The sequence below is a fragment of the Quercus robur genome, chromosome 11 (genome assembly GCF_932294415.1).
Source record: "Quercus robur chromosome 11, dhQueRobu3.1, whole genome shotgun sequence".
Lineage (NCBI taxonomy): Eukaryota > Viridiplantae > Streptophyta > Magnoliopsida > Fagales > Fagaceae > Quercus > Quercus robur.
The window spans coordinates 3,072,167-3,194,062 of NC_065544.1; the positions used below are offsets into that span (position 1 = coordinate 3,072,167).

General features: G+C 34.0%; 2 protein-coding genes and 2 long non-coding RNA genes across 7 annotated transcripts; 1 reads left to right on the plus strand and 3 right to left on the minus strand.

Moving 5' to 3' along the window:
• Positions 1 to 5,579: 5,579 nt before the first annotated feature.
• LOC126705710 (uncharacterized) lies at positions 5,580 to 10,795 on the minus strand. The gene is made up of 5 exons (XR_007648411.1): positions 10,689 to 10,795; positions 10,290 to 10,393; positions 9,238 to 9,316; positions 9,012 to 9,152; positions 5,580 to 5,846 (listed from the first exon to the last, which is right to left on the minus strand). It is a non-coding gene; the product is annotated as an uncharacterized LOC126705710 (long non-coding RNA).
• Positions 10,796 to 24,301: 13,506 nt separating this feature from the next.
• LOC126705708 (uncharacterized) lies at positions 24,302 to 80,520 on the minus strand. The gene is made up of 13 exons (XM_050404868.1): positions 80,208 to 80,520; positions 79,573 to 79,635; positions 79,312 to 79,401; positions 43,726 to 43,785; positions 42,138 to 42,218; positions 42,016 to 42,049; positions 41,815 to 41,858; positions 40,478 to 40,618; positions 35,737 to 36,650; positions 31,638 to 31,713; positions 31,332 to 31,432; positions 30,664 to 30,773; positions 24,302 to 24,743 (listed from the first exon to the last, which is right to left on the minus strand). Exons 1-11 carry the CDS (start codon positions 80,319 to 80,321, stop codon positions 31,424 to 31,426), a joined length of 1,626 nt encoding a protein of 541 aa, XP_050260825.1. The 5' UTR covers positions 80,322 to 80,520; the 3' UTR covers positions 24,302 to 24,743; positions 30,664 to 30,773; positions 31,332 to 31,423.
• Positions 35,836 to 106,361, plus strand: LOC126705709 (uncharacterized). Its single transcript, XR_007648410.1, has 3 exons — positions 35,836 to 35,984; positions 71,435 to 71,638; positions 106,150 to 106,361. It is a non-coding gene; the product is annotated as an uncharacterized LOC126705709 (long non-coding RNA).
• Positions 66,821 to 115,014, minus strand: LOC126705707 (uncharacterized). Of its 4 annotated transcripts, none has more exons than XM_050404864.1 (13): positions 114,718 to 115,003; positions 114,076 to 114,138; positions 113,815 to 113,904; positions 113,657 to 113,716; positions 112,079 to 112,159; positions 111,958 to 111,991; positions 111,757 to 111,800; positions 76,362 to 76,421; positions 75,909 to 76,049; positions 71,187 to 72,100; positions 69,535 to 69,695; positions 67,101 to 67,162; positions 66,821 to 66,895 (listed from the first exon to the last, which is right to left on the minus strand). In XM_050404864.1, exons 1-11 carry the CDS (start codon positions 114,829 to 114,831, stop codon positions 69,635 to 69,637), a joined length of 1,662 nt encoding a protein of 553 aa, XP_050260821.1. In that variant the 5' UTR covers positions 114,832 to 115,003; the 3' UTR covers positions 66,821 to 66,895; positions 67,101 to 67,162; positions 69,535 to 69,634. The 4 variants fall into 4 exon arrangements, with proteins under 4 accessions (XP_050260821.1, XP_050260824.1, XP_050260823.1 ...); XM_050404867.1 differs by lacking the exons at positions 66,821 to 66,895; positions 67,101 to 67,162; positions 69,535 to 69,695; ... (1 more) ...; positions 75,909 to 76,049; positions 76,362 to 76,421 and adding exons at positions 94,285 to 94,763; positions 100,695 to 100,804; positions 101,361 to 101,461; ... (1 more) ...; positions 105,698 to 106,602; positions 110,873 to 110,932 and having other exon boundaries at positions 114,718 to 115,014; XM_050404866.1 differs by lacking the exons at positions 66,821 to 66,895; positions 67,101 to 67,162; positions 69,535 to 69,695; ... (1 more) ...; positions 75,909 to 76,049; positions 76,362 to 76,421 and adding exons at positions 94,285 to 94,763; positions 100,269 to 100,413; positions 100,695 to 100,804; ... (1 more) ...; positions 105,698 to 106,602; positions 110,873 to 110,932 and having other exon boundaries at positions 114,718 to 115,008.
• Positions 115,015 to 121,896: the final 6,882 nt, after the last annotated feature.

Consider the following 121,896-nt stretch of genomic DNA (forward strand, 5'->3'; position numbering starts at 1 on the left):
AAACATTTTTTATTATTAATTTAGGCCACATGGACATTAATTTAGTATTATTTATTTCTGCCGTTTGCCACATCAGCTTTCTCTATTTTTGATGTAACGGCAAGGACCAAAACAGGAAGCGTTTTTCAGGATAGGGACTAAAAGCGGTAAAAATAAAATGTATGGACTAAAATGAGAATAGCGTGAAAATATAGGGACTAAAATGTGTTTTCCGCCTTTTATATATTGTTAAAAAAATTAATGTTATCTAAAAAAAAAAAATTCTTATGTAATAGGGATATAAGTGTACATTCATACAAATTACATTTTTCATTCTCTCATTTTTTTTTTCAACCAAATAAAAGAGTTTGTTATCTCTTCACTTTACCACCCTCAAACTATACACCATAAGGGGAAACTAAAATCTCTTAGGTGATGCTTGGTTCTAAAAATGGTGCATTCACTTTGCTGTATTCATTTTAAGAATCTAAATATTAAAAAAAAAAAAAAAAAAAGGACCAATTTTCATATTTGAGTTTGTTTGGGGACCTATTTTGGATACATAATTTGAGTATGAAATACACCCTTCTCCGATTTGGCTATTGTTCCCTATTTTAGGAAAAAGAAGTGTTTTTTATTTCACCTACACGAGTCACTTCAATTCTATTCAATCAGAACGGTAACAAAGTCTCAATTGTTTAAACCGAGTAGAGCACTCACATCTCTCATCTCTACCCCAAAAACAGCAGAGCACTCACATCTCTCTACTCCAAACCTAGCAGAGCTCACACCTCTCTCATCTCTCAGCTCTAGCCTAGATCGACTCAGACAAGCTGCTCTCTCGTCTCTCATCTCTCTATTGCAGTTCGAATTTTTGAGTGCCCAAGGTATTCTCTTTGTAATGTTAAATGCTTCTTCCATGGTTATGTACATGCTACTAGATTAGTGATGTTAACATACAATTTTATTTGTTATGATGCTTCATTTTCAGAGTGTTGGCAGGTGTACTTGTTCTAACTTCTAAATGATTTAACAAAAAATATGATACATTTTTCATTCTTTGTTAGGACTTTTGTTGTGCAGATAGCACCCTAGGAATCAAATCAATAACAGTAAATAAGCGAAAATTAAATAACAAGCACACACAAAGAACACAAGAATTTACGTGGTTCGGTAAACTGCCTACCTCCACGAAGACGACGGTGAAATTTCACTATAAAAAATAGGGAGATATAATAGTGCACAAGAACACTCTCAAGAAACCCAAATCCCAATACACCCTAACTCTCTCTCACCCACAAGACAAGAAAACACTATTCTTCTTCTTATGCGGCTGCTGCTAGGGTTTTTGGAATTACTCTAGTTCTCTCCTGTATTGCCGTTCAACACAAACCTAATATATATATATATATATATATATATATATATATATATATTATATAGGTCGGTTGTACTAGGAATTATATTCCTAGTTGAATTCGGTTTACTTATGACTAACTTTAGGCTTGTGGCAATTTAAGCCACACACACGGCCCACTTCAACAAATCTCCACCTTGGCTTGAATTGATCAAGCTACACGAGCAAACTCTTCCATTGCCTCCACCTTAGCCCTTAAAGGCTTACAAGCTGCAAACATCAACCAAGTCCAAGTAACTCTTGAACTTATCTGTTGGAACTGACTTTGTCAACATACTAGAGGATTCCCAAGTCTTATTCTTCTATAGTGACAACAAGCATACACAAAGAACACAAGAATTTACATGGTTCGGCAAACTGCCTACCTCCACGGAGACAATAGATAAATTTCACTATAAAAAATAGGGAGATACAATAGTGCACAAGAACACTCTCAAGAAACCCAAATCCCAATACACCATAACTCTCTCTCACCCACAAGACAAGAAAACACTATTCTTCTTCTTATGCGGCTACTGCTAGGGTTTTTGGAATTACTCTAATTCTCTCCTGTATTGCCGTTCAACACAAACCTAATATATATATATATATATATATATATATAAATTACAACAATTAATTCCATTATCTTTCATGCTATACTTTGTAATTGTACGGAATTAAGTCAACTCAATTTAAGTAGTTGTAATAAAATTGGCTTCTACTATTCTCTATTTAATAGAGATATGAACATATTAGATTTCTCAAACAATTACCGGTATTGCAATAAAATGATTTATTATTGAAAATAAGAAACAAAGAAAATCTGTCTATAGCTTAAGAAATAGAATATACTAAAATTAAAGAGATAAAATTTTCGGAGGACAAAATATTATAGATAATTTTAGAAACAGATTATACACTTAAAAGGGTTAGTAATTTATAGCACTTACCCCCCATTATTAGTATACAGACACCAAGTGCGGTCGTCTTTTGTATTGTTGTTCCAAACTGCAACACTTATCTCTCTAAGGCCTTCAATTAACGAAAACACAAACTTCTCTTGGAATACCGGAGTATTATGACCATCTATACACACACACACAAAAAACAAAATCAGCATAACTCACTATAGCTCTATAGAAGCCTCAAAAATATAAAGAGAAATTAAAGGGGTTGAATTTGATATTTACGTTTGGAGAGAGAGAGTTTGCAGAAACTGTGGCTTTATATTTCTTAACTTGAGAGAGAGGTAAGGTTGCTAGGGTTTTGAGGTGTTATAATGTTTTTATTTTTATTTTTTATTTTTTAAATATTGTGCTGACGTGGAAAATTGTGGTACCAACAGAGGCGTCGGTTTTATATATATATATATATATATATATATATATATATATATATTATAGGTTGGCTGTACTAGGAATTATATTCCTAGTTGATCTGTTTACTTATGACTGACTTTGGGCTTGTGGCAATTCAAGCCACACACATGGCCCACTTCAACAACTTTTGTGAGATAAACATATATATATATATATATATATATATAAGCATTGAGTAATTTATTGTTGGTTCTTAGCCATTTTAATATGTAGGAACAATATTTGAAGGAGGCCTAAAACATCCTTACAATGTCTTCCTCAAGTAGTTTTTACTCGAGTTCAATTGGGCATATCTGCAGCTATGAAACTTCTGTAATGAGAACATCTTGGACCATACATAATTTTGGGAGGAGATTTTGGGGTTGTAACCAATATAAGGTACTAGTACTGATAGATTTTCATAGTAAGATTATTTTCTATATTATTTTAGCTTTAAGCTGAAATTTTGCTATTATCATTTTCTCAGTTTGGTACGATTTTTGGCTTCTTTGAGTGGATGGATCCAAAAACTTATGTGCGTGGCAGTGAACTTACTAGAAGGATCATCCAACAGCTGAATAGGCTATCGAATGAGTTGTGGGTTGTGAATCAGATGAGAAGGAATGGCTCGAGAGAAATAGATAAAGTGGAAAGTTGCACTAGTTATGTCATGGGTCATCTTGTGCTATTTTTCTTTGTTGGCTCATTTGGCAAAGTTGGACCGAAGACATTGAACCTACCACGATGATTGTAGAATTATGCTAAAACTAATGTGTAAACACTAACTTAGTAAGATCATTGCCTACATTAGCCGAGTGGGCTTTTTATTTATGATGATGATAGTATATATGTATTTGTATGAACATGGATATGACTGCCTACGTTGGCCGAATGGGCTTATTATTTATATTGGTGATATAGTATATATATGTATTTGTATGAACATGGATATGTGTTTTGCTATTATCTTATTGGTATATATGTATTTTGATGTTATTTTGGTGATTGATATAAATGAGTTTTGATGAAAATGGAGATATGTAAAATTAATAACACAGTTTTTACATCAGGTGTAAATCTCTATCTCTCTATAACACATGGTTTATTACATCAGACGTAAATCTCTAGCTCTATAACACATGGTTTATTACATCATGTTAATGTTTCGTTGATATACAAATAGTAATACAGCTCAAGAGATTTGTAGAAATAATACTAAATAAACATATTCCATTGTCATAGTAAATATTAAGTGGATAATTAGTTTAGCAACATCATGCTCAATACCAATAACCAGAGGCGGCGCTAGGGGGGGGGGGGGGGGGGGGGGGGGCATGGCCCCCCTAGGTTTTCCAATTTTCCATTAGCATGGATGCTGCAATTAGAATTTATACAAAATATAACTGACTGGCCCCCTCTCAAATTTCGGAATTTGGTCCCTCAAAATCTAAAATTTGGACCTTAAGCATTCTTAAGTGGTCCCTCAAAATTTTCAAGTAGTCCTAAAAATCACAAAAATAATAATTAGTGCAAAAAAAAAAAATTCAATTTCAAAAAATTGAATTTTTTTTTTTTTTTTTTTTTTGGCTAGGTAATTGGTTATTGCGGGGGCTCGAACCCCGAGCTAGTAGTTTTATGGTAAACCGGGTACCATTTGGGCCACAAGGCCCAGTTCTAAAAAATTGAATTGATACAAAAAAGACCCCAAAAAAAATTACCATCAGGATAGCCCATTTTGTAGCCCATCATGACCTTCCTAGAACCAAAAGAAAAAAAAAAATCCAAAATTCTCCTTTTTAATACATTCCAAATCACTAAAGATCAATTTTTTTCAAAAAAAAAAAAAAAAAAAACAAAACAAAAACAAATCTAAGTTAGTGTGTGTGTGTGTTGTGCACCTAACCCATCGCGCTGCCAGTCACCTCGCTGTGAATCTTTGGTCGTCCATCAACTCCAAGCTCTGTCACAGTACCACTGGTATCTCTCTCTCAAACTCTCTCTTCTCTCACTCGGTGTTTAACTTGTGAACACCAAGTAATATACTACTAAAGACTAAACTAGTGTAGTCGGTTTACTATTTTTGTTATACAATGAGCTATACAACTGTATGTTGTACTTTTTTCTTCTTTTTTTTTTTTCATGAACCCTGTATGTTGTACTTCAGCAATTTTAACTTGGCTGAGTTTCATTTGGGGGTCTGACAATCTCAATAAAAATAAAAATAAAAAAAAATCTTGTGGCTGTAATTTCTTTAAATTTTTGTTTATAACTTTATAAAATATATTAATAATATTACTGTTTTGTTGAGTCATGAGTGAATGTGTTATTGAAAGTGAATGTTATATAATATATATAAAAATATATAATAGTGTCATGTATTGTATGATAATATATTTTTTTTGATAAGTAACTTTTATTAAGAAGAAGATAAAAACAATATATTTTGAACCAAAGAAGACTCAATTATATTAAGATTTTCCCCTATCCAAGTTATTTATATATATATATATATATATATATATATATATTTGCTTAATTGTTTATTTATCTCACCATTTTATGCTTGATTGTTCATACTAGTGTTGTGTATTGACGACCGATATGGGATCATCCTAGTGTACAAGATGGAAAATAAGATTTTGAGTAATTTTTTAACTATATATATTACTAAAAATTTATCTTAGAATAAATTATAAATGATTTTAGTATAATGAAAAATATAGGTCACAAGTTTGTTGAGTTAAAGTTAATTTATGAAATAATTTTTTTAACTTGAGAACTTTATTGTACTTACTCTTTAAATTGCCCCCCCCCCCCCCTAAAAAATATTCCTGGCGCTGTCACTGCCAATAACATGTTCAAGTTACATTATAAATTTATTTACATGGTTGTAAATGTGAGTTCAAGTCACATTACAAGTTAGTTCCATGTACAAAAAATGTTGAATACAAACAAGTGAATACATCACCATCACATTACAAGATAATAATATATATAATTCATAAACTTGTTGGTGTCCATGGAAATCCGTGTTTCGGGTTACTGATAGCCTCACTAAGCACCCTTGAGTCATTTGCATTGCCCTTCCATCTAGCATGGACATATGTGAACTGCATGTCATGGTCACAAACACATATCACATTGATTGTTATGACACTCTTGCTACTCCTAAATGCACTTAGTTTGCTTGGAAGAGGCTTGACACTAACATGTGTGCCATCATTAGCTCCTACACATTTCTAAAACATAATATAACGTAATTTTAGATAATAATATATATATTGATCATCTTAATGACATAAATAATAATAAACAATCATACCTCAAACTATGGATAATACTTGTTCACATGAAAATGTCTAGGGAGACCTTGTGCATTCTCATCTATCTTAATAACATCTTTCCCATGGGCATGAACAACCCGTAATACCTGATGAAATCAGCGGCATACCATTTCAGTAGAATGTTGGAAACGGTCTACGACACCTAATGGGTTCTGCTTGGGTTTCTGAGAACTAAGGGTCAGTTTGGATTCAAATTAAATTACTTGAACATATTGTATGGTTTGTTTCTTGGTTAGAGAGGGGCAGCAAATCCAATAGTTCACGAGTCAGAGACTCAGAGTGCACAATAATATGTCCCACATCCAACTATCAATCTAGATAGTTATTACATGTATACTATATTGGATTATATATGATAACACAAAACTAACAGAAAGTTCATAAGCCTACCTTGTTCAGAAGTCATATTGAAATCGTAACATACAACAATACAAAAACAGCTAATTTGGTAAAAAAAACTATAAAAATGGGAAGAAATGGTCTACCCTAGGTAGTGTAAGACAATAAAAAAAATTGTCAGCAATTAGGGTGAGTTTGGTTCAGCTTTTTGTAAAAGTGCATAATGAAAAAGTGGAGTTTCAAAAAGTTGAGTGTTTAGTAAAAGCTGTTAAAAAGTGCATAATGAAAAAGCTGAGTGTTTGGCTAGCACTTATAAAAGTGGCAGTTTGAGGGATAAATTACCAAAAAGGACAATGTATATATAAGGGAGTTTATTTCATTTTTTTTTTTTTTTTTTGGATGTGAGTTTGGTTCATACTTAAAAATCAACTACTTCATCATACTTAAATCAATTTTTCTCTTTCTAAAAAAATTATTTTTTTCTCACCAATATTAGCTAATAATAACCTACCACTTAAGATTTATTGTGAAAGTATTGTGAAAATATTGTGATAAAAATTGATACTGATTTTAATTTTAATGTGCTATTAAAATTATGTTTTTCTCTTTCTAAAAAAATTATTTTTTTCTCACCAATATTAGCTAATAATAACTTACCACTTAAGATTTATTGTGAAAATATTATGATAAAAATTGATACTAATTTTAATTTTAACATACTATTAAAATTATTTTTTTCTCTTTCTAAAAAAATTATTTTTTTCTCACCAATATTAGCTAATAATAACCGACCCCTTAAAATTTATTGTGAAAAAATTGTGATAATATTTCATTATTCTTTTTTTCCTCTTTTTTTCCACTCTTTTTTTATCCTCCACACGGCATTTCTTTCTTCTTTTCTTTTTTTTCCCACTAAATTTCTCCTCCACACACGTACCCGTTCTGTTTTCTTTTTTAATCCTTCTTTCCTCCTTTTTTTATTCCTTCCCTGCCATTCCTCCAAACACCAGAACATTCTCCTTCTTTGTCTCTTTTTTTTTTTTTTTTTCCTTTCTCCCTTTTCTCTTAGCACTTCGTCTGTTGGTTCTTGGCAGAATCGATAGCATCTCACTCAGGTTCTGGCGACGTAGAATCCATCAGAGTGCGCGACGAAGATGAGGCGGTGGAGTTCGGAGACGGCGAGTGGCTGAGAGGGAAGGGCTTGGAGATCGAAAATGGGGTCGAAGTCGAAGTCGAAGTCAGAGTCGTCCGGGTTTGATTAGGAGGGGTTCATCGATTTGATCGAACCCAGAGCTCGGTGTTGTTGACGCATTCGGCTTAGATTTTGTCCTGTAATTCTATCATTTTGCTATATTCTGATGTTTTTTTGTTTTGCATTTGAGGAATCCTAATTTGCAAGGGATTGATTTTTTTTTCCTTAGATGATTTGGGAATTTGTTATTGATTTTTTTGTGTTTGGATTTGGAAATTTGTTGGGAGAGCAGAGAGATGATTTGGAATTTGTTATAGATTTTTTTTGTGTTTGGATTTGGAAATTTGTTGGGAGAGCAGAGAGATGAGATGAGAACTGATGATTTATCAAGGATAATTTGGTAATTTTTGGAAGAGCCCAACGGATCAAAATCAAAACGCGCATGAGCTTTTTGTTGATGGACCTCCAGAGCTCCATAAACTCAAACGCGCATTTCTTCACAAATATAAAACGCAACTTTTTCCAAAAAGTTGCGTTTTATACTTACCAAACACTACTTTTGGGCTGGCTTTTTTGAAAATGCGCGTTTTAGGCTTCAAACGCTGAAACAAACGGGCACTTAGTAGGGTTTGATGCCCCTTAAGGGAGATCCCCAGGATAATAGCTTGCTTGGGATTATGTGGAGCAAAAGATAAATGTAGTTCTAGATCTTTTAACTCATAGACGTTAATATTGTTTAGGGTTCTTCTCTTGTATTCAACACACCATAAATCACTCTAAAAACTAAATCTAGTACCATCTCCCACTTCAAAAGCAATAAAACTTGAAGACTCTTCCCAGCCCCTCCGAATATAAATGTCCAAAGGTCACCCCCCCCCCCCCCCTCCCCCAACAACTGCCCCTAAAAGAGCCATACTTCCTCACACATCTTTTGCAATCTCCCCTAGATAATCAAATATTCAATTAACACCCAATTTCAAAGAATTGTATCAACATACCCCATAAAATCAAGGGAAAAAAAAATACAAAAGCTATGCTTGACACAATTGGTGACATGGCATCATATGGCACATCAAACATTTGCGTTAAAAAAAGAAAAAAAAAATTGTAATAGATTTAATTAGAAATCTAAGAAAATAAAATTTCTTATTTTTAGTTGACATGCCAAGTGTACTAAACTGTCATCCCACTATTTGAGTTGAGGGTAATTTAGGCATATTTTTCCTTTAGGGGTGAATTGCTAATCTTTTTTTTCTTTAAATTGGGGTGTGAAATGCACAAATCATTATCTTAGGGGAAGATTGCAAAATCAATAATAATCTAGGGTGGTAAAAGTGAAATTTACCCAAAAATAAACAATTCATAAAATCCACAATCAAAGCACTCAGAGGTAAGAACACCTTAATTTTAAATCTATTTAATGAAGGAGATGCACATAGTAGGGATGTGCAAAGGAGGAGGCAGAACACACGGAGATTTAGTCCCAATTCCAATTGCTTAAGATTCCTTAATTTGGGTAGTTTGGGAAAGCAGGTTAACTTCTGAAAAATTCAATCACAACAAAATGGATAAGCATCTTATTTTGTTTGTACTTTGGAATAGAAAAGTGGATTTTTACATACTAACCTGAAACCTTTAGTCCAACACCAATGTCTCTAGCTGAGACAGATAGCTTTGAAACTGGAAAAAGCTCTTGATAATATAGCTGGCATAAGTCCCACCAAAATGTGCATTAACATGCGGGGTGTGTGCTTCAAAGAAATGCATTCATGTTTTCCCACATATTTAAATGACACAAGATTCACAACATAAATATCAAGACTTGTCAACGTGCAGCAAGTTATCTCTAATTGCTTTAGCTTGAGTGATGGTCCAGAAATTTTTAAATTCATCACATGCAACTCTGATATAGATAAGAATTCAAGAACTGGGCAAGCAGACAAAAAGCATTCGAGAACTTCTCCAGTCACCTCCACAGAGCACAGACGAAGTTGTACTAATGAATTGAGTCTGTAATTATGAAGCATTGGAGGCGTAAAAGTGTATGATCTGTTTGTGGAAGCCCACATACATGCGAATATCAAATGAAGCCTTTTAACTCTCTTTTGAAAAGCGAAGTTTATCCAGCTGTCAATATCACTTTTAAAATAATCACCATTCACGGAAAACTCAGGGCTGAATTCATCTACATGTGAATCCTTATGTAAATTCAATACTTGATTGACCCAGTCAACAAATCTCCTCCTTTTAACAAGAAATGGGGGGAATGTAGGTTCTAAGGGTGTACGCATATCAAAAGGAGTGGGAAAGGGCGATCGAGGTCGAGAAAACAACAGATATTTTACACTAGGATCATCAAACTCTAAATGAGTAATGAAAGTCCACAAATACCGCCATCTACGGGCGAGGACACTAGTTCTAATTGCTTGTTTCATAGGTAAGAGAGACAAAATGGAAACAAGTATTTCATCTGGCAATTTACCAATACCAATCCAATCCTCCAGGTCATTTTGAGTCTTGTGACACTAAAAAAAATTGATGAAAAGACAATTTGACACATGATAGCAACAAGCACATAAAAATAAAAATTGTGCAATCTTTGAAGATAATATTTTGAAGTAGCAATAGTATTATAGATTAAATGCATAGAAATTAGAAACAAAATGTGAAGGTGTCACCTTGAGCAGAGGAAACTTTGAATTAGGCTGCCTTATTTTCCTTCTCTTACTTGAGAACCCCGCCCTGGAATTTTCTTTTCACTTTAACTTCAAATTATTACACTCTACAAGGCAAACAGGCAAAAACCAAAATTTTGAGCACAAATTCAAATAAAAATTGAAACAATTTAAATTTAAAAAAAAAAAAAAAAAAAAAAAAAAAAAAAAAACCATTTTACAATTTTATCTCCGAGAATCAGATATTATAAGTGTGACAAACCTTTTTAATCTAATACATTGGATTTATTATGCATGAGCTAGAAGATGTATCAAAACAACAACATTATACATACAGATGATGAAGGTCGGCAACAGAAATAGAAAACCGAAATTGGGTCCTCGGCGAAACAGAGAGAATACCTGGGCTCAATGAGGAGAAAGAGAGAGAGTACATTGTTTAGACTTCTAGACATTTAAATAGTGTTAAGACTTTTAGATGAGGTCTTGTCGGTCTGAGCCTTTTCAGACTTATGCGGGTGCGCGAAATGAATAAGTTAGAAGAGAAAAGAACAATACCCTTTTTTTTTTTCTTTTTTTTTTAATTTCAAGAAAGACTCCCCTTTTGTTTATATTAATAATGGAATGATCTAAATTTTTATAAGAATCTCTTTAAAAAATATTTAATCATTGTTAGTAAAAATATAATTGATAAATTTAGAATAAAATACGAAATTTATCAAGTACCAAAAAACACTTGCAACGAAAAATCTCTTCATAATCTATAAAAAAGAAGAAGCAAAATTCACAATTGATATTTTAATATACACTTTAATTAAAAATTTATAATAATAAATTTTAATTATGAAATAAGATAATTTTGGAAGCATACCCTTAGCAAAGGGCAGGTTAATAAATTTTTATTTATTTATTAATTTTTCTAATTTTCTACTACAACAACAATAGCAACAAAATTTGATACAGTATTAATTTAACAAAGTTTGGTCAATTGGATGTTAGGGGGAGGGGGGGTGTTTTTTTCATACAAGTTTGTGGTAGAGTGTCATTTCCTCAAAACTCAAAAGAGGGGAGTGTAATTACCTTTTATATTATTAAAATTTTAATTGTCTAAGTAACTTGTAGTTTAATTGGCACTCACCAACTATCAAATAAAAAATAATAATTAATGTAAATTAGGAAAATATATCTATATTATCTATAAGAAAATTCCCCTATTTGAACTAGCCGTTTACGTAGTTTAGAAATACCCTTAGACCTTAGGTTTAACAGGAAAAAACTTAAGGACAATCCAGTAAAAATATATCTCTAACTTCACTTAAAATGTCTACAAAATAGGACACTTTTCTACTAATTCATGTTTTCAAAACAAACTTATTAAAAAAAATGAAAATTATGACACTAGACACAAAAAAAAAAAAAAAAAAAAAAAAAGTCTCATCATAAGCGTAAAGTGTGTGTAACGAGACTAGTACTGATATAGTTTAGTTTAGATGAAGAAAAGAGTTTTTGGGTTATTAGAGACTTTTTGTATCTTGTTATTAAATTTTTTTTAAATAAATGAATAAAGATAATAGTGAGGTGTAAAATTGTTGAGTTTTTAGAATTTATGTGGCTTATGAAGTCAATAAAATATCTCTCTCTCTCTCTCTCTCTCTCTCTCTCTCTCTCTCTCTCTCTCTCTCTCTCTCTCTCTCTCTCTCTCTCTCTCTCTCTCTCTCTCTATATATATATATATATATATATATATATTACTCCCGGTAGCTCCAAAAACATACGATTATCCACAATCCACTAAGTCCAGCCATAGGTAACTACAAGTCAAGAGTCAACCTTAATAAAAAATGAATGCCAATAAAAATAAATAAATAAATAATAATTATCATTATCCTTATTATTATAAATACTAGTCACAAACCCGCGCGTTGCTCGTGATAATTTTTTTAGGATGGTCTTGATAGTTTTTAGACTCCTTAAAAACACAATTGGATTAACCTAGGTAATTAGCCAAGTTGTTACTTAGTCCAAATTAACAAATCTAGGTTATCACAATCAAAACAATCATATCATGCAAAACAGCGGAAAGATAAATAAGACAAAGATATGATTACCCAGAAAACCAAACCGGTAAAAACCTGGGGAGGATTTAACCTAGCTATCCTCAAGGTAAACCTAAATCCAGTATGAAATAATCGAAGTTGTTCAACAGGACTTAGACCACTAACATCCTATTACTACCCACCAGTAGAAACTTACTGACACAACCATGTGCAAGCTCCGAAACCACGGACTCCTTCTTTCTTGGATTCTCCAACAAGTACAAGCACACCCGCTTGTGTTTCTTTAAGTTCTTATGGCAGCAACTGAATAATCATTAAGCTCTTGAAGAAATTTCCTTCTTGATAATCCTAAGCTTGTGTAAAGGAAAGCTCCTCACAGATCTCACAAGAGATTTACACAAACAGCAATATGAGCAATTCTAAAACGTGGCTAGGGTTTGTCTTTTATACCAGGGCAAATTAGAAAACCCTAAATGTTTTAAAACAAAACTAGGGCTGAGTTGGAATTCTGCAGAAAACGCATCTGACCCGATTTTCGATTGATCAAGCCTAAACTTTGATCGATCGAACCAGGCCGAGAAGCATAAATCTGCATCAGCTTATTCCAACTTTACATACATGAACCAACTTTGAGCAAGTCTAAACACAACTAAACATATTGCTTTGATCATTGTTTACCAACAATACATATTATTGTTCTAAATACATAAAATCCTAAGTCTTTAGAACCTAATAGGTCTCATTAAATATTTTATTAATACTATAATTTTAGTTATTAACCATTGGTTTTTCATTAGTTTTTAAGTTAATAAAAACCTTAAATATACCCTTTTTTTTTACCTTTATACACACACACACACACATATATAGTGAATCTTTACACATACCTTTAAAAAAACTCTATATATTCCACTTTTTTAGATGCGTTAAATTATAGACTACTACTCCATAATGATAGTGGCTAATTAATTTTATATATATTTTTTAGTGATCTCATTTGTAACGCTTCTTACCATCATCATATATTTACTAACTGATGATTTGCATAACAAAGACAATAAATGAGAGGTAGCATTGTTCATTAGATTTTCAAAAGTAATAGTTTATGAAAATTATATATATATTATAAATAAGATTAAATGAAATGTCAAAAAATGGATTTTTAAATTTTCTAACTTTATTTCTTATGTAATTTCTACTACTATCAAAGAACATCTCTTTTTAAGTTATGATTAATATGGTTTCCATAGTTAGAGTTTGATTAGTTTTAAATTTAAATTTAGTACTATGATTGTATTTAATTGTTGATTGTTGATTTAATTTTTTAAGTGAATTTAACAGTTTATGTTACTACACTGTAAAGTTTTTAATATTCTCCACACGGTAATCTCTATTTTATTTTTACTTCTCCTTACAACCTTTTTGTTTTCCAATCAACGATTACTAATTGACGTTTGATTTTTTTTCTTTATCTACTATTTATTACTTTGTATTGGTTTTTTTCTATACCATCTCTCTCTCTCTCTCTCTCTCTCTCTCTCTCTCTCTCTCTCTCTCTCTCTCTCTCTCTCTCTCTCTCTCCATTAGCAACCTATCGTTTTCCAAAATTTGATGATGATTCTATGACATTAAATATGCATTATTAGTTTTTTTTTTTTTTTTTAATAATTTAGTGTTTCTAACTTGATTTGTTTTGTATTTCATTCTTCCTTTGATGCATTGGGTGTGAGAATGAGTGTTTCCCTAGCATTACTCCACTTAATGTGGACAATTTTATTTATTTAATTTAGGCAAAATATTATATTTTAAAATTTTTAAAATAAAAAAGGAGTGGAAATATAAATAATTTAATGATATATATGGGTGATGTAGCTGAATTTAAATGTTAAATAAAATGATATGAGAAAAAAAAAATACATAACAATGAACACTAACTTATCCAAATAATTTTATGTAATATAATAATAGTACATTCTTATATACTATTTTTAATTATTTATAATGCAATATGATAATTGTGAGGCCCAATAATTTATGGGCCAGGCCCACTTACTCATGGGGAGTCCGAAGGCCCAAGCCAAAGAAGACTATGGCCCAAGCTCAAATAATATAAAGCACAAAATGGCCCGGAGATGCAGCCGAGGACAGTTCAGTCCTCGGCTGACCCAAAGTTCCACCGAGAAGAGGGGCAAAAACGGTATAGGGACAAACCTGAAAGAAAATCTAAAATATCTAGGAAAAGCTGCCCTTACTACCCTTCCCATACAATACTCTGCACCTAACAGAGCCGTATTCTTCGGCTTTATCACCCACCCCCAACGACTTTGGGTTTGGACTGACGGGACAAGTATCAGTCTTGGAAAGGTCGACCCTACACGTGGACGAAGGAAAGCGAACGCAGGCTAGTATAAAAGAAAAAGTAAGTAATCTGGAAAGGGGGCTGGAAAAGATGGCCAAAAGGGAGGGCCTCCCAACCCACCTCCAGGAGAAAGACTCCAGGAGTGAAAACACCTTAAACATGTATGAACATCACAAAAAACCCACCGCCTGGTAACCAAGGCCTAGCCTTTCAAACCCACTCTCTACAAATGATATTGTCTGGGCCTTTTTACGTGCTAACCCAACACTGTTGTGGTTCGTTGCGAATCGTGTCCCTACAATTGGCGCCGTCTGTGGGGAGGCTTGTGTGTTGGCATAGGCAGTGGGTCGAGAGAGTTCCATTGCCATTTCTAACTGTTCATTATGGAATTCTTGTGTAAAGTTCCGCTAGGGGCTATGGTTCTTGGCTAGGGGCTACGTTTACTAGCGTTAATCACTTAGATGGCTCTAGGGGCTTGGCCGAGGATCTAGTTCCCCTAAAGCCAAGCTCCCATGCCAGAAACTAGGTTTTGGACAGAACCAAGGCTTTGCGTGGTCCTCGGACTCAAGCCTATGGGGAAACCAACTACTTGGACGACAAAACTAGGTTTTGGACAGAACCAAGGCATTGCGAGGTCCTCGGACTCAAGCCTATGGGGAAACCAACTACTTGGACGACAAAACTGGGTTTTGGACAGAACCAAGGCATTGCGAGGTCCTCGGACTCAAGCCTGTGGGGAAACCAACTACTTGGATGACAAAACTGGATTTTGAACAGAACCAAAGCATTGCGAGGTCCTCGGACTCAAGCCTATGGGGAAACCAACTACTTGGATGACAAAACTGGGTTTTGGACAGAACCAAGGCATTGCGAGGTCCTCGGACTCAAGCCTATGGGGAAACCAACTACTTGGATGACAAAACTGGGTTTTGGACAGAACCAAGGCATTGCGAGGTCCTCGGACTCAAGCCTATGGGGAAACCAACTACTTGGATGACAAAACTGGGTTTTGGACAGAACCAAGGCATTGCATGGTCCTCGGACTCAAGTCTATGGGGAAACTAACTACTTGGATGACAAAACTGGGTTTTGGACAGAACCAAGGCATTGCATGGTTCTCGGACTCAAGCCTATGGGGAAACCAACTACTTGAATGACAGAATTAGGTTTTGGACAGAACCAAGGCATTGCGAGGTCCTCGGACTCAAGCCTATGGGGAAACCAACTACTTGGATGACAAAACTGGGTTTTGGACAGAACCAAGGCATTGCGAGGTCCTCGGACTCAAGCCTATGGGGAAACCAACTACTTGGATGACAAAACTAGGTTTTGGACAGAACCAAGGCATTGCGAGGTCCTCGGACTCAAGCCTATGGGGAAACCAACTACTTGGATGACAAAACTGGGTTTTGGACAGAACCAAGGCATTGCATGGTCCTCGGACTCAAGCCTATGGGGAAACCAACTACTTGGACGACAGAACTAGGTTTTGGACAGAACCAAGGCATTGCGAGGTCCTCGGACTCAAGCCTATGGGGAAACCAACTACTTGGACGACAAAACTAGGTTTTGGACAGAACCAAAGCATTGCGAGGTCCTCGGACTCGAGCCTATGGGGAAACCAACTACTTGGACGACAAAATTAGGTTTTGGACAGAACCAAGGCATTGCGAGGTCCTCGGACTCGAGCCTATGGGGAAACCAACTACTTGGACGACAAAACTAGGTTTTGGACAGAACCAAGGCATTGCGAGGTCCTCGGACTCGAGCCTATGGGGAAACCAACTACTTGGACGACAAAACTAGGTTTTGGACAGAACCAAGGTATTGCGTGGTCCTCGGACTCCAGCCTATGGGGAAACCAACTACTTGGTGGGGAAACCAACTACTTGGACGACAGAACTAGGTTTTGGACAGAACCAAGGCATTGCGAGGTCCTCGGACTCAAGCCTATGGGGAAACCAACTACTTGGATGACAAAACTGGGTTTTGGACAGAACCAAGGCATTGCGAGGTCCTCGGACTCAAGCCTATGGGGAAATCAACTACTTGGATGACAAAACTGGGTTTTGGACAGAACCAAGGCATTGCGAGGTCCTCGGACTCAAGCCTATGGGGAAACCAACTACTTGGATGACAAAACTGGGTTTTGGACAGAACCAAGGCATTGCGAGGTCCTCGGACTCAAGCCTATGGAGAAACCAACTACTTGGATGACAAAACTAGGTTTTGGACAGAACGAAGGCATTGCAAGGTCCTCGGACTCAAGCCTATGGGGAAACCAACTACTTGGATGGGGAAAGTCCTCGGCTCAAATACTGAAAAAGGTTAAGGCCCATAAGAGTGTTAGGAAGATGGCGAAACGCCTCGCTATTCAGTAGCCTAAGGGGGCTGTTCATTTTGTGGGTGATATGTCTTCGGATGGTTACTTCCTACACCGCATCGAGCATCCAGTTCTCATCTCGGCTAGTTTTGGGGTAAGTATCGTTCTTCACAGTCGGCATTGTTGTGCCAAACAATTCTATTAAAGTTATGGGGATATCTTTTTCTTAGCAAGTATTTTGGCCCTAGTTGTCACTGATTCAAATGCTATATTATTGTGCCGAACAGCACTTGCAAATTCGTAAAAACGCCATTCTCTTTGATAAGGGGTTAAGGACCCAAGTATTGTACTCTAAGGTCGGCGGAATTGTACCCGGCCGATTCGGTAAGCTCATCATAATGTCCTTTTTTTTTTTTTCCAGCCTAAAGGGAGTTTCAGCCCTAAGTATCATTTTGTTCGATTTAGTATTATTGAGCAGGACTATTTTTATAAACACAGGGCAAGATCTTTTTATTAACCGGAACTTCGGTCCTAAACGTCGGTCACGGTTTAGAAACAAAAAGAATTTACAAGATTGTATGTCTATGCATTGCGTTATCATTTCGGAAACATAGAGATAGAGCATGCGAAGTAAAATGATAACAATTTTTATTAATATAAAGATGTATTACAACGTACAAAGAGGGGCTTAAACAAGCCTATACAAAAGGTGAACTGCCGAAACAATAAAAGAAAAACATTAGCAATATAGATAAGTAAACGGTCAGGTGTCTTTTAAACTCGTCTCCGAAGTCCCTCCAAACTCTGCCTCAGTATCGCCCATATTGAGAGAAGGACCTTCTTTAGAAAAAGATGGAGGAGATGAATGAGGAAGATGGAGGAGATGAATGAAAAGAAGGAGGAGAAGAAGAGGGAAGAGATGAAAAGAAAGAAAAATGAGCAAAAGAGGGAGAAGGAAAAGCACCAGGATGGATCTGGTGGTGGAAAGAAGAAGAAAGAAAAGGGAGGCACCAGTGAACGAAGAGAGGAAGAAGCAGGGGCACTTAGTCCCTGCCCCAGTCCTGACTCTTAACACACTGGTGCCATGTTAGATATGCTCATGAGAGAGCGGGTGGTACTGATAATGGGTGTCCTCGACTCAGTCACGCCGAAAGTGAGACGTGACGAGTCCCTGCTTCGGATTTTGGCTGAAAGGAATGTGAGAAAAATCTTGAGTCTCCGCCATCCTTGCCCTGACCGAGCCATTTCGAGCTTTATTAGAACATGGTGTTTTTGGGAGGGGAATGGCTTCTTCATTGCTTATTACTATGGTGAACGTATTACAGGTTAAGGTATAACCAGAGGGTAAAAGTAAACTCTGGGAGGAATCTAAGGGATTCAGGTATGAGATAAACAACTCTTGTCTTTTCTCTTTATATGAGGGACGAAGAGGAGGGTACTTAATGTGTTCAGATCTCCAAGGAAATCTGCAAACAAGAATATGCCCGTTCCGCTCCCCCACACCATCAGTAACCATTAAATTTGAGAGGTCTCGTGAAGGGAAACTATTAAAGAAACGCTTCGGATAACCAAACGGCATGAGCGTATCTTGAATGAATTAAGAGGAACATCTCGTAGACCGATACATCTCCTGGGCAGGTGGAGAATTACCAACGTCAGTGAAAGGCAGAATTAAATGAGCCATAATAAAGGCTCGGTATTACCAAAACCCCCCTCTTCAACCAGGAGGTCGGACAGCAGGGTTTTGAGGGGCTGTTGTGAGGCCCAATAATTTATGGGTCAGGCCCACTTACTCATGGGGAGTCCGAAGGCCCAAGCCAAAGAAGACTATGGCCCAAGCTCAAATAATATAAAGCACAAAATGGCCCGGAGATGCAGCCGAGGACAGTTCAGTCCTCGGCTGACCCAAAGTTCCACCGAGAAGAGGGGTAAAAACGGTATAGGGACAAACCTGAAAGAAAATCTAAAATATCTAGGAAAAGCTGCCCTTACTACCCTTCCCATACAATACTCTGCACCTAACAGAGCCGTATTCTTCGGCTTTATCACCCACCCCCAACGACTTTGGTTTGAACTGACGAGACAAGTATCAGTCTTGGAAAGGTCGACCCTACACGTGGACGAAGGAAAGCGAACGCAGGCTAGTATAAAAGAAAAAGTAAGTAATCTGGAAAGGGGGCTGGAAAAGATGGCCAAAAGGGAGGGCCTCCCAACCCACCTCCAGGAGAAAGACTCCAGGGGTGAAAACACCTTAAACATGTATGAACACCACAAAAAACCCACCGCCTGGTAACCAAGGCCTAGCCTTTCAAACCCACTCTCTACAAATGATATTGTCTGGGCCTTTTTACGTGCTAACCCAACACTGTTGTGGTTCGTTGCGAATCGTGTCCCTACAATAATATTTAACAATCAAAGTCATAAAAAAAATAAAAAAAAAACTTAAAACACAAAACTAAATCCCATCAACCAAAATAGAGTTCTAAAAAATACAAAACTTTATCAAGCTAAAATAGAGATGCAAGAAAAATAAAAATAAAAATCCACCAAAAAATTGAGGGAGAAAGAGTGGAAAATAACCACTTTTTTGTGAGAGAAAATTATGTAAAGAATGGAAGAGTGAATGACAAATTTATATTAAGAGGATGATAATAAAAAGAAACAAAATAAAGGAAGATAAAAGGAAAGAGGAAGAGTGATATCAAGGTAGAATTTTTGGGGAGATGAAAAGGTAAAGAGAAGGAGAAAAGTTGGAGAAAGTGTAAATGTTAAAAAAAATGAGTACAATTTGATGAGCACAATTTTTTTTTATTATTCGAATTTAAGTAAAATATTACATTTTTTATCTTTTAAAACAAAAAGAGAGATAAAATATAAATAATTTAATGATAAGGAGGATATGGTTGAATTTCAATATTGAGTGAAATAAAAGAGAAGAAAAAAATAAGAAAAATTAAAAGATATAACAATAAACACTAAATTATCCAAATTATGCTATGTAAAGGAATACTATTTTATTTTTATCTACTATCTTTAATTTTTTATAATATAATCGAATAAAATTTAACAATCAAAGAGCAAAATAATGATAATAATAACTTAAAACACAAAACTAAATCGTATCAACCTAAATTAGAGTTCTTAAAAATACAAAAATTTATCAACCTAAAGTGGAGATGCAATAAAAAATAAAAAATCTACCAAAACATTGAGAGAGAGAGAAAGAGAGAGAGAGAGAGAGAACTTTTTTGTGAGAGAAAACTATGCAAAGAATAAAAAAAAGAGGGAAGGGATAAGAAGAGACAAATAAAGGAAAATGAAGGGAAAGATGAATAGCAATATTAAAGTAGAGGGTAATGAGGAGATGAAAAGGTAAGGGAAGAAGAAAGATTGAAGAAAATGTAAATATTTAAAAAATAAGTGAATGTAAAAAAAATTATAGGAAAATTGGAAATAAAGAAGAAATATATATAGATGTTAAAACCGACAAAGATGAATATGTAAAATCAATAATCTATTTATATATTTTTTTAATAAAAAAAAGGAATAAATAATAAATAATAATTATGTGGCAAATGACGTGGAGATGAGGTGGCGCAACAGGAGCTCAGTAGCAATAAATGTCACGCTTCAGGTTTTAGTAATATATAGATTAGAATTATTATAGTTTACATTCCACTAATTACAACCTATTAGGTAATCTTTTCACTTTTCTTATAAAAAAAAATTGAAGTTAAAGAAAAAAAAAGACATTCACAATCATAATTAGTAAAGCATTAAATCGAACGCAAAAAGTGGTACAAATTATTTGTATTAAAAGTACAATATCACATACCAGGTTAGCTCTTTTACTTAACTGAAACACCCAGAGGCCATATAATATCAAAAGTGCAATAACACAATGAGCATCTAATGAAAGATGTTAATGCATTGCAGAGAATGCCAAATTCCACCAGAACCATCTTCACAGAAGTATCAAATTACCATTCTGTCCTGTAGATATTAGCAACACCATACAATCTATCACCCTTTCATTTTAATTTGACTAAAACAAGATATCAAAGGAAGGCCCATTGGATGTGCAAAAGCAAGAAGATTCATTTCATTAACAGAACCTCAACATGAAAATTCAGTTGACACAACACAAGTAAAGAACAGAAAAACACTAGAATTGTTACAAACTGGTAAACAGCACTAGGTACAACAAGCAAAACTGTGTCGTTTTGATTCCAGTTAGGTAATAAACTAACGACATAAAACGACCGCGTTTTGAGACCCATCGTTATCATCAAGCAATTAAACTGATTCTTTTGTGTTTCTTGTTTCAAAAAGAACATTGAAAATCTTTATACTTTACTTGGCATTAGAATAACGAAAATCCCCTTACAACAGAAAATACAATATACTTCATTAACAAACAAACAAAATATACTCAATTTTTTAAATTTGATTCAGTAGAATCTACATTAAAAAATAAAAGAAGAGAAAAACAGAAGATTACTTCTTCAAAATATCTTTGTCTTGATGTTGTTTCTTATTTACTTGGTTATTAGAAAAGAATACGAAGATATTGTAAGATTTTTTATAGACTATAAATTCTTTTTTCTTTTTTCCTTTTGCCTTTTGCCTTTCTTTTTTTTAGCATTTCTAAATACATAAATAATCATGGTCTTATAATTTTACAAAAGAGCATCATTATAATGAAAGTAATTCCCTTTCATTTTTTGTTTTGTTTTTTTTTCCTCTCCCCCAATCTAATATTTAAGTTTTCCAAAAAGAAGTAAAATGGATAAGGAACACACACACACACACAAAAAGAAGAAGAAGGGAAAAACGAGCATAAGTACCATTCATCATGTCTTCTCAAATATAACTCCCAACAAAGCTCCTATGTTTTGAAGCACAAAAGCTAACATGACTTGTAACTTAATTAGTTGACACTTCTTAGTCTTTCTAATAGAGACATCTAGTCAAATTCTTCACCTCTTAACTATTGAATAATATATATATATATATATATATATATATATATCAAGGGAAAGAAACCAAATATGTTAATATCAAATTGCAACAATGGTACTTGTTCCATATCCAAATTATCAACCTAGATGTTATTGCATGCATTCATTACATGCTAACACAAAACATTTAAAAAAAAAAATTGTTCATAGTTTTATCTTCTTCACAAGTCATATATCTCATTATTTGTATAAAAATAAATAACCCCTTGATTAAGGAAAGAATCAAAATGGGAGAAAATTATTAGGTTATAGTTCAACGAAATTGTGCCATTTTTTCTCACATTCATGGTGGACCTTACAATGAATTTAATTTCTGAACTCCACTATAAATATGAGAAGAAAGAACACAACATCACTACATTCTAGGAGTACCAAAGTGAGAAGGCTTAAGTCCCTAGGCACTGTTAGACAAAATGAAGTTGTCAAAATTTAGCAATTCTGAAGATTTCAATGGGGATCCCCAAACAAGTAAGGGCAAATAATTCTCAAGCAAGAAAACGGTTTCATTGCGCCTTTGCATGAATACACACTGGCCTAAATTTTTTTAACTCACAAAATTATATCTACATCTAGTTGAACAAAATGTGGCATTTAAGTAAGTGGAAACTAACGACTCTCATGCTTTGATAGGGACACAACTCACACAAAGGTATTAGCCATGGCAAATACAGAAAATTTAGAAGTAAGAATACAACTATTTCATTTATGGTTCAAAGTTCAAACCAAAGTGTAGAGATTATCACATGCCACAACCTAACGGAGAGAATAATTTAGAAGTAAGAATAGAAAAGAAAGCCAGTCGTATATCTTGTTATCTTATTACCATATGTACCACTTATATTCAATCTAATTCATTGGTAACTTAGATGTTTTACACCCCGATAAATAATAATACAAACGCCAAGCCTCTATGTCCGACTCCCGTCCAACCGGTACCAATTCCAATTTTCCCAAATTCATCTTTAAACCCGAAATAGCTTTAAAGGACATGAAAATTGTGCTAAGTGGATACCTTGCCTGAATACCATGCATATAGCCTGCATTCAATCTAACTCATTATTTCTCAATAAAATTCTAAATTCTGTTAATTCACAAGTAAATCCATGCAACACAAGGACTTGAACCTTTTTTCTTTTTTTTTGCTGAATCCGTGAACGAGTTTAGCTTTAGGATTTAACAGAGTCTTCCAAGTTTCTAAGCTAACCAACAACTAGAGGGACAGGTCCACCTTTAAAAAAAATATTTATTTATTTTTAGTATATTACCATTTCTAGTCCTTTATTTAAGTTTTGGGCAAACCCTTTTAATAAGAGAAAGTCCAGAGTTAACATTGTTCTTTGTAAAATAATACCAGTCGACGGTATTGAAAAACTTAACCCCTTTGGTCCAGCATCAAGGTAGTCCTCCTTGCCAGATCCAAAAAAAAAGGGGGTAGTCCTCCTTGTTCTAACAACAAAATCCCTAATAAACCCATTTAGTAACCATAAAAATTAGTGCAATGTAGCCTGCAAAAATATTCACTATTGATGCAAAAGGTGTCAATTTATCAATCCAATTATGGTTCTACTAACAGCCTTTAGAATGGTGCACTACCAGAATCTCTGCACTTACACAAATTTGGCCTTAAAGCCCAATTATTAGAATTAGTCATCTAATTCAAAGCTAGACTTTAGGGTTTGTAAATTCTCTTTACAAGTTGTTTCATTAAGTCTTAAATGGCCCCTGAGGCCTAACTAATAAATTTGACTCTATTTTATAAACTAATCAAAAAATTCATGAACTAATAGTGTTTTCTTCTTTTTAAATTTAACCATAATACTTTTGATACTTGAATTGGCTTGGATCATTTATAACGCCATATACCGAATACACAACATCTTCTCATCAATAATTAATTATCACAAAAAAAAAAAAAAAAAAAAAACAAGTTCCTAAGAAGTTGTGAAGCCAATCTTCCTCAACCCCAGGTTGAAGGAACGAATACAACCACTGGTGAAAATAAATTTGACTCAAAAGGAGCCGATACAAATTTGAAGGATAGAAATTAGAAAGGGAACAAAAGCCAGAGGGAGAAGACTTCAAAATTTAAAACCCTTGAACAGAAAGACGAACTAGAATAATGCTCAACAAGATTTGGGGTAATTAAAAAGAGAGCCTAAAGAAAAGAGGTTTCAATCTCCAATAGGACAAAAGGGGGGGGGGGGGGGGGGGGGGGGGGGGGGGGGGGGGAGGGGCATGGAGGAGGATCAAATTCAAACAAAGAAATACACATGATACATATCAGGATCCATCTCAAATTCAAAATCAATATGAGGTTATCTCATTCTCTCCTCACTGTTTGAAGATGTCAAAAACCCAAGCATATTTTAAAAGCTCCACCCCCACCTTATCATCAGAAGATAATAATTTTATAGTACCACTAATTGTGTTCCGAGAGGTAAACTTGTTTCAAGGTGCTGCCTGGCATGACTTCTAGACTCGCTTGTCAGAATTCTTCGGTGTCCATCTATATGGATGGCGGGGATTGATAATTATCTTTTCAAGTGACACGTTATGACTTAGTATGTAAGCCGCAATCTGCAGATCAACTCCACACCCAACAAAGCCAATTAATTCAACCACCTCGAGGCATTCATGTCAACGTTTAGACTTTTTTACCTCCATTTTCTCTTTCGTAGGCTTGCCTAAGTCTTTGAACTGCACAAGGAAAAGGTTAACATCACATGGTTGTTCAAAGACAAGAAGTCAAAGAGAGAATATAAACAATCAAAACTAAAAAAATATATATAAAAAGCAATGGTATCATCACCCAAATTATGAATCTAAAACTAGGCAATATGCCATCTAGTTGTCCCATGAAAAATAAGTTAAATCGCTATAGCACTTTCTACATGTAATCCAACCAATATGCATGGGTTAAATAATCTAAGTATCATAATAAATTTGTAAGGATTTCAATTTGAAACTTATTTTAGGGGTTTTACCAACTAAATGAGCCATTTAAATGAGCTGCAAAGGCCTAATCCCATCATACCACATTCTTTGCAAGTATCACATTCCCACAATAATCCAGATTCTAGGGAAGATGGACGTAAGTCAAGAAATTAACTGCTTTAACTAGTATTTAAACCTAAAAAAAAAAGCTTTCCACTATTCTTTCCTAATGAACCCTCTTTAGTACAGCAAAAGCAGCTTCAGCAAGCAGGTAGAAGCAAAACTCATATTACCATGAATATGTTCAACCTTAACATAATGTCAGATAGATAATACTTTATCCAAATCCAAATTATCAATATCAACCTAGATGTTATTGCACATATACAAGCTAAGACAAAAAAAATAAAGAGATCATAGACCTATTTTCTTCACAAGTCATATACCCTGTTATTCTACATAAAGATACACAACCAACTAATTCAGAGTAAAACCGTTAAAGTGGGAAAAAAAAAATCCCCAATCATCAGCACTCAACAGGTTTGGAAGTCCTCAATATCCCCAACATAGTAGCTTGTTTTTGGATTATGCAATGCAAACCAAACCCCCCCCCCCCCCCCCCCCCCCCCCCCCCCCCCCCCACACCACACAAAGGAGCAAGGTTTCATCTTTTCCCATAAAAAAATAAAAGAAAAAACAAGAAATCAATTTATCTTACAAGTTTACAAACAAGTAAACACAATTCACAGGCAAAATTAAAGTTTTATTATGCCTTTGCATTAATTACACACTAACCTAAATGTTTTCCATTCACAAGTTCATTGTTACATCTACCGGAGCAAATGTGACCCTTTAATAAGGGGAAACTGATGTGTGAGTCATACCTTGATATGGACAAAAGGTGTTAGCAATGACAACTTCATAAAATTTAGACATAAGAATATAACAATTTCATTGAGAGGTTGAAACCAAGTGTAGATAGAGATTATCCCCATCCCGCAACTTTTTTTAGAGAGCGAGAGAGAGAAAGAAAGAGAATAGTTCATATGGTCTTATTCGACTAACATTCAAAAATACAAGACAGGTTCTGGATGGGTTTCTAAGAACTATGGGTTAGAGAGGGGCTAGCTAATCCAAGGGTTCACAAGTTAGTGTGCAAAGATAATATGACCCAAATCCAAATTATCAATCCAGATGTTATTGCATGTATACTATATACATCATAGCACAAGACTAACAGAAAGTTAATAGGCCTACCTTGTTCACAAGTCAATTCATCTCATACTATATGAGAATACAACACCAGTCCAAGGAAAAACCACCAAAGTGGGAAGAAAAGTTCTACCCCAAGTATTGTAAGACTAAATAAAATTGTCAACCTTTAGTAGGGTTTGATGCCCCTTGAGGTAGATCCCCAGGATAATAGCTTCCTTGTGGAATATGTGGTGCAAAAAGATAATTGCAAATTGCAAATAAGAAATAAACCATAATAGGGTATCATCTTTTCTATAATAAGAGGGGGAAAAATCAATCTCTCCTAAAAGTTTGAAAGAAAAAGTTAGGAACACAATTTTCATGCAAGATTATGCTTTTACTGTGTCCTTGCACTAATTACACACTAGCCTAAATCTATTCAAATCATAAGTTCATTTCTTTTGGGTTAAATTGGATGATCCCAAAGACGATGGCGGAAGTAACAGTTCAGTAAACAAGATGGCAATGAAGTATGGAAGGCAGTTCTTCTAAGTTAGTTGAAATGCATTCATAGGAAAAGGATGTGCCTTATTTTCAGGGGAGAGAAATATCTATAGATAAGCTTAAACCTTTATTTCGAGGGACACTATATCTGTAGATGATGACCACGGTTCACTTTTCATATACATATTTCTTGCCGATTTTACTTAAAATATATATATATATATATATATATTTCTTGCTGATTTTAGATCTTTTTGACTTTTAGATTTTTTTTTTTTCAGGGTTCTCCTCTTGTATATGCCTTGTGTTCAAGGGTTGCATCCCTTATGCGCTTCTTCTACTAAAATTAATTATTACTCATTAAAAGAATTAAAACAAATTCATTGCTACTTTTACAAGAGCAAAAATTGTCATTTTAATATAAAAATATATAGCTTTACTAACTCTCATGCAATGATAGGTTGAAACTGATAAGTCTTGATCCCAAAACCTCACCCTCCATATCATAATAATGAAAAAAAATAAAGTACTAGTTGAGATATTGCTCATGGATACAAAGTTTTAGCATGGAAACTTCAGAAAATTTACAGATAAATCTACAAAAATTACATTAGGGGGTCAACCAAGTGCAAAAACTATCAAAATCCCTCTTTTAATATAAAAAAAAGTGGAGTTCCTATTTCATAAGTCTAAAAGCCAAAAAAGAAAAGAAAGGTCCTTTTTTCCTTTAAAGAAAAGACCTCAATAACCCATTGAATGCAGCCCAACAAAACAGGGTGTGATCAAGATTCAAAGAGGGGCATCCAAAGCACAGAATAAACAAATCCAGAAAGAGCATGGAAATTGTAATTCAACAACTATTCACGGATTCAATCATCAAACTTTAAACTACACACTTCTTGTTTATTATAAATTATTCCTTAAGGGGGTTTTACTTTCTAATTAACAATTTATATGAGCTGCAAAAAGGTCTAGACCCAGTGAACCACATTCTGTGCAAGTGCAAGTGGCATACCATGTTTCCACTCTCTTCTACATTCTACAAACCACAATCCAGAATTTAGGAAAGCTAGATGCAAGTAATCTAATTAACTTCTTTAACAGTGACACGAGAAATTGGAGAATTTGCCTACATATGCTTGTGGCAGGTTCAGGTTTATAACAATTTGTGAATATAGGGTTTACATTTGTAGAAGAAAGTTTTACGACACAAAATTGGCTTTAGTTTGGTAAGTTTTTTATGCCTATTTAATAGAATAAGTATGTAAAGTTTAAGGGTTTCCAAAGATGAGGAAGGATTTGACTTTGGCTTGTAAGGATGAAGGGACAGAAATTTTTAGAGTTCTACTAACACTATCTGTGAAAAATACCCTAAGAAGTAGAGGAAAAAAAGAGATAAGAGAAATGGAGAAAAAAGAACAATAATGCCAACATGTCTCCATCATTTTTTTTATAGGCCATGTCTCAATCCTAAACACACTCAAGATTTTCAGTAATCAATCCATATACTCTTCAAGTACAATCTGTACAAACCTATCCAGGTGTAAGGAATAGGAAAATGTCTACCCCAGGTATTGGAAGACAAAACAAGACACACTCAGCAGGGTTTGATGCCCATCAATGCAGATCTGCAGAATAGTTGCTTGTTTGTGGATTCTTTGGTGCAAGAAATATATGCAAAACCAAAGGACCTCAACAATCCTTCACTACAACCCAACCCAATAATTTGTGATCATGTTTCAGAGAATTATCATGTTAGTTTGGATTCAAAATAATGATACAACATGTTCAGGTTGGCTAATGGGTTAGGGAGGCACAGCTAATTCAAGAATTAGGGTATTTTAATCTAGTTTCATAATTCTAAACCATTGAATGCTTCAAACGTTAATCTTACATTACTCAAGGTGATACATTCCATTTGAATTGAATTTTCCTTCAGTAAACAACATGGAAAATTCAAATAATGATAATGTTATGATAGGAGAGAAGTCTCTTATAGACTTGTCTAGAAAAGAAAGTAAAATATTTATTACATTATTGTGCAGCAGTGGTTGACTTGGATTCAAAACATTGAACTATAATGAAGATAAAAACATTAATGAGTAACACAAACTTCATGATAAATAAAGCTAATCAATCCATGCTATGTTTAATATGAGCACATCAGGTCCGAAAAAACAAAACATAATGTTAGAAGTTAACAAGATGTAGCTTTGTTGTTTAGTGACATTCAAAATGTAAATGAAGATAATAGATTAAAAAAAAAAACTTAGACTATGAAAAAGAATAGTACACTTGACCAACTACCAACCTCAAAATAACTGGTGGGAAAGGAAAGCTTTATAATAAGCATAAAACAAATATGTAAAATAGTAATGAAGGAAACATACACTTTACCTACCAAAAATAACACCCCTTTTGCGACCCTCTCAGATAATCAATTTTTCTATTAACACCCAATTTCAAAGAACTATATCACGCACCCCATAAATCAGGGAAAAAATATACAAGAGCTATGCCTAATACATTTGGTGACATGGCAGTTTAGTACATGTGGCATATGCCATATCAGGCATTTATGTTAAAAAATAAGAAAAAAAATACAATAGATTTAATTACAAAACTAAGAAAATAAACAATTTCTTATTTTTAGTTGCAATGCCAAGTGTACTACACTGCCATCTCATTATTTTTGTTATGGGTAATTTATGCATTTTTCACATTTAGGGATACATTGCTACAATTTCTTAAAATGGGGTGTGAATTGCACACATCAATATTTTAGGGTAACATTGCAAAATCAGTAATACTTTGGGTGGGTGATAAAGTAAAATTTACCCAAAAAGAAACAACATCCAATCCACAACAAAAATTTAAATCACAACAAAAATTGAAAAGCTTTCTTCTTTTGTTTCTATGTTCTTTCTTTCAAAAAATAAAGAGAGGGCTGGGGGGGAGCAAAAAATTGATTTACATACTAACTACATATGTCCAATACAAGTGTCTCTAGCTAAAAGATATAGGGAGGCTGGAAAAGACTCTTGATGATATAGCAGGCATGTGGCCTTGCAAAAGGCTGGGGTGTGTACTTGAATGAAAACTTTTCCACTGCTCCTAGATATTTAAATGACACAAGATTTTCTGCATAAATATCAAGACTTTCCAAGACACGAGAATATCTCCAAGTGCTTTAGCTTGAGTGATGGGCTGGAAATTTTGCAATTCATCACATGTGACATTGATATATATAAGGATTCAAGAAGTGAGCAAGCAGATAAAATGTATTCGAGAGCTTCTCTAGTCACCTCAATAGAGAACAGATGAAGTTCACTTAACAAATCAAGTCTGTAATTACGAAGCATTGGAGGCATGAGAGTGTATGACTGGTTATTTAAAGCCTAATTACAAGTGAAAATCAAATGAAGCCTTTTAACTCCCTTTTGACATGCAAAGCTGATCCAACTATCAATATCACTTTTAAAATGATCACCATACATAGAAAAGTGAAGGCAAAATTCATCTAAATGTGCATCCTTATGTAAATTGAGTACTTGATTTACCCAATCAACAAATCTCTTCTTTTGAACAAGAAATGGTGGTATGTAGGTACGAATTGAGACAAATCAAAGAGAGTGGGAGTGGGAGGTTGAGCATTTAAAAGATTCACTATGCTCACATCATCTAGCTCTAAACAAGTAATGCCATCTGCAAGCAAGGACACTAGTTGTTATTACTTCTTCTATAGGTAAGAGAGACAAAATGGAAACAAGTATTTCATCTTGCAATTTATCAATACCAATCTAATCCTCCAGGTAATTTTGAGTCTTGTGACAGTAAAAAATTTCAAAGAAAAGACTATTTTTCACATGTTAGCAACAAGCACATAAAAATAAAAAAATAAAAAAAATGTGCTACCTTAAAGGATATTTTGGAGTTTCAATAGTATTTAGATTAAATGCATAGAAACAAAGTGTGAAAGTGTCACCTTGAGTAGAGGAAATTTTGAATCAGGCTGTCCTATTTTCCTTCTCTTACTTGAGATCCCTTCCATGGTGTTGGAATTTTCATTTCAATTTAGCTTCAAATTATTACAGTCTGCAAAAACAGGCAAACAGTCAAAAACCAAACTTGAGCACAAATTCAAATAAAAACTGAAATAATCAAAAATTAAAAAAACAGAGAATAAATCCTCTAGCGTAAATAAAGGTGAGACCTTCTTCCTCTTTATCTCTAAGAATCATATATTATAAGTGTGATAGACCTTTACCTAACACAATGGATTTACTATGTATGAGCTAGAAGAGGTATTAAAACAACAACAATAATAACATGATACATGTCAGCAACAGAAACAGAAAGCAGAAATTGGGTCCTCGGCAAGAGAAATAGAGAGAGAGAGAGAGAATGAGGAATGGAGGAAATAGCTATTCCCTATCTATTCTGATTCAACATAACCACCAAGGCAGAGTTTGAACATATTGCTTCAAGGCTAGCTGGGCGATTAATGAAAAAGCCAATCCAATAAGCATTTGCCCTGTCTGCATACCTTCTAGCAAGCATTGGACAAGCATGGGCCTTGATAATTAATGGCAGTAAATTTCAATAAATTTTGCTTAGTCAACTAAAGGTAAAAGGAAAAACAGTAATGCTTACAAGAAATAATCATCAGTTTTCAGTGGCCTTGATTCATTTGCTGCATATTTTGCCGTAATACAGATAGATGGTGCAAAATACAAGGCATTAAGTCAATCGTCCTGAGAAAATTAAACACACTCGTAAATGCATTACTAAGACTAAGTGAAACATATTGAAAAACTGATAAAGAGAACGGTAGAAAAACAAGAATGTTATAAAGCTCCATTCCCATTTTGAAATTAATTAAATTACATACCAAGAAAAGATACAAAACAATTTTAACAATAAGAATAGAACAAAAGAAGCAAAAGAAGAAGCAAATACCTCTAACAAGTACATTATATAGTGGCTAACTGAGAGTATCAAACAGAGAAGATGTACCACACCTGAAAGACCCAATCTACAGGGATCGGGATAGGAAATCATAATATCTTTCTAATTACCAAGCTAAATGTTGTAATAATTAACATACCCAACTCAAAAATAAGTTTAGAGAACATGAGATGCAGCATGGTTTTAACATAGATTCTAAGAACACTTTAACTCAAATTTGCTAGTAGAGAAAGGAGTAGTATAAATACATGGAGAAATTATAGAAATTAAATTCCCAACTTAAACCCTTAATCTTTTTTGAGAGCGATTATCCAAATCATCTAGTAATGGACCTGATATCAAGAGTCATTATTTGTAAATCTAGTGCTATATTTGAGTTTTGAAAATTTGCTTTTCATGCTGCATTATATCTGGCCACCTTACTGTCGAAGCATGTGATGTTAAAACATCCAACAAAGTGTCTTCTTCCTTTTCTAGACTTTGCAACAAAAGCATGCCACTCCATTTGGTATCTCTCTTCCAAATTCCATCTAGGATTAAAATAATTTGTCAATCCTTGATGGGCATACCGTCTGTTATAACTTACGAAGTCTGAGTATCTTCTGTTAACTTGTTCCTGTTGATTGTCTGCATAAGCTTGTTGATACATGCAAACAAAAGCCTCAGACATTAGGAGAACATTATAGGCATTAGCACTTGATTTCTGTGAAGCTATATGGCCTAGAGAGTGGAAAGTAGAGTTTTGGAAATGAAGTCAAAGGTTTCTATATCAAATCTATTGGACGAGCCATTTTAAAAGTGCATTTTAGTGAATTAGGCTGAAACTCTGCTGTCTTTATGGATAAATCTGACCCAAACCAGATAGCTCTGGAAAAGGTGTAGAACACAAATAGGATGTCCATTATTTCAGTTTCTCTGTGACAAAGGTTACAATCAGCATCACAGCTAAGCTTTCTATCTAATTAGACTGCCTTAACTGGCATAGCATCATTCAATATTTTCTAGATAAAAGTGAAACTTGGCAGAAATTTTAACTTTCCCCAAGATTTTCTAGACTTCACTGTTAACATCATTAGTTCCAGTACTGTCACTTTCATCATCACTTCCCATTCTCAAATACCTCATTACCACATACCAAAACACTATCCTTGTAATAGTAAAAAGGTCAAGTACTTTAGAAACAGATTTATTTTTCTTTGATATGTTCGATAAATGTATGGCTTCCTTCAACTGGCAGGAGACTCTATGGATAGGTTAAAATAGAACGAAAATAGAATCATAAAGCAAAAAACACTAGAGGCAGTGAATGTCCATGAACATCATGTGATTTTTCCTTTTCAAATCCTTTAATATATATATATATATATATAGTAAAAAATTCATTAAAAAACATGGTGTGCAACCCTACTTCAGAACTACACAAGAGATATACCAACAATTATTAATGATAATTACAAAGATCAAGCATCTCAAGTAAATCAGAAATGGAAACCTGTACTAAAGTTGATATCCACTTATAGGATCTAAGAAATGGAAAATTTTTAGAGTTTTGAAAGACAAAACCTTAGCTATATTTAACAAATCCTCTATATTTCATTTCTATATTTTCTTCTTCCAAGCCAAACTTAGTTAACACTCTTTGTATCCTTTTGTCACCAATTAAACATAAAATTCTTGACTAGTAAGCCCAACCATGTTCACATCTAATCTCTAAACATAACTTCAGAAGTTCACCCAATGCATTGGTCCATTTTCGTTACCAAGCCGCCTTACACTTGTTCTTGTGATTCCTCTTTTTCTCTCAAATACAGAACTGTCATGAATGAGCTGCATAAACTCATAAGCTTCATTCATGTGCCACCTATTTTCAATATAACAATTCTAGACCATATACATATCCCTCAATGAATTATCACACTAATATTATTCACTAAAAAATGTTTCAAGCACCAATAGACACTTACTTGTCTCGTTTGGTTGTCTGCTTGGTTGTGACAAGAATTTTCTATTCTTATGGTTGTCTGCTTGATTGTTAAAGGAATTTTCTGTTCTTATGGTTGTCTACTTGGCTGTTACAAGAATTTTCTGTTTTTATCAATATGCATCTACCATCTCTCATACTCCAACAAGAAACTAGAGGAAACAGTATCATTATGGGAAAAAAGTAATAATAATAATAAAATCCAAAGGTAACATGGTCAAAGTTTATTATGGGAAAAAAGTAATAATAATAATAATCTAACAATAATTTGTTTTCATGGTCAAAGTTTAATAATCCAAAGGTAACAAATTATTGTTAGATTGCAGTTTTTCCAAGCATGTCAAAGTTTATTTTGTTTCTCAATCATTCCACTCACATGGCATCCAAAATTATAATTGTAAATCTGAAATAAAATATATAAATTGCATAGGTTTTGGATTTAGCTATAAACATTCACCTCCCCTAACCCCCCAGGAGGTTTTCTCCCATGATGATCTGGTAGGTGAACAAGAACAGCGAGCAAGTTTTAAGCTTCAAGGTGGAGAATATCAGTGATATTAAGAGAACGCCTCCAAAACATCCCTTTTGGAATGGCCTTTTTGTGCCCGTTTAAATATACTTCAGCAAAATAAAAATCATATAAAGACAATGAATGAATAAAATAGTACATCATATCACCATAAATAGCTGTCCAATTCACAAGTAACTTTGAAAATTATTTTCTTAATTCAGGGGCTATTTTGATGACCACAACTTTCCCCCACATTTAAGATGATTTTTCTGTACTTAGAATGCAGTAAAGTTGATATTTTTAGCATTTAGGTATTATTTAAGTAAAATAGTAGACGCTAGAAGAAAAGTCCAACTTCACATTTTTATTAACCATTACTACAAAGAAATTTCATATATTTTAAGAGAATTTGTAACTTAGATATACCTAATAACTATGGTTGTAACAAATAATATGCTAATTCACCACCAAAAAAAAAAAGAAAAAAAGGAAAAAAAATTGAATTTTTAAAATTTTGAGCTTCACCTGCTTGTATATCATGTTATCAATGCAACTTGAGTCTTGAGGTTACTAAGATCTTTTGTTAAATAGGTAGGATATAGTCCAAACACCACCCATAAACCCAAAATGGTCACATCATCAGCAACCGACCAATGTCTCAACCCCCAACCAACTCAAATTACACATAAATTAGCCACAAACCAATAAACAGCCTAATAAGCTTCATCTTAAAAACAAAGTTCCCCAAGACTACACCAATAGACAACCATAATAATACAATACATCAAAAAATAAAGAATTAAAGGCTCAACCTAAATGAAAAATATACATAAAAATTAAAACAACAGTGGTCTTTCTAGAAACAATTATTGTGAATGTTGAAATTATATTGGGCACATTGGTAGATCACTTTTAACATTGTCATTGGTCTTTATTTCTTCAATGAAAGTACATTGTGTGTGGGTGAAAGTCAAATTACTGTGTAGCACCTCCCAACTAGTGGCCATTATATGTGTTGCTTGACATTTGGATTTTCCCCAAGAATACAGTCACGATGAGCGGGAAAGCTACACTCTGCACAGTAGTAGAACCATTGCTTGGGATCTCGTTCTTCCTCACAAATTTCACAATAATATTCACCGGAGTCATCTTCAGGAGTATAACGGAGAGTGAATGGATGTTCATGTTGGTTGTACCATGTGATTTGTGGTAGAGTAGCACAGTTAAAGTCTAGAACAAATTCACAAGTGGAACAGCGGAATACATCATACCCTTCAGAATTACAACTACTACACTTTTGTTTAGAGTTTCCTCTGGAGAGGTAAAGACGATGCTCATGACAAGCATGAGTAAGGGTGTCTGGTAATAAAATACATAGAACATTGTAATTTCGTTTGCATATCTGACAGTTGTATTTTAAGCCATTGCAAGTCTGGGCACAGGGACTACAGACAAAAGAATCTTGGTGATAACTGAGGGTGTGAGGGTGTGGATCAAGTGGGTGTCGTTTTATTTTGGGTAACTTAGAACAAGATTTATGAAGAAAGAAGCTACACGGAGTACAACTGTAAAATGGAGAAAGAATGAATTGTACGCACCCGTTGCATTTTATGTTATTCGGAATCTCATCAGTAAGCTTCAAATCATGGTTGTGACTGAAGTGTTTGATTTCTGTGGCTATTTCAGTTCCGTCCTCCCCCACAGTGGTTTTTATGACTTGGCAAATTTCTGAGTCAAAGGATTGATGGAGCTCTGGATCTTCAGATTTTGACTCGGTGGACTGCTCCTCTTTAAGTTCATGCAAATTTATGTGCTCCCAATTCCAGTGCAGCATAGCACAGTAGAGGTGGGCAGCAAAATCGCATCTTGAGCAATAGTAAAGCCAGCGTGTATCCACTTTTCGAACACAGAGTCGACAAATTGGAGAGTCGGATTGATGGACTTCAAGAGAAGGGGTGAGGTGGAGAGGGTGGTTGTGACGAAAAACTTTCAGTCTGCGTGGGCAAGCAGCACAACGTGAATGTATACCGAAATCGCACTGGGCACAAAGGTAGGGCAGATTGCCTTTTTTGCCACAGAAGTCGCAAGTGAACTTCAACCGCTTCCAAATGCGGGTCAATTGATGGTCATGGACTTCAGTTTGGATGGTGAGTGATAAAGAAGAACATCTGATGTGAATGTTGAAGTTGCAACGGTAACAACAATAACTGTATTCACCACTCTTTTCTCCGCAGACATCGCATTTGCTAAAGTTGTCATATTCTTCTCTGTTCTCATTAAGAAATGTATACATGTCGAAGAGAATAAGAGGATGATTTGGGTGTGAGGGATGGTGCAACCCAATAGGTAGTTCAGCACATGATTTATGGTGAATGTACCCTCTGCATTCTTTACAACTGTAGCTAGGACCAAATACTGGTTCCACGCAACCAATACAAAAATCTCCACTTCTCTCGTTTTCATTAAAGACCAACGGATGCTGCCAATGCCGCCAATGTTGAAGCTCCATCTTCTGGACAACATCAAATTTGGTTAGAAAATAATGACAGTGCAAAACAAACTGAGAAAGAGAGAGATGCACATGAGATATTTGATTGAAGCCTGGTAGCATTTGTTTTCTCACTTATGATCATCAAGTCACACGGAACAATTAGGAAAGTTTTGTATAAAGAGTAGAGACCAATACCAAATAGACAATCTCGCACTTCTCCGCTAAGCTTAGATGCTAATGCTCTCGTTGGCTGGGCTTGCTCAAATTTGATTTGGAAATCCAATTTTTAACGTTAGCTTGTGAGATTAGAGGTGGGGATTATGGGATTTTAGGGAATATAGGAGCCATTTGGGTACATTCGGAGCTGGATGCTGATGAGTTTGGATTTGTTCATTTAGAATTAGTAGGGTGAATTTGGGCCTGAGAAGGTGGGTGGGCTTACTTAATAAATATTAAATAGAACTATTGATTTTTTTTTTTTTTTTTTTTTGATAAACTAAATGGAACGACTGATTTAGTTTCCTTAAAGTAATGTTTATTGGTTTTTTTTTTTTTTTTTTTCCGAGGTAAAATGTGGAAGACATTTGAAAAGTTATATATATTGAGATAGATAAGAGTTTTTTAAATGAGTATTTGAAAATATTATGAATTTTCAACTAAGGCTGTTAATAGAAAAAAATTTGAATATTTGATATGCACTGTGTATAAGTTATTATTTACATTACAAAATGAGTTATATTTTATTAGGGTCCTCATGTCAAATATATGAATGTAAGAACCTCTTAATTTGAAGGTCTCCGCTCTCCATGTATAATAATAAACAAGAAAGCTAATAAAAAACGAGAAAGACATTATGCTTCCACAAAAGTTTCAACTATAATTGATCTCCCAGTTCTTGTGACCAAAAAAAAAAAAAAAAAACCCTTAGATTTAATAGTAGGAGGCATTGACAAATAAATGTTGTGAAATTTTGCATATGATAAACCTATGATAGATATTTAATAAGATTGTGATTCAAAAATATATTGTTACTTCAAGTAAAAATTAACAACTAAATAAGCCTAAAAGTTTACTACATTTAACATTTATATGACAAATTTTAAGCAAGCAAATCAACATACTATTTTTAAAAAAAAACACATCTATATAAACAAATTTGCAAAAGCAACTATCTATACTTACATAAAGAAGAGTTCAATTCAAGCTTTAAAACACACCTAGGAAAGCTTCCAAATTAGCCTAAATTTCAAATTTTTTTTAGAGCTAAGTTTATGTGAAGTTCATCTATTACTTCTTCTATATATAGGATCATTGAGCCACTATGCCAAAAATACCTTCCCCAACAAAAAAGAAAGTGAAACAAAGAAAGAGCATAAGAAGCAAACACATAGACAAGTATTGATTCTTGCTTGTTTAGATTTATATACCTAAGGCATTTATGCCTACTTGAATAGATTTATATACCTTTCTTTCCCTTTAATTTTGCTTCAAAACATACCTATGGAAGCTTCCAAGTTAGCCTCAATTTCAATCTTGTTAAACTAATTCCTTGTGGAGTTACATTCATAAATTCTAGTTCTACAATCATTATGTCATTGTGCCAAAAATACCTTCTCCAACACAAAAGAAAGTGAAACAAAGAAAAAACATAAGAAGCAAACAAGTAGACAAGTCATTGATTCTTTCTTGCTTAGATTTTTATATCTAAGGCATTTATGTTTCTTCATTTGATTTATATACCTTTCTTTCTCTTTTATTTTATCCTTTTTCCCCCATGGTTAGACTTCATTCTAACTTTTCCTCTATCTTTTTTCTACCATTCTTTTCCTAAACGTGTCCATGCTATTGATTTATTCTTGAATTCATTCATTAATGAAATTTATTTAGACATCTCTATCTAGATTATATATACATATAATTCTATTTCATTTGTGATATTTGGATTATAACTTTTTTAGGTAAAATATATTCAAAATTGTAATTTAAAATTTATAATATTGATTTCTATTGCTCATGTTAACGAGAAAGGTAATTCAAAAATTCTATGTTGTTTTATTATTTAAATTATGAAGAATCCAAAGTCAAAGTTCAATCTCTATGAAAGATGCACCATTTATAAATTCTACCAACATCACAATTGTCATACTCTCAATCAATCCACCATGATTACACTCTTGAACAAAAAATACATATATTCTTAGGGATCCAAACATTTTAAATTGTCAAACTTTACACTCATGTTTTGGATTTAATTTTGCAACAAGTATATAAGTGCCTCCCAAATTTTCTTAATTTTATAGGAATCTTCTAAAATTATTTATATAGTTGATATTACTTTGAACCCTTAATTTTGACATTCTAATTTCATCACTAACTATTTTTCATACTGTCATTGTCACCACCACTACCACCATCTCATTGTTAATGCTTTAGCCACTGCCATCACCATCCCCATTTTCACCGCCTATTAACACTATTATGTGAAAATTCAGAGGATTTGGAGTAAAGAAAAAGAACCACTTGTTAACACTATTATGTGAAAATTCAGAGGTATTGGAGTAAAGAGAGAAAAGATAAAGTAACATACTAACTTGCTAAATAAACTTAATCATATGCTTTTCCTTCTCTCATTCGTTACATTTCTCTTTCTATATCTTATTGGATTAATGTTTCCCTTCAATGAAGAGATTATTATTTTGTGATTATTTCTTGATTTTTAAGAGAATAATAAATTACACTAAGAAGTCAAGTGAAGTTTAGAAAATATATTTTCTTATTGAAAAAGCGATTATCCTAAAGTTATATTTCATGTATTCCAATCCATTGCTCTACATGTTTACATGGAAAAAAAAAAAAATATATATATATATATATATATATATATATATAAGAATGATCATCAAGAATGAACGCTTTTGCTTCAAAATGTCTAATACCTAAAGCCACAGTTGGCCCAACCAACACCTAACCCCTTTAAATCCAAACAATTACTTGAAGGTCATTAAAGTCGTTCTACAAAACCAACACGCACATGGTCCAAAATCCAAAATCCAAATCCATACATATGACCTAAACTCACCACAAAACTAACAACCTAAAGCCATAACTTGTCTTCTATGAATAACAAACTGCTTTTATGTTGATTCAAACACACAAAAACACAATTCATAACTCATAATACAAGAACTACAAACAAAGTGATGCATAAAAGCAATGATACTATCACACCCGCTTTTTTATTTCCGCTGTTTCATATTTTCTAGTTTTTAAATGTGAGCATTTTATTCTCGTTTTTTGTTTTAAATAGTATATGTAAATGAGTGTAAGAAGATATATTCTGGAAAAAAAATAATAATAACATAAGAAAATCAAAATTAGTTTAAATCACCCAATTACCCCTAAACTCAACCAGATCATCCTCACCAAATCTAAAACAACGTGGTTTAATTTGAAGCTAATGCCAACAATAAGATAATGATTTAGGTTAAACCTAAAAAGGAAAAACTATAAAGAAAATAAAGAAAAGGATGAAAGAGAGTTTCAGTCAAGGTTAAGACAATAGGAGGAAAATAGAAAAAGAAGGGGAAAAAAAAGCACTAAAGACTAAGAAAATAGATTTTAAAAAAAGGAGGATTAATGGGTTAAAGATAAATATTCAAGCAATGGTTATCAATCCCATAACAGTTATAGAAAATAAATGCTAAATAATTCTATGATGGTTAAGAACCTTGCTTCATGTGACAAATAGTCACCACCAATTAGTCTCTAACACTCAGTGCCACAATTTTATGGTGTCAATGTTTTGAAAATTATTTTGCTTATTCAAACACGGATAGGTACCATCATACAGGAATAGGATATTCATCCTTTGCTGAAAATGGATTCAATAATGCTTGAATTTCTTCAAGTGTTCGCCCCTTGGTCTTAGGTGCCAACTTTGCTACGAACAAAACAGTTAAGCCACATACTTGAGAATATGAAGAAAGTTCCTGATAAAAAGTAAACATAAATTTAAAACTAAAGTGATCATATTGTAGTTTGTACCCAATAGAACTCTATGAAGAGATAAGACTAGTTTGGTACCTGCTGGCTCCAATCCATTAGAAAGTTAAAAGCATATGATATAATCCAAGAACCTAACCAACTAACCAATGTCACAACTCACAAGGCTACCTGCTGAGCCCTTTGTGTTTATGGGAAATATCTAAGACGGAAACTATTCCATTCAGTCAACCGTAGGCCTTCATGGCCATTATTTGAAAATAAAAGATGGTGTTTCAAGTCTGATAAGGTAAATCTACCTTTGACATTATAACCCAAGGAATTCCTCCCATGCCTAATGAGAAAGATCCTGTGTACACCTGATTGCCAAACCAAACAGATAAATTTAACTTAACCAACCTTTAAACACTAAGAATTTGGTTCAAACCAACAGTAGCCAATTGCACAATGAATATAGATTAAGAGCAGTAATAGATGACTAAAATCATATCATAAAAATGCACAACTTTATGCAATACATTCTGCAAATACTCATGCTTTCAAAGCAGCAAAAAGGATTTCCAGATTGCTACTAACTGGTTAAATACAACCAAAGGTAATGGTAGTAAATGGCTTCTGTTTAATGAGCTTTAAACTTGGCTTCCACACTCAACTTATTTGAAGACCATGGATAAAATGACAAAAGTTAGAGATAAAAGCAAAAATAACATTTTTTTAAGCAGTTCTTCCTTTGGTTGTATTTTAAGAACAAAACAATTTCTTTGGGATAATTGCAATACAAGTACAATAGCAAGTGCTAAAATTGGCATGGTCTCGGTCCATAATTGAAGATCCTACATAATTGAAGCTTTATTCTTTTAAGAAATATCCAATAAACTGATGAAACTAGATTTCAACAGAAATAAATTTTTATCTAGAAAAGACTTGCAAGAAGAATGACAATCCCACAAGCAAGCAACCTAAGCATGTTCCTGCTGCAGGAACCTATGAAGATAGTGGAATTCAAATAACTTACACAACAGAAATTTCTCAACCTTCTTACCAATGGAAGTGGTTGTCGTCTAGATCTATTCATCAAAATTACCCCCAATGTCATCATTGGAATTTGTACAAAATCATCGAAATCACTTAAAAAGAATCAAGCAGAAGCATATGTTGGAATTACACAAAGAGAGTCAAGAACCTGAACAATGACCATTGCTATGGTCCCAATACTACTCGAAAACCCTGTCATTGACAAAGTATTCCATTATTCAACTTCCATTACTTGTTAATTATAGGTAGCATTAAATAAGGGAAAAAAAATAAAAATAAAAAAAGAAATCATTTTTTACCAGCTGATATGAATATAGCACTTGCATAAAATGCAATTCCATTGACTCACCGAATTGTTGTAGTACCATCAGGCTAATTCCAACCTAACCTATTTTTTGTGTTAGCCACAAAAAAGATCAAACCTGTCTAAACAAGGAAACGTGCTACAAAGATTATAATAGAAAAGCTTACAATGAGTGAATGAGCATATTTCCATTGGAATAAATCAAGAATACTAGCTTTAGAAAGCCGTTGAAGGGTTTTTGTGTACTCCTGTAAAATGATTCAAAACCATGTCAATACTTGTTTCTAAGCAAAATTTTTGGAAAAAAAATTCAAGACTATGTTGAAGGATGTAATTTTTCTAGTTAAAATGGAAACAAAAAGTTATTTTCTCATTGACACCGAAAGTCCAAAAGTTACTCTAATCTCAAAAGCTTCTTGAGAGATATCATCACTCTGCCCCCTAAGGTGCTATAGAGCAGATTCACACTCTTTCTTTCAACCAATTTTTGCCTTTAAAAAAAAAAAAAAAAAAAAATCATCATATGAGCATGTGAGTCAATGCTTGAATTAGCTTTGCCACTTTATAGCATGTAGAAATGTTTGTCAAATCACATGTACTAAAAAGAATAATGGAAGGAAACTATTAGCAAAACTTTAACTTTTTTTTTTTTGTTTTTTTTTTTTTTTTTGCATTTTTCAAATGCATTATCTAGAGAGCGCCTATAGTTGGAATAGCCATGTGTGAGTGGTGTGGTTAGTTACAAGCAGTGAAGTCCCACATTGGATAATAATGACAAGAGTGAGATATTATATATAACATAATTCACCCTAGACCCATTGGCTTAAGCTTTTGAGTTAAGTGGTGTCCTGGTAAGGCAATAAGTTATATTAACTCCTCAATTGGAGCCTCCCCAAAGTGTTATCTCCCCAAATCCTTCCAAAAAATGCCTTCTAATATAATTTTGAATAACTCACTAGCCATCTTGGAGACTCTGGAATGAAGAATAGACCAAGAAGTTGTACAAGACATGGGATAGTTCCTGAATTAAGAAAAATAGAAGCCTTGTTATTAAACTACATTCAAATGACAAGAGTACAGGACAAGAGCAGAGAAACTTACCAATTAGAGCCAAAGTTTGCCAGTTCACAAAAGCTCCAATTAGATATGTTAATGATACCCCCACAACAAATCATCAACTGTATGACTGGCAGTTAGTAGGTGAAAAGGCAACTACTTAATACGATTTCCATATTGATGAGACTTTTGACTTACCTGATGAACAGTTGTAAACCCTCGAAGATTCTTAGGTGTTACTTCCACTATATATATATATAGGCACCTAATTGCCATCGGGAATACAATTAATTTTATTGTTCACATGAAAGATTATCCATTAGAATCGCAATCCAACTACTTACCACATAGGAAATGAGTCCCATCCCAATACCTACCAACAATCTCCCAAGGTCAAGCCACCAAGTACCCTTTCAACAAGCACCAAATATTTGACATTAGGAAGTGAAGCTATGATAATATATTTACTCACTACAGATTGATTCTTAAAACAATTTTGGGACCGAGTTGTTTCTGATCACTTATGATCGTCTAAATTCACTTTTTTGTAAGAGCAACTACAAAGTGAGTAATTATGATGCGCCACAATTATTTTTAAATTCCTAATATAAACATCTTTTCAGGTAATGTTAGAGGTTATTATGTAACATCAACATGGATGTTTAAAACTGCAAAAAACAAAGAGATAGGATTCAAAACCTTTGAGAACGCTATGGCAAGCCACCCTGCCAGGCAGAATATATCTGAAAAGTCCATTGTCTGCCTTGCAAAACGACCGACAAATTGAAAAACTGGTGATCTGTGGAGTTTGAACCTTAACAAAACAACTAGTGATAATTCTAGGGTGAAGTACTTACACCTCTTCTACCTATGCAATCTGCTATTTTGCCACTCACTATTGCACCGATCATTGCTCCAATTGTCAATGTTGAACCAAAAAGTGAGTACTGCATTATAACCAAAAGATGTTTAGAATCTCGTATACAAAATTGCGTAAGGCAAGCAAATGAGAAATAACCAAAAAATGCAACAAAGTGGACATTGCATAAAGCAATTTGATACACTTCACTTCATTAAGAAAGCTCTACCAATGGAGCACTCTATAGTTTTACACCCACCTCTGCCACTGCAAGACCCAGGTCATCCATGATTCCAGTCTGAGCAAGTGATGAGTATCTCACCTACAAAATCAATTATACATCATTTTCAGTTCAGTAGTCAGCATATCACTTATCAATTATACCCATCCCATTATTGTCTTATTATGTTATTCTCTCCAATGTTACAAAAGACAGCCTGTCAAATCTACACCTCTATCATTTAGATGCATTTGTATGTAAAATCCCCACAAAAATTTGGTGATTCAACTAATATATTTTCTATCATGGCCTAGTAGGCTAGCTCTAGCAGCATAGAGAACATTGTGACACTTCATACTGAAGTGAGGATTGATTCTCCAAAAAAAAAAAAAAAAAACTGAAGTGAAGATACAGAAATTAATAATTCTTCAAGCATTAATAATTCCAATGATTTGTTTTTTTTTTGGTAATCTATTCCAATGATTTGAGTTACAATAGTTTTTCTCCATTTCAAATGTATCTAGTTAGATATCATAGAATTTCGTACTCATCATAAACACATCAAAATATTTGTAGACCATGGACCATGTGGACTAGAGAGCGTGTGGACCACTCTATGCTAAACTAAAGTACGATGACACAAACATGAAAGCAACCAAAGTGCTAAGCACAACCACACCTTTGGCTGAGGAAGATCCACTCTGACTCTCACCACCATCATCACAACCAGAAGTGTTGGCACAAACATGGTCACCACTACTAGTACCACTGCCATATACTTGACGGTGTTCATCTTTGGCAACTAGAGGAGTTGATAGCTCTCCTTCTTCAATGCTTTCTCTACCCATCTCTTTGGATGGCAAAGAAATGGCATGCGTGTATGAATTAAAAGTGAGACTTCAATTTGTGTGTCACAAAGAGAGGAAGGAAGGAAGGAAGGAATAGAGAGAGACAGAGAGTAGAGAAGAAGTGTTGAGGGGGACCCACCTGTCGTTTGTCCTGGGCCACTTTTGTGGGTATTTATTAATTTTTTTTTCTTGGACATGATGCTTACTTTGTCCTTGTCCTCTTTGTTTGATATAGATGACTGAGAGTTAAAAAAAAAAAAAAAAAAACAATTTTTAATCTTAATTATTGAAAAAAAAAGTTTTAAAATTAAAAGAAATAAAAATATTTGTGAGATAAAATACTAATGTTAATATATCTATTAAAAAAAATTTACTTTAATAATCACGTGACTATCTCTTAAAAAAAAAAAAAAAATTTGGCTAGAGACATAATTGGAGCTTTAGATTTCAATCTTCACTAAAAAGATGGCATATTAAGAATTTATTTATATGTTAATATTAATAAGATTGATAAGGACTCAAAGGTTTACCTTTTTTCTCTCCCTTAATATTTACAGACAAATAAAGGGATACAATCATCTTTAACCAAAATATATATATATATATATACTCAATTTGTAAGGACTCAAATATCAAACAACCCAAGCTCACTTAGAACAGTGAGATTTGCACAGTTCAACCAGCCCTAAATCAATATATTTGTGAGAGAGTGGATCAAACAAGAAGGGAGGGCTTACCCCAAGGACGAAAACAAGGAAGAAAAACTAAAGATCAGGGATTAATATATGTAATAGACTTATTACAAGCTTACCCGAGGAGGCAAATAATACTCAAAATGAAACACTGTTCACGTTCTTCTCTCAATGTTCTTACTCTAACTCTTGTCTTTCTGAGAATTGTGCTGAGATCCCCTTTTCTAGAAATTTCTTTTCCCTTATATACTCTTTTTTTTTTTTTTTTTTTTTTTTCACATCTTGACTCCCCATCTTTACTTAACCAGATTCTCATCATGACACATGTCCCCTTACATATTTGCTGAAAGTGATAAAAGAAGCTGCTTAGCTGTGAATTATACTGTTCAGGTCATTTCCTCATTAATGTAGCTAATAAAGCTATTGCCCATCACTTAATGCGAAGGCAATAGGCTATTTTTCGCTAAAAACTTCCCTTATCCTCCATGATTCTCTCTCCTCCACCTATCCTTCCCACCTGGAGCTCCCAAGAGGCTTTTGTCTCTTTTCCTCCTCTCTTGGGGTGAATTCTCTCTTCGGGCTCGTGATGCCTCAATAACAAAACTAATAGTTCAGCAATCCCTTTCCCAATCCTTGGGCCCCCACACAATCATTAGGCAAGGTTTTAGAGCATCCACAGCAGTGGAGCTAAATTTTTAGCAATTTAGCTCCACCAAAAGTTACTTTATCTATTTTAGCTACACACATGCTGCAGCAGTGAATCTATTTTAGCTTTCAACACAATAAAATAATATATTCATCACAATAAAATAATATTTCTACTACAATAAAATAATAATATTTCTACTATAATAAAATAATATTTCACCACCACCACCACCACCACCATCACCAGTCCACAACAGAGAAAAAAAAAAAAAAAAAAACCCAAATCAAGGCTCAAGCGATTCCAAGGATCGGCTGAGACATCATCCCAAATCAAGGCTCAACCCAAAAAAAAAAAAAAAAAAAAAAAAAAACCCAAATCAAGGTTTCGCTCTCCACCGCCACTCCAAGGATCGGTTGAGACATCGAGGCGATTCCGATGTCGGGGAGTGGATTAGTGTTCCTGCGATGCCAGTAGTGTTCCTGCGGTGCCCTTCGGTGTCGTTCGCAGGAGGCGAGAACGTGAACGAGAGGTCGGTGAAGGAGGACAGGCATTTCGTGAGGTTGAACAAAGGAAGAATGGTGGTAAGGAGCGTCGGCAACGGTGTGGGCTGGGACGGCCGGGACGGGGACGGCGATGGCATGGGCTCGGTTGAGACGGCGACGGCGTGGAGTGGGCTGGCAGATCAAAGCTTGAGGGAGAGAGAGCTTGAGAGAGATGAGAGCTTGAGGGAGAGAACTCAGTGTGCACAGTGACCGGTGAGAGAATAAAAGAATGAAAAAAATAAATGAGTTATTATTATTTTAATCTGCAGTTGATTAAAAAAAAAAAAAAATTTTTAGATGAGTGCTACAGTGCACATCTATCTATAGATGTGCACTGTAGCAAATCAGCCAAATTTTATGGCTTTGGCTCCACTGCTGTGAGCTTATTTTGCTATATGAGTGGAGCTAAAATAGCATTATAGCTTTTTAACTCCACTGCTGCAAATGCTCATACATAGATTAATAAGAAAAGTCCTTAAATGAATACAAACAACCAAAAAAAGACATTCTTTTGAAAATAAAAAATAAAAATATAATAAAATCAAATATATGATACGTCGTTATGGTGCTATCGGTAGAATATAAAGTGAAATACTAAAAATATGACATAAATTTGCAAACTTTTTGCTTTTTTCAACACTATTTAACATTACTTGTAACTTAATCAAAGAAGATTCCCCCAAAGAAGGAAAAGAAAAAAGAAAAAGAAAACCCCAATTAAAGGAGCTCTCCTCACGTCGTGGGAAATCGACCTTCGATTAAAGGTAACAAAAGCCAATCTACATGCACCACGGTTTTAGACTTTTAGTCAAAGCATCTACACACTCTTTGGAGTTATTTTCAATGATGGTTTAAGTTTGAGAATATCCCTACGATCATTTTTTTTTTTTTTTAAATCTCTGATCTGGCTAATTGGACAGCCCATTGAATGCCAAAAGCTTTAGTCAACATCGGTATTATACATTCAACTTTAGCACTCACTGAATTACTGAACTCCAAATTCGCAATTGAGGTTGCATATCTAGTGTCTACCCTTTGTTGCTACACCCTAAGTCATGGGATTGCTTTCAAAGAGTCCTCTTACAACTTATTACATGAAACTTCAAATGCTCACAAATGGGTTAACTTGCCGCACGAACATATAAAAAAAATGTTGATTCAGTGACTAAATTTACTTTTCTTTATCATTTCAGACTTTGAGTTGCTTCATAAGGCATGGTTCTTAACCAAGGAAGACGATTTTGTACCGTACTGGCCGAAACCCGGTATATATCCCGGTATGGCCGAAACGGGTCCGGTACGGCCGGTATTTAAACCGGTACGAAACACCACCATTTCTGTACCGGAACACACAGTAACTCAGAAATTCTCCTCCTCACACCGATTTGGGATCTCTTCATCTTGGCCTCAACCTGGTGATAGCAAATCTGGCTGGCAGTGAACAGCGGCACCGGCATTGAAGCAGTGAAACGGAGTTGAATGCCAAATCTAAGAAAGAGGGAGAGAGAGATCAAATCTGAAAACATGTCTTGGCTAATGGAAGGGAGATAGTCCCATCCCATGTTGGAGAGAAAAATCTGAAAATATGTGTGGTGGGAAGAGCAAGTCACGTGACATAAAGAGAGTCTTGGAAGTGTGAAATGGGAAGTTGTGCTGATCAGTAAGTTAACGTGTGTGGAGTAAGAAGCTGACAGAAGGTACTTGAAAGATGGGATAAATTTTGAGTTCTTTGGTTTTATCGCACACCATTTTAGTTTTTCTAATTATTTTAATCTTTTTCTACCAACCTCTTCTCACGTAATATCTCATTTTCCACCTACTATCCCTTCTTTTTTTATTTTCTTTTTGACAAAAAGCACATTTTGGTCCATATATTTTCGCACGATTCCTACTTTGGTTCCTAAATTTTATTTTTACCGCTTTTAGTCCCTATTTAGAAAAACGCCTTCTGTTTTAGTCCTTTCCGTCAGTGCTGTTAGAGCACTGACCTACGTGGCAAATGGAATTATTAAAATAATAATAAAAATTTTTATTTTGTCATTAAAAAGTGCCAAGTCAGCATTTAAATTTAAAAAAAAATAATTTATTAAATTTAACTAAATAAAAAAATAAAAAACAGAAATAAAAATAAAAAATCACACTGTTAGTCCTGCCACCGCTCAACGGCGGCTTCGATTTGCCAAATCCGGTGCTTTCCTTCACGACCGGCGGGTCCCGCCAGGGTTTCCCTTCGGCCAGGGCCTAGATTCGGTCCCTGTAAACGCTGGCGGCGTTGGTGTTGTACTTGGTCACGATATCGGTCTCTTTAGCGATCCCGTACTGCGCGAAGAACAAGTTGAGCTGCTCGTTGCCGCCGGACTCCATTTTCTTGATCTGGATCTCGAACCAGGAGTCCATGGTGACGGATCGGACGAAGGAGATGTGGACGTCGAGGCCGCGGTGCTTGCCGGAGCACTCTAGGCACATGAACACGCCGTATGACACCGACGCCCATTGCGTATTCTTCTGCGAACAGTCCATGCAAACCTTGTTCCTCGCTTGCGATTGCAAATCCCGTAGCCGCCTCGACGCCGCCATCGGGTCCGATCTATCCGTTCTCAAATCGGACTGTTGCTGTTGTTTCTGCTGTTGTTGATGTTGTTGTTGTTGTTGAAGTGCACCGACGGCGGCGAAAATTTTAATTTTTGAATTTTATTTTCTGGGTTTGTGTATGTGTTCTTGCTGTTCTTGCTCAAAAGACACACTTCAATCTTAATTAATGTGATTTTTTATTTTTATTTCTGTTTTTTATTTTTTTTATTTAGTTAAATTTAATAAATTATTTTTTAAAATTTAAATGCTGACTTGGCATTTTTTAATGACAAAATAAATTTTTTATTATTATTTTAATAATTTCGTTTGCCACGTAGGTCAGTGCCCTAACGGCACTGACGGAAAGGACTAAAACAGAAGGCGTTTTTCTAAACAGGGACTAAAAGCGGTAAAAATAAAATTTAGGGACCAAAGTAGGAATCGTGCGAAAATGTAGGGACCAAAATGTGCTTTTCGCCTTTCTTTTTTTAGCCTTATACTTTTTATCTTTGTTCATTTTTTTTTATAATAAACTTATAAGCTTAACAAGTTTACTTTTACCAAACAATTAAAGTTATAAATATACAAATAATATTTATTTATCTTTAAAATATATACAAATAATATATATAAACATTTTTTTTAAATAGCAGTAAATCCAAAACGGTATACTGGTATTGACTGGTATCGAAATATATCGTTGTGCTTGTCAAACCGGTATTGCTTCCGATATAAAATTGACTCCCTTATTCTTAACCAATTGTGTTATCCCTTGGAGTTATCTCCTTTGAAAATCAAAATCAAATTTTTGGGATAAATGATCATTTATGAAATAGAAAGTGATGATGCCCAAAAATAACCAGTGAGCCATACGGTTCCAACATGCTCGATACCAAACCTGCTCAACACAAAAAAAGACCTTACAGAGAGTACCGGTGTGGTACCGGTTAAAGACCCTCTGAAGGTTAAGTCAGAAGAGAGGTTCAACAATGTTAGAGAGTATAAGCTTTAGAGAAATTGTGCGTATCATTTTCTTGAGGGTCTTTGAGTTTTTATAGTCGCGTAGGGTCAGACTCTTTTGCTTGCGGAACAAGTCTTTTCCTTATGGGGAAGATACTCATTAATGCGTGTAAATTCTAGAATTCTATTCATGTTGGGATTCTACAAATCAGGGCTAATCGTGTGTCGCAAGTATTTTCCATTTAAGGTTCCTTGGAGACCACATAATAATGGGTTGAATGCCACGTGGTCGTTCGGTCTATACATGCCACGTCTGTCCATGCCACCTCCGTCCAGATAGCTTCGTCATGCATAATTTTTCCTCTTCAGTTGCCCGCTTCACCCTATGGGTCCGTAATCTCGGAGTGGAAGGACCCGTGGGGTGACGAATCGATTTGGATCTTGAGAGACTTGTCAGTCTTTGACAAGTTGGCCTAAAATTATTTATGGCACAGGGGACTTAAATTTTGACCAAGACCCTTTTGGGTGACATGGCTCGTCTATTCTCCTATAGGTAGGAAGACTTCGAGTTTTCACCAAGGCACTCGTGGGCAACTTAGTTGGTCCTTTCACCCGTAGGTAGTAGGACTTAAAATTTTCACCAAGGCACTCGTGAGTGACTTGGTTTGTCCTTCCACCCATAGGTAGAAGGACTTAAATTTTGACCAAGACATTCGTGAGTGACTTGGTTCGTCCTTCCATCCATAGGTAGAAGGACTTAAATTTTGTACCAAGGCACTTGCTGGTAGCTTGGTTAGTCCGTCCACCCGTAGGTAGAAAGACCCTTTTGGGTGACATGGCTCGTCTATCCTTCTATAGGTAGGAAGACTTCGAGTTTTCACCAGGGCACTCGTGGGCAACTTAGTTGGTCCTTTCACCCGTAGGTAGTAGGACTTAAAATTTTCACCAACGCACTCGTGAGTGACTTGGTTTGTCCTTCTACCCGTAGGTAACAGGACTTAAATTTCGACCAAGACATTCGTGAGTGACTTGGTTCGTCCTTCCACCCGTAGGTAGAAGGACTTAAATTTTGTACTAAGGCACTTGCTGGTGGCTTGGTTAATCCGTCCACCCGTAGGTAGAAGGACTTAAATTTCGTACCAAGGCATTTGCTGGTGGCTTGGTTCGTCTTTCCACCTGAACGTAGGAAGACTTAAATTTTGACCAAGGCATTCGTGAGTGACTTCGTTCGTCCTTCCACCCATAGGTAAAAGGACTTAAATTTCGACCAAGATACTCGTGAGTGACTTGGTTCATCCTTCCACTCGTAGGTAGAAGGACTTAAATTTCGTACAGAGTCACTTGTGAATGACTTGGTTCATCCTTCCACCCATAGGTTAATAAATTTTTATTTATTTATTAATTTTTTTAATTTTCTACTACAACAACAATAGCAACAAAATTTGATACAGTATTAATTTAACAAAGTTTGGTCAATTGGATGTTAGGGGGAGGGGGGGTGTTTTTTTCATACAAGTTTGTGGTAGAGTGTCATTTCCTCAAAACTTAAAAGAGGGGAGTGTAATTACCTTTTATATTATTAAAATTTTAATTGTCTAAGTAACTTGTAGTTTAATTGGCACTCACCAACTATCAAATAAAAAATAATAATTAATGTAAATTAGGAAAATATATCTATATTATCTATAAGAAAATTCCCCTCTTTGAACTAGCCGTTTATGTAGTTTAGAAGTACCCTTAGACCTTAGGTTTAACAGGAAAAAACTTAAGGACAACCCAGTAAAAATATATCTCTAACTTCACTTAAAATGTCTACAAAATAGGACACTTTTCTACTAATTCATGTTTTCAAAAAAAACTTATTAAAAAAAATGAAAATTATGACACTAGACAAAAAAAAAAAAAAAAAGTCTCATCATAAGCGTAAAGTGTGTGTAACGAGACTAGTACTGATATAGTTTAGTTTAGATGAAGAAAAGAGTTTTTGGGTTATTAGAAACTTTTTGTATCTTGTTATTAAATTTTTTTTTAAATAAATGAATAAAGATAATAGTGAGGTGTAAAATTGTTGAGTTTTTAGAATTTATGTGGCTTATGAAGTCAATAAAATCTCTCTCTCTCTCTCTCTCTCTCTCTCTCTCTCTCTCTCTCTCTCTCTCTCTCTCTCTCTCTCTCTATATATATATATATATATTACTCCCGGTAGCTCCAAAAACATAGGATTATCCACAATCCACTAAGTCCAGCCATGGGTAACTACAAGTCAAGAGTCAACCTTAATAAAAAATGAATGTCAATAAAAATAAATAAATAATTAATAATTATCATTATCCTTATTATTATAAATACTAATCACAAACACGCGCGTTGCTCATGATAAATTTTTTAGGATGGTCTTGATAGTTTTTAGACTCCTTAAAAACACAATTGGATTAACCTAGGTAATTAGCCAAGTTGTTACTTAGTCCAAATTAACAAATCTAGGTTATCACAATCAAAACAATCATATCATGCAAAGCAGCGGAAAGATAAATAAGACAAAGATATGATTACCCAGAAAACCAAACCGGTAAAAACCTGAGGAGGATTTAACCTAGCTATCCTCAAGGTAAACCTGAATCCAGTATGAAATAATCGAAGTTGTTCAACAGGACTTAGACCACTAACATCCTATTACTACCCACCAGTAGAAACTTACTGACACGACCATGTGCAAGCTCCGAAACCACGAACTCCTTCTTTCTTGGATTCTCCAACAAGTACAAGCACACCCACTTGTGTTTCTTTAAGTTCTTATGGCAGCAACTGAATGATCATTAAGCTCTTGAAGAAATCTCCTTCTTGATAATCCTAAACTTGTGTAAAGGAAAGCGCCTCACAGATCTCACAAGAGATTTACACAAACAGCAATATGAGCAATTCTAAAACGTGGCTAGAGTTTGTCTTTTATACTAGGACAAATTAGAAAACCCTAAATGTTTTAAAACAAAACTAGGGCTGAGTTGGAATTCTGCAGAAAACGCATCTGACCCGATTTTCGATTGATCAAGCCTAAACTTCGATCGATCGAACCAGGCCGAGAAGCATAAATTTGCATCAGCTTATTCCAACTTTACATACATGAACCAACTTTGAGCAAGTCTAAACACAACTAAACATATTGTTTTGATCATTGTTTACCAACAATACATATTATTGTTCTAAATACATAAAATCCTAAGTCTTTAGAACCTAATAGGTCTCATTAAATATTTTATTAATACTATAATTTTAGTTATTAACCATTGGTTTTTCATTAGTTTTTAAGTTAATAAAAACCTTAAATATACCTTTTTTTTTACCTTTATACATACACACACACATATATAGTGAATCTTTACACATACCTTTAAAAAAAACTCTATATATTCCACTTTTTTAGATGCGTTAAATTATAGACTACTACTCCATAATGATAGTGGCTAATTAATTTTATATATATTTTTTAGTGATCTCATTTGTAACGCTTCTTACCATCATCATATATTTACTAACTGATGATTTGTATAACAAAGACAATAAATGAGAGGTAGCATTGTTCATTAGATTTTCAAAAGTAATAGTTTATGAAAATTATATATATACTATAAATAAGATTAAATGAAATGTCAAAAAATGGATTTTTAAATTTTCTAACTTTATTTCTTATGTAATTTCTACTACTATCAAAGAACATCTCTTTTTAAGTTATGATTAATATGGTTTCCATAGTTAGAGTTTGATTAGTTTAAATTTTAAATTTAGTACTATGATTGTATTTAATTGTTGATTGTTGATTTAATTTTTTAAGTGAATTTAACAGTTTATGTTACTACACTGTAAAGTTCTTAATATTCTCCACACGGTAATCTCTATTTTATTTTTACTTCTCCTTACAACCTTTTTGTTTTCCAATCAACGATTACTAATTGACGTTTGATTTTTTTTCTTTATCTACTATTTATTACTTTGTATTGGTTTTTTTCTATACCATCTCTCTCTCTCTCTCTCTCTCTCTCCATTGGCAACCTATCATTTTCCAAAATTTGATGATGATTCTATGACATTAAATATGCATTATTAGTTTTTTTTATTTTTTATTTTTTTTTATAATTTAGTGTTTCTAACTTGATTTGTTTTGTATTTCATTCTTCCTTTGATGCATTGGGTGTGAGAATGAGTGTTTCCCTAGCATTACTCCACTTAATGTGGACAATTTTATTTATTTAATTTAGGCAAAATATTATATTTTAAAATTTTTAAAATAAAAAAGGAGTGGAAATATAAATAATTTAATGATATATATGGGCGATGTGGCTGAATTTAAATTTTAAATAAAATGATATGAGAAAAAAATAAAAATAAAATACATGACAATGAACACTAACTTATCCAAATAATTTTATGTAATATAATAATAGTACATTCTTATATACTATTTTTAATTATTTATAATGCAATATGATAATATTTAACAATCAAAGTCATAAAAAAAATAAAAATAAAAACTTAAAACACAAAACTAAATCCCATCAACCAAAATAGAGTTCTAAAAAATACAAAACTTTATCAAGCTAAAATAGAGATGCAAGAAAAATAAAAATAAAAATCCACCAAAAAATTGAGGGAGAAAGAGTGGGAAATAACCACTTTTTTGTGAGAGAAAATTATGTAAAGAATGGAAGAGTGAATTACAAATTTATATTAAGAGGATGATAATAAAAAGAAACAAAATAAAGGAAGATAAAAGGAAAGAGGAAGAGTGATATCAAGGTAGAATTTTTGGGGAGATGAAAAGGTAAAGAGAAGGAGAAAAGTTGGAGAAAGTGTAAATGTTAAAAAAAATGAGTACAATTTGATGAGCACAATTTTTTTTATTATTCGAATTTAAGTAAAATATTACATTTTTTATCTTTTAAAACAAAAAGAGAGATAAAATATAAATAATTTAATGATAAGGAGGATGTGGTTGAATTTCAATATTGAGTGAAATAAAAGAGAAGAAAAAAATAAGAAAAATTAAAAGATATAACAATAAACACTAAATTATCCAAATTATGCTATGTAAAGGAATACTATTTTATTTTTATCTACTATCTTTAATTTTTTATAATATAATCGAATAAAATTTAACAATCAAAGAGCAAAATAATGATAATAATAACTTAAAACACAAAACTAAATCGTATCAACCTAAATTAGAGTTCTTAAAAATACAAAAATTTATCAACCTAAAGTGGAGATGCAATAAAAAATAAAAATCTACCAAAACATTGAGAGAGAGAGAAAGAGAGAGAGAGAGAACTTTTTTGTGAGAGAAATATGCAAAGAATAAAAAAGAGAGGGAAGGGATAAGAAGAGACAAATAAAGAAAAATGAAGGGAAAGATGAATAGCAATATTAAAGTAGAGGGTAATGGGGAGATGAAAAGGTAAGGGAAGAAGAAAGATTGAAGAAAATGTAAATATTTAAAAAATAAGTGAATGTAAAAAAAATTATAGGAAAATTGGAAATAAAGAAGAAATATATATAGATGTTAAAACCGGCAAAGATGAATATGTAAAATCAATAATCTATTTATATATTTTTTTAATAAAAAAAAGGAATAAATAATAAATAATAATTATGTGGCAAATGACGTGGAGATGAGGTGGCGCAACAGGAGCTCAACAGCAATAAATGTCACGCTTCAGGTTTTAGTAATATATAGATTAGAATTATTATAGTTTACATTCCACTAATTACAACCTATTAGGTAATCTTTTCACTTTTCTTATAAAAAAAAATTGAAGTAAAGAAAAAAAAAGACATTCATTCACAATCATAATTAGTAAAGCATTAAATCGAACGCAAAAAGTGGTACAAATTATTTGTATTAAAAGTACAATATCACATACCAGGTTAGCTCTTTTACTTAACTGAAACACCCAGAGGCCATATAATATCAAAAGTGCAATAACACAATGAGCATCTAATGAAAGATGTTAATGCATTGCAGAGAATGCCAAATTCCACCAGAACCATCTTCACAGAAGTATCAAATTACCATTCTGTCCTGTAGATATTAGCAACACCATACAATCTATCACCCTTTCATTTTAATTTGACTAAAACAAGATATCAAAGGAAGGCCCATTGGATGTGCAAAAGCAAGAAGATTCATTTCATTAACAGAACCTCAACATGAAAATTCAGTTGACACAACACAAGTAAAGAACAGAAAAACACTAGAATTGTTACAAACTGGTAAACAGCACTAGGTACAACAAGCAAAACTGTGTCGTTTTGATTCCAGTTAGGTAATAAACTAACGACATAAAACGACCGCGTTTTGAGACCCATCGTTATCATCAAGCAATTAAACTGATTCTTTTGTGTTTCTAGTTTCAAAAAGAACATTGAAAATCTTTATACTTGGCATTAGAATAACGAAAATCCCCTTACAACAGAAAATACAATATACTTCTTTAAACAAACAAACAAAATATACTCAATTTTTTAAATTTGATTCGGTAGAATCTACATTAAAAAATAAAAGAAGAGAAAAACAGAAGATTACTTCTTCAAAATATCTTTGTCTTGATGTGGTTTCTTATTTACTTGGTTATTAGAAAAGAATACGAAGATATTGTAAGATTTTTTATAGACTATAAATTCTTTTTTCTTTTTTCCTTTTGCCTTTTGCCTTTCTTTTTTTTAGCATTTCTAAATACATAAATAATCATGGTCTTATAATTTTACAAAAGAGCATCATTATAATGAAAGTAATTCCCTTTCATTTTTTGTTTTGTTTTTTTTCCTCTCCCCCAATCTAATATTTAAGTTTTCCAAAAAGAAGTAAAATGGATAAGGAACACACACACACACACACAAAAAGAAGAAGAAGGGAAAAACGAGCATAAGTACCATTCATCATGTCTTCTCAAATATAACTCCCAACAAAGCTCCTATGTTTTGAAGCACAAAAGCTAACATGGCTTGTAACTTAATTAGTTGACACTTCTTAGTCTTTCTAATAGAGACATCTAGTCAAATTCTTCACCTCTTAACTATTGAATAATATATATATATATATATATATATATATATATCAAGGGAAAGAAACCAAATATGTTAATATCAAATTGCAACAATGGTACTTGTTCCATATCCAAATTATCAACCTAGATGTTATTGCATACATTCATTACATGCTAACACAAAACATTTAAAAAAAAAAAAAAATTGTTCATAGTTTTATCTTCTTCACAAGTCATATATCTCATTATTTGTATAAAAATAAATAACCCCTTGATTAAGGAAAGAATCAAAATGGGAGAAAATTATTAGGTTATAGTTCAACGAAATTGTGCCATTTCTTCTCACATTCATGGTGGACCTTACAATGAATTTAATTTCTGAACTCCACCATAAATATGAGAAGAAAGAACACAACATCACTACATTCTAGGAGTACCAAAGTGAGAAGGCTTAAGTCCCTAGGCACTGTTAGACAAAATGAAGTTGTCAAAATTTAGCAATTCTGAAGATTTCAATGGGGATCCCCAAACAAGTAAGGAAAAATAATTCTCAAGCAAGAAAACGGTTTCATTGCGCCTTTGCATGAATACACACTGGCCTAAATTTTTTTAACTCACAAAATTATATCTACATCTAGTTGAACAAAATGTGGCATTTAAGTAAGTGGAAACTAACGACTCTCATGCTTTGATAGGGACACAACTCACACAAAGGTATTAGCCATGGCAAATACAGAAAATTTAGAAGTAAGAATACAACTATTTCATTTATGGTTCAAAGTTCAAACCAAAGTGTAGAGATTATCACATGCCACAACCTAACGGAGAGAATAATTTAGAAGTAAGAATAGAAAAGAAAGCCAGTCGTATATCTTGTTATCTTATTACCATATGTACCACTTATATTCAATCTAATTCATTGGTAACTTAGATGTTTTATACCCCGATAAATAATAATACAAACGCCAAGCCTCTATGTCCGACTCCCGTCCAACCGGTACCAATTCCAATTTTCCCAAATTCATCTTTAAACCCGAAATAGCTTTAAAGGACATGAAAATTGTGCTAAGTGGATACCTTGCCTGAATACCATGCATATAGCCTGCATTCAATCTAACTCATTATTTCTCAATAAAATTCTAAATTCTGTTAATTCACAACTAAATCCATGCAACACAAGGACTTGAACCTTTTTTCTTTTATTTTGCTGAATCCGTGAACGAGTTTAGCTTTAGGATTTAACAGAGTCTTCCAAGTTTCTAAGCTAACCAACAACTAGAGGGACAGGTCCACCTTTAAAAAAAATATTTATTTATTTTTAGTATATTACCATTTCTAGTCCTTTATTTAAGTTTTGGGCAAACCCTTTTAATAAGAGAAAGTCCAGAGTTAACATTGTTCTTTGTAAAATAATACCAGTCGACCGTATTGAAAAACTTAACCCCTTTGGTCCAGCATCAAGGTAGTCCTCCTTGCCAGATCCAAAAAAAAAGGGGGTAGTCCTCCTTGTTCTAACAACAAAATCCTAATAAACCCATTTAGTAACCATAAAAATTAGTGCAATGTAGCCTGCAAAAATATTCACTATTGATGCAAAAGGTGTCAATTTATCAATCCAATTATGGTTCTACTAACAGCCTTTAGAATGGTGCACTACCAGAATCTCTGCACTTACACAAATTTGGCCTTAAAGCCCAATTATTAGAATTAGTCATCTAATTCAAAGCTAGACTTTAGGGTTTGTAAATTCTCTTTACAAGTTGTTTCATTAAGTCTTAAATGGCCCCTGAGGCCTAACTAATAAATTTGACTCTATTTTATAAACTAATCAAAAAATTCATGAACTAATAGTGTTTTCTTCTTTTTAAATTTAACCATAATACTTTTGATACTTGAATTGGCTTGGATCATTTATAACGCCATATACCGAATACACAACATCTTCTCATCAATAATTAATTATCACAAAAAAAAAAAAAAAGCAAGTTCCTAAGAAGTTGTGAAGCCAATCTTCCTCAACCCCAGGTTGAAGGAACGAACACAACCACTGGTGAAAATAAATTTGACTCAAAAGGAGCCGATACAAATTTGAAGGATAGAAATTAGAAAGGGAACAAAAGCCAGAGGGAGAAGACTTTGAAATTTAAAACCCTTGAACAGAAAGACGAACTAGAATAATGCTCAACAAGATTTGGGGTAATTAAAAAGAGAGCCTAAAGAAGAGAGGTTTCAATCTCCAATAGGACAAAAGGGGGGGGGGGGGGGGGGGGGTGGGGGGGGGTGGGGGGGGGGGCATGGAGGAGGATCAAATTCAAACAAAGAAATAAAAACCAAAAAATGTAAATAACTATTGAACCTTTTAACTTCATAATACACATGATACATATCAGGATCCATCTCAAATTCAAAATCAATATGAGGTTATCTCATTCTCTCCTCACTGTTTGAAGATGTCAAAAACCCAAGCATATTTTAAAAGCTCCACCCCCACCTTATCATCAGAAGATAATAATTTTATAGTACCACTAATTGTGTTCCGAGAGGTAAACTTGTTTCAAGGTGCTGCCTGGCATGACTTCTAGACTCGCTTGTCAGAATTCTTAGGTGTCCATCTATATGGATGGCGGGGATTGATAATTATCTTTTCAGGTGACACGTTATGACTTAGTATGTAAGCTGCAATCTGCAGATCAACTCCACACCCAACAAAGCCAATTAATTCAACCACCTCGAGGCATTCATGTCAACGTTTAGACTTTTTTACCTCCATTTTCGCTTTCGTAGGCTTGCCTTAGTCTTTGAACTGCACAAGGAAAAGGTTAACATCACATGGTTGTTCAAAGACAAGAAGTCAAAGAGAGAATATAAACAATCAAAACTAAAAAATTATATATAAAAAGCAATGGTATCATCACCCAAATTATGAATCTAAAACTAGGCAATATGCCATCTAGCTGTCCCATGAAAAATAAGTTAAATCGCTATAGCACTTTCTACATGTAATCCAACCAATATGCATGGGTTAAATAATCTAAGTATCATAATAAATTTGTAAGGATTTCAATTTGAAACTTATTTTAGGGGTTTTACCAACTAAATGAGCCATTTAAATGAGCTGCAAAGGCCTAATCCCAACATACCACATTCTTTGCAAGTATCACATTCCCACAATAATCCAGATTCTAGGGAAGATGGACGTAAGTCAAGAAATTAACTGCTTTAACTAGTATTTAAACCTAAAAAAAAAAGCTTTCCACTATTCTTTCCTAATGAACCCTCTTTAGTACAGCAAAAGCAGCTTCAGCAAGCAGGTAGAAGCAAAACTCATATTACCATGAATATGTTCAACCTTAACATAATGTCAGATCGATAATACTTTATCCAAATCCAAATTATCAATATCAACCTAGATGTTATTGCACATATACAAGCTAAGACAAAAAAAATAAAGAGATCATAGACCTATTTTCTTCACAAGTCATATACCCTGTTATTCTACATAAAGATACACAACCAACTAATTCAGAGTAAAACCGTTAAAGTGGGAAAAAAAAAATCCCCAATCATCAGCACTCAACAGGTTTGGAAGTCCTCAATATCCCCAACATAGTAGCTTGTTTTTGGATTATGCAATGCAAACCAACCCCAACCCCCGCCGCCCCCCCCCCCCCCCCCCCCACACAAAGGAGCAAGGTTTCATCTTTTCCCATAAAAAAATAAAAGAAAAAACAAGAAATCAATTTATCTTACAAGTTTACAAACAAGTAAACACAATTCACAGGCAAAATTAAAGTTTTATTATGCCTTTGCATTAATTACACACTAACCTAAATGTTTTCCATTCACAAGTTCATTGTTACATCTACCGGAGCAAATGTGACCCTTTAATAAGGGGAAACTGATGTGTGAGTCATATCTTGATATGGACAAAAGGTGTTAGCAATGACAACTTCATAAAATTTAGACATAAGAATATAACAATTTCATTGAGAGGTTGAAACCAAGTGTAGATAGAGATTATCCCCATCCCACAACTTTTTTTAGAGAGCGAGAGAGAGAAAGAAAGAGAATAGTTCATATGGTCTTATTCGACTAACATTCAAAAATACAAGACAGGTTCTGGATGGGTTTCTAAGAACTATGGGTTAGAGAGGGGCTAGCTAATCCAAGGGTTCACAAGTTAGTGTGCAACGATAATATGACCCAAATCCAAATTATCAATCCAGATGTTATTGCATGTATACTATATACATCATAGCACATATACATCATAGCACAAGCCTAACAGAAAGTTAATAGGCCTACCTTGTTCGCAAGTCAATTCATCTCATACTATATGAGAATACAACACCAGTCCAAGGAAAAACCACCAAAGTGGGAAGAAAAGTTCTACCCCAAGTATTGTAAGACTAAATAAAATTGTCAACCTTTAGTAGGGTTTGATGCCCCTTGAGGTAGATCCCCAGGATAATAGCTTCCTTGTGGAATATGTGGTGCAAAAAGATAATTGCAAATTGCAAATAAGAAATAAACCATAATAGGGTATCATCTTTTCTATAATAAGAGGGGGAAAAATCAATCTCTCCTAAAAGTTTGAAAGAAAAAGTTAGGAACACAATTTTCATGTAAGATTATGCTTTTACTGTGTCCTTGCACTAATTACACACTAGCCTAAATCTATTCAAATCATAAGTTCATTTCTTTTGGGTTAAATTGGATGATCCCAAAGACGATGGCGGAAGTAACAGTTCAGTAAACAAGATGGCAATGAAGTATGGAAGGCAGTTCTTCTAAGTTAGTTGAAATGCATTCATAGGAAAAGGATGTGCCTTATTTTCAGGGGAGAGAAATATCTATAGATAAGCTTAAACCTTTATTTCTAGGGACACTATATCTGTGGATGATGACCACGGTTCACTTTTCATATACATATTTCTTGCTGATTTTACTTAAAATAAATAAATATATATATATATATATATATTTCTTGCTGATTTTAGATCTTTTTGACTTTTAGATTTTTTTTTTTCAGGGTTCTCCTCTTGTATATGCCTTGTGTTCAAGGGTTGCATCCCTTATGCGCTTCTTCTACTAAAATTAATTATTACTCATTAAAAGAATTAAAACAAATTCATTGCTACTTTTACAAGAGCAAAAATTGTCATTTTAATATAAAAATATATAGCTTTACTAACTCTCATGCAATGATAGGTTGAAACTGATAAGTCTTGATCCCAAAACCTCACCCTCCATATCATAATAATGAAAAAAAATAAAGTACTAGTTGAGATATTGCTCATGGATACAAAGTTTTAGCATGGAAACTTCAGAAAATTTACACATAAATCTACAAAAATTACATTAGGGGGTCAACCAAGTGCAAAAACTATCAAAATCCCTCTTTTAATATAAAAAAAGTGGAGTTCCTATTTCATAAGTCTAAAAGCCAAAAAAGAAAAGAAAGGTCCTTTTTTCCTTTAAAGAAAAGACCTCAATAACCCATTGAATGCAGCCCAACAAAACAGGGTGTGATCAAGATTCAAAGAGGGGCATCCAAAGCACAGAATAAACAAATCCAGAAAGAGCATGGAAATTGTAATTCAACAACTATTCACGGATTCAATCATCAAACTTTAAACTACACACTTCTTGTTTATTATAAGTTATTCCTTAAGGGGGTTTTACTTTCTAATTAACAATTTATATGAGCTGCAAAAAGGTCTAGACCCAGTGAACCACATTCTGTGCAAGTGCAAGTGGCATACCATGTTTCCACTCTCTTCTACATTCTACAAACCACAATCCAGAATTTAGGAAAGCTAGATGCAAGTAATCTAATTAACTTCTTTAACAGTGACACGAGAAATTGGAGAATTTGCCTACATATGCTTGTGGCAGGTTCAGGTTTATAACAATTTGTGAATATAGGGTTTACATTTGTAGAAGAAAGTTTTACGACACAAAATTGGCTTTAGTTTGGTAAGTTTTTTATGCCTATTTAATAGAATAAGTATGTAAAGTTTAAGGGTTTCCAAAGATGAGGAAGGATTTGACTTTGGCTTGTAAGGATGAAGGGACAGAAATTTTTAGAGTTCTATTAACACTATCTGTGAAAAATACCCTAAGAAGTAGAGGAAAAAAAGAGATAAGAGAAATGGAGAAAAAAGAACGATAATGCCAACATGTCTCCATCATTTTTTTTATAGGCCATGTCTCAATCCTAAACACAACCAAGATTTTCAGTAATCAATCCATATACTCTTCAAGTACAATCTGTACAAACCTATCCAGGTGTAAGGAATAGGAAAATGTCTACCCCAGGCATTGGAAGACAAAACAAGACACACTCAGCAGGGTTTGATGCCCATCAATGCAGATCTGCAGAATAGTTGCTTGTTTGTGGATTCTTTGGTGCAAGAAATATATGCAAAACCAAAGGACCTCAACAATCCTTCACTACAACCCAACCCAATAATTTGTGATCATGTTTCAGAGAATTATCATGTCAGTTTGGATTCAAAATAATGATACAACATGTTCAGGTTGGCTAATGGGTTAGGGAGGCACAGCTAATTCAAGAATTAGGGTATTTTAATCTAGTTTCATAATTCTAAACCATTGAATGCTTCAAACATTAATCTTACATTACTCAAGGTGATACATTCCATTTGAATTGAATTTTCCTTCAGTAAACAACATGGAAAATTCAAATAATGATAATGTTATGATAGGAGAGAAGTCTCTTATAGACTTGTCTGGAAAAGAAAGTAAAATATTTATTACATTATTGTGCAGCAGTGGTTGACTTGGATTCAAAACATTGAACTATAATGAAGATAAAAACATTAATGAGTAACACAAACTTCATGATAAATAAAGCTAATCAATCCATGCTATGTTTAATATGAGCACATCAGGTCCGAAAAAACAAAACATAATGTTAGAAGTTAACAAGATGTAGCTTTGTTGTTTAGTGACATTCAAAATGTAAATGAAGATAATAGATTAAAAAAAAAAAAACTTAGACTGTGAAAAAGAATAGTACACTTGACCAACTACCAACCTCAAAATAACTGGTGGGAAAGGAAAGCTTTATAATAAGCATAAAACAAATATGTAAAATAGTAATGAAGGAAACATACACTTTACCTACCAAAAATAACACCCCTTTTGCGACCCTCTCAGATAATCAATTTTTCTATTAACACCCAATTTCAAAGAACTATATCACGCACCCCATAAATCAGGGAAAAAATATACAAAAGCTATGCCTAATACATTTGGTGACATGGCAGTTTGGTACATGTGGCATATGCCATATCAGGCATTTATGTTAAAAAATAAGAAAAAAAATACAATAGATTTAATTACAAAACTAAGAAAATAAACAATTTCTTATTTTTAGTTGCAATGCCAAGTGTACTACACTGCCATCTCATTATTTTTGTTATGGGTAATTTATGCATTTTTCACATTTAGGGATACATTGCTACAATTTCTTAAAATGGGGTGTGAATTGCACACATCAATATTTTAGGGTAACATTGCAAAATCAGTAATACTTTGGGTGGGTGGTAAAGTAAAATTTACCCAAAAAGAAACAACATCCAATCCACAACAAAAATTTAAATCACAACAAAAATTGATAAGCTTTCTTCTTTTGTTTCTATGTTCTTTCTTTCAAAAAATAAAGAGAGGGCTGGGGGGGGAGCAAAAAATTGATTTACATACTAACTACATATGTCCAATACAAGTGTCTCTAGCTAAAAGATATAGGGAGGCTGGAAAAGACTCTTGATGATATAGCAGGCATGTGGCCTTGCAAAAGGCTGGGGTGTGTACTTGAATGAAAACTTTTCCACTGCTCCTAGATATTTAAATGACACAAGATTTTCTGCATAAATATCAAGACTTTCCAAGACACGAGAATATCTCCAAGTGCTTTAGCTTGAGTGATGGGCTGGAAATTTTGCAATTCATCACATGTGACCTTGATATATATAAGGATTCAAGAAGTGAGCAAGCAGATAAAATGTATTCGAGAGCTTCTCTAGTCACCTCAATAGAGCACAGATGAAGTTCACTTAACAAATCAAGTCTGTAATTACGAAGCATTGGAGGCATGAGAGTGTATGACCGGTTATTTAAAGCCTAATTACAAGTGAAAATCAAATGAAGCCTTTTAACTCCCTTTTGAAATGCAAAGCTGATCCAACTATCAATATCACTTTTAAAATGATCACCATACATAGAAAAGTGAAGGCAAAATTCATCTAAATGTGTATCCTTATGTAAATTGAGTACTTGATTTACCCAATCAACAAATCTCTTCTTTTGAACAAGAAATGGTGGTATGTAGGTACGAATTGAGACAAATCAAAGAGAGTGGGAGTGGGAGGTTGAGCATTTAAAAGATTCACTATGCTCACATCATCTAGCTCTAAACAAGTAATGCCATCTGCAAGCAAGGACACTAGTTGTTATTACTTCTTCTATAGGTAAGAGAGACAAAATGGAAACAAGTATTTCATCTTGCAATTTATCAATACCAATCTAATCCTCCAGGTAATTTTGAGTCTTGTGACAGTAAAAAATTTCAAAGAAAGGACTATTTTTCACATGTTAGCAACAAGCACATAAAAATAAAAAAAATGTGCTACCTTAAAGGATATTTTGGAGTTTCAATAGTATTTAGATTAAATGCATAGAAACAAAGTGTGAAAGTGTCACCTTGAGTAGAGGAAATTTTGAATCAGGCTGTCCTAATTTCCTTCTCTTACTTGAGATCCCTTCCATGGTGTTGGAATTTTCATTTCAATTTAGCTTCAAATTATTACAGTCTGCAAAAACAGGCAAACAGTCAAAAACCAAACTTGAGCACAAATTCAAATAAAAACTGAAATAATCAAAAATTAAAAAAACAGAGAATAAATCCTCTAGCGTAAATAAAGGTGAGACCTTCTTCCTCTTTATCTCTAAGAATCATATATTATAAGTGTGATAGACCTTTACCTAACACAATGGATTTACTATGTATGAGCTAGAAGAGGTATTAAAACAACAACAATAATAACATGATACATGTCAGCAACAGAAACAGAAAGCAGAAATTGGGTCCTCGGCAAGAGAAATAGAGAGAGAGAGAGAATGAGGAATGGAGGAAATAGCTATTCCCTATCTATTCTGATTCAACATAACCACCAAGGCAGAGTTTGAACATATTGCTTCAAGGCTAGCTGGGCGATTAATGAAAAAGCCAATCCAATAAGCATTTGCCCTGTCTGCATACCTTCTAGCAAGACAAGCATGGGCCTTGATAATTAATGGCAGTAAATTTCAATAAATTTTGCTTAGTCAACTAAAGGTAAAAGGAAAAACAGTAATGCTTACAAGAAATAATCATCAGTTTTCAGTGGCCTTGATTCATTTGCTGCATATTTTGCCGTAATACAGATAGATGGTGCAAAATACAAGGCATTAAGTCAATCGTCCTGAGAAAATTAAACACACTCGTAAATGCATTACTAAGACTAAGTGAAACATATTGAACAACTGATAAAGAGAACGGTAGAAAAACAAGAATGTTATAAAGCTCCATTCCCATTTTGAAATTAATTAAATTACATACCAAGAAAAGATACAAAACAATTTTAACAATAAGAATAGAACAAAAGAAGCAAAAGAAGAAGCAAATACCTCTAACAAGTACATTATATAGTGGCTAACTGAGAGTATCAAACAGAGAAGATGTACCACACCTGAAAGACCCAATCTACAGGGATCGGGATAGGAAATCATAATATCTTTCTAATTACCAAGCTAAATGTTGTAATAATTAACATACCCAACTCAAAAATAAGTTTAGAGAACATGAGATACAGCATGGTTTTAACATAGATTCTAAGAACACTTTAACTCAAATTTGCTAGTAGAGAAAGGAGTAGTATAAATACATGGAGAAATTATAGAAATTAAATTCCCAACTTAAACCCTTAATCTTTTTTGAGAGCGATTATCCAAATCATCTAGTAATGGACCTGATATCAAGAGTCATTATTTGTAAATCTAGTGCTATATTTGAGTTTTGAAAATTTGCTTTTCATGCTGCATTATATCTGGCCACCTTACTGTCGAAGCATGTGATGTTAAAACATCCAACAAAGTGTCTTCTTCCTTTTCTAGACTTTGCAACAAAAGCATGCCACTCCATTTGGTATCTCTCTTCCAAATTCCATCTAGGATTAAAATAATTTGTCAATCCTTGATGGGCCTACCGTCTGTTATAACTTACGAAGTCTGAGTATCTTCTGTTAACTTGTTCCTGTTGATTGTCTGCATAAGCTTGTTGATACATGCAAACAAAAGCCTCAGACATTAGGAGAACATTATAGGCATTAGCACTTGATTTCTGTGAAGCTATATGGCCTAGAGAGTGGAAAGTAGAGTTTTGGAAATGAAGTCAAAGGTTTCTATATCAAATCTATTGGACGAGCCATTTTAAAAGTGCATTTTAGTGAATTAGGCTGAAACTCTGCTGTCTTTATGGATAAATCTGACCCAAACCAGATAGCTCTGGAAAAGGTGTAGAACACAAATAGGATGTCCATTATTTCAGTTTCTCTGTGACAAAGGTTACAATCAGCATCACAGCTAAGCTTTCTATCTAATTAGACTGCCTTAACTGGCATAGCATCATTCAATATTTTCTAGATAAAAGTGAAACTTGGCAGAAATTTTTAACTTTCCCCAAGATTTTCTAGACTTCACTGTTAACATCATTAGTTCCAGTACTGTCACTTTCATCATCACTTCCCATTCTCAAATACCTCATTACCACATACCAAAACACTATCCTTGTAATAGTAAAAAGGTCAAGTACTTTAGAAACAGATTTATTTTTCTTTGATATGTTCGATAAATGTATGACTCCCTTCAACTGGCAGGAGACTCTATGGATAGGTTAAAATAGAACGAAAATAGAATCATAAAGCAGTGAATGTCCATGAACATCATGTGATTTTTCCTTTTCAAATCCTTTAATATATATATATATATATATAGTAAAAAATTCATTAAAAAACATGGTGTGCAACCCTACTTCAGAACTACACAAGAGATATACCAACAATTATTAATGATAATTACAAAGATCAAGCATCTCAAGTAAATCAGAAATGGAAACTTGTACTAAAGTTGATATCCACTTATAGGATCTAAGAAATGGAAAATTTTTAGAGTTTTGAAAGACAAAACCTTAGCTATATTTAACAAATCCTCTATATTTCATTTCTATATTTTCTTCTTCCAAGCCAAACTTAGTTAACACTCTTTGTATCCTTTTGTCACCAATTAAACATAAAATTCTTGACTAGTAAGCCCAACCATGTTCACATCTAATCTCTAAACATAACTTCAGAAGTTCACCCAATGCATTGGTCCATTTTCGTTACCAAGCCGCCTTACACTTGTTCTTGTGATTCCTCTTTTTCTCTCAAATACAGAACTGTCATGAATGAGCTGCATAAACTCATAAGCTTCATTCTTATGTGCCACCTATTTTCAATATAACAATTCTAGACCATATACATATCGCTCAATGAATTATCACACTAATACTATTCACTAAAAAATGTTTCAAGCACCAATAGACAATTACTTGTCTCGTTTGGTTGTCTGCTTGGTTGTGACAAGAATTTTCTATTCTTATGGTTGTCTGCTTGATTGTTAAAGGAATTTTCTGTTCTTATGGTTGTCTACTTGGCTGTTACAAGAATTTTCTGTTTTTATTAATATGCATCTACCATCTCTCATACTCCAACAAGAAACTAGAGGAAACAGTATCATTATGGGAAAAAAGTAATAATAATAATAAAATCCAAAGGTAACATGGTCAAAGTTTATTATGGGAAAAAAGTAATAATAATAATAATCTAACAATAATTTGTTTTCATGGTCAAAGTTTAATAATCCAAAGGTAACAAATTATTGTTAGATTGCAGGTTTTCCAAGCATGTCAAAGTTTATTTTGTTTCTCAATCATTCCACTCACATGGCATCCAAAATTATAATTGTAAATCTGAAATAAAATATATAAATTGCATAGGTTTTGGATTTAGCTATAAACATTCACCTCCCCTAACCCCCCAGGAGGTTTTCTCCCATGATGATCTGGTAGGTGAACAAGAACAGCGAGCAAGTTTTAAGCTTCAAGGTGGAGAATATCAGTGATATTAAGAGAACGCCTCCAAAACATCCCTTTTGGAATGGCCTTTTTGTGCCCATTTAAATATACTTCAGCAAAATAAAAATCATATAAAGACAATCAATGAATGAAATAGTACATCATATCACCATAAATAGCTGTCCAATTCACAAGTAACTTTGAAAATTATTTTCTTAATTCAGGGGCTATTTTGATGACCACAACTTTCCCCCACATTTAAGATGATTTTTCTGTACTTAGAATGCAGTAAAGTTGATATTTTTAGCATTTAGGTATTATTTAAGTAAAATAGTAGACGCTAGAAGAAAAGTCCAACTTCACATTTTTATTAACCATTACTACAAAGAAATTTCATATATTTTAAGAGAATTTGTAACTTAGATATACCTAATAACTATGGTTGTAACAAATAATATGCTAATTCACCACCAAAAAAAAAAAGAAAAAAAGGAAAAAAAATTGAATTTTTAAAATTTTGAGCTTCACCTGCTTGTATATCATGTTATCAATGCAACTTGAGTCTTGAGTTTACTAAGATCTTTTGTTAAATAGGTAGGATATAGTCCAAACACCACCCATAGAACCAAAATGGTCACATCATCAGCAACCGACCAATGTCTCAACCCCCAACCAACTCAAATTACACATAAATTAGCCACAAACCAATAAACAGCCTAATAAGCTTCATCTTAAAAACAAAGTTCCCCAAAACTACACCAATAGACAACCATAATAATACAATACATCAAAAAATAAAGAATTAAAGGCTCAACCTAAATGAAAAATATACATAAAAATTAAAACAACAGTGGTCTTTCTAGAAACAATTATTGTGAATGTTGAAATTATATTGGGCACATTGATAGATCACTTTTAACATTGTCATTGGTCTTTATTTCTTCAATGAAAGTACATTGTGTATGGGTGAAAGTCAAATTACTGTGTAGCACCTCCAAACTGGTGGCCATTACATGTGGTGCTTGACATTTGGTTTTTTCCCAAGAATACAGTCACGATGAGCGGGAAAGCTGCACTCTGCACAGTAGTAGAACCATTGTTTGGGATCTCGTTCTTCCTCACAAATTTCACAATAATATTCACTGGAGTCATCTTCAGGAGTATAACGGAGAGTGAATGGATGTTCATGTTGGTTGTACCATGTGGTTTGTGGTAGAGTAGCACATTTAAAATCTAGAACAAATTCACAAGTGGAACAACGGAATACATGATACCTTTCAGAATTACAACTACTACACTTTTGTTTAAAGGTTGTTTTGGAGAGGTAAAGACGATGCTCATGACAAGCATGAGTAAGGGTGTCTGGTAATAAAATACATAGAACACTGTAATTACGTTTGCATTTCTGACAGTTGTATTTTAAGCCATTGCAAGTCTGGGCACAGGCACTACAGGAAAAAGAATCTTGCTGATAATTGAGGGTGAGAGGGTGATGATGAAGTGGGTATTGTTTTATTTTGGGTAATTTAGAACAAGATTTATGAAGAAAGAAGCTACACGGAGTACAACTGTAAAATGGAGAGAGAATGACTTGTACGCACCCGTTGCATTTTATGTTATTCGGAATCTCATCAGTAAGCTTCAAATCATGCTTGTGACTGAAGTGTTTGATTTCTGTGGCTATTTCAGTTCCGTCCTCCCCCACAGTGGTTTTTATGACTTTGCAAATTTCTGAGTCAAAGGATTGATGGAGCTCTGTATCTTCAGATTTTGACTCGGTGGACTGCTCCTCTTTAAGTTCCTGCAAATTTATGTGCTCCCGATTCCAGGAGAGCATAGCACAATAGAGGTGGGCAGCAAAATCGCATCTTGAGCAATAGTAAAGCCAGTGTGTATCCACTTTTCGAACACAGAGTCGACAAATTGGAGAGTCGGATTGATGGACTTCAAGAGAAGGGGTGAGGTGGAGAGGGTGGTTGTGACGATAAACTTTCAGTCTGCGTGGGCAAGCAGCACAACGTGAATGTATACCGAAATCGCACTGGGCACAAAGGTAGGGCAGATTGCCTTTTTTGCCACAGAAGTCGCAAGTGAACTTCAACCGCTTCCAAATGCGGGTCAATTGATGGTCATGGACTTCAGTTTGGATGGTGAGTGATAAAGAAGAACATCTGATGTGAATGTTGAAGTTGCAACGGTAACAACAATAACTGTATTCAGCACTCTTTTCTCCGCAGACATCGCATTTGCTAAAGTTGTCAAATTCTTCTCTGTTCTCATTAAGAAATGTATACATGCCGAAGAGAATAAGAGGATGATTTGGGTGTGATGGATGGTGCAACCCAATAGGTAGTTCAGCACATGATTTATGATGAATGTACCCTCTGCATTTGTTACAGCTGTAGCTAGGACCAAATACTGGTTCCTTGCACCCAAAACAAAGACGTCCACTTCTCTCGTTTTCATTAAAGACCAACGGATGCTGCCAATCCCGCCAATGTTGAAGCTCCATCTTCTGGACAATATCAAATTTGGTTAGAAAATAATGACAGTGCAAAACAAACTGAGAAAGAGAGAGATGCACATGAGATATTTGATTGAAGCCTGGTAGCATTTGTTTTCTCACTAATTTTCATCAAGTCACACGGAACAATTAGGAAAGTTTTGTATAAAGAGTAGAGACCAATACCAAATAGACAATCTCGCACTTCTCCACTAAGCTTAGATGCTAATGCTCTCGTTGGCTGGGCTTGCTCAAATTTGATTTGGAAATCCAATTTTTAACGTTAGCTTGTGAGATTAGAGGTGGGGATTATGGGATTTTAGGGAATATAGGAGCCATTTGGGTACATTCGAAGCTGGATGCTGATGAGTTTGGATTTGTTCATTTAGAATTAGTAGGGTGAATTTGGGCCTGAGAAGGTGGGTGGGCTTACTTAATAAATATTAAATAGAACTATTGATTTTTTTTTTTTTTTTTTTATAAACTAAATGGAACGACTAATTTAGTTTCCTTAAAGTAATGTTTATTGGTTTTTTTTTTTTTTTTTCCGAGGTAAAATGTGGAAGACATTTGAAAAGTTATATATATTGAGATAGATAAGAGTTTTTTAAATTAGTATTTGAAAATATTATGAATTTTCAACTAAGGCTGTTAATAGAAAAAAATTTGAATATTTGATATGCACTGTGTATAAGTTATTATTTACATTACAAAATGAGTTATATTTTATTAGGGTCCTCATGTCAAATATATGAATGTAAGAACCTCTTAATTTGAAGGTCTCCACTCTCCATGTATAATAATAAACAAGAAAGCTAATAAAAAACAAGAAAGACATTATGCTTCCACAAAAGTTTCAACTATAATTGATCTCCCAGTTCTTGTGACCAAAAAAAAAAAAAAAAACCCTTAGATTTAATAGTAGGAGGCATTGACAAATAAATGTTGTGAAATTTTGCATATGATAAACCTATGATAGATATTTAATAAGATTGTGATTCAAAAATATATTGTTACTTCAAGTAAAAATTAACAACTAAATAAGCCTAAAAGTTTACTACATTTAACATTTATATGACAAATTTTAAGCAAGCAAATCAACATACTATTTTTTTAAAAAAAACACATCTATATAAACAAATTTGCAAAAGCAACTATCTATACTTACATAAAGAAGAGTTCAATTCAAGCTTTAAAACACACCTAGGAAAGCTTCCAAATTAGCCTAAATTTCAAATTTTTTTTAGAGCTAAGTTTATGTGAAGTTCATCTATTACTTCTTCTATATATAGGATCATTGAGCCACTATGCCAAAAATACCTTCCCCAACAAAAAAGAAAGTGAAACAAAGAAAGAGCATAAGAAGCAAACACATAGACAAGTATTGATTCTTGCTTGTTTAGATTTATATACCTAAGGCATTTATGCCTACTTGAATAGATTTATATACCTTTCTTTCCCTTTAATTTTGCTTCAAAACATACCTATGGAAGCTTCCAAGTTAGCCTCAATTTCAATCTTGTTAAACTAATTCCTTGTGGAGTTACATTCATAAATTCTAGTTCTACAATCATTATGTCATTGTGCCAAAAATACCTTCTCCAACACAAAAGAAAGTGAAACAAAGAAAAAACATAAGAAGCAAACAAGTAGACAAGTCATTGATTCTTTCTTGCTTAGATTTTTATATCTAAGGCATTTATGTTTCTTTATTTGATTTATATACCTTTCTTTCTCTTTTATTTTATCCTTTGTCCCCCATGGTTAGACTTCATTCTAACTTTTCCTCTATCTTTTTTCCACCATTCTTTTCCTAAACGTGTCCATGCTATTGATTTATTCTTGAATTCATTCATTAATGAAATTTATTTAGACATCTCTATCTAGATTATATATACATATAATTCTATTTCATTTGTGATATTTGGATTATAACTTTTTTAGGTAAAATATATTCAAAATTGTAATTTAAAATTTATAATATTGATTTCTATTGCTCATGTTAACGAGAAAGGTAATTCAAAAATTCTATGTTGTTTTATTATTTAAATTATGAAGAATCCAAAGTCAAAGTTCAATCTCTATGAAAGATGCACCATTTATAAATTCTACCAACATCACAATTGTCATACTCTCAATCAATCCACCATGATTACACTCTTGAACAAAAAATACATATATTCTTAGGGATCCAAACATTTTAAATTGTCAAACTTTACACTTATGTTTTGGATTTAATTTTGCAACAAGTATATAAGTGCCTCCCAAATTTTCTTAATTTTATAGGAATCTTCTAAAATTATTTATATAGTTGATATTACTTTGAACCCTTAATTTTGACATTCTAATTTCACCACTAACTATTTTTCATACTGCCATTGTCACCACCACTACCACCATCTCATTGTTAATGCTTTAGCCACTGCCATCACCATCCCCATTTTCACCGCCTATTAACACTATTATGTGAAAATTCAGAGGATTTGGAGTAAAGAAAAAGAACCACTTGTTAACACTATTATGTGAAAATTCAGAGGTATTGGAGTAAAGAGAGAAAAGACAAAGTAACATACTAACTTGCTAAATAAACTTAATCATATGCTTTTCCTTCTCTCATTCGTTACATTTCTCTTTCTATATCTTATTGGATTAATGTTTCCCTTCAATGAAGAGATTATTATTTTGTGATTATTTCTTGATTTTTAAGAGAATAATAAATTACACTAAGAAGTCAAGTGAAGTTTAGAAAATATATTTTCTTATTGAAAAAGCGATTATCCTAAAGTTATATTTCATGTATTCCAATCCATTGCTCTACATGTTTACATGGAAAAAAAAAAATATATATATATATATATATAAGAATGATCATCAAGAATGAACGCTTTTGCTTCAAAATGTCTAATACCTAAAGCCACAATTGGCCCAACCAACACCTAACCCCTTTAAATCCAAACAATTACTTGAAGGTCATTAAAGTCGTTCTACAAAACCAACACGCACATGGTCCAAAATCCAAAATCCAAATCCATACATATGACCTAAACTCACCACAAAACTAACAACCTAAAGCCATAACTTGTCTTCTATGAATAACAAACTGCTTTTATGTTGATTCAAACACACAAAAACACAATTCATAACTCATAATACAAGAACTACAAACAAAGTGATGCATAAAAGCAATGATACTATCACACCCGCTTTTTTATTTCCGTTGTTTCATATTTTCTAGTTTTTAAATGTGAGCATTTTATTCTCGTTTTTTGTTTTAAATAGTATATGTAAATGAGTGTAAGAAGATATATTCTGGAAAAATAATAATAATAACATAAGAAAATCAAAATTAGTTTAAATCACCCAATTACCCCTAAACTCAACCAGATCATCCTCACCAAATCTAAAACAACGTGGTTTAATTTGAAGCTAATGCCAACAATAAGAGAATGATTTAGGTTAAACCTAAAAAGGAAAAACTATAAAGAAAATAAAGAAAAGGATGAAAGAGAGTTTCAGTCAAGGTTAAGACAATAGGAGGAAAATAGAAAAAGAAGGGGAAAAAAAAGCACTAAAGACTAAGAAAATAGATTTTAAAAAAAGGAGGATTAATGGGTTAAAGATAAATATTCAAGCAATGGTTATCAATCCCATAACAGTTATAGAAAATAAATGCTAAATAATTCTATGATGGTTAAGAACCTTGCTTCATGTGACAAACAGTCACCACCAATTAGTCTCTAACACTCAGTGCCACAATTTTATGGTGTCAATGTTTTGAAAATTATTTTGCTTATTCAAACACGGATAGGTACCATCATACAGGAATAGGATATTCATCCTTTGCTGAAAATGGATTCAATAATGCTTGAATTTCTTCAAGTGTTCGCCCCTTGGTCTTAGGTGCCAACTTTGCTATGAACAAAACAGTTAAGCCACATACTTGAGAATATGAAGAAAGTTCCTGATAAAAAGTAAACATAAATTTAAAACTAAAGTGATCATATTGCAGTTTGTACCCAATAGAACTCTATGAAGAGATAAGACTAGTTTGGTACCTGCTGGCTCCAATCCATTAGAAAGTTAAAAGCATATGATATAATCCAAGAACCTAACCAACTAACCAATGTCACAACTCACAAGGCTACCTGCTGAGCCCTTTGTGTTTATGGGAAATATCTAAGACGGAAACTATTCCATTCAGTCAACCATAGGCCTTCATGGCCATTATTTGAAAATAAAAGATGGTGTTTCAAGTCTGATAAGGTAAATCTACCTCTGACATTATAACCCAAGGAATTCCTCCCATGCCTAATGAGAAAGATCCTGTGTACACCTGATTGCCAAACCAAACAGATAAATTTAACTTAACCAACCTTTAAACACTAAGAATTTGGTTCAAACCAACAGTAGCCAATTGCACAATGAATATAGATTAAGAGCAGTAATAGATGACTAAAATCATATCATAAAAATGCACAACTTTATGCAATACATTCTGCAAATACTCATGCTTTCAAAGCAGCAAAAAGGATTTCCAGATTGCTACTAACTGGTTAAATACAACCAAAGGTAATGGTATTAAATGGCTTCTGTTTAATGAGCTTTAAACTTGGCTTCCACACTCAACTTATTTGAAGACCATGGATAAAATGACAAAAGTTAGAGATAAAAGCAAAAATAACATTTTTTTAAGCAGTTCTTCCTTTGGTTGTATTTTAAGAACAAAACAATTTCTTTGGGATAATTGCAATACAAGTACAATAGCAAGTGCTAAAATTGGCATGGTCTCGGTCCATAATTGAAGATCCTACATAATTGAAGCTTTATTCTTTTAAGAAATATGGAAATAAACTGATGAAACTAGATTTCAACAGAAATAAATTTTTATCTAGAAAAGACTTGCAAGAAGAATGACAATCCCACAAGCAAGCAACCTAAGCATGTTCCTGCTGCAGGAACCTATGAAGATAGTGGAATTCAAATAACTTACACAATAGAAATTTCTCAACCTTCTTACCAATGGAAGTGGCTGTCGTCTAGATCTATTCATCAAAATTACCCCCAATGTCATCATTGGAATTTGTACAAAATCATCGAAATCACTTAAAAAGAATCAAGCAGAAGCATATGTTGGAATTACACAAAGAGAGTCAAGAACCTGAACAATGACCATTGCTATGGTCCCAATACTACTCGAAAACCCTGTCATTGACAAAGTATTCCATTATTCAACTTCCATTACTTGTTAATTATAGGTAGCATTAAATAAGGGAAAAAAAATAAAAATAAAAAAAGAAATCATTTTTTACCAGCTGATATGAATATAGCACTTGCATAAAATGCAATTCCATTGACTCACTGAATTGTTGTAGTACCATCAGGCTAATTCCAACCTAACCTATTTTTGTGTTAGCAACAAAAAAGATCAAACCTGTCTAAACAAGGAAACGTGCTACAAAGATTATAATAGAAAAGCTTACAATGAGTGAATGAGCATATTTCCATTGGAATAAATCAAGAATACTAGCTTTCGAAAGCCGTTGAAGGGTTTTTGTGTACTCCTGTAAAATGATTCAAAACCATGTCAATACTTGTTTCTAAGCAAAATTTTTGGAAAAAAAATTCAAGACTATGTTGAAGGATGTAATTTTTCTAGTTAAAATGGAAACAAAAAGTTATTTTCTCATTGACATCGAAAGTCTAAAAGTTACTCTAATCTCAAAAGCTTCTTGAGAGATATCATCACTCTGCCCCCTAAGGTGCTATAGAGCAGATTCACACTCTTTCTTTCAACCAATTTTTGCCTTAAAAAAAAAAAAAAAAAAAAAAAAAAAAAAAAAAAAAAAAAATCATATGAGCATGTGAGTCAATGCTTGAATTAGCTTTGCCACTTTATAGCATGTAGAAATGTTTGTCAAATCACATGTACTAAAAAGAATAATGGAAGGAAACTATTAGCAAAACTTTTAACTTTTTTTTTTTTGTTTTTTTTTTTTTTTGCATTTTTCAAATGCATTATCTAGAGAGCGCCTATAGTTGGAATAGCCATGTGTGAGTGGTGTGGTTAGTTACAAGCAGTGAAGTCCCACATTGGATAATAATGACAAGAGTGAGATATTATATATAACATAATTCACCCTAGACCCATTGGCTTAAGCTTTTGAGTTAAGTGGTGTCCTGGTAAGGCAATAAGTTATATTAACTCCTCAATTGGAGCCTCCCCACCTTCCAAAAAATGTCTTCTAATATAATTTTGAATAACTCACTAGCCATCTTGGAGACTCTGGAATGAAGAATAGACCAAGAAGTTGTACAAGACATGGGATAGTTCCTGAATTAAGAAAAATAGAAGCCTTGTTATTAAACTACATTCAAATGACAAGAGTACAGGACAAGAGAAGAGAAACTTACCAATTAGAGCCAAAGTTTGCCAGTTCACAAAAGCTCCAATTAGATATGTTAATGATACCCCCACAACAAATCATCAACTGTATGACTGGCAGTTAGTAGGTGAAAAGGCAACTACTTAATACGATTTCCATATTGATGAGACTTTTGACTTACCTGATGAACAGTTGTAAACCCTCGAAGATTCTTAGGTGTTACTTCCACTATATATATATATAGGCACCTAATTGCCATCGGGAATACAATTAATTTTATTGTTCACATGAAGGATTATCCATTAGAATCGCAATCCAACTACTTACCACATAGGAAACGAGTCCCATCCCAATACCTACCAACAATCTCCCAAGGTCAAGCCACCAAGTACCCTTTCAACAAGCACCAAATATTTGACATTAGGAAGTGAAGCTATGATAATATATTTACTCACTACAGATTGATTCTTAAAACAATTTTGGGACCGAGTTGTTTCTGATCACTTATGATCGTCTAAATTCACTTTTTTGTAAGAGCAACTACAAAGTGAGTAATTATGATGCGCCACAATTATTTTTAAATTCCTAATATAAACATCTTTTCAGGTAATGTTAGAGGTTATTATGTAACATCAACATGGATGTTTAAAACTGCAAAAAACAAAGAGATAGGATTCAAAACCTTTGAGAACGCTATGGCAAGCCACCCTGCCAGGCAGAATATATCTGAAAAGTCCATTGTCTGCCTTGCAAAACGACCGACAAATTGAAAAACTGGTGATCTGTGGAGTTTGAACCTTAACAAAACAACTAGTGATAATTCTAGGGTGAAGTACTTACACCTCTTCTACCTATGCAATCTGCTATTTTGCCACTCACTATTGCACCGATCATTGCTCCAATTCTCAATGTTGAACCAAAAAGTGAGTACTGCATTATAACCAAAAGATGTTTAGAATCTCGTATACAAAATTGCGTAAGGCAAGCAAATGAGAAATAACCAAAAAATGCAACAAAGTGGACATTGCATAAAGCAATTTGATGCACTTCACTTCATTAAGAAAGCTCTAACAATGGAGCACTCTATAGTTTTACACCCACCTCTGCCACTGCAAGACCCAGGTCATCCATGATTCCAGTCTGAGCAAGTGATGAGTATCTCACCTACAAAATCAATTATACATCATTTTTCAGTAGTCAGCATATCACTTATCAATTATACCCATCCCATTATTGTCTTATTATGTTATTCTCTCCAATGTTACAAAAGACAGCCTGTCAAATGTACACCTCTATCATTTAGATACATTTGTATGTAAAATCCCCACAAAAAATTGGTGATTCAACTAATATATTTTCTATCATGGCCTAGTAGGCTAGCTCTAGCAGCATAGAAAACATTGTGACACTTCATACTGAAGTGAGGATTGATTCTCCAAAAAAAAAAAAAAAACTGAAGTGAAGATACAGAAATTAATAATTCTTCAAGCATTAATAATTCCAATGATTTTTTTTTTTTTTTGGTAATCTATTCCAATGATTTGAGTTACAATAGTTTTTCTCCATTTCAAATGTATCTAGTTAGATATCATAGAATTTCGTACTCATCATAAACACATCAAAATATTTGTAGACCATGGACCATGTGGACTAGAGAGCGTGTGGACCACTCTATGCTAAACTAAAGTACGATGACACAAACATGAATGCAACCAAAGTGCTAACCACAACCACACCTTTGGCTGAGGAAGATCCACTCTGACTCTCACCACCATCATCACAACCAGAAGTGTTGGCACAAACATGGTCACCACTACTAGTACCACTGCCATATACTTGACGGTGTTCATCTTTGGCAACTAGAGGAGTTGATAGCTCTCCTTCTTCAATGCTTTCTCTACCCATCTCTTTGGATGGCAAAGAAATGGCATGCGTGTATGAATTAAAAGTGAGACTTCAATTTGTGTGTCACAAAGAGAGGAAGGAAGGAAGGAAGGAATAGAGAGAGACAGAGAGTAGAGAAGAAGTGTTGAGGGGGACCCACCTGTCGTTTGTCCTGGGCCACTTTTGTGGGTATTTATTAATTTTTTTTTCTTGGACATGATGCTTACTTTGTCCTTGTCCTCTTTGTTTGATATAGATGACTGAGAGTTAAAAAAAAAAAAAAAAACAATTTTTAATCTTAATTATTGAAAAAAAAAGTTTTAAAATTAAAAGAAATAAAAATATTTGTGAGATAAAATACTAATGTTAATATATCTATTAAAAAAAATTTACTTTAATAATCACGTGACTATCTCTTAAAAAAAAAAAAAAATTGGCTAGAGACATAATTGGAGCTTTAGATTTCAATCTTCACTAAAAAGATGGCATATTAAGAATTTATTTATATGTTAATATTAATAAGATTGATAAGGACTCAAAGGTTTACCTTTTTTCTCTCCCTTAATATTTACAGACAAATAAAGGGATACAATCATCTTTAACCAAAATATATATATATATATATATATATACTCAATTTGTAAGGACTCAAATATCAAACAACCCAAGCTCACTTAGAACAGTGAGATTTGCACAGTTCAACCAGCCCTAAATCAATATATTTGTGAGAGAGTGGATCAAACAAGAAGGGAGGGCTTACCCCAAGGACGAAAACAAGGAAGAAAAACTAAAGATCAAGGATTAATATATGTAATAGGCTTATTACAAGCTTACCCGAGGAGGCAAATAATACTCAAAATGAAACACTGTTCACGTTCTTCTCTCAATGTTCTTACTCTAACTCTTGTCTTTCTGAGAATTGTGCTGAGATCCCCTTTTCTAGAAATTTCTTTTCCCTTATATACTTTTTTTTTTTTTTTTTCACATCTTGACTCCCCATCTTTACTTAATCAGATTCTCATCATGACACATGTCCCCTTACATATTTGCTGAAAGTGATAGAAGAAACTACTTAGCTGTGAATTATACTGTTCAGGTCACTTCCTCATTAATGTAGCTAATAAAGCTATTGCCCATCACTTAATGCGAAGGCAATAGGCTATTTTTCACTAAAAACTTCCCTTATCCTCCATGATTCTCTCTCCTCCACCTATCCTTCCCACCTGGAGCTCCCAAGAGGCTTTTGTCTCTTTTCCTCCTCTCTTGGGGTGAATTCTCTCTTCGGGCTCGTGATGCCTCAATAACAAAACTAATAGTTCAGCAATCCCTTTCCCAATCCTTGGGCCCCCACACAATCATTAGGCAAGGCTTTAGAGCATCCACAGTAGTGGAGTTAAATTTTTAGCAATTTAGTTCCACCAAAAGTTACTTTATCTATTTTAGCTACACACATGCTGCAGCAGTGGATCTATTTTAGCTTTCAACACAATAAAATAATATATTCATCACAATAAAATAATATATCAAGGTTTCGCTCTCCACCGCCACTCCAAGGATCAGTTGAGACATCGAGGCGATTCCGATGTCGGGGAGTGGATTAGTGTTCCTGCGGTGTCGGTAGTGTTCCTGCGGTGCCCTTCGGTGTCGTTCGCCGGAGGCGAGAACGTGAACGAGAGGCTGGTGAAGGAGGACAGGCATTTCGTGAGGTTGAACAAAGGAAGAATGGTGGTAAGGAGCGACAGCGACGGTGTGGGCTGGGACGGCCGGGACGGGGACGACGACGGCGTGGGCTCAGCTGAGACGGCGACAGCGTGGAGTGGGCTGGCAGATCAGAGCTTGAGGGAGAGAGAGCTTGAGAGAGATGAGAGCTTGAGGGAGAGAACTGAGTGTGCACAGTGACCGGTGAGAGAATAAAAGAATGAAAAAAATAAATGAGTTATTATTATTTTAATCTGCAATTGATTAAATTTTTTTTTTTTTTTTTAGATGAGTGCTACAGTGCACATCTATCTATAGATGTGCACTGTAGCAAATCAGCCAAATTTTATGGTTTTGGCTCCACTGCTGTGACCTTATTTTGCTATATGAGTGGAGCTAAAATAGCATTATAGCTTTTTAGCTCCACTGCTGCAAATGCTCTTACATAGATTAATAAGAAAAGTCCTTAAATGAATACAAACAACCAAAAAAAGACATTCTTTTGAAAATAAAAAATAAAAAAATAATAAAATCAAATACATGATATGTCGATATGGTGCTATCGGTATAATATAAAGTGAAATATTAAAAATATGACATAAATTTGCAAACTTTTTGCTTTTTTCAACACTATTTAACATTACTTGTAACTTAATCAAAGAAGATTCCCCCAAAGAAGGAAAAGAAAAAAGAAAAAGAAAACCCCAATTAAAGGAGCTCTCCTCACGTCGTGGGAAATCGACCTTCGATTAAAGGTAACAAAAGCCAATCTACATGCACCACGGTTTTAGACTTTTAGTCAAAGCATCTACACACTCTTTGGAGTTATTTTCAATGATGGTTTAAGTTTGAAATATCCCTACGATCATTTTTTTTTTTTTTTTTTAATCTCTGATCTGGCTAATTGGACAGCCCATTGAATGCCAAAAGCTTTAGTCAACATCGGTATTATACATTCAACTTTGGCACTCACTGAATTACTGAACTCCAAATTCGCAATTGAGGTTGCATATCTAGTGTCTACCCTTTGTTGCTACACCCTAAGTCATGGGATTGCTTTAACTTATTACATGAAACTTCAAATGCTCACAAATGGGTTAACTTGCCGCATGAACATATAAAAAAAATGTTGATTCAGTGATTAAATTTACTTTTCTTTATCATTTCAGACTTTGAGTTGCTTCATAAGGCATGGTTCTTAACCAAGGAAGACGATTTTGTACCGTACTGGCCGAAACCCGGTATATATCCCGGTATGGCCGAAACGGGTCCGGTACGGCCGGTATTTAAACCGGTACGAAACACCACCATTTCTGTACCGGAACACACAGTAACTCAGAAATTCTCCTCCTCACACCGATTTGGGATCTCTTCATCTTGGCCTCAACCTGGTGATAGCAAATCTGGCTGGCAGTGAACAGCGGCACCGGCATTGAAGCAGTGAAACGGAGTTGAATGCCAAATCTAAGAAAGAGGGAGAGAGAGATCAAATCTGAAAACATGTCTTGGCTAATGGAAGGGAGATAGTCCCATCCCATGTTGGAGAGAAAAATCTGAAAATATGTGTGGTGGGAAGAGCAAGTCACGTGACATAAAGAGAGTCTTGGAAGTGTGAAATGGGAAGTTGTGCTGGTCAGTAAGTTAACGTGTGTGGAGTAAGAAGCTGACAGAAGGTACTTGAAAGATGGGATAAATTTTGAGTTCTTTGGTTTTATCGCACACCATTTTAGTTTTTCTAATTATTTTAATCTTTTTCTACCAACCTCTTCGCACGTAATATCTCATTTTCCACCTACTACCCCTTCTTTTTTTATTTTCTTTTTTTAGCCTTATACTTTTTATCTTTGTTCATTTTTTTTTTTATAATAAACTTATAAGCTTAACAAGTTTACTTTTACCAAACAATTAAAGTTATAAATATACAAATAATATTTATTTATCTTTAAAATATATACAAATAATATATATAAACTTTTTTTTAAATAGCAATAAATTCAAAACGGTACACTGATATTGACTGGTATCGAAATTTATCGTTGTGATTGCCAAACCGGTATAGCTTTCGATATAAAATTGACTCCCTTATTCTTAACCAATTGTGTTATCCCTTGGAGTTATCTCCTTTGAAAATCAAAATCAAATTTTTGGGATAAATGATCAGTTATGAAATAGAAAGTGATGATGCCCAAAAAATAACCAGTGAGCCATACGGTTCCAACATGCTCGATACCAGACCTGCCCAACACAAAAAAAGACCTTACAGAGAGTACCGGTGTGGTACCGGCCAAAGACCCTCTGAAGGTTAAGTCAGAAGAGAGCTTCAACAATGTTAGAGAGTATAAGCTTTAGAGAAATTGTGCGTACCATTTTCTTGAGGGTCTTTGGGTTTTTATAGTCGCGTAGGGTCAGACTCTTTTGCTTGCGGAACAAGTCTTTTCCTTATGGGGAAGATACTCATTAATGCGTGTAAATTCTAGAATTCTATTCATGTTGGGATTCTACAAATCAGGGCTAATCGTGTGTCGCAAGTATTTTCCATTTAAGGTTCCTTGGAGACCACATAATAATGGGCTGGATGCCATGTGGCCGTTCGGTCTGTACATGCCACGTCTGTCCGTGCCACCTCCGTCCAGATAGCTTCGTCATGCATAATTTTTCCTCTTCGGTTGCCCCCTTCACCCTATGGGTCCGTGATTTCGGAGTGGAAGGACCCGTGGGGTGACGATTCGATTTGGATCCTGAGAGACTTGTCAGTCTTTGACAGGTTGGCCTAAAATTATTTATGGTGCAGGGGACTTAAATTTTGACCAAGACCCTTTTGGGTGACATGGCTCGTCTATCCTCCTATAGGTAGGAAGACTTCGAGTTTTCACCAAGGCACTTGTGGGCAACTTAGTTGGTCCTTTCACCCGTAGGTAGTAGGACTTAAAATTTTTACCAAGGTACTCGTGAGTGACTTGGTTTGTCCTTTCACCCGTAGGTAGAAGGACTTAAATTTCGACCAAGACATTCGTGAGTGACTTGGTTCGTCCTTCCACCCGTAGGTAGAATGACTTAAATTTTGTACCAAGGCACTTGCTGGTGGCTTAGTTAGTCCATCCACCCGTAAGTAGAAGGACTTAAATTTCGTACCCAGGCATTTGCTGGTGGCTTGGTTCGTCTTTCCACCTGAACGTAGGAAGACTTAAATTTTGACCAAGGCACTCGTGAGTGACTTAGTTCGTCCTTCCACCCATAGGTAAAAGGACTTAAATTTTGATCAAGATACTCGTGAGTGACTTGGTTCATCCTTCCCCTCGTAGGTAGAAGGACTTAAATTTCATACAGAGTCACTTGTGAGTGACTTGGTTCATCCTTCCACCCATAGGTTGAAGGACTTAAATTTTGTACCAAGGCACTTGTTGGTGGCTTGGTTCGTCCTTTTCACCCAAAGGTAGAAAGACTTAAATTTTGACCAAGGCACTCGTGAGTGACTTGGTTCGTCCTTCCACCCGTAGGTAGAAAAGACTTAAATTTTTAATGTGAATTAGGTGCCGTTGGCATCCTTGATCCTCGGTACTCTTGGTTGTCGATCCATCCCATTGGGATAAGGATTAGGTGTCCGTCGGCTTCCTTTTGTAGTGTTTAACCCTGAGGTCTTACTGCAGCGTTGGCATTTGTCGTATGCTTATAATTAGGATTGGGCATCCTTCTGCACAGTAGGCCATTAATACACTGCCCCCGGGATGCGTGATGCCCGAACTTTCAACCTTCGAGATGCGTTGTAGTCCTCTTTTAGCGTCCCATTCTTAAGGTATTTTGTCCGTCTACTTTGGGTCGTGGACTTGCCGACATGATTGAGTGTTACCTTATCATCATTTTTTTTTTTTGTTCGCCCACCTTTTTTTCCATAGACATGCATCCGTCCCCCTTTTTTCTTTTTCTTTTTTCATCCACCTTTTTTTCATGGACATGCATCTGTCCTTTTTTTTTTTTTTTTTTTTTTTTTGTCCATACATTTTTTTTTTTCATGGACAAGCATCCGTCCCCCTTTTTTTTTTTGGTGTCCGTCCACTTTTTGGGTTGTCATTTTTTGGTCGTGGATTTGTTGAGGTGACTTAAGTGTTATCTCGTCACCTTGTTGGTCGTTCGCTTGGGGTCGTGGACTTGTTGAGGTGGCATTTAATTCACGCAGTGTCCCAAGGAACGCTACAGACAAAATGGCTCCGGCTCAATTTCCAACGCCACCTGCAACCATGAGATTAAAGGATTCTCGTGAAGGCACACCTCGAACACTGGAACGTCAAAGGGTACCGCGTGACCAAAGACTACAGAAATGCCTCTTAATCCGATGCAATCCCCTATGCAAAGGGGAAAAGCCCAAATATCAAAAGTACATGATCTGAATGAGTCGTGATTTGGGCCTAGCATTATCAAAATCCTCATCCCCAACTAAAAGTCGGGCAGTAGGATTTTGAGGGGCTATTGTGGGGCTAGTGAATTCGCGGCCCAGGCCCATCTTGCATGGGAGCCCAGGGGCTACGGCCCACGCCGAGGAATAGCTATTGTCGAGGACAACCTCCTGCTCGGCATCTCATGAAATACCTGAGGAAAGGGAGAAACTGAGTTCAGGGGCAGGGTAAGGGAAAAAGCTACCAACATCATAACACCAAGCACTGTATCTGACAAGTCCACGCTCTGAGACCATACCCTGTAACTTTCCCAGCGACACCAAACCATACTGGAGTATGGGTTGACAGGACAGGTCTGCACTCCGAAAAAAGGGTGAGACTTACACATGAACTTGTGGTAAGAGAAGGAGGCGGATATAAAAGGAAGACCTCCCCAGCAAGTATGGGGGAAAAAAATGGCCAAAAGTGAGGGCCTCCCAATCCACCTCCAGGAGAAAGACTCCAGGGGTAAAAACACCTTAAACATGTACGAACACCATAAAAAAAAAAACCCACCGCCGGGTAACCAATGTCATGCCATTCAAACCCACTCTCTACAAATGATATTGTCTGGGCCTTTTTACGTGCGAACCCAACACTGTTGTGGTTCGTTGCGAATCGTGTCCCTACATATATATTACTCCCGGTAGCTCCAAAAACATAAGATTATCCACAATCCACTAAGTCCAGCCATGGGTAACTACAAGTCAAGAGTCAACCTTAATAAAAAATGAATGTCAATAAAAATAAATAAATAAATAATAATTATCATTATCCTTATTATTATAAATACTAGTCACAAACTCGCGCGTTGCTCGTGATAATTTTTTTAGGATGGTCTTGATAGTTTTTAGACTCCTTAAAAACACAATTGGATTAACCTAGGTAATTAGCCAAGTTGTTACTTAGTCCAAATTAACAAATCTAGGTTATCACAATCAAAACAATCATATCATGCAAAACAGCGGAAAGATAAATAAGACAAAGATATGATTACCTAGAAAACCAAACCGGTAAAAACCTGGGGAGGATTTAACCTAGCTATCCTCAAGGTAAACCTGAATCCAGTATGAAATAATCGAAGTTGTTCAACAGGACTTAGACCACTAACATCCTATTACTACCCACCAGTAGAAACTTACTGACACGACCATGTGCAAGCTCCGAAACCACGGACTCCTTCTTTCTTGGATTCTCCAACAAGTACAAGCACACCCGCTTGTGTTTCTTTAAGTTCTTATGGCAGCAACTGAATGATCATTAAGCTCTTGAAGAAATCTCCTTCTTGATAATCCTAAGCTTGTGTAAAGGAAAGCTCCTCACAGATCTCACAAGAGATTTACACAAACAGCAATATGAGCAATTCTAAAACGTGGCTAGGGTTTGTCTTTTATACCAGGGCAAATTAGAAAACCCTAAATGTTTTAAAACAAAACTAGGGCTGAGTTGGAATTCTGCAGAAAACGCATTTGACTCGATTTTCGATTGATCAAGCCTAAACTTCGATCGATCGAACCAGGCCGAGAAGCATAAATCTGCATCAGCTTATTCCAACTTTACATACATGAACCAACTTTGAGCAAGTCTAAACACAACTAAACATATTGTTTTGATCATTGTTTACCAACAATACATATTATTGTTCTAAATACATAAAATCCTAAGTCTTTAGAACCTAATAGGTCTCGTTAAATATTTTATTAATACTATAATTTTAGTTATTAACCATTGGTTTTTCATTAGTTTTTAAGTTAATAAAAACCTTAAATATACCTTTTTTTTTTTTACCTTTATACACACACACACATATATAGTGAATCTTTACACATACCTTTAAAAAAACTCTATATATTCCACTTTTTTAGATGCGTTAAATTATAGACTACTACTCCATAATGATAGTGGCTAATTAATTTTATATATATTTTTTAGTGATCTCATTTGTAACGCTTCTTACCATCATCATATATTTACTAACTGATGATTTGCATAACAAAGACAATAAATGAGAGGTAGCATTGTTCATTAGATTTTCAAAAGTAATAGTTTATGAAAATTATATATATATATTATAAATAAGATTAAATGAAATGTCAAAAAATGGATTTTTAAATTTTCTAACTTTATTTCTTATGTAATTTCTACTACTATCAAAGAACATCTCTTTTTAAGTTATGATTAATATGGTTTCCATAGTTAGAGTTTGATTAGTTTTAAATTTAAATTTAGTACTATGATTGTATTTAATTGTTGATTGTTGATTTAATTTTTTAAGTGAATTTAACAGTTTATGTTACTACACTGTAAAGTTTTTAATATTCTTCACACGGTAATCTCTATTTTATTTTTACTTCTCCTTACAACCTTTTTGTTTTCCAATCAACGATTACTAATTGACGTTTGATTTTTTTTCTTTATCTACTATTTATTACTTTGTATTGGTTTTTTTCTATACCATCTCTCTCTCTCTCTCTCTCTCTCTCTCTCTCTCCATTGGCAACCTATCGTTTTCCAAAATTTGATGATGATTCTATGACATTAAATATGCATTATTAGTTTTTATTTTTTTTTATTTTTTTTTTTATTTTTTATAATTTAGTGTTTCTAACTTGATTTGTTTTGTATTTCATTCTTCCTTTGATGCATTGGGTGTGAGAATGAGTGTTTCCCTAGCATTACTCCACTTAATTTGGACAATTTTATTTATTTAATTTAGGCAAAATATTATATTTTAAAATTTTTAAAATAAAAAAGGAGTGGAAATATAAATAATTTAGTGATATATATGGGCGATGTAGCTGAATTTAAATGTTAAATAAAATGATATGAGAAAAAAAAAAAATACATAACAATGAACACTAACTTATCCAAATAATTTTATGTAATATAATAATAGTACATTCTTATATACTATTTTTAATTATTTATAATGCAATATGATAATATTTAACAATCAAAGTCATAAAAAAAATAAAAAAAAACTTAAAACACAAAACTAAATCCCATCAACCAAAATAGAGTTCTAAAAAATACAAAACTTTATCAAGCTAAAATAGAGATGCAAGAAAAATAAAAATAAAAATCCACCAAAAAATTGAGGGAGAAAGAGTAGGAAATAACCACTTTTTTGTGAGAGAAAATTATGTAAAGAATGGAAGAGTGAATGACAAATTTATATTAAGAGGATGATAATAAAAAGAAACAAAATAAAGGAAGATAAAAGGAAAGAGGAAGAGTGATATCAAGGTAGAATTTTTGGGGAGATGAAAAGGTAAAGAGAAGGAGAAAAGTTGGAGAAAGTGTAAATGTTAAAAAAAATGAGTACAATTTGATGAGCACAATTTTTATTATTATTCGAATTTAAGTAAAATATTACATTTTTTATCTTTTAAAACAAAAAGAGAGATAAAATATATATAATTTAATGATAAGGAGGATGTGATTGAATTTCAATATTGAGTGAAATAAAAGAGAAGAAAAAAATAAGAAAAATTAAAAGATATAACAATAAACACTAAATTATCCAAATTATGCTATGTAAAGGAATACTATTTTATTTTTATCTACTATCTTTAATTTTTTATAATATAATCGAATAAAATTTAACAATCAAAGAGCAAAATAATGATAATAATAACTTAAAACACAAAACTAAATCGTCAACCTAAATTAGAGTTCTTAAAAATACAAAAATTTATCAACCTAAAGTAGAGATGCAATAAAAAATAAAAATCTACCAAAACATTGAGAGAGAGAGAAAGAGAGAGAGAGAGAGAACTTTTTTGTGAGAGAAAACTATGCAAAGAATAAAAAAGAGAGGGAAGAGATAAGAAGAGACAAATAATGGAAAATGAAGGGAAAGATGAATAGCAATATTAAAGTAGAGGGTAATGGGGAGATGAAAAGGTAAGGGAAGAAGAAAGATTGAAGAAAATGTAAATATTTAAAAAATAAGTGAATGTAAAAAAAAATTATAAGAAAATTGGAAATAAAGAAGAAATATATATAGATGTTAAAACCGACAAAGATGAATATGTAAAATCAATAATCTATTTATATATTTTTTTAATAAAAAAAAGGAATAAATAATAAATAATAATTATGTGGCAAATGACGTGGAGATGAGGTGGCGCAACAGGAGCTCAGCAGCAATAAATGTCACGCTTCAGGTTTTAGTAATATTTAGATTAGATTAGAATTATTATAGTTTACATTCCACAAATTACAACCTATTAGGTAATCTTTTCACTTTTCTTATAAAAAAAAATTGAAGTTAAAGAAAAAAAAAGACATTCACAATCATAATTAGTAAAGCATTAAATCGAACTCAAAAAGTGGTACAAATTATTTGTATTAAAAGTACAATATCACATACCAGGTTAGCTCTTTTACTTAACTGAAACACCCAGAGGCCATATAATATCAAAAGTGCAATAACACAATGAGCATCTAATGAAAGATGTTAATGCATTGCAGAGAATGCCAAATTCCACCAGAACCATCTTCACAGAAGTATCAAATTACCATTCTGTCCTGTAGATATTAGCAACACCATACAATCTATCACCCTTTCATTTTAATTTGACTAAAACAAGATATCAAAGGAAGGCCCATTGGATGTGCAAAAGCAAGAAGATTCATTTCATTAACAGAACCTCAACATGAAAATTCAGTTGACACAACACAAGTAAAGAACAGAAAAACACTAGAATTGTTACAAACTGGTAAACAGCACTAGGTACAACAAGCAAAACTGTGTCGTTTTGATTCCAGTTAGGTAATAAACTAACGACATAAAATGACCGCGTTTTGAGACCCATCGTTATCATCAAGCAATTAAACTGATTCTTTTGTGTTTCTAGTTTCAAAAAGAACATTGAAAATCTTTATACTTTACTTGGCATTAGAATAACGAAAATCCCCTTACAACAGAAAATACAATATACTTCATTAACAAACAAACAAAATATACTCAATTTTTTAAATTTGATTCAGTAGAATCTACATTAAAAAATAAAAGAAGAGAAAAACAGAAGATTACTTCTTCAAAATATCTTTGTCTTGATGTTGTTTCTTATTTACTTGGTTATTAGAAAAGAATACGAAGATATTGTAAGATTTTTTTATAGACTATAAATTCTTTTTTCTTTTTTCCTTTTGCCTTTTGCCTTTCTTTTTTTTAGCATTTCTAAATACATAAATAATCATGGTCTTATAATTTTACAAAAGAGCATCATTATAATGAAAGTAATTCCCTTTCATTTTTTGTTTTGTTTTTTTTCCTCTCCCCCAATCTAATATTTAAGTTTTCCAAAAAGAAGTAAAATGGATAAGGAACACACAAACACACACAAAAAGAAGAAGAAGGAAAAACGAGCATAAGTACCATTCATCATGTCTTCTCAAATATAACTCCCAACAAAGATCCTATGTTTTGAAGCACAAAAGCTAACATGACTTGTAACTTAATTAGTTGACACTTCTTAGTCTTTCTAATAGAGACATCTAGTCAAATTCTTCACCTCTTAACTATTGAATAATATATATATATATATATATATATATATATATCAAGGGAAAGAAACCAAATATGTTAATATCAAATTGCAACAATGGTACTTGTTCCATATCCAAATTATCAACCTAGATGTTATTGCATGCATTCATTACATGCTAACACAAAACATTTTTTTTTTAAAAAAATTGTTTATAGTTTTATCTTCTTCACAAGTCATATATCTCATTATTTGTATAAAAATAAATAACCCCTTGATTAAGGAAAGAATCAAAATGGGAGAAAATTATTAGGTTATAGTTCAACGAAATTGTGCCATTTCTTCTCACATTCATGGTGGACCTTACAATGAATTTAATTTCTGAAGTCCACCATAAATATGAGAAGAAAGAACACAACATCACTACATTCTAGGAGTACCAAAGTGAGAAGGCTTAAGTCCCTAGGCACTGTTAGACAAAATGAAGTTGTCAAAATTTAGCAATTCTGAAGATTTCAATGGGGATCCCCAAACAAGGACAAATAATTCTCAAGCAAGAAAACGGTTTCATTGCGCCTTTGCATGAATACACACTGGCCTAAATTTTTTTAACTCACAAAATTATATCTACATCTAGTTGAACAAAATGTGGCATTTAAGTAAGTGGAAACTAACGACTCTCATGCTTTGATAGGGACACAACTCACACAAAGGTATTAGCCATGGCAAATACAGAAAATTTAGAAGTAAGAATACAACTATTTCATTTATGGTTCAAAGTTCAAACCAAAGTGTAGAGATTATCACATGCCACAACCTAACGGAGAGAATAATTTAGAAGTAAGAATAGAAAAGAAAGCCAGTCGTATATCTTGTTATCTTATTACCATATGTACCACTTATATTCAATCTAATTCATTGGTAACTTAGATGTTTTACACCCCGATAAATAATAATACAAACGCCAAGCCTCTATGTCCGACTCCCGTCCAACCGGTACCAATTCCAATTTTCCCAAATTCATCTTTAAACCCGAAATAGCTTTAAAGGACATGAAAATTGTGCTAAGTGGATACCTTGCCTGAATACCATGCATATAGCCTGCATTCAATCTAACTCATTATTTCTCAATAAAATTCTAAATTCTGTTAATTCACAACTAAATCCATGCAACACAAGGACTTGAACCTTTTTTCTTTTTTTTTGTTGAATCCGTGAACGAGTTTAGCTTTAGGATTTAACAGTCTTCCAAGTTTCTAAGCTAACCAACAACTAGAGGGACAGGTCCACCTTCAAAAAAAATATTTATTTATTTTTAGTATATTACCATTTCTAGTCCTTTATTTAAGTTTTGGGCAAACCCTTTTAATAAGAGAAAGTCCAGAGTTAACATTGTTCTTTGTAAAATAATACCAGTCGACGGTATTGAAAAACTTAACCCCTTTGGTCCAGCATCAAGGTAGTCCTCCTTGCCAGATCCAAAAAAAAAAGGGGGTAGTCCTCCTTGTTCTAACAACAAAATCCCTAATAAACCCATTTAGTAACCATAAAAATTAGTGCAATGTAGCCTGCAAAAATATTCACTATTGATGCAAAAGGTGTCAATTTATCAATCCAATTATGGTTCTACTAACAGCCTTTAGAATGGTGCACTACCAGAATCTCTGCACTTACACAAATTTGGCCTTAAAGCCCAATTATTAGAATTAGTCATCTAATTCAAAGCTAGACTTTAGGGTTTGTAAATTCTCTTTACAAGTTGTTTCATTAAGTCTTAAATGGCCCCTGAGGCCTAACTAATAAATTTGACTCTATTTTATAAACTAATCAAAAAATTCATGAACTAATAGTGTTTTCTTCTTTTTAAATTTAACCATAATACTTTTGATACTTGAATTGGCTTGGATCATTTATAACGCCATATACCGAATACACAACATCTTCTCATCAATAATTAATTATCACAAAAAAAAAAAAAAAAAAAAGCAAGTTCCTAAGAAGTTGTGAAGCCAATCTTCCTCAAACCCAGGTTGAAGGAACGAACACAACCACTGGTGAAAATAAATTTGACTCAAAAGGAGCCGATACAAATTTGAAGGATAGAAATTAGAAAGGGAACAAAAGCCAGAGGGAGAAGACTTCAAAATTTAAAACCCTTGAACAGAAAGACGAACTAGAATAATGCTCAACAAGATTTTTGGTAATTAAAAAGAGAGCCTAAAGAAGAGAGGTTTCAATCTCCAATAGGACAAAAGGGGGGGGGGGGGGGGAGGGGCATGGAGGAGGATCAAATTCAAACAAAGAAATAAAAACCAAAAAATGTAAATAACTATTGAACCTTTTAACTTCATAATACACATGATACATATCAGGATCCATCTCAAATTCAAAATCAATATGAGGTTATCTCATTCTCTCCTCACTGTTTGAAGATGTCAAAAACCCAAGCATATTTTAAAAGCTCCACCCCCACCTTATCATCAGAAGATAATAACTTTATAGTACCACTAATTGTGTTCCGAGAGGTAAACTTGTTTCAAGGTGCTGCCTGGCATGACTTCTAGACTCGCTTGTCAGAATTCTTAGGTGTCCATCTATATGGATGGCGGGGATTGATAATTATCTTTTCAAGTGACACGTTATGACTTAGTATGTAAGCCGCAATCTGCAGATCAACTCCACACCCAACAAAGCCAATTAATTCAACCACCTCGAGGCATTCATGTCAACGTTTAGACTTTTTTACCTCCATTTTCTCTTTCGTAGGCTTGCCTAAGTCTTTGAACTGCACAAGGAAAAGGTTAACATCACATGGTTGTTCAAAGACAAGAAGTCAAAGAGAGAATATAAACAATCAAAACTAAAAAAATATATATAAAAAGCAATGGTATCATCACCCAAATTATGAATCTAAAACTAGGCAATATGCCATCTAGTTGTCCCATGAAAAATAAGTTAAATCGCTATAGCACTTTCTACATGTAATCCAACCAATATGCATGGGTTAAATAATCTAAGTATCATAATAAATTTGTAAGGATTTCAATTTGAAACTTATTTTAGGGGTTTTACCAACAAAATGAGCCATTTAAATGAGCTGCAAAGGCCTAATCCCATCATACCACATTCTTTGCAAGTATCACATTCCCACAATAATCCAGATTCTAGGGAAGATGGACGTAAGTCAAGAAATTAACTGCTTTAACTAGTATTCAAACCTAAAAAAAAAAAGCTTTCCACTATTCTTTCCTAATGAACCCTCTTTAGTACAGCAAAAGCAGCTTCAGCAAGCAGGTAGAAGCAAAACTCATATTACCATGAATATGTTCAACCTTAACATAATGTCAGATAGATAATACTTTATCCAAATCCAAATTATCAATATCAACCTAGATGTTATTGCACATATACAAGCTAAGACAAAAAAAAATAAAGAGATCATAGACCTATTTTCTTCACAAGTCATATACCCTGTTATTCTACATAAAGATACACAACCAACTAATTCAGAGTAAAACCGTTAAAGTGGGAAAAAAAAAATCCCCAATCATCAGCACTCAACAGGTTTGGAAGTCCTCAATATCCCCAACATAGTAGCTTGTTTTTGGATTATGCAATGCAAACCAACCCCACCGCACCCCCCCCCCCCCCCCCCCCCCACACCACACAAAGGAGCAAGGTTTCATCTTTTCCCATAAAAAAAAAAAGAAAAAACAAGAAATCAATTTATCTTACAAGTTTACAAACAAGTAAACACAATTCACAGGCAAAATTAAAGTTTTATTATACCTTTGCATTAATTACACACTAACCTAAATGTTTTCCATTCACAAGTTCATTGTTACATCTACCGGAGCAAATGTGACCCTTTAATAAGGGGAAACTGATGTGTGAGTCATATCTTGATATGGACAAAAGGTGTTAGCAATGACAACTTCATAAAATTTAGACATAAGAATATAACAATTTCATTGAGAGGTTGAAACCAAGTGTAGATAGAGATTATCCCCATCCCACAACTTTTTTTAGAGAGCGAGAGAGAGAAAGAAAGAGAATAGTTCATATGGTCTTATTCGACTAACATTCAAAAATACAAGACAGGTTCTGGATGGGTTTCTAAGAACTATGGGTTAGAGAGGGGCTAGCTAATCCAAGGGTTCACAAGTTAGTGTGCAACGATAATATGACCCAAATCCAAATTATCAATCCAAATGTTATTGCATGTATACTATATACATCATAGCACAAGCCTAACAGAAAGTTAATAGGCCTACCTTGTTCACAAGTCAATTCATCTCATACTATATGAGAATACAACACCAGTCCAAGGAAAAACCACCAAAGTGGGAAGAAAAGTTCTACCCCAAGTATTGTAAGACTAAATAAAATTGTCAACCTTTAGTAGGGTTTGATGCCCCTTGAGGTAGATCCCCAGGATAATAGCTTCCTTGTGGAATATGTGGTGCAAAAAGATAATTGCAAATTGCAAATAAGAAATAAACCATAATAGGGTATCATCTTTTCTATAATAAGAGGGGGAAAAATCAATCTCTCCTAAAAGTTTGAAAGAAAAAGTTAGGAACACAATTTTCATGCAAGATTATGCTTTTACTGTGTCCTTGCACTAATTACACACTAGCCTAAATCTATTCAAATCATAAGTTCATTTCTTTTGGGTTAAATTGGATGATCCCAAAGACAATGGCGGAAGTAACAGTTCAGTAAACAAGATGGCAATGAAGTATGGAAGGCAGTTCTTCTAAGTTAGTTGAAATGCATTCATAGGAAAAGGATGTGCCTTATTTTAAGGGGAGAGAAATATCTATAGATAAGCTTAAACCTTTATTTCTAGGGACACTATATCTGTGGATGATGACCACGGTTCACTTTTCATATACATATTTCTTGCCGATTTTACTTAAAATATATATATATATATATATATATATATATATATATTTCTTGCTGATTTTAGATCTTTTTGACTTTTAGATTTTTTTTTTTTCAGGGTTCTCCTCTTGTATATGCCTTGTGTTCAAGGGTTGCATCCCTTATGCGCTTCTTCTACTAAAATTAATTATTACTCATTAAAAGAATTAAAACAAATTCATTGCTACTGTTACAAGAGCAAAAATTGTCATTTTAATATAAAAATATATAGCTTTACTAACTCTCATGCAATGATAGGTTGAAACTGATAAGTCTTGATCCCAAAACCTCACCCTCCATATCATAATAATGAAAAAAAATAAAGTACTAGTTGAGATATTACTCATGGATACAAAGTTTTAGCATGGAAACTTCAGAAAATTTACAGATAAATCTACAAAAATTACATTAGGGGGTCAACCAAGTGCAAAAACTATCAAAATCCCTCTTTTAATATAAAAAAAGTGGAGTTCCTATTTCATAAGTCTAAAAGCCAAAAAAGAAAAGAAAGGTCCTTTTTTCCTTTAAAGAAAAGACCTCAATAACCCATTGAATGCAGCCCAACAAAACAGGGTGTGATCAAGATTCAAAGAGGGGCATCCAAAGCACAGAATAAACAAATCCAGAAAGAGCATGGATATTGTAATTCAACAACTATTCACGGATTCAATCATCAAACTTTAAACTACACACTTCTTGTTTATTATAAATTATTCCTTAAGGGGGTTTTACTTTCTAATTAACAATTTATATGAGCTGCAAAAAGGTCTAGACCCAGTGAACCACATTCTGTGCAAGTGCAAGTGGCATACCATGTTTCCACTCTCTTCTACATTCTACAAACCACAATCCAGAATTTAGGAAAGCTAGATGCAAGTAATCTAATTAACTTCTTTAACAGTGACACGAGAAATTGGAGAATTTGCCTACATATGCTTGTGGCAGGTTCAGGTTTATAACAATTTGTGAATATAGGGTTTACATTTGTAGAAGAAAGTTTTACGACACAAAATTGGCTTTAGTTTGGTAAGTTTTTTATGCCTATTTAATAGAATAAGTATGTAAAGTTTAAGGGTTTCCAAAGATGAGGAAGGATTTGACTTTGGCTTGTAAGGATGAAGGGACAGAAATTTTTAGAGTTCTATTAACACTATCTGTGAAAAATACCCTAAGAAGTAGAGGAAAAAAAGAGATAAGAGAAATGGAGAAAAAAGAACAATAATGCCAACATGTCTCCATCATTTTTTTTATAGGCCATGTCTCAATCCTAAACACACTCAAGATTTTCAGTAATCAATCCATATACTCTTCAAGTACAATCTGTACAAACCTATCCAGGTGTAAGGAATAGGAAAATGTCTACCCCAGGTATTGGAAGACAAAACAAGACACACTCAGCAGGGTTTGATGCCCATCAATGCAGATCTGCAGAATAGTTGCTTGTTTGTGGATTCTTTGGTGCAAGAAATATATGCAAAACCAAAGGACCTCAACAATCCTTCACTACAACCCAACCCAATAATTTGTGATCATGTTTCAGAGAATTATCATGTCAGTTTGGATTCAAAATAATGATACAACATGTTCAGGTTGGCTAATGGGTTAGGGAGGCACAGCTAATTCAAGAATTAGGGTATTTTAATCTAGTTTCATAATTCTAAACCATTGAATGCTTCAAACGTTAATCTTACATTACTCAAGGTGATACATTCCATTTGAATTGAATTTTCCTTCAGTAAACAACATGGAAAATTCAAATAATGATAATGTTATGATAGGAGAGAAGTCTCTTATAGACTTGTCTAGAAAAGAAAGTAAAATATTTATTACATTATTGTGCAGCAGTGGTTGACTTGGATTCAAAACATTGAACTATAATGAAGATAAAAACATTAATGAGTAACACAAACTTCATGATAAATAAAGCTAATCAATCCATGCTATGTTTAATATGAGCACATCAGGTCCGAAAAAAAAAAAACATAATGTTAGAAGTTAACAAGATGTAGCTTTGTTGTTTAGTGACATTCAAAATGTAAATGAAGATAATAGATTAAAAAAAAAAAACTTAGACTATGAAAATGAATAGTACACTTGACCAACTACCAACCTCAAAATAACTGGTGGGAAAGGAAAGCTTTATAATAAGCATAAAACAAATATGTAAAATAGTAATGAAGGAAACATACACTTTACCTACCAAAAATAACACCCCTTTTGCGAACCTCTCAGATAATCAATTTTTCTATTAACACCCAATTTCAAAGAACTATATCACGCACCCCATAAATCAGGGAAAAAATATACAAAAGCTATGCCTAATACATTTGGTGACATGGCAGTTTAGTACATGTGGCATATGCCATATCAGGCATTTATGTTAAAAAATAAGAAAAAAAAAATACAATGGATTTAATTACAAAACTAAGAAAATAAACAATTTCTTATTTTTAGTTGCAATGCCAAGTGTACTACACTGCCATCTCATTATTTTTGTTATGGATAATTTATGCATTTTTCACATTTAGGGATACATTGCTACAATTTCTTAAAATGGGGTGTGAATTGCACACATCAATATTTTAGGGTAACATTGCAAAATCAGTAATACTTTGGGTGGGTGGTAAAGTAAAATTTACCCAAAAAGAAACAACATCCAATCCACAACAAAAATTTAAATCACAACAAAAATTGATAAGCTTTCTTCTTTTGTTTCTATGTTCTTTCTTTCAAAAAATAAAGAGAGGGCTGGGGGGGAGCAAAAAATTGATTTACATACTAACTACATATGTCCAATACAAGTGTCTCTAGCTAAAAGATATAGGGAGGCTGGAAAAGACTCTTGATGATATAGCAGGCATGTGGCCTTGCAAAAGGCTGGGGTGTGTACTTGAATGAAAACTTTTCCACTGCTCCTAGATATTTAAATGACACAAGATTTTCTGCATAAATATCAAGACTTTCCAAGACACGAGAATATCTCCAAGTGCTTTAGCTTGAGTGATGGGCTGGAAATTTTGCAATTCATCACATGTGACATTGATATATATAAGGATTCAAGAAGTGAGCAAGCAGATAAAATGTATTCGAGAGCTTCTCTAGTCACCTCAATAGAGCACAGATGAAGTTCACTTAACAAATCAAGTCTGTAATTACGAAGCATTGGAGGCATGAGAGTGTATGACCGGTTATTTAAAGCCTAATTACAAGTGAAAATCAAATGAAGCCTTTTAACTCCCTTTTGACATGCAAAGCTGATCCAACTATCAATATCACTTTTAAAATGATCACCATACATAGAAAAGTGAAGGCAAAATTCATCTAAATGTGTATCCTTATGTAAATTGAGTACTTGATTTACCCAATCAACAAATCTCTTCTTTTGAACAAGAAATGGTGGTATGTAGGTACGAATTGAGACAAATCAAAGAGAGTGGGAGTGGGAGGTTGAGCATTTAAAAGATTCACTATGCTCACATCATCTAGCTCTAAACAAGTAATGCCATCTGCAAGCAAGGACACTAGTTGTTATTACTTCTTCTATAGGTAAGAGAGACAAAATGGAAACAAGTATTTCATCTTGCAATTTATCAATACCAATCTAATCCTCCAGGTAATTTTGAGTCTTGTGACAGTAAAAAATTTCAAAGAAAAGACTATTTTTCACATGTTAGCAACAAGCACATAAAAATAAAAAAATAAAAAAAAATGTGCTACCTTAAAGGATATTTTGGAGTTTCAATAGTATTTAGATTAAATGCATAGAAACAAAGTGTGAAAGTGTCACCTTGAGTAGAGGAAATTTTGAATCAGGCTGTCCTATTTTCCTTCTCTTACTTGAGATCCCTTCCATGGTGTTGGAATTTTCATTTCAATTTAGCTTCAAATTATTACAGTCTGCAAAAACAGGCAAACAGTCAAAAACCAAACTTGAGCACAAATTCAAATAAAAACTGAAATAATCAAAAATTAAAAAAACAGAGAATAAATCCTCTAGCGTAAATAAAGGTGAGATTTTCTTCCTCTTTATCTCTAAGAATCATATATTATAAGTGTGATAGACCTTTACCTAACACAATGGATTTACTATGTATGAGCTAGAAGAGGTATTAAAACAACAACAATAATAACATGATACATGTCAGCAACAGAAACAGAAAGCAGAAATTGGGTCCTCGGCAAGAGAAATAGAGAGAGAGAGAGAATGAGGAATGGAGGAAATAGCTATTCCCTATCTATTCTGATTCAACATAACCACCAAGGCAGAGTTTGAACATATTGCTTCAAGGCTAGCTGGGCGATTAATGAAAAAGCCAATCCAATAAGCATTTGCCCTGTCTGCATACCTTCTAGCAAGCATTGGACAAGCATGGGCCTTGATAATTAATGGCAGTAAATTTCAATAAATTTTGCTTAGTCAACTAAAGGTAAAAGGAAAAACAGTAATGCTTACAAGAAATAATCATCAGTTTTCAGTGGCCTTGATTCATTTGCTGCATATTTTGCCGTAATACAGATAGATGGTGCAAAATACAAGGCATTAAGTCAATCGTCCTGAGAAAATTAAACACACTCGTAAATGCATTACTAAGACTAAGTGAAACATATTGAACAACTGATAAAGAGAACGGTAGAAAAACAAGAATGTTATAAAGCTCCATTCCCATTTTGAAATTAATTAAATTACATACCAAGAAAAGATACAAAACAATTTTAACAATAAGAATAGAACAAAAGAAGCAAAAGAAGAAGCAAAGACATTATATAGTGGCTAACTGAGAGTATCAAACAGAGAAGATGTACCACACCTGAAAGACCCAATCTACAGGGATCGGGATAGGAAATCATAATATCTTTCTAATTACCAAGCTAAATGTTGTAATAATTAACATACCCAACTCAAAAATAAGTTTAGAGAACATGAGATGCAGCATGGTTTTAACATAGATTCTAAGAACACTTTAACTCAAATTTGCTAGTAGAGAAAGGAGTAGTATAAATACATGGAGAAATTATAGAAATTAAATTCCCAACTTAAACCCTTAATCTTTTTTGAGAGCGATTATCCAAATCATCTAGTAATGGACCTGATATCAAGAGTCATTATTTGTAAATCTAGTGCTATATTTGAGTTTTGAAAATTTGCTTTTCATGCTGCATTATATCTGGCCACCTTACTGTCGAAGCATGTGATGTTAAAACATCCAACAAAGTGTCTTCTTCCTTTTCTAGACTTTGCAACAAAAGCATGCCACTCCATTTGGTATCTCTCTTCCAAATTCCATCTAGGATTAAAATAATTTGTCAATCCTTGATGGGCCTACCGTCTGTTATAACTTACGAAGTCTGAGTATCTTCTGTTAACCTGTTCCTGTTGATTGTCTGCATAAGCTTGTTGATACATGCAAACAAAAGCCTCAGACATTAGGAGAACATTATAGGCATTAGCACTTGATTTCTGTGAAGCTATATGGCCTAGAGAGTGGAAAGTAGAGTTTTGGAAATGAAGTCAAAGGTTTCTATATCAAATCTATTGGACGAGCCATTTTAAAAGTGCATTTTAGTGAATTAGGCTGAAACTCTGCTGTCTTTATGGATAAATCTGACCCAAACCAGATAGCTCTGGAAAAGGTGTAGAACACAAATAGGATGTCCATTATTTCAGTTTCTCTGTGACAAAGGTTACAATCAGCATCACAGCTAAGCTTTCTATCTAATTAGACTGCCTTAACTGGCATAGCATCATTCAATATTTTCTAGATAAAAGTGAAACTTGGCAGAAATTTTAACTTTCCCCAAGATTTTCTAGACTTCACTGTTAACATCATTAGTTCCAGTACTGTCACTTTCATCATCACTTCCCATTCTCAAATACCTCATTACCACATACCAAAACACTATCCTTGTAACAGTAAAAAGGTCAAGTACTTTAGAAACAGATTTATTTTTCTTTGATATGTTCGATAAATGTATGGCTCCCTTCAACTGGCAGGAGACTCTATGGATAGGTTAAAATAGAACGAAAATAGAATCATAAAGCAAAAAACACTAGAGGCAGTGAATGTCCATGAACATCATGTGATTTTTCCTTTTCAAATCCTTTAATATATATATATATAGATAGTGAAAAATTCATTAAAAAATATGGTGTGCAACCCTACTTCAGAACTACACAAGAGATATACCAACAATTATTAATGATAATTACAAAGATCAAGCATCTCAAGTAAATCAGAAATGGAAACCTGTACTAAAGTTGATATCCACTTATAGGATCTAAGAAATGGAAAATTTTTAGAGTTTTGAAAGACAAAACCTTAGCTATATTTAACAAATCCTCTATATTTCATTTCTATATTTTCTTCTTCCAAGCCAAACTTAGTTAACACTCTTTGTATCCTTTTGTCACCAATTAAACATAAAATTCTTGACTAGTAAGCCCAACCATGTTCACATCTAATCTCTAAACATAACTTCAGAAGTTCACCCAATGCATTGGTCCATTTTCGTTACCAAGCCGCCTTACACTTGTTCTTGTGATTCCTCTTTTTCTCTCAAATACAGAACTGTCATGAATGAGCTGCATAAACTCATAAGCTTCATTCTTATGTGCCACCTATTTTCAATATAACAATTCTAGACCATATACATATCGCTCAATGAATTATCACACTAATACTATTCACTAAAAAATGTTTCAAGCACCAATAGACAATTACTTGTCTCGTTTGGTTGTCTGCTTGGTTGTGACAAGAATTTTCTATTCTTATGGTTGTCTGCTTGATTGTTAAAGGAATTTTCTGTTCTTATGGTTGTCTACTTGGCAGTTACAAGAATTTTCTGTTTTTATCAATATGCATCTACCATCTCTCATACTCCAACAAGAAACTAGAGGAAACAGTATAATTATGGGAAAAAAGTAATAATAATAATAATCTAACAATAATTTGTTTTCATGGTCAAAGTTTAATAATCCAAAGGTAACAAATTATTGTTAGATTGCAGGTTTTCCAAGCATATCAAAGTTTATTTTGTTTCTCAATCATTCCACTCACATGGCATCCAAAATTATAATTGTAAATTTGAAATAAAATATATAAATTGCATAGGTTTTGGATTTAGCTATAAACATTCACCTCCCCTAACCCCCCAGGAGGTTTTCTCCCATGATGATCTAGTAGGTGAACAAGAACAGCGAGCAAGTTTTAAGCTTCAAGGTGGAGAATATCAGTGATATTAAGAGAACGCCTCCAAAACATCCCTCTTGGAATGGCCTTTTTGTGCCCATTTAAATATACTTCAGCAAAATAAAAATCATATAAAGACAATGAATGAATGAAATAGTACATCATATCACCATAAATAGCTGTCCAATTCACAAGTAACTTTGAAAATTATTTTCTTAATTCAGGGGCTATTTTGATGACCACAACTTTCCCCCACATTTAAGATGATTTTTCTGTACTTAGAATGCAGTAAAGTTGATATTTTTAGCATTTAGGTATTATTTAAGTAAAATAGTAGACGCTAGAAGAAAAGTCCAACTTCACATTTTTATTAACCATTACTACAAAGAAATTTCATATATTTTAAGAGAATTTGTAACTTAGATATACCTAATAACTATGGTTGTAACAAATAATATGCTAATTCACCACCAAAAAAAAAAAAAAAAAAAAAGGAAAAAAAATTGAATTTTTAAAATTTTGAGCTTCACCTGCTTGTATATCATGTTATCAATGCAACTTGAGTCTTGAGTTTACTAAGATCTTTTGTTAAATAGGTAGGATATAGTCCAAACACCACCCATAGACCCAAAATGGTCACATCATCAGCAACCGACCAATGTCTCAACCCCCAACCAACTCAAATTACACATAAATTAGCCACAAACCAATAAACAGCCTAATAAGCTTCATCTTAAAAACAAAGTTCCCCAAGACTACACCAATAGACAACCATAATAATACAATACATCAAAAAATAAAGAATTAAAGGCTCAACCTAAATGAAAAATATACATAAAAATTAAAACAACAGTGGTCTTTCTAGAAACAATTATTGTGAATGTTGAAATTATATTGGGCACATTGGTAGATCACTTTTAACATTGTCATTGGTCTTTATTTCTTCAATGAAAGTACATTGTGTGTGGGTGAAAGTCAAATTACTGTGTAGCACCTCCCAACTAGTGGCCATTATATGTGTTGCTTGACATTTGGATTTTCCCCAAGAATACAGTCACAATGAGCGGGAAAGCTACACTCTGCACAGTAGTAGAACCATTGCTTGGGATCTCGTTCTTCCTCACAAATTTCACAATAATATTCACCGGAGTCATCTTCAAGAGTATAACGGAGAGTGAATGGATGTTCATGTTGGTTGTACCATGTGGTTTGTGGTAGAGTAGCACATTTAAAATCTAGAACAAATTCACAAGTGGAACAACGGAATACATTATACCTTTCAGAATTACAACTACTACACTTTTGTTTGGAGTTTGTTTTGGAGAAGTAAAGACAATGCTCATGACAAGCATGAGTAAGGGTGTCTGGTAATAAAATACATAGAACATTGTAATCACAATCGCTTATCTGACAGTTGTATTTTAAGCCATTGCAAGTCTGGGCACAGGCATCACAGGAAAAAGAATCTTGGTGATAACTGAGGGTGAGAGGGTGTTGATCAAGTGGGTGTCGTTTTATTTTGGGTAATTTAGAACAAGATTTGTGAAGAAAGAAGCTACACGGAGTACAACTGTAAAATGAAGAGAGAATGAATTGTACGCACCCGTTGCATTTTATGTTATTCGGAATCTCATCAGTAAGCTTCAAATCATGCTTGTGACTGAAGTGTTTGATTTCTGTGGCTATTTCAGTTTCGTCCTCCCCCACAGTGGTTTTTATGACTTCGCAAATTTCTGAGTCAAAGGATTGATGGAGCTCTGGATCTTCCGATTTTGACTCAGTGGACTGCTCCTCTTTAAGTTCCTGCAAATTTATGTGCTCCCAATTCCAGTGCAGCATAGCACAATAGAGGTGGGCAACAAAATCGCATCTTGAGCAATAGTAAAGCCAGTGTGTATCCACTTTTCGAACACAGAGTCGACAAATTGGAGAGTCGGATTGATGGACTTCAAGAGAAGGGGTGAGGTGGAGAGGGTGGTTGTGACGAAAAACTTTCAGTCTGCGTGGGCAAGCAGCACAACGTGAATGTATACCGAAATCGCACGGGGCACAAAGGTAGGGCAGATTGCCTTTTTTGCCACAGAAGTCGCAAGTGAACTTCAACCGCTTCCAAATGCGGGTCAATTGATGGTCATGGACTTCAGTTTGGATGGTGAGTGATAAAGAAGAACAATTGATGTGAATGTTGAAGTTGCAACGGTAACAACAATAACTGTATTCATTACTCTTTTCTCCGCAGACGTCGCATTTGCTAAATTTCTCATATTCTTCATCACTGTATGTACATTTGTCGAAGAGAATAAGAGGATGATTTGGGTGTGAGGGATGGTGCAACCCAATAGGTAGTTCAGCACATGATTTATGATGAATGTACCCTCTGCATTTGTTACAGCTGTAGCTAGGACCAAATACTGGTTCCATACACCCATAACAATCATCTCCACTTCTCTCATCTTCATTAAAGACCAACGGATGCCGCCAATGCCGCCAATGTTGAAGCTCCATCTTCTGGACAATATCAAATTTGGTTAGAAAATAATGACAGTGCAAAACAAACTGAGAAAGAGAGAGATGCACATGAGATATTTGATTGAAGCCTGGTAGCATTTGTTTTCTCACTAATTTTCATCAAGTCACATGGAACAATTAGGAAAGTTTTGTATAAAGAGTAGAGACCAATACCAAATAGACAATCTCGCACTTCTCCACTAAGCTTAGATGCTAATGCTCTCGTTGGCTGGGCTTGCTCAAATTTGATTTGGAAATTCAATTTTTAACGTCAGCTTGTGAGATTAGAGGTGGGGATTATGGGATTTTAGGGAATATAGGAGCCATTTGGGTACATTCGGAGCTAGATGCTGATGAGTTTGGATTTGTTCATTTAGAATTAGTAGGGTGAATTTGGGCCTGAGAAGGTGGGTGGGCTTACTTAATAAATATTAAATAGAACTATTGATTTTTTTTTTTTTTTTTTTATAAACTAAATGGAACGACTAATTTAGTTTCCTTAAAGTAATGTTTATTGGTTTTTTTTTTTTTTTTTTCCGAGGTAAAATGTGGAAGACATTTGAAAAGTTATATATATTGAGATAGATAAGAGTTTTTTAAATGAGTATTTGAAAATATTATGAATTTTCAACTAAGGCTGTTAATAGAAAAAAATTTGAATATTTGATATGCACTATGTATAAGTTATTATTTACATTACAAAATGAGTTATATTTTATTAGGGTCCTCATGTCAAATATATGAATGTAAGAACCTCTTAAGTTGAAGGTCTCCACTCTCCATGTATAATAATAAACAAGAAAGCTAATAAAAAACGAGAAAGACATTATGCTTCCACAAAAGTTTCAACTATAATTGATCTCCCAGTTCTTGTGACCAAAAAAAAAAAAAAAAACCCTTAGATTTAATAGTAGGAGGCATTGACAAATAAATGTTGTGAAATTTTGCATATGATAAACCTATGATAGATATTTAATAAGATTGTGATTCAAAAATATATTGTTACTTCAAGTAAAAATTAACAACTAAATAAGCCTAAAAGTTTACTACATTTAACATTTATATGACAAATTTTAAGCAAGCAAATCAACATACTATTTTAAAAAAAAAAACACATCTATATAAACAAATTTGCAAAAGCAACTATCTATACTTACATAAAGAAGAGTTCAATTCAAGCTTTAAAACACACCTAGGAAAGCTTCCAAATTAGCCTAAATTTCAAATTTTTTTTAGAGCTAAGTTTATGTGAAGTTCATCTATTACTTCTTCTATATATAGGATCATTGAGCCACTATGCCAAAAATACCTTCCCCAACAAAAAAGAAAGTGAAACAAAGAAAGAGCATAAGAAGCAAACACATAGACAAGTATTGATTCTTGCTTGTTTAGATTTATATACCTAAGGCATTTATGCCTACTTGAATAGATTTATATACCTTTCTTTCCCTTTAATTTTGCTTCAAAACATACCTATGGAAGCTTCCAAGTTAGCCTCAATTTCAATCTTGTTAAACTAATTCCTTGTGGAGTTACATTCATAAATTCTAGTTCTACAATCATTATGTCATTGTGCCAAAAATACCTTCTCCAACACAAAAGAAAGTGAAACAAAGAAAAAACATAAGAAGCAAACAAGTAGACAAGTCATTGATTCTTTCTTGCTTAGATTTTTATATCTAAGGCATTTATGTTTCTTTATTTGATTTATATACCTTTCTTTCTCTTTTATTTTATCCTTTTTCCCCCATGGTTAGACTTCATTCTAACTTTTCCTCTATCTTTTTTGAACCATTCTTTTCCTAAACGTGTCCATGCTATTGATTTATTCTTGAATTCATTCATTAATGAAATGTATTTAGACATCTCTATCTAGATTATATATACATATAATTCTATTTCATTTGTGATATTTGGATTATAACTTTTTTAGGTAAAATATATTCAAAATTGTAATTTAAAATTTATAATATTGATTTCTATTGCTCATGTTAACGAGAAAGGTAATTCAAAAATTCTATGTTGTTTTATTATTTAAATTATGAAGAATCCAAAGTCAAAGTTCAATCTCTATGAAAGATGCACCATTTATAAATTCTACCAACATCACAATTGTCATACTCTCAATCAATCCACCATGATTACACTCTTGAACAAAAAATACATATATTCTTAGGGATCCAAACATTTTAAATTGTCAAACTTTACACTTATGTTTTGGATTTAATTTTGCAACAAGTATATAAGTGCCTCCCAAATTTTCTTAATTTTATAGGAATCTTCTAAAATTATTTATATAGTTGATATTACTTTGAACCCTTAATTTTGACATTCTAATTTCACCACTAACTATTTTTCATACTGCCATTGTCACCACCACTACCACCATCTCATTGTTAATGCTTTAGCCACTGCCATCACCATCCCCATTTTCACCGCCTATTAACACTATTATGTGAAAATTCAGAGGATTTGGAGTAAAGAAAAAGAACCACTTGTTAACACTATTATGTGAAAATTCAGAGGTATTGGAGTAAAGAGAGAAAAGATAAAGTAACATACTAACTTGCTAAATAAACTTAATCATATGCTTTTCCTTCTCTCATTCGTTACATTTCTCTTTCTATATCTTATTGGATTAATGTTTCCCTTCAATGAAGAGATTATTATTTTGTGATTATTTCTTGATTTTTAAGAGAATAATAAATTACACTAAGAAGTCAAGTGAAGTTTAGAAAATATATTTTCTTATTGAAAAAGCGATTATCCTAAAGTTATATTTCATGTATTCCAATCCATTGCTCTACATGTTTACATGGAAAAAAAAAAAAAAAATATATATATATATATATATATAAGAATGATCATCAAGAATGAACGCTTTTGCTTCAAAATGTCTAATACCTAAAGCCACAGTTGGCCCAACCAACACCTAACCCCTTTAAATCCAAACAATTACTTGAAGGTCATTAAAGTCGTTCTACAAAACCAACACGCACATGGTCCAAGATCCAAAATCCAAATCCATACATATGACCTAAACTCACCACAAAACTAACAACCTAAAGCCATAACTTGTCTTCTATGAATAACAAACTGCTTTTATGTTGATTCAAACACACAAAAACACAATTCATAACTCATAATACAAGAACTACAAACAAAGTGATGCATAAAAGCAATGATACTATCACACCCGCTTTTTTATTTCTGCTGTTTCATATTTTCTAGTTTTTAAATGTGAGCATTTTATTCTCGTTTTTTGTTTTAAATAGTATATGTAAATGAGTGTAAGAAGATATATTCTGGAAAAAAAAATAATAATAACATAAGAAAATCAAAATTAGTTTAAATCACCCAATTACCCCTAAACTCAACCAGATCATCCTCACCAAATCTAAAACAACGTGGTTTAATTTGAAGCTAATGCCAACAATAAGAGAATGATTTAGGTTAAACCTAAAAAGGAAAAACTATAAAGAAAATAAAGAAAAGGATGAAAGAGAGTTTCAGTCAAGGTTAAGACAATAGGAGGAAAATAGAAAAAGAAGGGGAAAAAAAAGCACTAAAGACTAAGAAAATAGATTTTAAAAAAAGGAGGATTAATGGGTTAAAGATAAATATTCAAGCAATGGTTATCAATCCCATAACAGTTATAGAAAATAAATGCTAAATAATTCTATGATGGTTAAGAACCTTGCTTCATGTGACAAATAGTCACCACCAATTAGTCTCTAACACTCAGTGCCACAATTTTATGGTGTCAATGTTTTGAAAATTATTTTGCTTATTCAAACACGGATAGGTACCATCATACAGGAATAGGATATTCATCCTTTGCTGAAAATGGATTCAATAATGCTTGAATTTCTTCAAGTGTTCGCCCCTTGGTCTTAGGTGCCAACTTTGCTACGAACAAAACAGTTAAGCCACATACTTGAGAATATGAAGAAAGTTCCTGATAAAAAGTAAACATAAATTTAAAACTAAAGTGATCATATTGTTGTTTGTACCCAATAGAACTCTATGAAGAGATAAGACTAGTTTGGTACCTGCTGGCTCCAATCCATTAGAAAGTTAAAAGCATATGATATAATCCAAGAACCTAACCAACTAACCAATGTCACAACTCACAAGGCTACCTGCTGAGCCCTTTGTGTTTATGGGAAATATCTAAGACGGAAACTATTCCATTCAGTCAACCATAGGCCTTCATGGCCATTATTTGAAAATAAAAGATGGTGTTTCAAGTCTGATAAGGTAAATCTACCTCTGACATTATAACCCAAGGAATTCCTCCCATGCCAAATGAGAAAGATCCTGTGTACACCTGATTGCCAAACCAAACAGATAAATTTAACTTAACCAACCTTTAAACACTAAGAATTTGGTTCAAACCAACAGTAGCCAATTGCACAATGAATATAGATTAAGAGCAGTAATAGATGACTAAAATCATATCATAAAAATGCACAACTTTATGCAATACATTCTGCAAATACTCATGCTTTCAAAGCAGCAAAAAGGATTTCCAGATTGCTACTAACTGGTTAAAAACAACCAAAGGTAATGGTAGTAAATGGCTTCTGTTTAATGAGCTTTAAACTTGGCTTCCACACTCAACTTATTTGAAGACCATGGATAAAATGACAAAAGTTAGAGATAAAAGCAAAAATAACATTTTTTTAAGCAGTTCTTCCTTTGGTTGTATTTTAAGAACAAAACAATTTCTTTGGGATAATTGCAATACAAGTACAATAGCAAGTGCTAAAATTGGCATGGTCTCGGTCCATAATTGAAGATCCTACATAATTGAAGCTTTATTCTTTTAAGAAATATCCAATAAACTGATGAAACTAGATTTCAACAGAAATAAATTTTTATCTAGAAAAGACTTGCAAGAAGAATGACAATCCCACAAGCAAGCAACCTAAGCATGTTCCTGCTGCAGGAACCTATGAAGATAGTGGAATTCAAATAACTTACACAATAGAAATTTCTCAACCTTCTTACCAATGGAAGTGGCTGTCGTCTAGATCTATTCATCAAAATTACCCCCAATGTCATCATTGGAATTTGTACAAAATCATCGAAATCACTTAAAAAGAATCAAGCAGAAGCATATGTTGGAATTACACAAAGAGAGTGAAGAACCTGAACAATGACCATTGCTATGGTCCCAATACTACTCGAAAACCCTGTCATTGACAAAGTATTCCATTATTCAACTTCCATTACTTGTTAATTATAGGTAGCATTAAATAAGGGAAAAAAAATAAAAATAAAAAAAGAAATCATTTTTTACCAGCTGATATGAATATAGCACTTGCATAAAATGCAATTCCATTGACTCACCGAATTGTTGTAGTACCATCAGGCTAATTCCAACCTAACCTATTTTTGTGTTAGCCACAAAAAAGATCAAACCTGTCCAAACAAGGAAACGTGCTACAAAGATAATAATAGAAAAGCTTACAATGAGTGAATGAGCATATTTCCATTGGAATAAATCAAGAATACTAGCTTTAGAAAGCCGTTGAAGGGTTTTTGTGTACTCCTGTAAAATGATTCAAAACCATGTCAATACTTGTTTCTAAGCAAAATTTTTGGAAAAAAAATTCAAGACTATGTTGAAGGATGTAATTTTTCTAGTTAAAATGGAAACAAAAAGTTATTTTCTCATTGACACCAAAAGTCCAAAAGTTACTCTAATCTCAAAAGCTTCTTGAGAGATATCATCACTCTGCCCCCTAAGGTGCTATAGAGCAGATTCACACTCTTTCTTTCAACCAATTTTTGCCTTAAAAAAAAAAAAAAAAAAAAAAAAAATCATCATATGAGCATGAGTCAATGCTTGAATTAGCTTTGCCACTTTATAGCATGTAGAAATGTTTGTCAAATCACATGTACTAAAAAGAATAATGGAAGGAAACTATTAGCAAAACTTTAACTTTTTTTTTTTTTTGCATTTTTCAAATGCATTATCTAGAGAGCGCCTATAGTTGGAATAGCCATGTGTGAGTGGTGTGGTTAGTTACAAGCAGTGAAGTCCCACATTGGATAATAATGACAAGAGTGAGATATTATATATAACATAATTCACCCTAGACCCATTGGCTTAAGCTTTTGAGTTAAGTGGTGTCCTGGTAAGGCAATAAGTTATATTAACTCCTCAATTGGAGCCTCCCCAAAGTGGTATCTCCCCAAATCCTTCCAAAAAATGTCTTCTAATATAATTTTGAATAACTCACTAGCCATCTTGGAGACTCTGGAATGAAGAATAGACCAAGAAGTTGTACAAGACATGGGATAGTTCCTGAATTAAGAAAAATAGAAGCCTTGTTATTAAACTACATTCAAATGACAAGAGTACAGGACAAGAGCAGAGAAACTTACCAATTAGAGCCAAAGTTTGCCAGTTCACAAAAGCTCCAATTAGATATGTTAATGATACCCCCACAACAAATCATCAACTGTATGACTGGCAGTTAGTAGGTGAAAAGGCAACTACTTAATACGATTTCCATATTGATGAGACTTTTGACTTACCTGATGAACAGTTGTAAACCCTCGAAGATTCTTAGGTGTTACTTCCACTATATATATATATATATAGGCACCTAATTGCCATCGGGAATACAATTAATTTTATTGTTCACATGAAAGATTATCCATTAGAATCGCAATCCAACTACTTACCACATAGGAAATGAGTCCCATCCCAATACCTACCAACAATCTCCCAAGGTCAAGCCACCAAGTACCCTTTCAACAAGCACCAAATATTTGACATTAGGAAGTGAAGCTATGATAATATATTTACTCACTACAGATTGATTCTTAAAACAATTTTGGGACCGAGTTGTTTCTGATCACTTATGATCGTCTAAATTCACTTTTTTGTAAGAGCAACTACAAAGTGAGTAATTATGATGCGCCACAATTATTTTTAAATTCCTAATATAAACATCTTTTCAGGTAATGTTAGAGGTTATTATGTAACATCAACATGGATGTTTAAAACTGCAAAAAACAAAGAGATAGGATTCAAAACCTTTGAGAACGCTATGGCAAGCCACCCTGCCAGGCAGAATATATCTGAAAAGTCCATTGTCTGCCTTGCAAAACGACCGACAAATTGAAAAACTGGTGATCTGTGGAGTTTGAACCTTAACAAAACAACTAGTGATAATTCTAGGGTGAAGTACTTACACCTCTTCTACCTATGCAATCTGCTATTTTGCCACTCACTATTGCACCGATCATTGCTCCAATTGTCAATGTTGAACCAAAAAGTGAGTACTGCATTATAACCAAAAGATGTTTAGAATCTCGTATACAAAATTGCGTAAGGCAAGCAAATGAGAAATAACCAAAAAATGCAACAAAGTGGACATTGCATAAAGCAATTTGATGCACTTCACTTCATTAAGAAAGCTCTAACAATGGAGCACTCTATAGTTTTACACCCACCTCTGCCACTGCAAGACCCAGGTCATCCATGATTCCAGTCTGAGCAAGTGATGAGTATCTCACCTACAAAATCAATTATACATCATTTTCAGTTCAGTAGTCAGCATATCACTTATCAATTATACCCATCCCATTATTGTCTTATTATGTTATTCTCTCCAATGTTACAAAAGACAGCCTGTCAAATCTACACCTCTATCATTTAGATGCATTTGTATGTAAAATCCCCACAAAAATTTGGTGATTCAACTAATATATTTTCTATCATGGCCTAGTAGGCTAGCTCTAGCAGCATAGAAAACATTGTGACACTTCATACTGAAGTGAGGATTGATTCTCCAAAAAAAAAAAAAAAAAAACTGAAGTGAAGATACAGAAATTAATAATTCTTCAAGCATTAATAATTCCAATGATTTGTTTTTTTTTTTGGTAATCTATTCCAATGATTTGAGTTACAATAGTTTTTCTCCATTTCAAATGTATCTAGTTAGATATCATAGAATTTCGTACTCATCATAAACACATCAAAATATTTGTAGACCATGGACCATGTGGACTAGAGAGCGTGTGGACCACTCTATGCTAAACTAAAGTACGATGACACAAACATGAAAGCAACCAAAGTGCTAACCACAACCACACCTTTGGCTGAGGAAGATCCACTCTGACTCTCACCACCATCATCACAACCAGAAGTGTTGGCACAAACATGGTCACCACTACTAGTACCACTGCCATATACTTGACGGTGTTCATCTTTGGCAACTAGAGGAGTTGATAGCTCTCCTTCTTCAATGCTTTCTCTACCCATCTCTTTGGATGGCAAAGAAATGGCATGCGTGTATGAATTAAAAGTGAGACTTCAATTTGTGTGTCACAAAGAGAGGAAGGAAGGAAGGAAGGAAAAGAGAGAGACAGAGAGTAGAGAAGAAGTGTTGAGGGGGACCCACCTGTCGTTTGTCCTGGGCCACTTTTGTGGGTATTTATTAATTTTTTTTTCTTGGACATGATGCTTACTTTGTCCTTGTCCTCTTTGTTTGATATAGATGACTGAGAGTTAAAAAAAAAAAAAAACAATTTTTAATCTTAATTATTGAAAAAAAAAGTTTTAAAATTAAAAATAATAAAAATATTTGTGAGATAAAATACTGATGTTAATATATCTATTAAAAAAAATTTACTTTAATAATCACGTGACTATCTCTTAAAAAAAAAATTTTGGCTAGAGACATAATTGAAGCTTTAGATTTCAATCTTCCCTAAAAAGATGGCATATTAAGAATTTATTTATATGTTAATATTAATAAGATTGATAAGGACTCAAAGGTTTACCTTTTTTCTCTCCCTTAATATTTACAGACAAATAAAGGGGTACAATCATCTTTAACCAAAATATATATATATATATATATATACTCAATTTGTAAGGACTCAAATATCAAACAACCCAAGCTCACTTAGAACAGTGAGATTTGCACGGTTCAACCAGCCCTAAATCAATATATTTTTGAGAGAGTGGATCAAACAGGAAGGGAGGGCTTACCCCAAGGACGAAAACAAGGAAGAAAAACTAAAGATCATGGATTAATATATGTAATAGGTTTATTACAAGCTTACCCGAGGAGGCAAATAATACTCAAAATGAAACACTGTTCACGTTCTTCTCTCAATGTTCTTACTCTAACTCTTGTCTTTCTGAGAATTGTGCTGAGATCCCATTTTCTAGAAATTTCTTTTCCCTTATATACTCTTCTTTTTTTCTTTTTTTTTTCTTTTTTTTTTCACATCTTGACTCCCCATCTTTACTTAACCAAATTCTCATCATGACACATGCCCCCTTACATATTTGCTTAAAGTGATAGAAGAAGCTACTTAGCTGTGAATTATACTGTTCAGGTCACTTCCTCATTAATGTAGCTAATAAAGCTATTGCCCATCACTTAATGCGAAGGCAATAGGCTATTTTTCGCTAAAAACTTCCCTTATCCTCCATGATTCTCTCTCCTCCACCTATCCTTCCCATCTGGAGCACCCAAGAGGCTTTTGTCTCTTTTCCTCCTCTCTTGGGGTGAATTCTCTCTTCGAGCTCGTGATGCCTCAATAACAAAACTAATAGTTCAGCAATCACTTTCCCAATCCTTGGGCCCCCACACAATCATTAGGCAAGGCTTTACATAGATTAATAAGAAAAGTCCTTAAATGAATACAAACAACCAAAAAAAGACATTCTTTTGAAAATAAAAAATAAAAATATAATAAAATCAAATACATGATATGACGATATGCTGCTATCGGTAGAATATAAAGTGAAATACTAAAAATATGACATAAATTTGCAAACTTTTTGCTTTTTTCAACACTATTTAACATTACTTGTAACTTAATCAAAGAAGATTCCCCCAAAGAAGGAAAAGAAAAAAGAAAAAGAAAACCCCAATTAAAGGAGCTCTCCTCACGTCGTGGGAAATCGACCTTCGATTAAAGGTAACAAAAGCCAATCTACATGCACCACGGTTTTAGACTTTTAGTCAAAGCATCTACACACTCTTTGGAGTTATTTTCAATGATGGTTTAAGTTTGAAATATCCCTACGATCATTTTTTTTTTTTTTTTTTAATCTCTGATCTGGCTAATTGGACAGCCCATTGAATGCCAAAAGCTTTAGTCAACATCGGTATTATACATTCAACTTTGGCACTCACTGAATTACTGAACTCCAAATTCGCAATTGAGGTTGCATATCTAGTGTCTACCCTTTGTTGCTACACCCTAAGTCATGGGATTGCTTTAACTTATTACATGAAACTTCAAATGCTCACAAATGGGTTAACTTGCCGCATGAACATATAAAAAAAATGTTGATTCAGTGATTAAATTTACTTTTCTTTATCATTTCAGACTTTGAGTTGCTTCATAAGGCATGGTTCTTAACCAAGGAAGACGATTTTGTACCGTACTGGCCGAAACCCGGTATATATCCCGGTATGGCCGAAACGGGTCCGGTACGGCCGGTATTTAAACCGGTACGAAACACCACCATTTCTGTACCGGAACACACAGTAACTCAGAAATTCTCCTCCTCACACCGATTTGGGATCTCTTCATCTTGGCCTCAACCTGGTGATAGCAAATCTGGCTGGCAGTGAACAGCGGCACCGGCATTGAAGCAGTGAAACGGAGTTGAATGCCAAATCTAAGAAAGAGGGAGAGAGAGATCAAATCTGAAAACATGTCTTGGCTAATGGAAGGGAGATAGTCCCATCCCATGTTGGAGAGAAAAATCTGAAAATATGTGTGGTGGGAAGAGCAAGTCACGTGACATAAAGAGAGTCTTGGAAGTGTGAAATGGGAAGTTGTGCTGGTCAGTAAGTTAACGTGTGTGGAGTAAGAAGCTGACAGAAGGTACTTGAAAGATGGGATAAATTTTGAGTTCTTTGGTTTTATCGCACACCATTTTAGTTTTTCTAATTATTTTAATCTTTTTCTACCAACCTCTTCGCACGTAATATCTCATTTTCCACCTACTACCCCTTCTTTTTTTATTTTCTTTTTTTAGCCTTATACTTTTTATCTTTGTTCATTTTTTTTTTTTATAATAAACTTATAAGCTTAACAAGTTTACTTTTACCAAACAATTAAAGTTATAAATATACAAATAATATTTATTTATCTTTAAAATATATACAAATAATATATATAAACTTTTTTTTAAATAGCAATAAATTCAAAACGGTACACTGATATTGACTGGTATCGAAATTTATCGTTGTGATTGCCAAACCGGTATAGCTTTCGATATAAAATTGACTCCCTTATTCTTAACCAATTGTGTTATCCCTTGGAGTTATCTCCTTTGAAAATCAAAATCAAATTTTGCTTTAGAGAGTATAAGCTTTAGAGAAATTGTGCGTACCATTTTCTTGAGGGTCTTTGGGTTTTTATAGTCGCGTAGGGTCAGAAGAGAGCTTCAACAATGTTAGAGAGTATAAGCTTTAGAGAAATTGTGCGTACCATTTTCTTGAGGGTCTTTGGGTTTTTATAGTCGCGTAGGGTCAGACTCTTTTGCTTGCGGAACAAGTCTTTTCCTTATGGGGAAGATACTCATTAATGCGTGTAAATTCTAGAATTCTATTCATGTTGGGATTCTACAAATCAGGGCTAATCGTGTGTCGCAAGTATTTTCCATTTAAGGTTCCTTGGAGACCACATAATAATGGGCTGGATGCCATGTGGTCGTTCGGTCTGTACATGCCACGTCTGTCCGTGCCACCTCCGTCCAGATAGCTTCGTCATGCATAATTTTTCCTCTTCGGTTGCCCCCTTCACCCTATGGGTCCGTGATTTCGGAGTGGAAGGACCCGTGGGGTGACGATTCGATTTGGATCCTGAGAGACTTGTCAGTCTTTGACAGGTTGGCCTAAAATTATTTATGGTGCAGGGGACTTAAATTTTGACCAAGACCCTTTTGGGTGACATGGCTCGTCTATCCTCCTATAGGTAGGAAGACTTCGAGTTTTCACCAAGGCACTCGTGGACAACTTAGTTGGTCCTTTTACCCGTAGGTAGTAGGACTTAAAATTTTCGCCAACGCACTCGTGAATGACTTGGTTTGTCCTTCCACCCGTAGGTAAAAGGACTTAAATTTCGACCAAGACATTCGTGAGTGACTTGGTTCGTCCTTCCACCCGTAGGTAGAAGGACTTAAATTTTGTACCAAGGCACTTGCTGGTGGCTTGGTTAGTCCGTCCACCCGTAGGTAGACGGACTTAAATTTCGTACCAAGGCATTTGCTGGTGGCTTGGTTCGTCTTTCCACCTGAACGTAGGAAGACTTAAATTTTGACCAAGGCACTCGTGAGTGACTTCGTTCGTCCTTCCACCCATAGGTAAAAGGACTTAAATTTCGACCAAGATACTCGTGAGTGACTTGGTTCATCCTTCCACTCGTAGGTAGAAGGACTTAAATTTCGTACAGAGTCACTTGTGAGTGACTTGGTTCATCCTTCCACCCATAGGTTGAAGGACTTAAATTTTGTACCAAGGCACTTGTTGGTGGCTTGGTTCGTCCTTTTCACCCAAAGGTAGGAAGACTTAAATTTTGACCAAGGCACTCGTGAGTGACTTGGTTCGTCCTTCCACCCGTAGGTAGAAAAGACTTAAATTTTTAATGTGAATCAGGTGCCGTTGGCATCCTTGATCCTTGGTACTTTTGGTTGTCGATCCATCCCATTGGGATGAGGATTAGGTGTCCGTCGGCTTCCTTTTGTAGTGTTTAACCCTGAGGTCTTACTGCAGCGTTGGCATTTGTCGTATGCTTATAATTAGGATTGGGCATCCTTCTGCACAGTAGGCCATTAATACACTGCCCTCGGGACGCGTGATGCCCGAACTTTCAACCTTCGAGATGCGTTGTAGTCCTCTATTAGCGTCCCATTCTTAAGGTATTTTGTCCGTCTACTCTGGGTCGTGGACTTGCTGACGTGATTGAGTGTTACCTTGTCATCATTTTTTTTTTTTTTGTCCGTCCACCTTTTTTTCCATAGACATGCATCCGTCCCCCTTTTTTCTTTTTTCTTTTTTTTCATCCACCTTTTTTTCATGGACATGCATCTGTCCATTTTTTTTTTTTTTTATTTATTTGTGTCCGTCCACCTTTTTCATGGACATGTATCCGTCCCCTTCTTCTTCTTTCGTTCTTTTTTTTTTTTTTTTTTTTTTTTGTCCGTCCACCTTTTTTTTTTGTCCGTCTGCCTTTTTTTTTTTTCTAATTCATGGACATGCATGTCCACATTTTTTCGTGGACATGCATCGTCCCCCTTTGTTTTTTTTTTTTTTTTGTCCATCTGCTTTTTTTTTTTTTTTTTCATGGACATGCATGTCCACTTTTTTGGACATGCATCCGTCCCCCTTTTTTTTTTGGTGTCTGTCCACTTTTTGGGTTGTCAGTTTTTGGTCGCGGATTTGTTGAGGTGACTTAAGTGTTATCTCGTCACCTTGTTGGTCGTTCGCTTGGGGTCGTGAACTTGTTGAGGTGACTAAGTGTTACCTCGTCACCTTGTTTGTCGTCCACCTTGGGTCGGCAACTAAGTGTTACCTCGTCACCTTGTTAGTCGTCCACTTGGGGTCATGGACTTGTTGAGGTGACTAAGTGTTACCTCGTCACCTTGTTAGTCGTCCACCTTGGGTCATGGATTTGTTAAGGTGATTAAGTGTTACCTCATCACCTTTTCGGTCGTCCACTTAGGGTCGTGGACGTATTGAGGTGACTAAGTGTTACCTCGTCACCTTGTTGGATGTCCACCTTGGGTTGTGGACTTGTTGAGGTGACTAAGTGTTACCTCGTCACCTTGTTAGTCGTCCACCTTGGGTCGTGGATTTGTTGAGGTGATTGTTACCTCATCACCTTTTTGGTTGTCCACTTGGGGTTATGGACTTGTTGAGGTGATTAAGTGTTACCTCATCACCTTTTTGGTCGTCCACTTGGGGTCGTGGGCTTATTGAGGTGACTAAGTGTTACCTCGTCACCTTGTTGGATGTCCACCTTAGATCGTGGACTTGTTGAGGTGACTAAGTGTTACCTCGTCACCTTGTTAGTTGTCCACCTTGGGTCGTGGATTTTTTGAGTTGATTGTTACCTCGTCACCTTTTTAGTCGTCCACTTGGGGTCGTGGATTTGTTGAGGTGGCTAAGTGTTACCTTGTCACCTTGTTTGTCGTCCACCTTAGGTCAACGACTAAGTGTTACTTCGTCACCTTATTAGTCGTCCACTTGGAGTCATGGACTTGTTGAGGTGACTGAGTGTTACCTCGTCACCTTGTTAGTCGTCCACCTTGGGTCATGGATTTGTTGAGGTGATTAAGTGTTATCTCATCACCTTTTTGGTCGTCCACTTGGGGTCGTGGACTTATTAAGGTGACTAAGTGTTACCTCGTCCACCTTGGGTCGCGGACTTGTTGAGGTGACTAAGTGTTACCTCGTCACCTTGTTAGTCGTCCACCTTGGGTCGTGGATTTGTTGAGGTGATTTTTACCTCGTCATCTTTTTGGTCGTCCACTTGGGGTCGTGGACTTATTGAGGTGACTAAGTGTTACCTTGTCACCTTGTTAGTCGTCCATCTTGGGTCGTGGATTTGTTGAGGTGATTATTACCTCGTCACCTTTTTGGTCGTTCACTTGGGGTCGTGGACTTATTGAGGTGACTAAGTGTTACCTTGTCACCTTATTGGACGTCCACCTTGGGTCGTGGACTTGATGAGGTGAGTAAGTGTGGCGACCGTCCACCCATAATCGAATTTGGTCATGCGTCTACCTGTAGGTGACTTAGCGTAGTGACCATCCACCCGATGCGTTGTACAAATATTCCTCTTCTATTGGCCCCCTTCCATGTTTGCCTTCGCTACTTGAGTTGATAATCTCTCAGATTGTTCGTCACCTTGGCAACTTTGATGATCGGTACTACCTTGGAGATATTGTAGAAGAGTAGGCGGTAATGGTTTGCCTTTTTTTTTTTTTAATTGCAAGTAGAGTAAATATTCTTCAGGCATTCGATATTCTAAGGGTGAGGTAGCTTCTGCCCATCAAGTCTCTCTTGTAGGGTGGTTGTCCTCTAAAAGGTGCCTTTTTCGTGGAGAATTGGTCTTCCGTCTTGCTGGGTTGCTCCAGTTCGCTGCAACTTCCCTTGGCCTACAAGGATCTCTATTTGTTGTTTCAGATCATAACACACCTTTGTGTCATGTCCATGTTCATGGTGGTAATGTCAATATTTGGTGCTTTGATCACTTGCTTGGATCCCCATTCATCCTCCTCGGCCATTCCAACATAGG

Bases quoted from the DNA above. Each gene is read 5' to 3' on its own strand.
- LOC126705708 (XM_050404868.1), bottom strand. From the start codon at position 80,321: ATGAACACCGTCAAGTATATGGCAGTGGTACTAGTAGTGGTGACCATG. The intron at 79,636-80,207 runs GTGTGGTTGTGG...TTGATTTTGTAG, and splicing joins TGGATCTTCCTCAGCCAAAG to GTGAGATACTCATCACTTGC. The intron at 41,859-42,015 runs GTGAGTCAATGG...TGTCAATGACAG, and splicing joins GATGGTACTACAACAATTCG to GGTTTTCGAGTAGTATTGGG.
- LOC126705707 (XM_050404864.1), bottom strand. From the start codon at position 114,831: ATGAACACCGTCAAGTATATGGCAGTGGTACTAGTAGTGGTGACCATG. The intron at 113,717-113,814 runs GTAAGTACTTCA...TTTGCAAGGCAG, and splicing joins ATTGCATAGGTAGAAGAGGT to ACAATGGACTTTTCAGATAT. The intron at 72,101-75,908 runs GTATGATGGTAC...GATATTGTCCAG, and splicing joins AGGATGAATATCCTATTCCT to AAGATGGAGCTTCAACATTG.